General features: G+C 43.1%; 1 protein-coding gene and 1 pseudogene across 4 annotated transcripts; one reads left to right on the top strand and one right to left on the bottom strand.

Moving 5' to 3' along the window:
- Positions 1-29,446: 29,446 nt before the first annotated feature.
- Positions 29,447-138,967, bottom strand: Tlk2 (tousled like kinase 2). 4 transcript variants are annotated; one of them, XM_036195988.1, is made up of 22 exons: positions 138,412-138,967; positions 136,473-136,555; positions 113,570-113,641; positions 112,547-112,616; positions 111,622-111,665; positions 110,808-110,903; positions 98,512-98,679; positions 75,792-75,887; positions 74,410-74,502; positions 68,180-68,290; positions 67,629-67,765; positions 61,799-61,951; positions 58,971-59,037; positions 57,348-57,445; positions 55,294-55,375; positions 53,166-53,257; positions 46,066-46,155; positions 42,831-43,000; positions 41,535-41,673; positions 35,970-36,081; positions 32,792-32,899; positions 29,447-30,863 (listed from the first exon to the last, which is right to left on the bottom strand). In XM_036195988.1, the coding sequence occupies exons 2-22, from the start codon at positions 136,551-136,553 to the stop codon at positions 30,690-30,692; spliced, it is 2,253 nt and encodes a 750-aa protein (XP_036051881.1). In that variant the 5' UTR covers positions 136,554-136,555; positions 138,412-138,967; the 3' UTR covers positions 29,447-30,689. The 4 variants fall into 4 exon arrangements, with proteins under 4 accessions (XP_036051881.1, XP_036051879.1, XP_036051880.1 ...); XM_036195986.1 differs by lacking the exon at positions 138,412-138,967 and adding an exon at positions 138,119-138,360; XM_036195987.1 differs by lacking the exons at positions 110,808-110,903; positions 138,412-138,967 and adding an exon at positions 138,119-138,360.
- Positions 54,279-54,352, top strand: LOC118590546 (annotated as a pseudogene).
- Positions 138,968-144,179: the final 5,212 nt, after the last annotated feature.

The raw sequence follows: 144,179 nt of genomic DNA, 5'->3' as shown, positions 1-144,179 counted from the left end.
ACTCACGCCTTTAATCCCAGAAAGTGAGCCTTTAATCCCAGGGAGTAATGGTATAAAGCAGAAAAGTATGTAAGGCGTGAAGACCAGGAACTAGAAGCATTTGGCTGGTTAAGCTTTTAGGCTTTGGGCAGCACAGTTCAGCTGAGATTCATTTGGATGATGACACAGAGGCTTCCAGTTTTAGGAAACAGGATCAGCTGAGGAACTGGCGAGGTGAGGTAGCTGTGGCTTGTTCTGCTTCTCTGATCTTCCAGCATTCACCCCAATAACTGGCCTCAGGTTTGATTTTATTAATAAGACTCTTTAAGATTCCTGCTACATCTGGCGCCCAACGTTCGTGGTACGAATTCAAGAAAAAGCCTCTTGCCTGTGGCCTTGCAGGCCCCAACTCAGACCCAAGCTACACTCAGCCAGTTGTGGTGGCACACTGGTTGGATTTACTGAAGGAGGCAGAGGCAGGAGGATCCCGAGTTTGAGGCCAGCCTAGAAGGCTTGCTAAGGAGAAGCTACAAACAGTGACAGCGGGACCATGGAGGCAGCGGCTGCTGCTCCGAGTTGCCGGCTCCTTCTCATCGTGTTGGTGACTGCGGTGATGCTGCTACCTGGGACAAAAAGGGTTTACTGCTGCTTGTTCAGAGAAGAATTGCCAGGACCATCGTGTTACAAGAAAGCATCAACAAAGGTCAGTTTGGAAAAGTTTGGCAAGACAAATGGGGAGAAATTGCTGTGAAGATTTTCTCTTCCAGGGAAGAACGTTCATGGTTCCAAGAGACAGACATTTATCAGACTGTGTTTGCTCCAAACCACAAAGGAGGAAATCTTCAAAAAGATGACAGGATCCCCCAAGATGATTCCACATGGACTATGGTAACGCCATTAAGCTGATTAACACCACCAAAAGATTGACTTTGGACTACAAACTGCTTAGGACAATTTTGAGATGGCTAGCTGAGATGATCCAGCCTGACAAACTACTCGAACAAGGATTTGAAACAAGCCCTGCACTTTCTCATTATGTAGCGGCTGGACAAATGATAAAGGACTTGACAATTAACCCAAAAGTGTTCTTTTCAGGATCCCCTAAAGATGTCTTCACCCCCAGAAAGCAGGAAGTAATTTTAAGAAAATGATGCCCACATTCCCAAGAGGTGGGGTGGGTGTGTTTTGTTTGTTCAATGGCTTATGGATAATTGTTATTATTTCATGATGCTTGGTTTACAAGTTGTTAATTGTTAGTGGTCAGGAAAAAAGCTGAACAAGGAGATTAGATTCAGAGTTTTTGCTAAAAAAAAATGAGAAAATAGATATGAGGTAGATATGAATCTACTCTGAGAAAAAAGATAAATAATGAATAAATGGGTAGATCACTGAATCTACTGTAAAAAGAAAAAGGGGAAGATATAAAAATGACAAAAGGTAGACTACTAAATCTATTATGAAAAGAAAAAAGATAGAATATGGATATAAGACAAAAAGGTCAATTATTGAATCTACATTAAAAAGGAACTACTTGTTTTAAATAGGATAACTAATACAATTTTTTTCTTTGTCTGAGTTTATCAAATGTTACTGGACTGGACATTGTTATATACTAATGGAGTTTTTATCTGAATCTTTCAAATGTTAATGGACTAGACATCGTTAAAATAATTCTTTGGGGTTGGGGATTTAGCTCAGTGGTAGAGTGCTTGCCTAGCGAGTGCAAGGCCCTGGGTTCGATCTTCAGCTCCACAAAAAAAATTCTTGACTGTATATGTTGTATATACTTATTGGATAGTTTTTCTTGTATTAGTTATAAGCTTTTTTAAATTTTAGACAAAAAAGGGGAAATGTGGTGGTATTGTGTTCCTCGAAATATTGTGCACCCTAATAAACTTATCTGGGGTCAGAGACAAAACAGCCACAATATTAAACATAGAGGATAGGCAGTGGTAGCACACGCCTTTAATCCTAGCATTCCAGAGGCAGAAATCCATCTGTTCAAGGATACAGCCAAGCATGGTGACTCATGCTTTTAATCCCAGAGAGTGATGGTATAAAGCAGAAAAGTATATAAGGTGTGAAGACCAGGAACTAGAAGCATTTGGCTGGTTAAGCTTTTAGGCTGTGAGCAGCACAGTTTAGCTGAGATTCATTTGGATGATGACACAGAGGCTTCCAGTTTTAGGAAACAGGATCAGCTGAGGAACTGGCGAGGTGAGGTAGCTGTGGCTTGTTCTGCTTCTCTGATCTTCCAGCATTCACCCCAGTAACTGGCCTCAGGTTTGATTTTATTAATAAGACCATTTAAGATTCACGCTACACTGTCCTCTGATCTCTATGTGCCCACTGTGCTGTAAGCACCACCTCCATTAATAATAAAGAAGTCATTTATAAGTATTTTTAATCTACGTGGTGTGCATGTGTGTATAAGTATTCATGTACATGTATGTATAGGTGTGCATGTACATAAACTCGAATGTGTAGACCAGAGTTGATGTCTTCCTGGATCATTCTCCACCTTCTGTGTGGAGGGAGGGTCTTTCTCTCGTGTGAACTTAGGGCTCACTGATTGAGCTAATCTAACTAGCCTGCTTGCTCTGGGGTCCAGATGTCTATGCCTTCCAAGGACTGGAATTACAGGTGGGCCACACCTGTCCAGCATTTACATGGGTGCTGAGGAGTCATATACCAGATCTCCTGCTTACTCAGCAAGCTCTTGACCTACTGGGCCGTGTTCTCAGTACTCCTGGAACAGAACATACATGATCTGTACACCTTTTTTTTTTTTTTTTTTTTTGGCATTTTGCAATTTTGTTTAAAGTTGGCTAACTGCAGCCCTACAGATGTTAAGCTATGCTGCTGAAGGCCTAGAATGGGAACCAAGTGTAAGGTCAAGGTGCCTTTTACTAACCGTCAATAAAGCCAAAGTGAGTGCGATGGATAGTCCTGTAATCCAAGCACTTAAAAGGTGGAGGCAGGAGGATTGTGAGTCTGGGGCCACCGTGAGCTATTTAGTCAGAACCTGGACCTAGAAGTGGGAGGTGGGCAGTGAATGGTACTGGGGAAAAGGTGGAGAAAATATGCTTCCCAGGTTAAAAAAAGAAATTAAGATGGATGTCTGTGAGTTCAAGGTCAGCCTGGTCTACATAAAGAGTTCTAGGCCAGCCAGGGCTACACAGTGAGACCTGTATCAAACAAAAAACAAACAAACCAAATAAAAATTTTAAATGGGGGCTAGAGAGATGGGTTAGCAGTTGGGAGCACTGGCTGCTCTTCCAGAGGACCCGGATTCAAGTCCCAGCATGAACATGGCAGTTCACACCTGTCTGTAATTCCAGTTCCAGGGGATCTGGCATGCATGCATGCAGACAGGGCATCAATGTACATAGAATAAAAGTGGATAAATTATTAAAATAAAATTAAATGGACCCCAAATGGGAAAAATACATCAGAAGCTCAAGTTAGCCACGGGAAGAATGCAGACATGAGAATCATATGGTGCTAAGGGCTAGACAGATACAATGATAGAGAAGATGGGCACCAGTTCACAAAGAATAAAGACACTAAGCCTGTGGAAAGGGCCTCTAAGGCCTGGAAATGCTGGGAATGTTATTTTCTGAACTCAAGGGTTGGTTATGTGAGTTGTACTTTGATTTTTTTTTTTTTTTTTTTTTTTTTTTTTTTACAATCAAGCTGAACACACTGTTCACATTTCTGTAGTTGTGCCATACTCCAAGAATTAAAAATGTGAAACCAAGCCAGGTGGTGGTGATGCACGCCTTTAATCCCAGCACTTGAGGGAGGAGGGGGAGCAGAGGCAGGTGGATCTCTGTGAGTTCGAGACCAGCCAGGTCTACAGAGTGAGTTCCAGGTTAGTCAGAACTACACAGAGAAATTCTGTCTCAAGCAGAAGAAAAAAACAAAAAACCAAATAAATACATTTTAAAATGTGAAACCAAGTCAAGAGAGACTGGGCAGGAGCGAATAAGGTGAGTGAGCTAACTAAGCAGTAAGAAAGATGCTCTACACCTTCAAGTAGGGACTGAGAGAACACAGACGTTAACTTCACTACCTGAACTAGTTATAATTACAGGTTGTTACAGAGGATGATGTGGGGACCACACACACCCACACTGTATTACCATAGCAATGACCTCTGTGACTGAGTCTCCTTATCTATGAGAAGTGGAATGTGAGGATTCAGTCCTTGGCAGAAGGAATCTCACAGCCAAGCTGACTTCCCGTGCTCAGTGAGAACTGGAGCGGTCTCTTTTAGACCACCGCACAATGTTCTATAGAAATGCTAAAGTCGGCTGGAGAGGTGGCTCAGAGGTTAAGAGCACTGGCTGTTCTTCCAGAGGTCCTGAGTTCAATTCCCAGCAACCACATGGTGGCTCACAACCATCTGTAATGAGATCTGGTGCCCTCTTCTAGTGTGCAGGCATACATGCAAGCAGGATTCTGTATACATAATAAATATTTTTTAAAAATGCTAAAGTCACCTGGTACTTGGGAGGCAGAGGCAGGCAGATCTCTGTGAGTTCGAGGCCAACCTGGTCTATACAGAGTGAGTTCCAGGACAGGCTCCAAAGCTACACAGAGAAACCCTGTCTCAAAAAAAAAAACCCAAAAATACTAAAGTCACTTCCCTCCCTACACTCCCCCCCCCCCGCCAGGAAGCCTTCCAAAAGCCCATCTCCCAACATAAAAGTGCCTTTCTGTTCCACCTTTCAGTCCTTTTGAGTTTATAACATTTTGTGACCTTCTATATGCCAACATCAAACGTATACTGCAGCTTTTAAGCATTCTATCCTTGCTCCGCCGTAATTTGGGGTGCTTATGGAGACAGCAGGGGAGTGGTCCCCTATTGTAACACAGCCACTTCTCCCAGGTGGGTACCCTCAGGGAAACCCCTCTGTGGCTAACCTGTGAGTGGAGGATGCCCGTGCCGCCACTTAAGCCTAAAAGGAGCATCTGTGAGCTAGAAAGATACTCCATAGTTAAGAGCACTGGCTGTCTCAGCACTCAGGAGGCAGAGGCAGGAGGATCTCTGTGAGTTCGAGGCCAGCCTGGTCTACAGAGTGAGTGCCAGGACAGCTGGGGATGTGTAGAGAGACCCTGTCTCAAACAAAATCTCAAAAACACAAAACACTGGCTGCTCTTCCAGAGAATCAAGGGTTTGATTCCCAGAGCCATGGTGGCTCATAAAACTGTCTTTAACTCCAGTTCCAGGAAATCCAGTGCTTTCTTCTGACCTCTGCAGACATCAAGCATGTACATGGTGCACCATATATATGTACATGTAGGCAAAATGCTCATACACATAAAATGATAAAATAAAATATGTCAAAGTGATGAGGGGCATAGCGCAGGAGCTGAAGTTCTGAGTGACACCATGGAGTCACACACTGCAGGTTTGGACCAGTTACGCAAAGGAACTGGGGGCAGAAAGGAAGGGTTGCTGTGACCATGTGACTGCACAGAATGTCAGCTGCCACCTGTTGACCTAAAATGTAGATGTGTTTAAGGAAAAGCCGTCCACAGTAATCATGTCTCCTAAATAACATATAATTCAGTTTAGCAGACAAGAAACTGTTGGATTCCGGTGGTATTTTTCTCTTCTCCACACACCCCAAATATGATTATACATACGTACAGATATAATATATGAGCATAAACAACACATTCTAGAATCTTGTTTCCATATTTAATTCTTCACTGAAAGTATTGTCTTTTAAAACATTTGGGGGAGAAAAAAGCCAAACCATTTTTATAGTTAAATTCAGGCTTGAAGGATGGTCCAGCAAGTAAAGGTAAGGCCAACGACCTGGGTTCAATCCTCAGAAACCACATGTCAGAAGGAGGGGAGGGACTCCCCAGCAAGCTGTCCCCTGATCCCCACATGCTTATGCGGCAGGGCTGTCAGTTGTGACTACATATACATTAAATACACATACATATATAAATATAATTTTAAATTAAGGCTAAAGACCTTGCTATATGACACATCACATCTCACTTATTCCTTATCTATTGCTTTAACTCATAAAATCTTTCTTTTTTTTTTAATCTTTATTTGTTTTAGATAGGGCCTCACTATGTAGCCCTGGCTGGACTGGAACTGACTATGTAGACCAGGCTGGCTTCAAACTCACATAGATTGGCCTGCCTCTGTGGCTGCCTTTCAAGTATTAGGATTAAAGGTATGTGCACCACACCTGACTTAATAAATATACTTTCTTAATCATAAATGCTATGTTGAGCTTACTTATGATCCCCAACTGAAGATTTTTCAACTTTATATGCAGTAAAAACCTTGCTTTGATTTTTGACTTTTCCTGTTTTCCTTGGTGGGCAGTATGTGATAGAGCTCTTGGTCCCGTGCTAGACAGCAACAGTGAACCACAGCTCTCCACGTCTGTCATGAGACAACCAGTGCTTTACAGGTGGTGTGGCTAAATGGTGACGTCAACAATAGTTAAGTGACATTTCAACTTAGATAGAGTTTATCAGGACACCCAAAGTTGATAAGGTTACTGAGTCGCTCTTTCTTGAAACCACCTTGAGACATACAGGTGGTATCTTGCTTGAGTTTTTTTGTTTTTGTGTTTGTTTTGAGACAGGGTCTCATGTACTCCAGACCAGCTCCAGACTCACAAGGCATCAAAGATGACAAGTACTGGGATTGCAGGAGTGCACCACCATGCCCAGTTTATGAGGTGCCAGGGACTAGGCACAGGTCTTTGTGCATGCTAGGCAGGGGCTCTACTGAGCTATTCTCAGCTTTTGCTTTTGTTTGTTTGGGTTTTTTTGTTGTTGTTTTTTTCAAGACAGGGTTTCTCTGTGTAGCAGCCATGTAACGCCAGCCTCCCCCCCCCCCAGCCTGTTATTTTGTTTTGTGATTGCTAATGTCTTTAACAATTCTCCATAGGCTTACCAGACATTCTGTGTGGGGTTTGTTGGTGGTGGTGGTGGTTGGTGTGTGTGTGTGTGTGAGAGTGTGAACTGTTTACATCTTCCACAGTCTTACCTGCTCAGACCACAGGAGCCTCGGCAGTACTAGAAACTGCCCATCGAAGTTACAAGCTGGTTGCCACATGTGTTAGAGAAACCTCTCATGCCTCACTCTTCTAAGTGTTACTGAAAGAGACCCTCTCTCTGGTTCTTTCCCCCACTCTTGTGCCTACAGACAGCAAAGATTAGTTCTGTGTCCTTCTCAGTGTTTGGTACAGGTGGGGTCCTGTGTATGCTTTAGCATCTGGGTCAGCACACTGGGGAGCTCTCCCACGCCGTTGTAGCAAGCTGTGGGTTGTTCATGCACTGGGGTGCACTCTAATACCTGACCATGTGAAGACAAGGCCACCCACTAAGGGTCGTTTGGGGAATTTCACTTGGGGCTAATATTTAGTTCAGACTATTTTGTTTGTCTTTGAGAAGGGGTTCCTCTATGTAGTCCTGGCTGTCCTAGAACTCACACTGTAGACCAGGCTGGCCTCCAACTCAGAGATCATCAGCTTGCCTCTGCCTCCTGAGAATTGGGATTAAAGGCATGTACTACCACTGCCCAGCTAGTTTGGGCTTTTATGAACAGTGCAGCTATAAGCATTTTGCTTTTTTTTTTTTTTTTAATGTCGTTTCAATTCCTTAGGTTATCTACAAAATACACAGAGGGAAAGGTACCTGGGTGGGTGGAGTGGTCTGAAAGATGCCAAAGGAGATTCTCTGCCACCATTCAGCATCACAAAAGAAGTGCGGGTGGGGTGGGTGGGGTGGGGGTGGGGGTGGGTGGTGGGGGCGTGGGATAGGGGATGGGGCATGACCCTGTATCAATGTGACACAGTGGGATGATGATACACATTCATGCAGCGTTCCACACAAAAATGTTTAAGACAAATCCAGGAATGGGTAAGTGATGTCGACCTCAGCATTTTACAGGACAGCTGACCTTGAACTCCAGGAGTACAACAAACACCATGGCAACCAGAACAGCCAAGCAACCATGCTGGAATGATGGAAAGTGAAGAAACATGACATCTAAATTTAAAACAGCCTTTTAAACCATTCATGAGGCCGGGACATGATCAGCTGGTACAGTGCCTGTCTAACATAGGGCCCTGAGATCATCCCCAGCACTGTATAAACTTGTGGTGTACGCCTGTGATCCAAGCACCCGGGAGGAAAAGGCAGGAGGATCAATTCCAGGTCATCTTCAACTACAGAGTTTGAGGCCATGGGCTATGTGGGAGCTATTCTCAAAAGAAAACAACACATTCCTGGGATGCAGAGGATTGCAATGAACTCAAGGCCACCTTAGACCGCATGGTGACTTCAAGACTAGCAAAGCTATGTGACAGACCCTGACTGGAGAGAAAGGGGGTGAGGGGAGTGCGGGGAGGCCACTACTGGGAGCTGGATGTGCTGACAAATGCCTGTAATCCGAACGCTCAGAAGGCAGAAGCAAGAGCATGGAGACTTTGAAGCCAGCCAGGCTATACAGGGAGATGGGAATCTCAAGACAAAGAAACAAATAGCAGTTGAGTATGGTGACATGCACCTTTAATCTCAGGAAGCATAGGCAGGCAGATCTCTATGAATTCCTGAGTTCCAGACCAGCCAAGGCAACTTAAGGAGACCCTGTCTCAAAAACCAAAACCAAACAAACAAAAAACAACACACATTCATTAATGGGACGACCGGAAATCCAAACATGAACTACATACTAGAAAGAACCCACCATATATCATATCTAGAAAGAAGCCCACTGTATATCATATTTTGTGATGATGTTATTATGGTTACATATGGAAATGTCTGTCCTGGATAGTTTTATGTCAATTTGATACAAGCTAAAGTCATCCGAGGGGAAAGCACCTCAACTGGGAAATGCCTCCCTAAGATCCTGCCGTAGGCAAGCCATTAGCCCCGCGATTCTCAACCTGTGGGTCTTGCATATCAGATATCCTGCATATCCGATATTTACATTACGATTCAAAATAGTAACAAAATTACAGCAATGAAGTAGCAACAAAATAATTTCATGGTTGGGGTTGTCTTAGGGTTTCCAGTGCTGTGAAGAGACACCCTGGCCACGGCAACTGTTATAAGGAAATTATTTAATTGAGATGGTGGCTTACAGTTTCAGAGATTTAGTCCATTGTCATCATGGTGGGACATGGTGGTGTGCAGGCAGACATGGTGCTGGAGAAGGAGCTGAGAGTTTTACACCTTGCAGGCAACAGGAAGTGGACTAAAACACTGGGTGTGGCTTGAGCATATATAAGACCTCAAAGCCCACCTCCACAGTGACACACTGCCTCCAACAAGACCATACCCACTCCAACAAAGCCACACCTCCATTTTTTTTTTTTTCAAACCACCACAGGGGTCAGCACAACATGAGGAACTGTATTAAGGGATCACAGCATTAGGAAGGTTGAGAATCACAGCGTTAGGGCATTTTCTTAATTAGTAATTGATGGTGGAAGGCCCAGTCCATTGTAGGTGATGCCATCCCTGGACTGGTGACCCTGGGTTCTATAGGATGGCAGGCTGGGCAAGCCATGAGGAGCACACCATTGTTCATCACAGCAATAGTCACCCTAAGACAATGTCTTTGTTTGGTTGACGAGTGGCTAGTATTTAGATGTGAAATGTTATATTTCCCATGACTTGAGAAAGAGCATGTTGTCATGGAACCCTCTGGGACCATTTTCCACACAACCTTATGCTCTTAGAGTCCTCCCACAAGCTGCTGCCTGAGACGGGGCCTCATTCATTTACAACGAGCCAACTGCTTTGAATGTTTACTCTCTATCCATTTAGTTGAATTTTTCTATGCACTTCAGAGGGGCCTCTTAGCTGTCAGGCAACTGTCCGCTCCTACTGGAGATCTCAGAGCAGCCTGGTTTTTTTCCTTTTAATGAAACACACTTTTTAAATGCCACATAAAATAAAATTGGTGAACATTTGACCCTTGTCTTGGGCGTGCGTATATTTGTGTTTACACACATGTGTGTACATGAACATGTTACATGTGCAGGCCAGAGATTCATATTATGTGTCTTGCTCAATAGCTCTCCTTCTGGGTCCTGTGCAAGAGCAGTTAGCACACGCTCTAAACCACTGTGCCATCTCTCCACCTCTGAAAGTGAATTTAATTTCTAGTCATCTTTGCACCTTCTACATGACAGTACATCATCTGAATTCCTTCAGGAGTAACAGCTGCAAACTGAAATTAAATCCCCCCCTTTTTTTGGTTGGAGGTGCAGAGCTGGGAGTTGAACCCACATCCTCTCACATGCTAACCATGTCCTCCACCACTGAATACCCGTCCCCACCATTTTCTAGTTGTAAAATCTGTATTTTCCCAACATTTAAAATAAAGATTTCATTTTAAATCAAAGTGCTGTTTCTGGTTTGTCTCACATTACATCTTTACAAACAGCTTAGAACTCTTGCTTCTGGAGACCATCCCCTCCACTGGATTGTCTTCCATTTCTGTTAACCCATGTTTTTCATGATCAGGACATCATCTAAAATATTTCTTATTGTCGTTGGGACACTTGTCTGCTTTAATTTTTTCCAACTCAAAAAATATCTACTACCGGCTCGAGAGATGGCTCAGAGGTTAAGAGCACTGGCTGCTCTTCCCAGAGGTCCTGAGTTCAATTCCTAGCAACCACATGGGCACCACGTGTGTGCCTGGTGCCCACGGAGGCCAGAAGAGGGCATTGGTTTCCCTGGAAACTGGAGTTACACATGGTAGTGAGCCTCCTGACATGGTGCTGGGAACCACACCTGGGTGTTGTGCTAGGGGAGTGTGCTCGCTTAACTGTGCTGGGCCCCCTATCTCTCCAGCCCAGGGCTGAGGGGGTTGAGGACTCTGTTTGGTCATATTTGGGCTTCCTTTCTCTCAGTCGTAAAACCTGCCACAGCTTGGTGCCTGGTAGCATACTGGACATGTATCTCAGACTCTATCATCTGACTTTTGTGTGGTGGGGTGTTACTGTTCTCACTTGACAAAAGACACCAGAGCCTGAGGCCACACAGTTGGTCAATTCATTCTGACCTCAAGGATTCTCCCCATTATTATATCCATAGGACTGAGAGGAAAAGGAAATAGGCTAGATCGCACCGACACCCCTGCCTCTGTCCGCAGGACAGTACCACACCAACTACCCTTCCAAACACCCTGTAGGTGTCAGAGCCCAGTTTAGAGTTTTCCCTGTAGAAACAGTGTGGCTTGAACCTGAAATGTCCCCAAAGGCTCATGTATTACTTAAAAGTCTTGTTTCCAAACTGATGGGCTCTGGGGAGTTTTTAGACTCTGAGGTTTCAAACCTAATCAAGGGATGGATCGTTGCTGAACCCACCATATTGATAACATGTTGGGAAGTGGGGTCTCACAGGAAGAAGTCTGGGGGGCGGGGTGTGGGCTGAGGTGTTGCACCGTGTCCCTGCCCTTTCCTCTTCCTGCTTTTCCAGCTGCCATAAGGTGAGCAGTTCTCCACCCACATCCTCCACCATGATCTCTGACCTTGTCTCAGGCTCAAAGCAACTAGACCAAGTGACCACAGACTGGTGCCCTGAAACGGTCGGCCAAAGCAATTTTCTTCTCCTCTTTAAGTGGTCTGTGTCCAGTATTCTACCACAGCAATGAAAACCTAACACAACTCTCAGCCCATCACGGATGCAACTCACTCCATTTCCTCGGGGTGCTTCCCGAAAAGGATGGGAGGCACTGTCCTTTCACCGTGGTGATGTCTGGTGCTGTCTTCCCTCCTAGGTATTCTCAAGATCCTCCAGTCTTGAAGGAAAACTCAGGGGAAGCCAGGAAGGCCACGGGAAGGAAGGACTTGCTTGTCACAAAATGCAGTGAGCAAAGACTTGGAGGTGAGAGGGACTTGGGGAGGGTGGAGCAGAGCATGCCGGGAAGGAGACAAGGAGGCTTGCGGGAGGGGGCTGAAAGGCAGCTGCAGTTTCACAGCTGTCTCCTGGAGGCTACTCAGCCAGAGGAGCTGAAGGGGGCAGAGGCCGTCAGGAAGCATGGGTCAAGCCAGTGGAGGATTTGTATTTTTATTTTTAAAATTATATTAAATTTTTGCGGGTGTGGGTGTTTTGTCTTGTGTGTATGTCTGTGCACCGTGTGTGTTCCCAGTGCCCTCAGAAGCCAGATGGTGTTAGATTCCCCTGGGACTGGACCTACAGACAGTTGTTAGTTGCCTCGTGGATGCTGGGAAGTCCGAGGATCTGTTCCTTGAAGATGCAAAGCCAAGGGCCCCAGGAGAGAGAGCAGAGTGGTCCTGAACACTCAGTGTAGAAAGACACCAGCCATGAGAGCTCCAGCTGGAGCCAGGGTGCGCTGCCTGGAGTCCAGTCTAGTTGCTAGGGCGTTGGAGCTGACTGTCCCCAGCATTGCCTGGGCCACAGCTGTCACCATGCAGCCCCGCTCCAGCCTACCGAGGAGTAACTAGAACCCCAGAACCTGCAGAGCTCAGGGTGAGGTCCAAGGATGGTCACCACTCCAGTGGCCCACTCCACCCAGATTTATAGGACTCAGTCCTGGGAAAGGGGGTCTCCTCATCTCATGAAGGGCTAAACAGGAAGACACATTTCCTGCCAGTGATACCCCGCCCCCCCCCAGTCCAGGGAGCCCCCAGGAGCCGTGCAGGACTGGGGGTTAGATCCAAAGGAAGAATAGGTCAATTCAATCTCATCACCATACAGACTCAGTAAACATGAATGAACAAGTGAATATGTGAAATCAAGCTGAGGTGCCTGGCTGGAGCACCTTTAGGCATTGGTACTAGTTTATCAATACCCCCTTGTAGGGGAACATCTCAGGAACCCCAAGGACAGGAAGAGGGAGCTTAGTTTCTGCTTCCTGGGCCCCTGGGGACGTGTGAGAACCAGCTGACAACAGGAGGCTCTCCAACCCACTCTTCTTCACTGTCCCTCTCAAGGGGACGCGTGGGTAGGTGTTGTGTTTGGGTATGTATGTTAGCTTGGTCTCCAGTGCCCAGTTCAGAGGGAGTCTTCTGATGACATCATATGGGCTTTAATGGATGACCACGCCAATGATGGGGTCGGAATCTAGTGGCCTTAGTGGGCAACTAGGAAGTAGAGCTGGGTTAAGGAAGTAGGACCCTGGGAACATGCCTTTGCAGGGGGACCTTGCTGGTCCTTGGTGCCTCCTCATCTTCGTGGCTGGCATGAGTCGTGCAGCCTTCCTCTGCTGCCATGACCCTTTGTTAGGCTTCTGCCTCACCATGGGCTTAGGGGCAATGGGACCAGCTGCCTTCGGGCTGATGTCTTTGCAGCTGAGAGCCAAAATAAACCTTTCTTCCCTAAGTTGTTTAGATGAAGCAATTGAGTCACAATGACAAGCTTGTTAGCACACAGGGTGTCCCAGGCTTGGAGCTCCAGGGCAGTTTTCCTGCCTTCTACAGTGCTTTTGTTTCGGCCTGGAACTGCTAGGTGTAGGCTGCCTGCGTTCAATTCTATTTACCACTGTCTAGTGGTGAGATCTTGACAAATCACCAAACAGCTCTAATAACGGACTCCCAGGGTCTGAGGTAAGGTCTTCCCAGGGTCAGGAGATGTGAGGAGCCACCACCACAGAACTGTTGTCACTTTGCCACAACCCCATGCTCAAACTAGTGATGAATTCAAGTGAAGACCCTGAGAAGTTCCTGGCTTTTCCATCCTGTCCCACAGTCACCAACTTGTGGGCATCAGATTTCTCCGGTATGAGTGAGCACACTGGGACCAAACCCAGGCTTCTTACTCTCCTGCATGCACCTTCACCTTGCCCAGGTGAACTCAGGATAGAACAGAAATCCAGCATGGAGCACAGTGGCCTTGGCAGCTTGCTAAGGCCAGGAAGGCAGAGTTTTATGGGGAAGGACAGGGCTCGGAACTTTGTTGGCTGGACACAAAGTGGTTTGTCTAGCGACTCTGGCGACAATGACAAGTACCCAATACCTCTCAGAGGGAATGTCAGCCACTTAGTCACCACAGGAGGACTTCCCAGGGTCTCCTGATGGCTCCACCTAGGCAGCAGATCCCCTCTTCCAGTCCAGACAGAGCTCATTTCCATACTAAGAAACAAACCTTCAGCATTTCAGAGCCCACACAGCAAGTGGGGTCTACATCCGAGCCTTCCAGGCACCTGGCCAGTTTCCTTTAACCTTCCTTCAGGAACCCAGGAAGCCTCTACATAATACTCAGCAGCGCCCGCCACCTTCCTGGCCTGCTCTCCGTTCTACCCTCCCTGCTCATTTCAGTCTTTCCTCCTTGGACCACACTGTCTCCTGTTTCTAGTCATCAAGCATCCCTGGCCCAGCCTTTCACTTACCAAATGTGCCCAAACTAAATCATCAGGCGGTGTGGCGGCACACGCCTTTAATCCCAGCACTCGGGAGGCAGAGGCAGGCGGATCTCTGTGAGTTCGAGGCCAGCCTGGGCTACGAGTGAGTTCCAGGAAAGGCACAAAGCTACACAGAGAAACCCTGTCTCAAAAAAAAAAAAAAACAAAAACAAAAACAAAAGATTCCATTTTGTACTCTGCAAAATGGGTCCAATGATCCCTACCTCTTTGGGTTGTCATCAGAATTAAATGAGAAATTGAATATGCAGCACTCAACAGGGCTTCCGGGCTGAAAGGGCACTCAGCAATGGAGCCTTCACCCCATACAATGGCTCAACCTGGGTCATTATCCTGAAAGATTTCATTTCCTCTAAGGATGCTCTTAACTCTTTGGAAGCACTTGGCTCAATGCTGTGTCCATGGAGAGTAGTAGACCAGCATTGCAGCAGTGGCATGCTTTATGGGATCCCTGAAGAAGTAAAGATGAATTCTACCATTCTATGTCAAGAATTCCTACAGCCCTGTCACCTCTGACCCCTAAGAAAGCTGCAGTATCTCATCCTGAACCCACCGGACTTCCTGCTGGTGATCAGGGAAATGCCAGCTGGCAGTCCCTCCCCACCAGGGGCGTTTCACCCCAGCAACAGCCTGTCAGGCAAATCCTACCTCCCACAAGCATTTTCCTGGGGCGACAGGCGGGTCCCCATGCTGGTGAGGTTTTCCCAGTGCCTGCCTCTTTCATCGGGCACACAGGGACAAGGGTCCACAGGCCCTGTACCCACAGGCCCTGTACCCACAGGCCCTGCCCCAGCCTCCCAGATGAAGGACGGAGGAAGTTCCCTGCTCCTGCTCCCTCCCTGCCAACTTCCAGGATTTGCCTGGAAGTGGTGTGCGTACTGACAAAGAAGTTGGGTGATGCCCCTCTCCTGTTCAGTTGCTTCAATGGAGGCTCCTCACCCCCAGCTACCTTAGCGCAGGCCTGGCTTCCTCAGAACTGGGGTGGGTAAATCCAACAACCCAGGCTATGGGTATTTGGTGTGTAGGGCAGCCTGAGAGAGCAGGAAGAGACAGAAGCAGAGACCAGGAGGCCCAGGGACCCTGTAGGCCTCCTTTCCTCCCTGACTGGGCCCCTCATCAGGCACCTCCACGCCCCTGTCAAAAGCTCCCTGGGGGAAAAGACCAAGTCAGCAGTCTGCTTCAGCTCTTTCCCAGGGCCTGGCTTTAAAACCCAGGGATGGCCAACCTTTCCCTCCTCGCTCACATCCCGCAGTTCCAGTGGAGAAGGCTCACAGGTAAGGGACAGGCTGTGTGCTCCATGCCTGCCTGTGCAGGCTTCAGGTCCAGGTGGGATGGCAGGCAGGAGTGTGTGTGACTGTGGTGTCACCTGATGTTCCTTTCGCCTTAGCAGATGCCCACAGCACCCCAGGCCACTTGTGAAGGCCCAGACTCTCCAGGGTCTCCCCTGGTCCTAGCACAAAGCTGCAACTGCTGTCCCATCCCTTGTCACTCAACTGAGCCCCCAGTTAAACATAAAAGGGGATGTGGAGGCAGCACCCACAGCACATTTTTTTTTTAAACTTCTGAAAATCCTCCTAGGGAGGAAGATCGACCCCATCAATGTTCAGCTTCTTGGTGAAGGACCTGTCTGACCTCACATTTCAGTCAGTTCTTGAAAAAAGAAAAGAAAAGAAACAGCAGAAAAAAAGAAGGGTATGGTCTGGGGGGCTTGTGTGATTGGTTTTCTGTGGGTTGTGGTTTTGCATCTTTAGAAACTTCTGCAGCTGGGCGGCAGTGGCGCACGTCTTTAATCCCAGCACTCGGGAGGCAGAGCCAGGCGGATCTCTGTGAGTTCGAGGCCAGCCTGGTCTACAGAGCGAGATCCAGGACAGGCATCAAAACTACACAGAGAAACCTTGTCTCGAGAAAAAGAAGAAAAAAGAAACTGTTTTGCAGTTTAAGATTGTCCACTCTGGAGAAATGCCAGTACGGCCAGAATTGCTCACACAAAGTGTGAACACACTCACAAATGCACATACACTGCGCCTTGCTGACACAAAACTGCCCCACAAGGTTCCACTCGAACGGTGCGCCACAAGCCGTCCTTGAAGGCCAAGAAAGAAAATAGAAAGACCCTGCCAGACGCTGCACAGGCGACTGACCCCTTCACGTATGTGTGTGAAACAATGTGCCTCTGGTTCTTTGGATGCATCCCACCGTACCCGGACCAGAGCGGGGTGGGCGCCTGGGGTCTGGGTGGCCCGGGACTCTAGTCGTCGCCAGCCCTCCATCTTCCTCCCCCTCCCTCCCAGGCCACAGTGCCCAGGATCCCCTCCCCCGCCGCCTGCCACATCTGGTTCCACTCAGGTCCTCCCCCACCTCTAGGCGCGCTCCTCCTCCTCCTCCCATCTCCTCCCTCGCTTCCAGAAAAGCGGAGACGATTTTTAAAAACCCAGTCTCACACACACACACACACACACACACACACACACACACACACACACACACACACGCTTCTCCAGAAAATAAGGCAGTCAGGAAAAAAAAAAAAAAAAAAAAAAAAAGAGGGAAAAGTCAAGAGGCCCCACTCCCCCTCGGGCCGGCCCCCAAAGTTGGCCAAGTTGGCAGCGCCTTACCCGGGAGGGCGGCGGCGGCGGCGGCGTCCCCCGGGTGGCCGAGATGCAGTCCCCCGAGAAGCAAGAAGCAGCGCAGCAGGTGACGAGGCCAGGGCGCGAGGGCAGGTCGGGTGGACCCCATCCCTGCGGCGCTCGGAGGACGCGAGGACCGAGGGCGCACGGCTGCGCTGCGCGCGGTGGCAGCCCTGATGCTGGGCTGGGATGACCGCCGGCGGCGAGGGGCTCGCGTCCTCCTCTGGGTCGGGACGATGTGATGCCTCCCGGAGAGGAGGAGGGAGGAGGCAGGCCCGGCGGAGGGAGGGCGGAGGGAGGAGCGCCGAACCCGGGAGGAGGGTTGGAGGGGCAGAGGGAAAGGGAAGCGGGCAGCGTGGGAGGGGAAGGAGGAGGTGCGGGGGCGCGGGGCTGGGGACCCGGCGGCAGGGAGCGCGCGTCGGGAGGGAGAGGAGGGGATGGCCCGAGAGGAGGATCGGCGCGGGCCAGAAGGACCGTCTCCAGCGTGCGCTCTTTTATCTTCCTCCACTCTGCTTCTTAAGTCCTTCCCGCCTGGTCTTCCCTCTCTTTTCAGCCCGGGCCCGGAGCCCCAGACGCTGCGTCACAGCTTCTCCTGCTGGCGCGGGCGGCGAAGCAACTGCAAAACTTTCCGCAGAACTTCACCGCGTGGCGAGACCTGGGCTGCTGCGAGGCCTGGCCAACCCAGGACGGGAGCGCGCCACTGGCTCAGGTGGCCAGACCTTGGCCGCCAGCACCCACTCCATCTTGCCTCCTCGGCCTGTTTTTAGCTGCTAAGCACCAGCGATTTTCTTTCCTAAGAGGACCCCCTCCCCTTTTCTGGTAGGGAAGAGGTGGAGCCCAGAACTCCGCCACCCGCGCAGAGATTGGGGGAGGGGAGGGCTCCTGTTGCTTGTGAGCAGCGCAAACAATTCTTGATCATTTTGTTTCAGCGTGTGTGTGACTCCTGTGTCAGTGTCCCTGGCACAAAATGTGTAACACTTGAGATAATTGGGGTCCCCGCATCCAGAGACCTGGGACAAAAACAGTCCACTGGATGTCCCAGAAGACCTACATCATTCCCACCAGCTGGTAGTAAAGAACAAAACGGAAATTTCATGAAGACAATCCAGTTCCTTAGTATTATGCAACAGGTCAGATGGCAGCGCAGAGCACTGGACTGAGAGTCTGGATTATGGAGAGCAGCCCACACCTACCCCTAATCTCCCAAACAGCTTTGGAAGAGTTGCTTGGGGCAGGGCTGAGACGGCACAAAGGAGACTCACCTCCCATCACAAGTGATCAAAACACTGTAAAACTGTAATATGTTTTATAGCGGAGCTTTTTTTGAAATAACAAATGTGACTTTGCATGGCTCCTGCTGTGGGTAATCCTTCCCTCTCTCTTCTCCCTGGCCCTTCCAAGTTCTGGCAGCTGAGATTCTGGGCTTACTATAAGTCCACTGATTGCAGGCCCCCAAAAGGAGCATCTGCAGGGCCCTGGAGAGGTTCCACTAGCCACACAACCCTTACAATCAGCCGAGTGAATAAAGCCCCTTGCTCAGAGCTGGCTTGAGCAGGTTAGAGATTGGCTCCTGGGAATTGCTCATGGCTTCACTGCCACTTGGGATCTACCTTCTTGGTTCATCATGTCTTGGGATCCTGTACCCACATGGCCATGCTGGGGCTGCCTTCTCTTCACAGCTCCCCTCCTTTTTTTTGTTTTTTTTTTTTTTTGTTTTTTGTTTTTCGAGACAGGGTTTCTCTGTGTAGCTTTGCGCCTTTCCTGGAACTTGCTTTGGAGACCAGGTTGGCCTCGAACTCACAGAGATCCGCCTGGCTCTGCCTCCCGAGTGCTGGGATTAAAGGCGTGCACCACCACCGCCCGGCCACAGCTCCCCTCCTTACAAGTCTTGTCATCTTTGAGGGATTTGAGAATCTGCCAGCTATGTCCAAGCTGCATCTCCCTAACTCAACAACCTAACACGGGATGCTTCTGGAATAGAATTGGGTCCCTCCTCCACCAGCCACAGGAAGTTTTGGTACTGCCCAGCTGGCAGAGCCCAAGCCAACATCTTGTAACAGACCAGGGCCCCAGATCTTAGCACACCTGACTCCATGATGGAATGGCATTCAGGCTGGAAACTCAGCATGTATACAGCAGCACCTGCCAACATGAAAACAAAAACCGAATCCATCGAAGTCACAGTTGTGGGAAATGCATTAACCTTGCTTTTTGGCTTCTGCAGTTCTGCCTTTGGCTAACAGTTCTTGTTAACTGAAGAATGTCAACCCAGAACATGGTTTTTGTGCTTAAAAGCTCACCCAGAGAAAGACTCAGAGCTATAACAGGATCCCAAACACCCAGTGTAGTCACTGGCTGGCTAACAAAGACTTTCTGTTGGCTTAAACCCATGTCCGAGCAGTCTTCTCTGGCAAACACCCCACAACACCCTGACATCATAAGAGTGTGACATGGCTCTATCAAGTTGCCGGCACAGGACCTACTGTGTGCACACATGGGAGGCACCATTAGCATCACCCTGTGCTGACTGCTGGGAAAACAAACACATGCTCACAAAGTTGCAGCCTTGTGAGTTTCATTTGATGGAAAAAAAGAAATTTTTTTGCCATATTCCAGGCTGAGAAGAGTGCTCAGGGGATCAAGAAGCCAGAAAGTGCCACCTGCCAACAGAGTCTTGTTCAAGCTGCTCGGGCCTGTTCTAGTCACGTCTGTTGACTATATATGCTGCTAACTGGCCACATCTGCCATGTCTGTAACTAATCTGGCTTAGATTCTGGGCAGAGAACACGGTCAAAACTGGACAACTGTCCTACAGTGACTTCTGGCCCAGTCCTTCACGGCTTAAAGACCCCGTGAAGCCAAATGTGGTGGTACATAGCTATAATTCCAAGACCTGGGAAGCTGAGGCAGGAGAATTACCTAGAGTTCAAGACCATCCTGGACTACATAGTTTCAAGCCACTTGGGCTATAGTGTGAAACCTTGTCTCAAAAACACCAACCCAGGGTCTAGAACTCATCCTAGGCTGAGAGGTTGTCTCACACATCTGTAATCCTCATGCCTCTATAGCAAGATAGGCAGTAGAGACGACTGAATGTAGAAGCTTGAAGGCTACCCAGCCTGGCACACACAACAGCAAACAATGTAACAAAGATCTCTTAGATGTGTGGAAGGTGACTGTCCTCTAACCTCCACATGCTACAGTATAGCATGCGTTAGCAGTTAGTTACACACACACACACACATACACACACACACACACACACACACACACACAAAGGATCCTATGGCTCTATGGTCACAGGATGTCAGGAGTGCCAGGTGTCATGAAGGCTGAGATTTGAGGCCTGTGGCTTACTCACCACATAGTGGTAGAACAACAGTTGCTTTTTTTTTTTTTTTTTTTTTTCTTTTTGAAACAAGGTTTCTTTGTAGCCCAGGCTGGCTCTGACTCACAGAGATCCACCTGCCTCTGCCTCCAGAGTGCTGGGATTAAAGGTATTCGCCACCACCACAGCCCAGCTCAGGTGGTACAGTTCCTGACAGCCTGTTACTTGCCAGGTAGGTACCTGTCTAGATGCTTAACACTTAGTGGGTCTCCTTATGGGTCTGGGGACTTGATGCTAAGGGGTACTTGCTATAGTGAAATGGGAACTGAGAATCGACTCTTCAGACTCTGACAATGCCCTTCAAATGTTGACAAATTCAGTCACAATGGGCATGGTGGGGATGGTTTCATTAGAGAAGTCTGGTGGAAGGAGCCCAAACTCTGGAGTTAAGGACAGGAATAAGAGCCCAGGTTCCTCCATTCACCAGCTTTCGGACGTTAGCAGTTCTGCTCTCTCTGAGCTCACAGTGACTGGTAAGAGGGGCCATGATTCCTACCAGAATTAAGACTCCAAACATTGACATTTCAGGGATGGCACAGTCCTGACTCTACAGAGCCGCTCAGGAAACAGAATCCTCTCCTCTCCTGTTGGTCTTTGCTGTTTGGACACCGGGCTCTCCCTTACTCAGGACCCTTCACTTTGCCTGCCTTGCTCCCTCTCAGTACCCGTGAGGTGTGTCCAGGCCAGATTAATCATGACTGAGACACTGGATGCCACAAGAGGAAAATAGAACCTTCCCTAGTCGTTTGGACCTTTCCAGGTTTAACTGTGTACAAAAAAAGGCAGCCCAAAGTCTAAACAAGTCCCAAACAGAAGTGTCTCGATGCCTGGTGTTGCTGGCTAATAAAGACACGTCTGTAGGGGTTGGGGATTTAGCTCAGTGGTAGAGCGCTTGCCTAGCAAGCGCAACGCCCTGGGTTCAGTCCTCAGATCTGGCAAGAAAAAAAGAAAAGAAAAGAAAAGAAAAAGTACTTTTAGGGCTGGAGAGATGGCTCAGTGGTTAAGAGCACCAACTGCTCTTCCAGAGGTCCTGAGTTCAATTCCCAGCAACCACATGGTGGCTCACAACCATCTGTAATGAGATCTGGTGCCCTCTTCTGGCCTGTATGCATACATGCAGACAGAACACTGTATGTATAATAAATAAATAAATCTTAAAAAAAAAAAAAAAAAGACACATCTGTAAACAGACCCCACAGGACAATGCAGAAGCCCAGGCTCAGCTGTCAAAGGTGAGTGGGGCTTTGCTCCCACCCCTCACTTCACCACACTGCCCCTCTCTGAGTCTCAGGACTTGGAGAAAAAATGGATTGGTGTCTTAACTCACCGTACTTAGGGTTGTCTGCATTATCGTTCAGCAACCTCTACATCAGTGATCCCCAGGGAAGCAAGACTGCCTCCAGGCCAGACCCACAGCAAAGCTTAGGAGAAGAGGACAAGAGGCAGTGAGGATGTAACTGGATGCTTGGGAGAAGGCTTGGAAGACCCGGGCGGCTCTTGCTCCAAACCTCTAGAAAGGAAGTGTGAGCCCAAAGAGGCACACAGGACTGTCCCACTCCACACCTTCTCCAAGCTAGAGTCTTGTCCAGCTCAGACTGACCTGGGTGGATCCACCCTTTCTATCTCCTCCTGACTCCCAAAGGCTACTCAGGCAGACCTCTTCGACAGCCCAGAGGAGAGGGCCCCAGAGGGAGTGGGCTAAAGAGAAAAAGGAAATAAACTACGCTGAAAAGACAGCTTTGAAATGTCCAAGTTTGGCTCCAGGATATGCAGTTTTAAGGAATTTATCGTTGAACCGAAAGAAACCATCCCTCCCCTGTCCCATTACTGGGGAACCCTGTGGCATTTGTCATCTGGTGGCTAACCTATCCCATCATGGCCACCTGAGAATTCTGTCCATTGTCCCTAGGTCTTTCCCCTCTCTCTGGAAGGACTCCCTCCCTGTATGTCTTCCTGGGGTTCAGCCTGAATTCTGTTAGAGCAAACTGCTCCTTTTGACTCCCAACCTGCCTTTTAGCTCCTGGACACTAAGAGATGATTGCAGTCCCTTCCAGGATGCATGAGGTCCAGACTTCCTCCCCAAGGCCAGAGTCCAGACTTTGACTCCCTGGAGTTTGGGACACAAACGCCTACTTAGAGAAGCCACAGGAATGTTGCCAGCTGTCAGCAGGGCCCTGGAGTAAGTTCAGAGCAGACAGACTCAGGACTAGGAGCCCAGGCTGCCACAGGATCTACCTCTCCTCTGTTCACTGCCCTTAGCTCTGCTTGGGATTCTTTGGGATTCAGACACAAGCTGCTATGGAGCTCGGGGATGGGTGGAGGTTCTCCTGAGGCACCACAGCAAAGTACAGGAGGAGACCAAGGAATGAGAAGAATCAGCTGCAGCTGGGTGGGACAGAGTCTCCAGAACTGTCACCCAGCTGGTGTGTGGGTGTCATTCTAGGTGCTTTCCAAGCTCCCCCCCCCCAACCCTGAGTGCAGCACCATTGCACTGAGGACAGCCTGAAAAAGGTGTCCATGGCACCTCTGGAACTTCTGCTCTCCTTCCCTCTGGTTCATGCTTGTAAACTTGGAAGACTGAGACAAGGATCCACTGTGACCTTGAGGCTAGCCAGGTCTACACAATGACTTCCAAGTCAACTTGGGTTAGAATGAGATCCTGTTTCAAGCAAGACTGGGTTCAGTCCCTTCAACAGTGGCCCAGAAATAAAAGGAAAGTTCAAAATACTGAACTGGCCCAGTCTACCCCTGGCCTTTGGTGGAGTAGAGCCCTAGACCAAGAGCAGCCAAGTGGCTGCGTCCTGTTGGCCCACAGTCTCGACTCTAGGACGAATAGGTTGGCCAGCCCTTCCCCAGCCTCCCTATAGACTGGGTACCTGGGGAGTTCTGTTATGTTTCCCAGGTGTTTACTGAGTGCAGTGCATACGAGTTTAGTACTCTTCTGTGAAATGTGGACTGGGCTGAAATGACAGTTATATCAAGATGTGGGTTGCCATCCATGAATCTTTTTTTTTTTTTTCTTCCTGTTTTTAAGATTTTTATTTTTGGCCAGGTGTGGTGGCACACACCTTTAATCCCAGCACTCGGGAGGCAGAGCCAGGTGGATCTCTGTGAGTTCGAGGCCAGCCTGGTCTACAGAGTGAGATCCAGGAAAGGTGCCAAAGCCACACAGGGAAAGCCTGTCTCAAAAAACCAAACCAAACAAAAACAAAAAACAAAAACAAATAAATGAATGAATGAATAAATAATAAAAAAATCCCAAACCAAAACAAGAGTGTTGACACAAAGAGCCATGGCTTCTGGAGTTAATTTGGAAGGACACATCTTTCCTGTCTTACCCTAGGCTCAGTCAGTGACTAGCCAAACCTGTTGTTCACAACCCCACCCCCACCCCCATGCCACCTTCAGGTTTACAGTAACCTCAAATAAGTCAAGGCAGAGAGAATTGTTCCCACTTATCCATTTAAGACAGTTTCTAGAAGTGGGACAGGAAGAATTATGTCTTCTAAATCTGTGTGTATGTGTTCATGTGTGAGGGTGAACATGCATGCATGTATGCAGCCGTGTGTGTGTGTGTGTGTGTGTGTGTGTGTGTGTGTGTGTGTGTGTGTGTGTGTGTGTCTGTCTGTGTGTGTGTGTGTGTGTGTGTAAGCCAGGTCAACATCCAGTGTCTTCTTCAGTTGCTCTTGACCCGGAACTCCTTATAGACCAGGTTGGCCTCGAACTCAGGTGTCTATCTCTGCCTTCCAAGTGCTGGGATTACAGGTGTGCACTACTTCGAGGATCTAAACTCAGGTCCTTATGCTTGCCTCCCAAGCACTTCACCAATAAAGGCATCTCCCTTGGTCCTATGGCTTCCTGATTTATAAGCAAGATAATAAGACCAAACTAGGGGTAGTGAAGCATGCTAGTAATCCTAGTACTTTGGAGGCTGAAGGAGGACTGTGAGCTCCAGGCCAACCTAGGCTACACAATGAGTTTCAGGATAGCCTGGACTATATCATAAGAACCCATCTTAAAAAATAAAAATAGAAAATAATATATTATTATTACTATTTATTTATTTATTGAGCTGAGGACTGAACCCAGGGCCTTGCCCTTGCCAGGCAAGCGCTCTACCACTGAGCTAAATCCCCAACTCTATTAATATATATTTATATATATTCTGAAGAACACATATAAATCAAGGATGATAGGCCTAGATACAAGGGAACTCTGATGATGTTCTGTGAAGCCACATCTCCACTCTCTTCCTGTCAGTCCTCTCCAGCCCAGGACTGCAGAAGCAGACTGCTGCCCAGGTCAGCTGTACTTGCATGTAGATTCCTGAGGACTACTAGTCAGAAGGGGCAGGATTTGAGCACAAGCCAGGTTTAGGACTGGTCTAGAGCCAGGCAGCAGTGGTGCACACCTTTGATCCTAGCACTCAGGAGGCAGAGCCAGGTGGTTCTTTGTGAGTTCAAGGCCAGTCTGGTCTACAGAGCAAGGACAGGCACCAAAACTACACGGAGAAACCCTGTCTCGAAAAACCAAAAAAAAAAAAAAAAAAAAACTGGCCACTGGCCTAGATTAGGACAAACATATGTCTCTGTTTGGAGGCCCAAGTGCCAACTTTGCCCACAGCCACCTCTGCACAAACATGGCACTCAGTGAACCCAGCTCACAAAAGTTCAACTGCAGCTCCTTCCCAGCTACTACAGCCCCATGTCACCAAATGGCTCTGGGCTTCAGTTTCTTAGTCTGTAACAGCTAAGGCCCCTTCCCTTCTATACCCTCCTCCTCCTCCCCCAAGCAGTCTCCAGGGGAAGAAAGCTTGAGGCTAGCAGACCTGAGGTTAACAGTCTTCTAACTGGACACTTAACAACCACACCCAGGGCCTGACCCAGGGCCAGATGGGTGGGGCTGAGTTACCAGCCAGCCAGCACACTGCTCTCTGAGCCCTCTCTCCATGGGGTCTCCTGCCTAGAGCCTTACACAGACACACATCCCTGGCAGACTCCTTCTGTCAAAGGCCCCTGCTGGGCTCTGCCTGCACAAAAGCACTCTTGTGTTCCCTGCCCCCAGAATTGCCTGTTTTTTTCAGCCTCTGGAAGGTTCCCTCAATCCTCAGGACTCTTCCCCATTAATGCTCTTCACCCCTCTGAAGTATGGCAGCTCATTTGTGCTCACCCCAATCTAGACCGCCTGTTAAAGCCATCTCTCTTCCTATAGCCCTGGACCCCTCATGTATGGGGAAACCCCAATGAATTAATGCATAAGATACCCTATGGCTTCAGAGTTTGGAGGTTCCAAGGTAAGCAGCTTTGCCCAAGAGTACTGTTAGGTCTCCTCCGGGGGCTGGAGGGGGGGTCAGAGGGGTATGTCTAGGGCCTTCTTGCTGATCCCCGTAATGACAGTGTCTTACAACAGTCCAGAGGTCCTGAACTTAAGCTGAAGATAATAAAACAGGACAAAACTCTCTTGCAGTTGGGGGAGTTGAGAAGAAGTCAGAAACCTACTGTGTGCAAGGCCTTGGGTTCTTCCACCTGGCTGTTCCAATAAGCCAGATTCTGCCACCCATCTTCAATAAGCCAATTAAAAGAGCTGAAAATAGTGTAAAGCAGAAAAAGGAGATTTATTCGATGTAACCCCATTGTGAGGAAGGACAAAGGGCCCCAGGGACCATCCAAGTCCATCTTCAGAGTCCCCACGTGAGGTTTAAGCTTAAATAGAAAGCAAGAGCTAAGCACAACTCAACAGTCCTGATCCAGGGGTGGTCCTGCTGTCAATGACCCACCACTGTCTCCTCTAAGCGGTATGGCAAGTTGCAAATCTTTTTTCAGGTTCTGGCCGGCCCAGGCTTTAGGTGACTTTTCTTTCCTAGTATAAGCTTCCTTGAAAGTTCTGATTTTTTGGGGGGCAGGGAGTGGGGCGGTCTGTTGCTAAATAGTCCCATAATCAAATGGAGGGACTGGTGTCTTTTTCTTACATCCTCACACTTGCCAGGCAGGCTGCAAAGGGGTCTCACAGCTACCCTCTTCAACGACCCTGCCATAGTCACACAGGGCAGGGCAGGCAGATGGGTGGAAACGGCGTCCTTTCCAGGCTCATCCTGCCCTGGGCATCTAACTGTGCATAGTTATGTTCTGAAGTACGCACCTGGATCAGTACCACCTAGAAGTACCACAGGAATTTAAACCTCTAGCTCCAGTTTTTGACAGTAGGTGGGATGGGAGCGCGAAACTGGACACAGCAAACAAGCTCCCAGCGTTGCTGATGTTCACAGACTCAGCCAGAGCCGTGTTCCAGGCGGGATGAGACCCACTGACACCGAATGGCTAAATGATCCCCTGAACTTGAAACCAGTGAACTCGGGGGTTCCAAATTCAGCTCCTCTTATAAGGTCTTGTCATCTTTCTTAACTATTTCTTATAGCACTCCTGTGTGTCAGGCCCATTACCTACCTTCTCTCTAACTTATTTCCACAGTGCAAGATGTCTCTGAAGCTTGCAAAGATGGGATTTGAACTCAGGCCTAACTTTAAAGCCTGAGTGATTCTGCCTGAAGAATTGAAAGAGGAGAAAGAGGAAAAAGAGGAAGAGAAGGAAGAGGAGAAAGAGAAGGAGAACGAGGAGGAAGGGGGAAGAGGAGGTACTTGGGCTATCAGAATGACTTGGTAAGGGAGGGAAGAAAGGAGACTCAGAAAGAAAATCATTGAAGAGTGGCCAAATTACACATATCTTCTTAGAAGGATGCCCCAGTGCTCAGAAGCTCTAGGACCCTAGATAACTGTCTAGGGAGAGCTATTTTCTAAACTCAGAAACAATGCTCTCTCTAACTGCTAATCTTGGCTAGAAGAAAACCTGCCTCTCCCAGACTATAGCAAAGGAAACAGGTCTCTGAAAGCTATCCAGTGTGGCAGGTCAGCCACAGCATGGGAGTTCCTACATCTTAGGAGCCCAACTCCTTCCCCTTTGGCCTCAAATTCTGTCCTTAGGCCCGGGCTTTCATGGGACTGTGAGCCCACAAGGGCTTCATCCAATATGCTATTCACTGCCATATCTCTACCACCACATCTAGCTCTCGGCATCCCAGAGGCACAGAGAGTCCTGATTGGGTCAACATATTTCTGTTACACCTGTAGGACTCGTGCGGACCCTACCAGCTACCAAGATTCCCATGGCTATTCCCCAGGACAAGAGAGGGTCCTGTATGAGGCCGAAGAACCTGAACGACAAACCAAGAGGCTGGGAATTAATTTTTTTTTTTAAATTACACTTATTTATCTGTGTGTGGGTAATAGTAGTACCAAGGCAGGTATGGAGAAGCCAGTTTTCTGGGGTCTCAGGGATTAAACTTAGGTCATCACCCTAAAATTCTTTATATTTTATTATTTTTTGGTTTTTCAAGACAAGGTTTCTCTGTGTAGCTTTGTGCCTTTCCTGGAACTCACTCTGTAGCCCAGGCTGGCCTTGAACTCACAGAGATCCACCTGGCTCTGCCTCCCGAGTGCTGGGAATAAAGGCGTGCACCACCACCGCCTGGCTTTATTTTTTATTTTTAATACATACTCTGCCATACACCCACTGCTAGGAAAGGTCAAAATAGTCTGGATAAATTTAATTATAAACTAGTACTTTTTCTTTTTGGGTTTTTCAAGATAGCGTTTCTCTGTGTAGTCCTGGCTGTCCTGGAACTGGCTCTTTACATCAGGCTGGCTTACACAAAGATCAGCCTGCCTCTGCCTCCTGAGTGCTGGGATTAAAGATGTGCGCCACCACCGCTCTGCCATAAATTAGTACCTTTTTTGGTCATTGTATGAAGGACAGTCCAACTATGGGCCACATGTGTCCTGGGACATCATGAATGCAGCCCAGCGTATTTGCAGGTGACAGTCACACCTCAATATCAGAAGGATGATACACTGGATGGAGGAAATCAACTTTGTGGCAGTAAAGGGCTAAACCTTGGACAAAGTGAAAGCCGTGTTACTTCAGAGAACTCCACTTTTCTGGCTCCTCAAAGAGAAGAGGTCAATGTGTGTCCTCTGGGGCTTCTCCAGACAGTGGAAAGATGCAGTGTGTGCTCAGATTCAAGCCGGGCCAGCCAGGACCCAGACTGGAATGACAGCAACCAGGGAAGGGTGCCCTTCTCAGGATAGGGGAGAAAAGGCAGACCATAAAGCAGCCCTGCCACACACTGCTAGGAACCGAGGGAATGGGGCAGGAAGTGAGGGAAGGTCTAAAGACACAGCATCTTTGCCCAAATGAGTCAAAACTTAGAAAGTGCAGGATCATTAGGATGAAGGATCAAAGGGACAAATTCTGGTTTAATATGGCTGCTGCTTCACCCGCTCTTCAGGCATCTGGACACCATCCTGTCATTGCTGAGCTTGACCTGCACTCAGCTTAGCTACTTGAAGCAGTCACTGGGGGTGGAGGCGGAGGCTAGGAGCTTAGCTGTCGAGTGCTTGCCTGGTGGTATGTAAGGTCTTGGGCTCCAGCCCTAGAGTTTGGGCCAGGGGAGGGGTACATTCCAAGAAAAAATAGCTCTTTTAAAAGTTGGGGACACCAAAGCCTCAGGAGCTAACTTTTTCTTCAGAACGCCATGTGTTAAGATCTCCCGACAAACTTCCTTTGGTCTGGAATGTTCTGCCTTCCTTTAAGATCACTTGATACAGAGGGGAGTGGGGTAGGACTACAGAATTCACAAGGGTCTTAGAAATGTCTTCTCTGTGGCGGCACTTTGTACATGTACAGAGAGAGCATCAGAGTCATGAATTGTTAAGAGCTCTCTGCCCTTCCTGAATCCCCCGCCCCCGCTCTCAACTCTCCATCTTTAAGTATTTCTGGCTGGCCCTCTTGCCACATGTCAGTAACATTCCAAGCTGGCTACCACATGTGCGGGCCCTGGCCTCCAACCCTCTCCTGCAGAGTGCTCTGCTGTTCCAAGGGCACAGTGGGGCCAGGCGGCTCCCATTTCAGCACCATCTTTAGTTGCTCACACATCTCAGAAATAAGACAAATTGAAAAAAAAAACCAAAAAAACCAAACAAACAAACAACCCTCCAGAATAAAGTTCATACCTGAAATACCTATATTCGTTGAGATTTTTTTTTTTTAATTCCCACTAGATGAATCCACTGAAGTGAGTTAGAAGTGTGTACACACTCACAGACACACACACCAGCGCACACGCATTGAATTCAGACACCTGGGAGAGGTTGTTTTCTCCCCAAAGATCTTAGAGAGAGGGAAGCTCATGGGCTGACCGAGTTAATAGCATGGTTAACAAGAAATGTAGAGCATCCTGTGAGCAGACTATAGGGAGGAGCTGCCCAGCCCCGAGCCTTCTGTCTACCTCTAGAAGCCGTTTCGACAGTTACTATATTCAGAGAAGCCAGGAGGACTGCATGGACAGATGAACCTTTATTTAAAAAAATAGCACTTCAAATAAATTAAAAGGGACAACCGTCAAGTGTTCAAATTGTGAAGAAATATCTGAAAACCTAGAGAGCTTCCAGCTGCAGCCTTCTAACCCCATTCTTTGTCCGATGGCGAAGCCCACACGTCTCAGAACTCCCACGCCATTTCTCCCTGAGGTGAGGGAGGCAATTGCCAGCGGGAGAGCAGACGGAGGCAGCCGCATCTGACTGGAATGAACATTGCCGCCAAGTACTCGCTAATACGGGTTTCACTTTATGACCAAATGTAATCTTTCAAAAATAAAAAAGGGGCGAGGGAAGCTGCATGTTTTTTTTTTAAAAATTGAAATTATTTAGGGATAGAACACTAACTCTAGTGCCTTTAATGGGCAATAGCAACTTTTTCCTCCGAAGTCAAACACCATCCCCAGCTGAGCCTTTGTGCTACAAGCTTTTCAGGAGATGTTACCTAAACTTTATTAAAAGAAAAGAGCAAGTTTAAATATAGACACTGGACTAGCCCAGTCTGTATTTTCAAGTCCACATTCTTCATCTGAAGCATTGCATCAGGGAACCCCCTGAGTCTGCATGTTTTCAAGTTCACAGTACATGGAACCAGTTTTTTCTTTTTAATTTTTCCTCACTCAGAGCAGTCACACACAGTGACCGTTGACGCCGGAACCTCGGGCGGGGCCTTCTCCTATGAGGCCTGGCCAGAGCTGCCCAAGGCTTCTCCTCAATGAGAATCGATGCTGTCATGCTCTATGGATGGGAAAAAAGCAAGAAAATAAAAGCACCTGGTACAGGTTTCATGAAATCCATTCGGATTCACTATGTTCCAAACCCACTGCTGATGCCATGTGTCCACTTTGTGCTGAACAGTTTGTGGCCTTGGAGTTGGTCTCAATTCGAAGAACTGTTATTGGATGCCCCAGAGGTTGATGCAATAGCCGCTCCGGCAGGGCTACTTGTAGAGACTGACTTTCGGATGTGAGGCAACAAGTAGGGATCACAGGCCAGCTGCTGGACATCGATACGGTCCTCCTTTCGATAGGCCAAGCATCGCCGGATAAATGCCTGGAAAAGGAAGTTTCATACAAAAGACTGAAGGAGATAATCCAGATACCCCAGTGTGCTGGGGTTAAAGGTGTGTGCCACCATTGCTCAGCTAGGCAACTCTGATCAGAGAATCCAATTTATTCAAATTTTATAATGCAATTTATTTAAATGAGTCAAGTTGTTTGTTTTTCTTGTATCCCATGCTGGTCTCAAATTCAGTGTGTAGCCAAGGATGACCCTGAATTTCTGATTGCCCTGCCTTCACATCTAGAGTGTTGGGATTACACATGTGCACCCAACCACATTTGCTTTATACAGTGCTAGAGATGGAACCCAGGGCTTTGTGTGTTCCACACAAGCACTCTATCAACTTAGTTATATCCTCAGCCACAATGAATCAGTTTTGTTTTTTTTTTAGCTGAGGATCGAACCCAGGGCCTTGCACTTGCTAGGCAAGCGCTCTACCACTGAGCTAAATCCCCAACCCCATGAATCAGTTTTAAAGTCTAAAATATCATATTTATCAAAAGTCTGCATTTCACAGTAAGACAACACACACCCCAGCCTGATGATGGGATGTTTACAGGGCAGGCTGTGGAGCAAGGAGACCATGTATGGGAACTGTGTTCTTCATGCTCTATTATGTTATGAATCTGAACCTAAAACCACTTAAAAAAGTGAAATCTGGCTGAGGATGGAACTTAGAAGTAGAGTGCTTACCTATCAAGCAAATGGTCTGGCATTCAAACTTCAGCATAGATAAATAAAAGAGGCTTATTTACACAAAAATCTAAAACATGAAACAAGTGATTTTCTTTTTCTGTGTTTAATTAACAAAATATAAAGGTAGAAGGGCAATTCTGGCTTTTCAAAACTGAAGACACAGATATCTGCTTAATTAAAGTATTTGGAAGCTAAGAGACATGCAGAGAAATGAACATGGAACTCCTGGCTTTGAAAATGAGCCTTTTCTGGTGAAATACACAAAACTAGAGTTTTAATAGGTTCTCATAGGTTGCAACACGATCAAATAAACGTGTTGTAACATCTCTACATAGCAGCCAGAGTCGGCTCTTAAACTGGACCCCACAGTTTGCCTGCTTCTCACCCATTTCACACTGACTCTGCACTTTTGCAGTTCTCCTTCCTTCTCTACCGAACACACTTCCTCAAACGCACCCACGCCTCCGACTCACACATCATTCAAGACAGTATTTCATCACGGAGACCTACCGCAACCATGCCAATCACAAATGGAGAGGGGGCTCTCACCTTTCCACCTTACTACTTCTACATCATTTCTCCTGGGTAGGCCTTAGCTCCCCCAGACAGACCACCCTTCCTGGGAGCAGTAACTCACATAAATCTAAAAAAATGTTAAAGAAAATTTTTTTTCTCACACCAAATATGAGGGATGAGAGCGGTGACCCACACCTGTAATCTCATCACTTAGGAAGCTGATACAGGAGAATCACTGTGATTTCAAAGCCTGCAAAGGCTACACAGTGAGCTCCAGGCCAGTCTGGACTACATAACAAGATCCTAACAAACAAACCAAAGTGCTGGGATCAGCTGGGGTTTTAACTGTGCTTTCAAGTTGCAATTTCCTAGTCAACTTTGAGAACAGGCTCAAGCTTATTGCAATGCCCACACTACTCCACTACTGCATACTACCAGGTCTAACCCTAGGAGCCTGCCTGTCCTGTGCCACACAGCCATTGTCAAGTACTATCTGCCTATGAACATTCCTCTTACTGAACTTGGGGGTGAGGTGGGCAGACTATAAGCGATACTCTCTACCCACTGTTCTTAAAAATAGAATAGCAATTTGTCCCCATCCTGCTGCTTACTAATGAATGAGTTTCATATTAACAATTCAGTTCCTATCACCCAAAGAAATGACAGAGGAAGCCAACTGCTTCTGCTGGCCACCAAGTCAGACTTACCTTTGCTTCAGGTGTGACTACTGGCTTTGGCGGGAACTGCACTTCAGTAGCTTTAAGAATAGTATTCTCTTGTAAAATATCCTGCTGGGACTGGTTATGGCCAAAAGGCTGTCATATGAAAACAAAATAAACAAAGGTTGGCCTCTGGTTACACACTTCAGTACCACAGAAGTCTCCAAACTGGGGATGTCCTTCTTTAATCCTCACTTTTGACCTTAATGGGGAGGGTTCAAAGCTTAAGGACCAGGTCAAGGCAGAACACACACCCAGAAGCAGTTTCTCCTATCTCTAGCTTTGCTCACAGCAAAGAAAGATTCAGAACAGAAATCAGCAGCCTCTTGAGCTCTGAATCACAGATCTATGTGCTGTTAGCCAACCCAAGATGTCCACAAAAAAAAAAAAAAAAAAAAAAAAAGGCAGATGGAAAAACAAACCAAGGGAGGCTGGAGATGCTCAGCAACTGAGAGCACTGGCTATTCATTCTTGCAGAGGCCTGGGGTCTGGTTCCCAGCACCACCTGTAACTCCAGCCTCGGGTATCCAATGCCCTCTTCTGAACTCAGAATGTGCACGTATTTGCATGCAGGAAAACCTCTCATACACATAAGATAAATAAATCTAAAAAAAAATGTTAAAGAAAAAACATTTTTCTCATACCAAGTATGAGGGATGGGATCACACCTGTAATCTCATCACTTAGGAAGCTGACACAGGAGAATCACTGTGATTTCAAAGCCTGCAAAGGCTACACAGTGAGCTCCAGGCCAGTCTGGACTACATAACAAGATCCTACCTCAAGAAACAAAACCTAACAAACAAACAAAAAAAGTGCTGGGATCAGCTGGGGTTTTAACTGTGCTTCAAGTTGCAATTTCCTAGTCAACTTTGAGAACAGGCTCAAGCTTATTGCAATGCCCACACTATTAATAACAACTCAACATTATTAGACAGTACACAAAATGATTAAGCTCCACTAGTTCTGCATAGCTCTGTCTTGGGAGAGGCTGGATAAAGAAGACCAGGAGGTTAAAGAGGAAGGCGTTGTCTGTGTTAAGAGCTTGGTCTGGGAATCGAATCAAAATATTAAGAGTTCACAGGAGCTGCCAAACTCCCATCTGCTTTATGCCTGTTCAGCCTAACTAAATACCAAACATACTGACGGCAGCAGGAGGAATGTGACTATACAACTGGATCCCAATATGTGTGTGTACACACACACACACACACACACACACACACACACACACACACACACACACGGGTATAGAACAGATATGCTCACGAGGAAAAACAGATATTGTTCGTTCTAAGGATATAACACCTCTCTCAGAAACAACAGACAAGAAATACTGTTGGGGGTGTGGCAATGAACACAGGGCTTTGTACATGTGAGCTAAGTGAGCTAAGTACTGTGCCTTTGAACTACATCCTTGGTTTTCTTGATGGGTTTTTACTATATAGTTCAGGTTTCCCACGAACTCCTTGGATCTTCCTGCCTCAGACTCCTAAATACTGGAATGAACTACCACACTTGGCCAAGGGATGCTTACTGACATCACCTTCTCAGCACACAGACATACACACAAAAGGGGGGGTGGGTGGTGGTGGTGGCTCAGCAGCTAAGAGCACTTGCTACTCTTTTTTTTGTTTTTGTTTTTTTGAGACAGAGTTTCTCTGTCCTGGACTCGCTTTGTAGACCAGGCTGGCCTTGAACTCACAGAGTTCCACCTGCCTCTGTCTCTGCCTCCTGAGTACTGGGATTACAGGCGTGCACCACCACTGTCCGGTGCACTTGCCACTCTTATAGAGAACCCCAGTTTGGTTCCCAATGGTCAGTCAACTCACAACTTCACAACTTGTAAATCTAGCACCAGGGTTTCTGTGCTGGTGAGGTCTGTGTCAACTTACACAAGCTGGAATTATCCGGGAACCTTAATGAAAGAATTGCCTCCATCAGACTGCCTGTAGACAAGTCAGCGGGGCATCTTCCTGACTCGAGATTTATGAGGAAGGGCCCAGCCCACTGTGGGCAGTGTTACCCTGGGCAGGCGGTCCTGGCTGATATAAGCAAACAGGCTGAGCAAGTCCTGAGGAGCGAACCAGTAAGCAGCACCCCTCCACAGCTCCTGCCCTGACTTCTCTCAATGGTAGACTGTGACACCAGATACATAAACCAGATAACACCCTAGCTGTTGTTTTGTGGTGTGTGGGTGGTTGTCATGGTCTTTATCACAGTAACAGAAAGCAAACAAGACACTAGCGGACACCCTCTTCCAGTCTCCATGAGCAAACACACTCATGTCCTCAGACACACAAACATAAGGAATAAAACACATCTTTGTCAGGTCTGGTGACTCACTCCTTTAATCTCAGTGCTCATTCAGGAAGCAGAGCTAGGACAATCTCTGTGAATTTGAGGCCAGCTCAATCTAAACATAGCTCCAAATCAGCCAGGGCTAGAGTGAGACTCAGTCTCAACAAAACAAAACAAACTAACAAGTCAGATGTAGCAGCTTGCACCTGTAATCCCAGCACAGGGAAGACTGAGACAACAGAATGTAGGGACCTGCTGGCCAGCTAGTCTAGCTGAGTCAGGTTCAGCGACAAGACCTTGTCTCAACAAATAAGATGGAGGATAACTAAGGACTAACCTGAGGCAAATATTTTTATTAACAACAGCTTTATCTAATGAGATAGTTAAAAATAAAATCTAGATCTTATTAGAATCTTGAGAATGGTTCTTGGGCAGGTTGTTTATGTTACTAAATGATTTCAAGACAAATGTTGATATAATCTCAGTATTCAAGGAGCTGGGGCAGGGGGACTGCCTTGAGTCTAAGGTCAGTCTGGACTATATAGTAACAGGCCAACCACAGCTACAAAGCAAGACCTTTAAAACAAACAAACAAACAAACAAACAAACAAACAAACCACACTGTTTCACACTGAGTTCACATCTTATATCTGAGAGTAAAACATGCATGTCTCTGATTCCTTAGGAGAACTCACTAGGTGCCCTCCTGCCTGAAATTTGTAGCTATCCACAAAGCATTTACGGAGAAGCCTTTACTTTCTTTAAACCAGTACTTTCAGGATCCCAATGATTAACTGCAAAGCAGAATCCACACTGAGGCAGTGGATGTGGCCCCAGGCTGTTGCACGCATCCCTTCCTCCTCACCTTCCTCCCATAAAGACACTGGTAGAAGATCACACCCACTGACCAGACGTCAACTTTATTTGAGATCTTTGGTGGCTCTTTCCCAACCACAAAACACTCTGGTGGCAAATACCTAGGAGAAAACAGAAATAAAAACACTCAGAAAAATGAATATATAACTCTAAGTCATATACAAAATGGCAAAATAAAGGACCTTGTTAAAAATACAACTCAGCAGGGCATGGCAGCGCACACCTTTAATTAAGGCATAGGCAGAGAGAGGCACAGATGGATCTCTCCAAGTAGTGACTACTAGAACAGTCGGAGCTAAGGAAAGAGACCCAGTCTCTCAAACAAACATGTGTGTTTATAAAATGTACATATATATGTGCGTACACACCACGTATACCAAACACTCAGTTTCAACCATCAGCTTAGAAATATATACAAGTAAACAAAAGGACACTTGAACTTATAGAGGTGATAATACCTTCATGTGGCATTAAAGTGTTTTATTTCTCAATTTATGGAGATGTCAATATTCTCTCTAGTTTCACTAGGCTCACCCCCCCCCCCCCCCAAGCCTCCTTTCTCAGGCTTGTGCTAACTCTCAGTGTCATTCACGATTTTGCTGTAGTATTTTGTAGTGATGGTGATAACTGGGGATCAGACCAGTGGTCTCATGCATGGAATTAAATGTTCTACCATGGAGCTATCCACCCAGCTTACAATACTCAGACTTAACTAAAATCCATTTTTTTGGGGGGAGGGGTGCTGAAGACTGAATCAGAGCTTTTAATTAGCTGCATTTCCAGCCCCTAAAATTAATAAATGTTTTAAAGTCCAAGTGAATTCAGGATTTAGAGGCCTCTGAGGGCAGATTCTTTCGGAAACCTCTACCAGAAATAATTCCAATATAAAATCCGGAGAGACATTAAAATCCAAGTTAACAGAAAAGGTTTTATTTTTCTACATTTGGGTGAGATAGCTTGCTGAAAGGCTAACAATTAGTATAGCAACAGCCACACAAAGACTTTCGGCTGAATTCCTTCTCCCCCCATCACTGGTCTCTGAATAATCTAGGGGACAGTGGACTACAAAAAATTACATGCCGTGGAAGGTTAAGAATCTCTAAGCATTTAGGAAACCAAATAAGTATTACCAAGAATCGTAGCCACAGCTCAGCTGGAAGGCAGAATTCTGAAGACACTAGAGCAGTGGTTCTCAACCTTCCCTTTAGTACAGTCCTTCATGTTGTGGTGACCCCCAACTGTAAAATTACTTTCGTTGCTACTTCATAGCTGTAATTTTGCTGCAGTTATAAACTGTAATGTAAACATCTGTGTTTTCCAATGGTCTTGACCCCTGTGAAAGGGTCGTTTGACTCCCAAAGGGGGCACGACCTACAGGTTGAGAACCTCTGCAGACTCAGGCCAGCAAAGTCCAACCTATGGAAAATCTTATTTGGGCCCCTGCTGTGTTCCTGGTATAAAAATCTAAACTTAGGGTTGGGGATTTAGCTCAGTGGTAGAGTGCTTACCTAACAAGCACAAGGTCCTGGGTTCGATCCTCAGCTCAAAAAAAAAAAAAGAAAAAAAAAGAAAAAAGAAAAAAGAAAAAAATCTAAACTTGAACCCTTCTTTGCTCATCTACCATCTCTTATCAAGCTTGTTTACTTCCGTATTTCCTCATCTTTTTCACAGCAGGCATCTGCTGATTATGACAACCTAGAACCAGATTGTATTATGATGAATACTTATGGGAGACACATACTGAAGGTGTAGATGGGTGGCAGTAGGTTTGTGGGTCGGATTTCCAAAGCAAAACACAAAACAAAACAAGCTAGCCTAAAAACTGGAATACACTAAATTAACTACGAAGGAAAGTGGGGGCGGGGAGGGGAGAGGAAATAAAAATGTAAGCAGAAGAATAAAATTTTAAGAACAGCTCTTCCAAGCAGCGCTCGCTGGAGCCCTGATTTCACAGCTGCTGGTTCTTTAATACACATCAACTTAAATATGGCTTTGCATAAATAACAAATGTAACTTTGATTCCAAAAATGACCACTGAAATGTATTAATAATTTTCATCTGAAGAGGTGGCAGGGAAGAACAGGGGTGGTAAACTCATCTAAAAGGCAGATTGGTAAATTTGTTAAGATTTTAAGAATGTAAGTGGTGGTGCACACCTTTAATCCCAGCAGAGGCAGGCAGATCTCTCTAGAGTTTGAAGCCAGCCTGTCTACAAGACAGCCAGAGCCACAGAGAAAACCTGTCTTGAGAAACCAAAAATGAAATAAAATAAAATAAAAATAAATAAATAAATAAAATAAATGTAATGTACAAGGTACGTTTGGTAAATCAACTTGTAAAGTTCAGTTTCTTGAGCGATCAATGAAGAAATAAACTGGTTTTCCCACACAAACAGTGCTGAAAATAGCAAATATTCTTATTTCCTAAGAAGAGCTTTGGGAGGGATTGTAGAAGCCAGGTCTATGATAATAAACTATGCTAAAAACACAGCTGCATTTTTATCACAATTCAAGTCCTCATATAGAAGAAATGAAGCTCAGGAACAATGTTCAAAGCATAATCTGAGCTCACTTACCTCTTGTCTGCTTTTGGTTTTGTTTGTTTGGAGACAGAGTCTCACTTTATAGCACAGGCTGCCCTTGGACTCATTATGTAACACTTGCTTCAATTCTCCTGCCTCAGCCTTCTGAGGGTTGCAATTAAAGGACTGTACCACATGCCCTCCTCATTTACCTTACATATGTTCAGGAGTTTGTGTATGGTGTAGGCACAAGCCTATATAGGTATACATACCTGTGCACATGAGGAGACTATCAGGTAGTCTGCTCTATCACTTACTCTTCCTACCCGCCCCCCACTTCGTTACTGAGACATGGTTTCATTGTGTAGCCTTACCTCACCTGGAACTGGCTATGTATACCAGGCTGGCATCAAACTCGCTGGTTCTGCCTTAAGGGCTGGGATTAAAGGCATGTGCCAGCATGCCTGGCTATCACATATTCCTCTGAGACAGGATCTCTCACTGAACCTAGGTGCCAGTAATTCCCATCTCTGCCCCCCACAGTGCTGAGGATTGCAGACACGTGTGAGCATGCTTTGCTTTCTTTTTTGTGGGTACCGAAATCCTAACTCAGGTCTTCATGCTTCCACTGAAAGCAGCCTGCACCACTAAGCCATCTCTCAAGCCCCCAGCTCATTTATCTTAATCAATGTACAATTCTTAAGCTTTTATTATTTTTTGGTGTTTTTTGTTTTGTTTTGAGATAGGGTCTTTCTACATAGCCCTGGCTGTCCTGAAACTCATTATGTAGACCAGGCTGGCCTCAAACTCTTAGAGGTCCATCTACCTCTGCCTCCTGAGTGCTGGGATTAAAGGTGTGTGCTACCACGGCCAGCTCATATTTTCATTATGGAAAATACTCAACTATAATTAAAGTAAAACGAACACTCAAACAACCAAGTAACCACACTTACAATGGCAATCACATGGCTAATCTTTGGTCATACACATAGCTTTCTACATCATCTAATAAGCTAATTTGGGGCAAAGCATTATGTGATTTTTAATTGCTGATTGGCAAAAACAGTACTAGGTAGCAATGAAATAATGATAGCATCATCATCATTGTTTTGTTGATTTTTGAGACAGAGTCTCAGGGTCTCTCTATTAGCCTGGATAACCTAGAACTTGTTATGTAAAACAGTCTGACATTATATTCATGGAGATCTACCTGCTTCTGCCTCCCAGTGCTGGGACTAAAGTGTGCACTACTACACCTGGCATTTTATTATTTTTTAATAGCTATTTTAAATGTGAGGAAGAGAGAGTGAGTGTAGGACACAGACTGACTACACTTTTAAAAAAGAACTAATAAGCACAAAACTCAAGCGCAAGTGCCAATGCACTCTGCTGTGGCATAATCCTTCTGTACATTGTGAAAATTATGCTGTGATTGGTTTAATAAAGAAGCTGACTGGCCAACAGCTGGGCAGGGGAACCAGACTAGAATTCTGGGAAGGAGAAGGGCAGAGTCTGGAGTTGCCAGCCAGACGCAGAGAAAGCAGGAGATGAACGTGCTATGCTAATAAAGGTACTGCAATGTGACCAAGTATAAATAAGGAATATGGAAGAACTTAAAATGTGACAGCTAGTTAGTAATAAGCCTGAGCTATTGGCCGAGCAATTATAATTAATATTAAGATTCTGAATGATCCAAAAGCGGCTGTCAGCAGAACTTCTGCCAACAGACCTCTTCCCCAAAACCACCAACTGTATGCATTTTTTGTGCCACTTAGCGACAGGGAGACTAACCACAGTAACCATCATAGTGAGGAAACACTATAAATGTAACTTCTATTTTAAACCTAGAATTTCAAAGTTTTAATTTAGGGCCCGACTCTTGACTATAGGTACCATTTCCACAAGCACAAAGAATAACAGAAAGCAGCCCACTGCCCACCTAACAATCAGCAGGCTCAGCTAAGGAGTACAGGGTTCACTCTACATGTTCTAAATGGCATGCCTCTTTCATCTGCTTCCTCATAGGGCCCCTCATTCCTAGACAGAATTCCAAACCAGGGACTTCTGAGGCTGGGGTATATCGGCATGTTACCTACCTCTCCTATAGCACTATGGAGGCTTCTTTAGGATTACCACTTAAAGCAGAATGTGGCTTTATGTGACCACCTCAGAAGGGGATAAAACTATAAAATTATAATTATAAAGTTACATGCCCCAGGCACAGGTATGCTTTATGCTTCTCACTGTAAAAGTAATAATACTGAAAAGCCAATAGTAGGCGGGAACGCTCACAGAGTTGTGAGGCAGAGCTAGCTGGAGTAAGCTGAAGAAGGGTGATAGTGCTCAGTAGGAAGAAGTAGCCTCAACATCTTTAGGAGATGGCTAACAGACATGCATACAATTCTGCTAAAGTGTGCTCAATTTTTCTTTTTTCTTTGATTTTATTTTCGAGACAGCTTTTTCTATGTAACAGCCTGACTGTCCTGGAACTCACTCTGTAGACCAGGCTGGCCTCAAACTCACAGAGATCCACTTGCCTCTGCCTCCTGAGTGCTGGGATTAAAAGCATGTGCCACCACCGCCTGGCCTTTTTTTTTTTTTTTGGTTCTGTGCTCATTTTATGGGATGCTGTGAATTCTTTTTTTTTTTTTTTTTTTTTAATTTTTGTTCCCATCCTGATTTTTACAACTCCTTAATTCTTGACTTGACAGTTCATCATCCTAGAAACAAATCCCTTATCCCATTAACACAAGCAGAGGCTCTACTTGAACTGTAAAGAATCCAGGACCATTCTTTTAGACACATAAACAAGCTTGTTCTCTACTGGCTTGTACAGCCAGCACTGTGTAAGTCATATACATCTCCAAGGACCAGATTACACAAGTGTTCTCTCAAGGGTTTTCAGGAACAGAAAGAAAAGACAGGGTATTTCTACTTTAGCAACTACAAAGGATTAATTATTAATCACCAAGGATTTAATACAACAGAACCATATACCCAGCAGCCAACTTGGCAGACCTTCTGAATACCTACCAATAAGTACCAGCACCTTGTGACGTTAGCTCCATGCCATCCACTGAATTGTAGCTATCATCATCCATGATCTTGGAAAGACCAAAATCTGTAATTTTTATCTCTCCACATGCTGTACCATTTACTAAAAGGATATTACCTAAAAAGATAAAAACCTTCATAAATAAACAGACTTCTTTATTGAGAAAAAACACACAAGAAGGAACAAGTGAACTCTAGGTCTTTGGAATAAAGTAATCTAACTCTGGACACAGGGAGAAGCCACAGTGTCTGCAGACAACTTTTATTTTCTAAGAACTACCTGTTTAATGTGCCAAAACCCACTCTGGGCACTGGAAATATAATGACTTGTTAAAGTAAAATATCATTTATACAGTTGGGTTAAAAAAAAAAAAAAGAAAAGAAAAAGGTGGGAAAATGTCACAAGACCTTTCCATGTGCTCTCTGTGCTAGCAGGCTTAGAGCAGCAATGTCAGGGAGGTGGGGGTGGAGGAGATACAAAGAAAACATGCTTGGGAACCAAACATGGTGCCAGAGCGCCACCTAGAGCTCCTGCAGCAGGAAAATGTGGTGACTTCAGTGATAGAAAATGGTCACACAGCAGCCATCTTTTACACAAAATCATTTGGTTAGAAATGATTTTTCAGTCATGTCAACTGTATCAGAACAGTGAGTGGTAAGCTTTTATATACAACACCAAAAGAACAAGGTAGTCAACAACCCTGCCTAAAGGAGATAATGAGAACTAGGTTCTTAATACCCACATTCTGCTTTAGAGTCATCTACATGAGGCATGCACACACCAAAACCACCACCACCATCACCACTACCACCACCACCACCACCACCACCAAACCCACCAGCTGAAAACAGCAAAAAAATAAGGGATTAAAAGGCTCCTTGCTTTTTCCTGATGAATACCAAATTAAACGATAGTTCAAAAAGATGAAAACCTGCTGGGACTTAAGGAAATGAGGCACACATGTACATATCAGGGAGACCTGAGACAAAGGAACTGCTTCATAGTGTGAGCAATGGGAAAACAAAATGGAACTTGCCAAAACAGTTGTTTCTAAATGACATCATGAATTTTCCTGGTTCAGCACACAAAGGCATTGTTTCTCCAGAGAATTTAATCCAACCCACCCACCCAGCACTGGGTAGCCAGGACTCCTTTCTTCCCACACCCACCCAGACATCCTTCTTGGCTCCTGTTAAATCCTTTGACTCAATAAACTTACATGTCACTTAAAGACTGAAATTCCATTAATAATGTCTCCTAAAACTTAGTCATACCTGGTTTGAGGTCATAGTGTATGATGGGAGGTTTTATTTCATTTAAGTACTTTAAAGCGTTCACAATCTGCATAATAATGGATCGGGCCTCTTTCTCCGACATTAATTTGTGCTGTTTCAGGTAGAAGTCCAGATCATTTCCTTCACAGTATTCTAATACTGTACAAAACCTGAAGACACATAAACCAGCATTTAACAGTGGAATAAGGAGCAGATTAAAACTGTCTAAAAGACTCGGGTATTACACGTCTCACTCCTAAACACTCCTCTCTCTATTCAGCATTAGCTGCCAGACGGCTCATAGGAAGAGAAGCGCTTGCTCTCTTGGACATGGCCTCTCTCATCTCCACACTGGCACCAACTGTGCCAGAGTTCACTGTAGCACATCTCTTCTAAGAACACTGACAAGAATTAGGTTTGAGCTAGCCATCCCCTTGTAATAGCAGGGTCTCCTCTGCACACTCACCATATACTCATTTTGTACTGTGGCCAATCATACAATTGTCCTTATACATGTTTTATATAACCCTGAGTGCCCAGGTCTCAAGAACTGGATGTATACTATATCTGGCACAAGACTACACAAATGTGTTGTTATATGGTACAGGTTCTTTTACTTTCATTTATGCCAATATATCACACATACCTCCACTTAAAATTATATACCACTGTTGGCACTACAGGCAATGAATCTTATCTTCCAAAGTGTTCCAATTGATGTGTTATTTAAATATGCCAGAGATGAATCCTTTTCAAATCATTCCAGGTTAGGTTTATTAGTCAGGACTTAACCAGGAAAACCACTTGAATACTGAAGCCAAAGGACTTTAATTCACAGATTGAAGATTTAAGACAAATTGTCCAGTAAGGGACCCTTGTGACCAGTTATGGCAGAAAGCTGTTGGCACCCTAAAGCCACAGGATCATAGGAAAATGCTGCCATGAGTACACAGGTCACAAGAGAAACTAGAACTGCGTGCTTACCCATTGGTTGAACCCAGCTGAGCCCCCACTAGCACAGCTTACCAGAGCTGACCTGCCAGTGCAGCGAATGAAGGGAGCCAGCGAACAGCTCTAGGCTGAACTTCCAGCAGGACTGCACCTGACTACAGACACACACTTGAGACTCTCAGGACTGAACAGTAATCCATGCTTGCTTTCTATGAGACCTGTAGGGCACGGTATCTGATGCCTCAGGGCTCTGGGCGTGTATCTGAGCTATTCCTTCTCTGATCTGAGATGCTGAGATCTGAGTCAGACTCTTACTGTATTCAATGGATTCTTTGGCCCACAAGCAAGCTAGAAATAAAATAAACCTTTATATATCCAAATGACTCCCAAAAGATGTTCTAAACAACAATCTGACTTGTTTGTGCTAAAAAGAACAATAGGACAAACAAGAGTAGTATGAAAATACCATCATGTTGGAATGTGTATACAATTTAAACCAAGAGAATTCAAGTCATTCTATTTATTTTCAAAGTAGTTTTAGTACTTATATTTTAGAGGAGAGTCTATCTAGTATTCAAGGGATCATTGAAAGCAAATAATAACCGCAGCCTGTGGAGACTTGACCAGGGCTCTCACCCTTGGTATCTAAGAACACTACTTTTTTTGAGCCCTACTCATGACACACACAGGGGTATACTTGATCCAAAGGCTCCCTAATAAAAAGGGGAAAGTAGGGGCTGGAGAGATGGCTCAGAGGTTAAGATCACTGACTGCTCTTCCAGAGGTCCTGAGTTCAATTCCCAGCAACCACATGGTGGCTCACAGCCATCTGTAATGAGATCTGGTGCTCCCTTCTGGCCTACAGTCATACATGCTGTATACATAATAAATAAATAAATCTTTAAAAAAAAAAAAAAAAAAAAAAAGAAAGAAAAGGGGAAAGTTTGAGCATACAGGAAAAGGGACAAGTTGTGTTTCCATAAAGAACATGGAATTCTTAGATGTATCTACACACGGGCTAGTTGTCTGAGAGAGCTGCTGGGTGAACAGACCAAACTCCTGAACACTGCCTTGGGAGACTGAGGGAATACCTGAAGGCCAGACCTAAGGCTTCTTACGTTCTTCTGGCTCAGGCCTGACTGCAAAAAAGCAAGTGTCTAGATGCTAAAATATACGTCAACCCTGAATAAACCCAAAGGCTCTGCAGCTCACTGACCTGTATATTGTTACATACAGGATTAGCAAGAGCACACTCTCACAAGTCATTTCATTTTTCTGACATTAAAAAATCAGTCTACACATCAAGAAAGCTGACCCCTAAGACTCCTCCCAATTCTAAAATCTAAATCCCAATTCTAAAATGCCCATGAACCTGCATTCCAACCTACAGCCCTGGGCTAGTTTGCCATGTATAATATCTTTACATGTATGACGTCAACCCTCCTGTTGTAGGGTAACAAGACACACTGCTGCTCTTGAGGTTCATCAGTCTCTACAGTGGGCCAGAGCTCTCTTCAACAGCTGACACTTGCTCACTTGCTAGTGGCATGTCAGTACCAACCAGAACCAATTCCTAAGGACTGACTGATACACTTTCTGGAGTTCTGTGAGGTGGTTAGCTAACTATTTGTAAGACTAAGCAAAGTGTGATAAATCCACACAGCAGAATGTAATCTGGCTATAAGAAGTGATGAACTATTGACACACAAATACAATAAGCCAGTCACAAAGACTCCATAATTCCACTATTAAAACTGTCTAGGACATCTAAAGGTGACAGCAAGCAGTATCTGTTTAAACAGAGGAAATATAAAATGGAGAAGTGACAGGAAAAAGGGTTAACTTCCTTCTGAGAATGAAAATGTCTTAAAATAATCTTGGATAGTGGCTCTGTGTATCTACAACACACATGAAAACCCACTCAATTATGGACTTTACATGGGTGAATCACATGGTATATAAATTGGAATAAAGTTGTCTATTTTTTTAAGCTGATACCTTAAAATTGGATATAATAGAAGTATTTATGCCACAGATATTGGCCATCAACCTTCTCTCTCTCCATCAAGCTAGTTGTAAAATCTTTAGTAGCATACAATGGCCCTTGTCCTTTAGCCAAAAGATGTCTGGCTGACCCAAATCTGAATTATGTGTGATTATTTGCTTGTAAATTAATAAACTTAGTTCACTTAAAGAGCATTTCACAGGCCCAGATTTAAGCTCTATTTCATGAGTATTCAATAAATCAAGAAAATAAGGTAAGGAAAAATGGCGTAGGACTTACGAGTCAGTGTCCAGTGAAAAGTAATCATATAGCTTCACTATTCTGGGATGATCCAGTTCTTTGTGAATCCGGTATTCCCTACACGCATGCCTGTAAACAGAATGGAAATGTAAAAAGAAAGCACTTGGCTTGCTTTTTAGAACTCACCCTAATTTCTCTACAATTTCCCATTTCCACATGTTCATTTATTTGTTCCATTTAGATCCATCTGGTCATTTCATCTAATTACTCTTTCTGCATTCTATTTTCTCTAATGTTTTCCAGCCAGCCACTGAGAAAACAGCAGGTGCTCAAATATTTCTTAAATGAATGGATGCCAATCTTTTTCAAGACCCTTCTGTGCCAACCACACCTCTTTTATGTTAATCCCCAAATATTAAACATTACAGTCTTTTCCTCTCTTCTAAAATGATGCTTCCAGGGGCTAGGGAGATTGCTTACTGGCTAAGTGCTTGCCTGATGCACAAGCATGAGGATCAGAGTGTGGGTTCCAGCACCACACAAATGCTGCGGGCATGGCAATCCATCTGCATACCAGCCTCAGAAGACAAATACACAAAATGTCTAGAGCAAGCTGGCAAGAACACCAGCAGATCACAAGTTTTGGGTTTGACTGAAACCCTATCTCATAAAATAAGGTAGAAGATTGATGATGGAGGATGATTACTGATATCAACTTTGGGCTTCCGAATGTACACACAGTTGTATGCACACCAACATGTGCACAGGCATGCGCATGCATGTACACACGCACGCATGCAGAGAAAAACAAAACAAGGTACTTCCTACCTGCATGTTGATAACCTGGGGGTCAAAGTAAGTTTGTAAACTACTTGAATTAATGAGTTAAATGATAAATCAACTCTCAGTTATTTTATTTTTGTTTTTAAATTTCACTACTTAAAAATGCACTTGTATTGGATACGTACAGACTTTTCAATATTTATGTTTAAATGTAGTATATCATTTTATATATGTTATTTGAAGACTCTGCTATCTGTGGAGGTCCTAGAACATACCTCTGCACATACTCATCGATTTCCATACTAGTATTTTGATATTTGGTTTTCTGAGACAAGGTTTCATTATGTAGCCCTTGCTGGCCTCAAATTCAGTATATAAGCCAAACTGGCCTCAACTTGTTGCAATCCTCCTGCCTCTGTCTCTTAAGTGCTGCAATTATAAGCACATACCACCACAAATGGCTTCACTTAAAACAACAAAAACTTTTTAGGCAACTACATGCTCTGTAGGTAAAGGCTATTCCCACCAAATCTGCCAATCTGAGTTATTCCCTGAGACCCACACAGTAGAAGGAGATGTTCTTTGACCTCAGAGTGCTGTGGCCCACCCCGTCCAAAATAAATAAATAAATAAATAAATGTAATTAAAGAAGTTTTTAAAAGTACCTTTCTAGTTTAAAATAAAACTATGAACAAACTATAGTATATATAATATGTGAGGTATATATACCAGCCACATAATGCATTTTGAAAGAACAGAGGCCAGGGGAGATGGCTTAGTCAACAAACTATTTGCCTCACAAGTAACAAGGACCCAAGCTCAAAAAAGGTGGGTATGGTGGCACCTGGCTGTGACCCCAGTGCTGGGGAAGCAGAGGCAGGTGGGTCCCTGGAGCTCTCTGGCCAAGCAGCCTAGTCTACTTGTGAGTTCGAGGTCAAATAGAGACCCTGTCTCAAAAACTACGGCGACAGCCAGCTCCTGGAGAACAGAGGCTGTCCTCCAGTCTTCACACACATGCACATCCAATGATACACACAAGAGCACCTGCACACAAAGAGGCCTGTATGCATGCACAGACAAAGAGACCACAGAAAGAGTACCTGTGCATATGCTCACACTCACACACACAAGAGTATGGTTATAGCATATATTTACCAAAAGGTTTTAAAAGTGGTTCCAGACAGTAACTACAAACTAAGTAATTCTGTACCATTTGAGATGTTTTGTTTAAGGTGGAGTCAGAAAAGAGAAATTTTCTATAGAATAAATGAAAAAAAAACCACAAACAAAAACAAAATAGTGATGGTTTCTGAAGCTGGTATTGTCCAATATCAAAACGTACACATTAAACACTTAAAAAAATTAAATTAAAATTTAAAAACTGGGGAAATGAGGGAGAGAACAGAAGCCTCCAAGTAACTATAAAAGCTGTTCCCTAATGGACACTTGGGCTTAATTTCAAGATGCTCCTTTTGGCTCTACTGCAGCTTCTAAGGATTCATTTCTTCATTACGTCTTCCCATATAAAGGTGACAGGCACACACCAAGGCAAAGGAGTAGCACTATGTGAGGAACTGAGGACCTTGCTCCCTGAACTCTGGCTTCCTAGACATGAGTGGTTAGTATAGAGATGTATTCCTGTGGGCACTGAGCACACACAGCCTTGGCTCAAACCCCCATTTCACCAAAAGAGCTCCACTTAGGATTCAATGCAATATTATCATTGGTAAAATAAAATATTTAAAAAAAACCAAAAAACAAGCTGGGTGGTGGTGGCACACGCCTTTAATCCCAGCACTCCAGAGGCAGAGGCAGGCGGAACTCTGTGAGTTCAAGGCCAGCCTGGGCTACAGAACGAGACCCAGGACAGGCACTGAAACTACATGGAGAAACCCTGTCTCAAAAACCAAAAAACAACCCACCTCTGTTCAAATCATTTCTGGTTGAGCATACTTTTACATGATAATTACGTGCCCCTTTGAGTGCCTCTCCCACGTAGCACTTTTCAAAGTATAACCCAGTTTCTTCATAAACGTACAGGGAACAAAGGCAATGAGTGGCAGAGGGAGTTAAGAATGAAGGAAAGGTGCCAAAGCGTCCCTCATCTAAGCCGAGTGTGGTAATGAAGCACGTGACAGCAGTGCACAGGAGGCGGAGGCAGGGTGCCATGAGTTCAAGGTCACCTGTGTCCAACAAATAACCCCTGAGTCCTCACCAACTACAGCAGCACCTAAAACAGCAACCCTAACACAGAGCCTGCCAAGCTCACAGGCTATTGCTTATCCTTCAGCACTGTGTCCTTCACACTCAATATTCCATTTCGTATCCAATAGATTAAAGGACTACAAATAAGAAATCAGGAAAATTTATACACTAAAGTGTATCTTTTGTCATTTTTTAGAAGTTTTATTATGTATACAGTGTCCTGCCTGCATGTATGCCTGCAGGCCAGAAGAGGTGGTGAGCCACCATGTGGTTGCTGGGAACTGAACTCAGGACCTCTGGAAGAGCAGCCAGTGCTTTTAACCTCTGAGCCTTCTCTCCAGCCCCCTTGTATTCTTACAAAATGATGTAAACTTAGATTTCTGGAATGCTTGCTTTTATATTACAAAGTTTGAAGAGTATTATATATATAAGAGCATTTGAATTCAGGTATAAATTAGTTTTACAGATTAATATGTAATTTTTCCTATTGTAGAATTTTTATTATATGTTGGCGAATTAAAGAAAACTAGCAGGGAAGAAGAAGAAGAAATGATTCAGTGGGTAAAGTGTTTGCTGTGCAGACTCAAGGGCCCAGGTTGGAATCCCTAGTACCCACGTAACAACGTCTGACACAGTGTTGCTGGAGCCTCAGTGCTAGGGAAGAGAGACAAGCAGACCCTGGGGGCCTGCTGGCAAACTCAATACAGTGAGATACTCTGTCTCAAAAACTACAAGGTTGGAAGTGGTGAAAGCTCAACAGTAAAAGCACTTGCTACTTAGTAATCTTAATTCTTGTCTGGAGCCTCCATGGTTGGGGAGAAATGGCCTGTTTTCTAACCTTTCACACATGTCATGTTAATGTATGCACGTAAACCCACACAATCATAATTTTAAAAAATTTCTGGATTAAAAAAGACCCTAAGGTGGACAGTGACTGAGAAGGCATTCACTTGATGTCAACTACTAGCTTCCACATGAATGTTCATTGAACCTGTACGTACACGTACACACACACACACACACACGCACACACATACATACATCCACCACCACCACCACCACCACCACCACCACCACCACCACCACCACCACCCCAGCTCCACCTCATCCACTCCTTACACAAACTAAAGAAATCTAGTAATCTGTCATGTTCATACGCAAGGGTAATAGAACAAGTCTACATTTTATTTATAGAAGAAGGAAAAGAATTGGGTGTGACAGTGTAGACTTATAATCTACCTGGGAGATGGATGCAGGAAGCTGTAGGTCATCCTCCTCAGCTATGTATCTAGTAAAAGGTCAGCCTGGGCTATATAAGACCCTGACTCAATCACCCTCCCCCAACTCGAAAAAGGAAGACAGGATATATCTCAAAATTCAACAAAATAAGGTTTTATTTTCTTCGAGGTTCTTCTGAGCCAAATAAATGATCTTACTCCAAACAAAAGTGGGAAATAGCTCCCCAATGGAAAAACAATTTTAAAAGACCTTACATAGCAAGTCAATGTTACCAACACTGTAGTGTATTTCCTCTTCAATGTTAACCTAATGCTAAATTATCAAAGCATTCTTCAAAATCTATTATGTACTTGATCTATGTCAAGTTCAGAGATGTTAATGACACTTAATTCACTATTTTTTAAAAAATTAGACTTACTTATTGAACTGGAGTTACAGATGACTGTGAGCCACCGTGTGGGTGCTGGGACTGAACCCGGGTCCTCTGCAAGAACAAATGCTCTGAACTGATGAGCTGTCCCTCTGGCCCCAGCTCACCATTACTTATAGCATAAAGTTCAAAGCAGGATTTCCCATCACTTAGTAAAATCAAAAGTGGAAGCGTTGAAGAGTTCTCCAAGCAACCGGAGGTCATAAGAACACCCCTTCCTCAGGACATCAACTGAGAAATGGCCCCTGACAGAGGGCTCCACAGACACTCTCTGGTGCCATTATTGCCCGAGGAGGAAACAGTGAGAAAGGACCACACACAGCGCGCATGTGCATGTTAGAGGCCAGAACAAAGTATTAGATGCCCTGGAAATGGAGTTATAGTTGGTTGTAAGCCACCCAATGTGGTGCAGGGTACTGAACTCAGGATCTCTGCGAGAGCAAGAGTTCTTAACCAGAGCCATCTCTCCAGCCTCTCACTTGTTCTAATTCCAGTAAAGAGATGAGAGAAAGACAATCAATTGGCTGGGCATGGTAGCACATATCTATAATCCTATCTCTTAGAGGCACAGAGGCAGGAGAATTACTTTAAGTTTGAGGCCAGCTTAGTCTATCTCATGAGACCCTATCTCAAAGAAATAAAACTAAAACAGAACACCTCAATGTATGACCATCAGGGCTCAAACTGCTTGCCAAGTGTGTCAAGGAGGGACCAGGACCTAGCTTTAATCCATTTCAAAAGGCCAGATGAGCATGATGACCTTCCAAAGTCACCCTGGTATCCAATATCACAGTTCTCTTAAGGTCAGTCTAAAAGTTAAATCTGGAGACTTGGCAAAATACATACAATTCCCAGCACAGAAATTATGTTCTCAAGGTTGACCACACTTGGTCCCTAGAACCAACTATTTTACAAGTGGCCAATATATGGGTAAGCTACAGAACAGGCTCCAAGGATATATCTATAGGGTACCTACAGAGGTACATGTCCTGATTCAACACCCTTGATCATCCCCACAAGTCTCAATATAACAAGGACAATTTTCACTAATAACTGGTCAGAACACGTGATTCCCTTCTCTGAAGGGTTCCTGGCATTCACTACTGCATGCCATTCATCCCCGATGGCAAGTGACTGGAATGCACTTTCTTTTTTTTAAAGTGGAATGCACTTTTAATAATGTATCTGGCTCCTCAGAAACATCTGGCCTGCAGCTGCTTATCACATGAGCTGTGCACATAGGGAGTTGTGCACAAGGCATATATCATCCCTTGTCCTACCTCTGCTCAAAGCCTGCTTTTCTCATACAGTGCTGAGTTCTGCTACCAATCAGTGTGGAATAGAAAGACTTTGAGGTTCCCGGTGTACAACAGGTCTAAGGCAATATTTGTCCCAGTGCAGGCATGAAGAACTGTTTGTTGAGGAAATACTTGACTTTTCTTTTAAGACTTAGAAGTTAACTAAAAGGCTTCTTCAATCCCTATTTTTTTTTTTCCTCCTCCAAAGTCTTATGAGGAAAAAACAGCAAAACCCCAAGGCTGTCTCCGGAACAGGAAGCATTTGTTACTGTCAAAGGGGCTTGTCTCCTCCTTTCAGGGACAGAACCTGTCTCATTCAATACTTGTATCTGCCTCAAGGAGACAAAACTGCTCAGAGGGAAACCTAATAGCAAATTAAGTCTGGAGCTTCCAATGCAAATGAGCCATGAACTCCAGTGTTTGGAAGCTCAGGAGGGAATATGGTAAAACCTGACATTAGGGTTGGGGATTTAGCTCAGTGGTAGAGCGCTCGCCTAGTAAGCGCAAGGCCCTGGGTTCGATCCTCAGCTCAAAAACAAAACAAAACAAAATAAAAACAAAAACAAAAACAACCAAACCTGACATTAGTGGAACAAAGAAATCCACAGCTGCATATGTAGTAACTATTTAATCTGAGGAAACCACCCCCTTAACCCCTCAGTCCCAAGGACAAAGGAGGACAACCACTTCACAGGCATTCTTGAGAGGCAGCCACAGAAAATAGAGCACTAAAACCACAGAATTTTGAGGTGGGCAAACAGACAGGTGAGGAAAAAGAGAACAAAGTACTGAGAGGCTGAAGTCAAGCATGCGCCACTGAGGCACACCAGGACTCCATCCTTTTAGCCTCATGGTCTCCGGTCTCCTTCTAGACCACCAGGCATTCTCACGAGTTTCTACAAACAAACAATGGTTTCTGGTCCTTCCTTGTTTACTGTAGCTGTGTTTAGAGACAACAGAAGGGGGATTAGAAGTATGGGCTTCAGATTGAGGGATGGCTGCATTTAAATTTAGAATTAATCTAATTGGTAAGACGTGGAGTGTATTTCCCTTGCTGGAATAGTTAGGAAGATGAAAGAAAAGCAACAAGAATTCATCCAAAGCTCTTTCTCGATGCACGAACCATAGCTACCATCAATGAGTGTGAAAAAAAAAAAAATCAAGCACTTTTCGGTATCACTTACTTGTGGTAATTCTCCTTTTTCTCATCTCTCCAGTTTTTATTTAACTGGTGAATTTTCACAGCTACATATCTTTGCTCTGTTAGATCAAATGCCTATTAAAAAAAAGGAATAAATTATATTTTACATAAATACCAACAAGAATTACAGGGCATTTACTTGCAGCTTTAACAGATCAACACAAAACACACTATTAAATGAAGACAGCAGCGAACGACAAGTCCTGTTTGCTTCAGCGCTGCGACCATCTTCTTAAACTTGGGATTAGATCCTCCAGAAGTCTCCAGACACACTGGCACCAAGGGGTTTACAAGACTAGCTCAAGCAAACACCATAAGCAGAAAGCCAACCCATGCCCTCATGCTTCCAACAATGCTCGCTCTGGATGTCATCCCTCCTCATCTAGGACCTTTCACCCAAGACTGTCTCTCACCCTCAGCCTGAGGAGCTCACATGTGTCAACACTGTCTCTCTACTTTTGAAATCCTGGGACACACACTGACTGCTTCCTATAGAAAACAACATAGCTGGATATGATCATTAGTATGACCATTCACAAAGCATCCCATAACTCAGTATGTTGTGTTTACTAAAATAGAAACAGAAACAAAACAAAACAAAAACAAAACTCTCAACCTTATATTTGGTGACACATCTATGTACTGAGTAAAAGCAAAGTCTCAATCCCACAGTGGCATACAGGGACAGGCTTTCCTGAAGAGCAACAGTGCTGGCAGGCTCAGCATTGGTCAAACAATGCTTCTCTACCAGTTCCCACAAATGCACACACAGGCACGGATGCACGGCATGCCCACAGGAACAGAGGTGATCACTGTTCCACTGTCTCCCCACTGCCTCGCTAGGAAAGCAATGTCCAAACCAGGGGGCTATTTATGAAACAAGGGACTTGTCACCCGGGCTAAAGAGAAACAAGTATATAGTGGAAAAACCTGCCTCACAGAAATGAAACAAATACACCTTTCTCATGCTCTAAAGAATATATACTCTAAAAACCATTTCAAGGTGTGAAAAACTAGGTTATATTGCACCTAGTCTGTGAGAGCACTAACACTTATCAAAGCCAACGAAGAGGGCAGAACTCATCTGTGGGAGGAAGTGTTTATGAAAGGAGAGGTTAGCACGGCCCCTTGACAAGGACTGAAAAGCCTCAGGCCGGCGAAAATCTTTTTAGATTATGGATTAACCTATAGAAAAATGTCTGCCATAAATCAAACAGTGAAGGGGAAGATGAATAGGAATCTCACTTACACAGCTTAAGTAAAACATTGCTCTCTGAATAGATAAAAAGAAAATAATTGTTTTGCCTGCATGTAAATAATAATAATAATGATAATGATGATAATAATGGTCTTATTATGTAAAAGTAAATAAATAAATAAATTTTTAAAAAAAGAAAAGAAAGAAAAGCCTCAGGCCTAGTAACAGGCAGTGGTCAAGGCACTTTGTCGTAGCTAACTATTGTTTTTAAATGTTTGATTAAAAGAGAAAGAGAAAAACAAACAAAGGTTTTCCTACAAAATGGTTACTACACAGGTGATCTTAGTAAGTCGGTACATAAACCTTCAATAAGCTAACAAAACACTCTCTGCTCACAACTCTTTCTAAAGAGCTAGGATAACTATGTCATCAAAGCTCAACTCTGTTATTTGCAAACAAAAGGTAAGCATAAGCCTGCCGGTCAGATTTACCAGCACAGACTTTAAGAGCAGGACAAAGTGTGAATAACCTACTGAAATCAGCTCAGCACTGCCCTGAAGGAACAGCCATGGTACACAGGGCTAACAGGCACACAACATTTGTGAATGAACTTAATGCCACTGGTGTAGACACTTACAAATGATTAAAGCAACCACATGTGGTACTATACTTGGAAGGTTAAGGCAGGAGAACTGCCAATCACCCTGAATTCCACAGTGATTTTAGAGCCAGTCTGGGCTAAAGTGTGAAAATGTCTTAAAAACAAGATAAGAAATATATTGGAAGCAATTTTCCAAAAGATCTTAGTCCATAAAGCTTTGAATTTAAACTTACAGATACAAATGCACAGTTCTTAATATTGAAAATTTCTACGGATCGGTATTACCCTTTGTACTCAGTTGTTTCTACTCACCTTGTAAACTTCACTGAAACCTCCTCTACCCAAAAGATGTAATAACAAGTATCTGTCATTTAGCGTTGGATGATCCTTAAATCTGTGGAAATGGAACATGTAACATCCTGAGGTCAAAGACTATAGTCTTCCATACATATTCCAACATTCCTATAATATCTCTAACAATAAATGATTTGTTATAAAGCCACTGCTCAGCATTTGACAACTGATACTAATATTATGAACTATGAGCACAAAGTTACACAGCTCAAAGAAACAGTGCAATTATATTAAACAGTAACAGCTATTAAAGCCTGATACAGGTTCTAGTTTCAGTAGCCACATCTAAACTTGGGGCCATTTTTGATCTCCTTCCTTTTTCTCAGCATTTTAAAACTGCATAAAGTTCCAAAGTATTTTTTTTTAATTAATTTTTTTTTTCTGGAGCTGAGGACCGAACCCAGGGCCTTGCACTTGCCAGGCAAGCGCTCTACCACTGAGCTAAATCCCCAACCCCCCAAAGTATTTTTATATTGCCTTAAAAATAAAGTATTTCATGTGTTTTATGTGAATTTACTACCCCACCCCACCCCCATTTTGAGACAGGGTCTTACTATGTAGCCCTGGTTGGCCTGGAACTCACTATGTAGACCAAGCCGACACTGAACTCACAGAGATCCACTTGCCTCTAGCTCCCAAATGCTGGGATTAAAGTTATGTACCACCATACCCAGCTAATTGAGTTTTGGGGGACAGGGCATACTCTGGCCTAGAACTCCCAATCCTCCTGCCTCAGCCTGCTGAGCACTGGGGTAATAGGTATGCACCATCACGGCCCGCCTTTATTGGTTTCGAGACAGGGTTTCATTATATTCCAGCTTTAGCTTCCCAAGTGCTTGGAATACATATAGATGTGTTCCAAGTAACCCAACTCATTTTTCCCTCTTTAGATAAGTCTATGGTAAATCTAAGTCTAGGACACAGTGTACTCCCAAAAGAGACTCTTCCAGTAGTGCATGCACTATGATCCCAGCGCTCTGGAGGCAGAGGGAAAATGAAAGAAAGCTCAAGGCCAGCGAGGGCTATATAGTGAGATCCTATCTCAAAACCAGAAGTAGAAAGACAACTAGGGAGATCGCTTGGCAGTAGACTGCAGGCCTAGTTTGTATGAGTCCTTACACTTCAACCCCAGTACTTCAAAAAAAAGAATATCTTAAAACAGTCTCCCCATTAATCCTGAAATTCCTTTATTTTGAATTTAAGAAAGCAGTGTGCCTATGGGGGAGAGATAATAGTATTACATGGAAGTTTAAATTAACTAGATCTAAATTTGACTCTCCATTTGGGCATCTGGTCAAATTAACTTCATTTCTCTAACTTGTTTCCTGATTGATGTATGCAAGATTATGGGGCTGTCATGAGGACTAACTGTGAGATTAAAGGGCACTTAGACTCCTTCCTGATTCATAAAGGTCACAGGAAATGCTAAGTGCTGGTACATCCCACTTGACAGAATAATGGTTATGGTTTACATGGCCAAACAAAATCTTCAAGCTATTGCTACATGAAAAAGATGTTACAGCCTCCAAAACACACAAGGAAAGAACTAATCAGTGACAAAGCCATTTCCCACATGTAAGCTACTTTCCCTGACTTTAGTCATATAAACAAAAGTGAGTGTGACTACAATTAATGTGGTAAATAGAAGAGTCTGACTAGTTTTACTTACTCAGAAAATGGACGTGATCTCACCTTTCTACAGCACCATTGTGGCCAATGCTTCCATGTCTCAAGGCTCCATCGCTAAGTCTATATGCCATACCCCATCCACCCTTACAGCTGCCACGCTGTACTGTGTAAACTCTACTCATGTAAAAGGCTGTACAGATACATATATAAACTTACTTTTTAATACAAAGATTATAATTTTGTTCATAAAATTATATCCTAAAAGGAACTAAATATACTTTAGATTCATTTGGCAAATTTTAAGTAAGTGAAAAACGTTGTTCTAGACCATATGTCATAAAATATTCAGCAACCTCCAGCCCATTATACCCCAAGTTGCTTACTGTGAATTATCTTCATTATGTATCCTTTTTAATTCCCTGATATGTAGATTTCTAACCCTTTCTAGCCTTTCCAGCTCTGCCTGGATTTCTGCTTCTTCCTGAAAAGGGGGGGAAAAAAAGCTCAGAATCCAGCGAACTTTATCTTTTCATTTAAAAATAATGACATCTATTTGACTTGTAAAAACAAACAGAAGACACTCTGCTCTGGAAAGGTCAGTCAATCTGCTGCTCCATCACCCACTTCTCGGATGTGACCTCTGGTAACTCTCCAGGAATGCTTTATGCATGTACATACATACAGGCTTTGCAAAAACCTCTCAAGAGTCTGGTTTGTCGTTGGATTCTCTACTTTTGGTAAAGATTATACTTGATACCTTAAATACCACTAATTTAAATTTAACATCTAAGAACTGTGTGTATGAGTGATATACAAAAACTAATGCCAACACCAGTAACAATTTATTAGATGTTTATTGACCGCCAGCATCATAAATAGCATCCACAATTATGTATGGGCTGCTGAAATTTTCAAGTTTTTGTTTTTTATTTATGTGTATATATTTCTCTCTATGTGTATGCCATGAGTGTAGGTGATAGCAGGGGACAGAAGAGGACATCAGATCTTTGGAACTGAAGTTACAGGCAGTTTTAAGCAGCCAGACATGCTGGGAACCAAACTCAGGTCCTCTAAAAGAGCAGTAAGCTCTCTTAAACTCTCTCAACAGCTAAGCCATTTCTCCAGCATCTGAGCGGTTCAACATAAGAGCTTAAAAAACATTTACACTCTACAATTATGATATTTTTAGGCTAGGGATGTTGAGTCTAGGGTAAAGCACTTGTCTAGCATCCTTAAAACCTTGGGTTCATATTCTCTCTCTCACTCACACTCTCTCTCTCTCTCTCTCTCTCTCTCTCTCTCTCTCTCTCTCTCTCTCTCACACACACACACACACACACACACACACACACACACGCACACACACGCACCCCAACCAAACAACAAAAAAAATCACCTCATATCTCACACACACATGAAAATGATAAGCAAAGTACACTGCCACATTCCTGTAATCCTAGTATTTAGGAAGCTGAGACAGGAGGATCCTGAGTTCAAGGCCAGCCTGGGCTATGTAACAAGACTGTCTCAAAAAAAGCAAAAAGGGACACCATGTCTCTGACCCTCAATAAAAGATCTCAGTGAATATTACCAACAAATTCTTTTAGGTGTTAGAATATGGATGGTACAATATATTCTCTTTAGTTATTTTAGGCAAGAAATAAGAGCTACTAATGTTATTCAAACTAACACAGGAATCCTACCATCAATCTCAGACATATTAATCCTGGGTATTTAATTTCTGCTTTTAGGAAAATCACTTGGGTAGCTCTATGAATTGACATATTTTCTACAGATAGATCATTGGGGTAAAACATACTCTCACTTAGTGGCTTGCATTGATTTGAAAATAAAAATACTACAAGGTACAAAAGTGAGAACAGCAATGCAGAATTCCTATAGCATACAAAGCTATGATTGTATTTGTCCAAAGGTCCAAATCATTTCTGTATCCTACATCAAGTGGAAATTATATCCCTTGAAAAACATTTTCCCATTATACTTACTTTCTTAAGATGACCTAATCTGAGTTTGAAGATTTCCTCTTGTTCATGGTATTCTGCTAAGGTTAACCTGAAAAACAATGATAGCCATGTCAGTAAATTATATGAGGTAATAAGATGCTTATTTGAACAGAAATACTCATAGTATGCTACTAGGTGGTTTGCATGTTTAATACGATTAAAAGTCAGTTATTTGGAAGTCCTTAGATGAAAAGGAAATTAGTAATTTCATATGAGATATGAAGAAGACTCAAAACCCCTAAGTTTAATTTGAGGAAAGAAAAAAGAAACATGTGAGCCATATTTTCACATTATTTATGAACTATTTAGTAACATGTTACATAGATCATAAAACCAAAATGTTTTAACTATTGAATGAGAATGTAAAAAGAACAAAGAAGGGTTGACTGGATGGACAAGGACTGAACTCATTCTTAGTAACACCTAACTCCAAACATACATGCTGTATCCTAAGAATAAAAAAAAAAAGTGTTTTCTCCATTTCTACCTCCCTCACATTCATCTACTTCAAAGGTTCAAGTTGCATTATTTACATGCATACTAAATTACCAGGACAAAGAGGACACAGCTATTATTCCAGCAAAGATCCACAGAACAGAGCCTCAAGATTCAACTACAAGAAAATACAAGAGTAAAAAAGTAACAACACACTTCCTAGGGCTGCTGCAATTTAGTCCACAGCTGCAGAAATACCTGTATCTAGTACGCCATTTCACTCCAGTGAAAAAGTAGGAAATGAAAGAACAGAGGGAGGGGAGGAGGGAGGGAGAGAAGGAAGGAAGGAAGGAAGGAAGGAAGGAAGGAAGGAAGGAAGGAAGGAGAAGGAGAGAGAGAGAGAGAGAGAGAGAGAGAGAGAGAGAGAGAGAGAGAGAGAGAGGAATGACAGCTAAGAATTCTTCCATGCCTTTAACATGTTCCATACCAGGAAGGGATAATGTGACTCACTTAGATATCTGCTTTTGGCTTCTAGTCAGAGGAAAGAGCCAAGTCACAGACACTAATTACAAAGTGGACTGAAAGCCTTCTAGCTTGGATTTTACACAAGACTCCAGATGGTAACCACTCATGAACACACTACTGGCCTAGATTAAATTCTAATTATTGTTTGGTGGTGTGTATTCGTGGCGTGCATGCACACACACTCCACACCTTTTCTTGTTCGCAACAGCATTGAGTAATTTTTAAGTAATCCTGGAGGGTAGACCCCACTACAAGTAACCACAGGACTCCTGAAAGAAAACAATGACTTGGGTTGTCTAGAGAATCTTTAAATCTAATACATGGGCTTTTTGATAGAAAATATTCTAGTTTTAAAAATACTCTGTTATATGAACAAAAGTGTTTCACAAACACAGTTAACTGTGGATACTTTTATTACTATACTTAAGGTGAATTTTAGGTTATTCAGATGCTCATCTCTCCTATATAAACACATAAAACTGGAGTTGTTTCCTTTTAAGCTCTGCACCATGCACATGTCAAAGGTAAGACTTCCTAATATGGGGTGAGGACTGGTTAAGCATCTTTCTCACGGAAACAAAATTAGATACATTTCTTGAACTTTAACCCAGCTATAATGTAAGTAGCATACTTGGCATAGATTATAGGATAGATAATGTGTTTCTGTGTCCTGACATACAAACATTAAAAAGATAAGACACTAGTAAGTTATTAAGTGTCTGTGTCTGTCTGTACTAATTTTGGATAAGAAATTTACTTCCAATTAAAGACAAAGGAAGAAAAGAATGGAGAGGAAAGGCATTAAGCCCAGGATTTTCTACACTCCTGTACAGGATGACTACGTAATAACTGTTGACTGACAGAAAAAAAGAGAACTATACTTCAGACAGTAGAGCAGTAGTTCTCAACCTTCCTAATTCTGTGATCCTTTAATACAGTTCATGTTGTGGTGATCCTTAACCATAAAGTTATTTTTGCCGCTGCTTCATAACTGTAATTTTGCTAGTGATATGAATCGTAATGTAAATATCTGTGTTTTCTTAGGTGACCCACGTGAAAGGGTCGATTGACCCCCAAAGGGGTTGAGACCTACAGGTTGAGAACTGCTGTACCTGTGGTTTCCTTACGTTTCTAAAATGGGGTATGGGGGCATGGGGGTAAGAGGGTAAGGAAATGGTTATAAGGTCAAGAATTGTCTTATCATGAAATATTCTTTTCTTAAAATAACAGCTACTTTTTCTTGGCTTACTTTTTTAAAATTTACATGTATGGGTGTTTTAATTATATGTATTACCTAGTACCATGTACATGCCTAGTGCCCTTGGAAGTAAGAAGAGGGCATCAGATCTCCTAGAACTGGAATTACAGACAGTTGTGAGCTGCCATGTGGGAGATGGGAATCTAACCCTAGTCCTTTGCAAGAGCAGCCAGTGCTCTTAAGCACGGAGTCATTTCTAGTACCTCCTGACTTACTCCAAAGCTTGTATTTACTAATTTCTCTTTTAACCAGTAAAGGGCATTCTACAATATTAGCCAGATAATCTCTGTAAGGTAATCCCAACTCCCATAAAATGATAGCAATTTATCCTAACCTAGAGCTGTCCATAAGTAACAGTACTTTTCTCTCTCATTTCACACTTTCTGAATAAAGAGCATAGCCCCCAAAAAATCAGCTAATACATCTTATATAGTTTTTAATATGAGTTGAACAAATCCATTAACATGTCTGGAAAAATAAATCTTCATATTCTAGGGACCTCTTTAGTTTATAGGTGTTTCCAGGGGTATTTAATAAGACATCTGTATTTGGGAGGTAAGGAGCATTGCATTTTACATCATCGAGAACATACGTTTCATTTTCAGCTCCATTGGTCTTGCTTTTCCGTTGTTTCTGTTCATTGGTTGCTGGAGGGGCCTGGCCCATGGCAGGGGGTTTCCGTTTTGCTAACATTTTCCGTTGTCTTTCTATCTCTTCTCTCTGTGAATTTATTCTTTCCTGTTGCCTAGAAATAGAAAAGATATGACACAGAAAAAGGTAAATATTCAGCTGTCACTGCTGTGGAACGAACGTAAAGCACACGCGGTCTGACAACCTGACTGTCAGAAGTCTGCAGTTAGCCATCAGGAGGGAAGAGCCAAAGAATCAGAGAGAGTGTTTTTGCAATGAGCCTGTACTTTAAGGCACTGGGTTAGGACTTAAAGGTAAGAGAAAGTGGGTAATTATGTTAGGACCTTACAGACTTAAAATACGCCTTTAAAGAATACAGTATTATGAAGGCATACATTTAATCTCTTCAGATTCAACAAAAACAGAGGCTTATGACCATCATATTCATCTGACTATCCATCCATATAGACATATACCATAAACACAGGGTACATAGATTCCAAAATATATTTGGAGAAATAGTAGGCTACATATTCTGAGACCTCTTGCCTAGACATGAAAGTAAATACAGCAACAATCAAGTGTCATAAAGATTCTCCTATCAACCCTTGGGTGTTCTTCAAACTGTTTAGTTGTGTATATGAACAATAAGGTCATTTAGATTTACTTTGGGAGTATAAATCTCAATAAATTGTAATATGCCTTATAATAGGAAATGTACGTTACTATCTCTTTTAATATATTTGACTTTATTTTATGTGCATTGGTGTGAGGGTGTTAGATCCCCTGGAAATGGAGTTACAGACAATTGTGAGCTGCCATGTGGGTACTGGGAATTGAACCCAGGTCCTTTGGAAGAATAGCCAGTGCTCTTAACCACTGAGCCATCTCTCCAGCCCCATACCAACTACTTTTTTTTTTTTTTTTGGAGCTGAGGATCGAACCCAGGGCTCTATCACTGAGCTAAATCCCCAACCCCAACTACTTTTAATGTATTCATCACCCCACCTAATGTGTGTGTGTGTGTGTGTGTGTGTGTGTGTGTGTGTGTATGTGTGAACTGCTTCCCCACTAACATGAACAACATACCCACTCAACAGGGAACTAAAAATAAATCTGTCCTTCTTCAAGTTGCTACTTGTTAGGTATTTGATCACAGGAATGAAGGAAAGTAATAAATATGCCCTACTACCAGAATAATACTTTATCTGGCAACAGGGTCACTAAATTAGTTAAGAAGTCATACTGGCATAGTGAGCCTTAAATCCAACGACTGATGCCCTTACAGGAGGAAAGCAAACAGAGCAACATCATAAGCATCCCATGTGAAGACAGAGGTAGAACCTAAAGCTATAAGCCACAAACCACAGCCCTGGGACACCAAGACCTGGGAGAGGCCAAGGATGACTGAGTTTTGGAGCTTAGTCCTGCTACACCTTGTTTTCAGACTTTCTTGATCCTGAACTATGAAAAAACAAAATTCTCTTTTATTTTAAACCATAAAGCTTGATATTTTTGAATATTAGCACCTTTAACAGCAAAGTGCATTCCGTACCCAACCAGACTATAAATACGTAGTAGGCAGCCGGGCAGTGGTAGTGCACGCCTTTAATCCCAGCACTCGGGAGGCAGAGGCAGGCGGATCTCTGTGAGTTCGAGGTCAGCCTGGTATACCAAGCAAGTTCTAGGAAAGGCACAAAGCTACACAGGGAAACCATGTCTCAAAAAACAAAAAAAAAATTTTAAAAATTAAAAAAATAAAAAAACTAGTAGGCAATACAGTTGAAAAAACAAATTTTCACATTTTAACTTCTCCCATTAAAAAGAAAAGAATTATCTACAAAATAGCACATTAACATCTCAGAAAATGATTCTTAAACACACTCAGGATTCCATATATTCTGCATAGACAACTATGGAATGGTCTGGACTACCTAAGCAGCATCTGAATTGTTGCCGGGTGGTGGTGGCACATGTCTGTAATCCCAGCACTCGGGAGGCAGAGGCAGGTGGATCTCTGTGAGTTTGAGGCCAGCCTGGTCTACAGAGCTAGTCCAGGACAGGCTCCAAAAGCTACAGAGGAAACCCTGTCTCAAAAAAACCCAAAACAAACAAACAAACAAACAAATTGTCTTAACATAAATCTGCCTGAGAATTAGATGATCCCCTAGAAAATGCTTTAAAACAGGTAGCCTCCTTACACATTCGAGTAAAGACCTAGGCAAGCATAACAATACTGTAACTTTGTTTACCCTCACTGGTATTCCACATCTTACATGACCACAATTTTGCATTCATGTCAAATTATACTTATGTAATGTTATTTCAATACAAACAAAGAATTTTACTGCCTCACTACTGACTGAAGCTTAAATAAAACAGTTCTATGAATAATACTATTTGACATCAATTTCTCAGAACTATAAACTGTGCTTTCAAAAAGTAGAAACACTTTAAAAAGCAAAAAATTATTACTCTAGCCAAAAAATATTATGAGACTGACACAAGTTTCTAGTTAGAAGGTAAAGCTTTCTTTTAGAGAAATAAAGACGTCTCAATATGTGACAAGGCAAAAAACAAGACAACACTATGTTGAAGTTCCTGAGAGGCTGTTTGTCTGCCTCAGGGTTAAGAGCAAATGATCTTGGAACTTGGATCTTCCCATAAAACGTAGGAATGGTGCCTGCCTGGTGTTCAGCTTCCTCATCTACAAACTACTTTATATGTCACAGCTTAATTTTTTTTTTTTGGACAATTGTATTGCCATAGAGCCAGGCTGGTCTAAACTAACTCTTCCCTCACAGCCTCCAAGTACTTTGATTAAAGTACATATTTCTTTTTTTTTTTCTCTCTCTCTCTTTTCTTTTCCTTTCTCTCTTCCTTTTTTAATTAAAAAGAAAGGTTTTTTTTCTTTCTTTCTTTAAAGACTGGCCTCTAATTTTGTAACCCATGATGACCCAGAACTCTTGGCAATCCTGTTTCAGACTTCTGCCTGCTGGAACTCCTTGTATGAATTATCCTATCTGGTGAGTCATGGGGTTGCTCATGTATGGGAACACCATGTGTAGAGTAATCACGCACATTCCTTCACAACTGAAGCATTTGAAAATCTGTCCTGAAACTAAGAATGGTGTGGTAGCATGTGGCTGTAGCTACAGTACTCCAGAGGTTGAAGTGGGAGGATCCTGAGTTCTAGGCCAACCAAAGATACATGGAAAGAAAAAAATGATCGAAGTACCTACTGAAGCAGAATATTAGGAAACAAAATACCTACAGCTGCTGGGCATCACCAGAAGCGACTTCTCAAGAGATGGGAGGAACAGACCACCATTCATGCGACTTACATCCATGAAAAGAAAAAAGTGCTACCCAGCCAGGGGGAACAATATAAGTCTGTAATCTTTACTGTAAGTCTCATTTTGCTCTAATAGCAAAATCATTTTGCTTTTGCTTTTGTTTTTCAAGATAAGGTTTCTCCATGTGGCCATGACTGTCCTGGAACTTGCTCTGTAGACCTTAAACTCACTGAGATCCACGTGCCTCTGCCTCCAGAGTGCTGGGATTAACTACTTGGAGCAAAATCATTCTTATACTCTGGTACAATATAAAATTTTCAGAGCCTTCTAGGTATTAGGTTGCTTACTCAATAAAATGCTGCTATCATTAAAAACTGTATTTCTTTTGTAATTTTTCTTTATTTTATTCCCTTATACATGTCCACCAATATTTTGAGTCCAAGCGAAAATGAAGTAGCAATTGTCATCTAAGAAGTAGCCATTGTCAAAAGCCAGAAGGAGCATAGTTGCTCCCACCTGAGATTAAGTCTGAGGACATCAGGCTCAGCACAAAGGCACAACTTAGGCTACTCAAGGAGATTTGAGTAGCACTATCATCTGACCTCCTACTCATGAATGTTGAGTGGGCAATTTGCTCTTCTAGGTCCAGGTGCTATGGGACGGCATGCTTTGGTGGAACTGCTTTAGTGCACTTGAGCTACACAGGTATGCCTAGCTCCATAGAGAGCTCCATACTGAGCCTCTGGTACTTGCTATGATGCATAAGTCTGCTTTACTCTCAGGATATTCTCTGATTTGACAGCCACTTATTAAAACAACAACCACCACACACATTCAGTACATTTGCAAAGTAAAAACACACTTGAACAAAGTTTGAGGTTGATGTTTCATACACCAAACAATGACTACTAATGTATAATTCAGGCTAGTTATAATGAAGTATTTATTATACATTGCATCAATAGTTGTAGGTTTCTTTCACTTCATCATTGCTCAAAAGTAATAACATGCTCTCCAATTCACATTAAACAATCTATTTCAACAAAGAAAATGGAAAAGACAATCTAAGTCCCAACTGTGATCTGGAGATCAAAAGTTAGTGTCTTGATCAAAAATAGTTATTTAGCTCAATGGAAGAGTGCTTGTCTAGCCCTAGTTTCAATCCTAAGTACAGAAAATAAGTAAATTACTAATAAAAATGCAGTGTCTCCAACCATCCAGTCTTAGATGAAACTTATTTAACAAATCAAAATAAATAAAGTTAAGGTGACATTATAGATATACAACCAAACACATACACACTCACTCATTCTGTGTGTGTGTGTCTGTCTGTCTGTCTGTCTTGTTTTTTGAGACAGGGTTTTCGTCATGTAGTTTAGGCTGGCCTGAATTTGCTTTGTAGTCTATACTGGCTTTGAACAGATAGCAATTCTTCTGCCTCCATTTCCCAAATGCTGAAATTATAGGTATACATCACCACTTCAGGAATAAAGACACACAGAGGGAGTACGCATGCACGTGTTCATACATATTCATACATACACACACACATACATTTTTTTTCCCCAAATTTTGAGCTAAAAAGTTACTCACAATTCAAATGTGGGGGTTTTAAATATTAAGTCCCAATTTGGAATAAATGCTTGTGTGTTTCAAACCATAAGTTCTGAGATAGAGGAGTGTTCAGGATTCCAAGGTGCAAACAGGTGGACAGTGGAGCTGGTCACTAGCCTAACTACTGGTGGAGTCCTGGCCCTAAGGAAGTCATTATTGCTGATGATTAGCCACCATCTTTGTAAAGAGCTCCATGGACATGTCTCACAAAGTTCCTTACAGTTTGTCTGATGTTCAATCCCAGAGTTTCTATCCTAGGTCCTTGCCAGACTGCTTTTTGCCCAGCTGGCTCCTTATAAAAGTGCACCACTCAGAGGTTGAGGGTGTAACAGAGCACTGGCCTACAATGTGAGGGCCCACATGAGATGCTGGGTTTGAGTCCAACACTTAAAAAAAAATCATTATTAATTAAAAAGAATCAAGTAAAACTCTGATTCTGTCTTCCTTACTTCAGTAATTTTGAATCTTTTAGGCTCAGTGCAGAACTCACTTAGAACTCAAGTTTTTATCCTTCTGATTTTCTATGTTGGTTTTTTAGAACGTTACAGAAGCATGAGTCTGCCTCTGCTGCTTGAATATGAGATTACAAGTATGTCGCACCATACTGATCCTACATTCCCTTTTCTTTATTTATATTTATGTATGAGTGCTCTGTATGTATACCTGCATGCCAGAAAAGGGCACCAGCTCCTATAATAGATGGTTGTGAGCCATCATGTGGGGTGCTGGGAACTGAATACAGGACCTCTGGAAGAACTCTTAACCTCTGAGCCATCTCTCTAGCCCCAATCCCACATTTCTTTACTGATTGTAAGTAGAGAAAACTTAGAAAAATCCAAATACATTTAACAATTCCCCATTCAACCCTGACAGTGGACTTACTTGATGAGGTTTTGGAAAGCATAGCCATCTGTCCACTGCTCAGTAAAAGAGGCTCCGTGGCGGACAGTAGTAAAGTGGCCCAATCGCAAGCGGTCCTGCATGCTCTTATCTCTGCACGCCATCTTCTCTTGTTTGGACTGAGGGGAAAAGGACCAAAACAAATAACATTTTAATTAGCAATTATTACAAACTGAAAATTATAGGATTATCAAGGAAAATACTGTTGATAAATCATATATTAATTCAGAAAGGGAAAGAAGGGAAGTGGGGGGGAGGAGAGGAGACATCCAACACCTGAAATAAATTCAACAGAGACAATCTGTCAACCTCACATACAAAGCAATGAGTAGCCAGAAAGCATGTCCATATTATTACCTAGGAAGTTGTGGTCTGGTGTACATGCAAGGGAAAGCCTCTGGCTGTCAAGTTATAAGAACCTGATTCCTAAGAAATTCTACATTGCAGTATTTTCATCTCAGTTAAGAAGGTGTTACACAATGACACACATTAAATACCTTAAGATTCAGACTTTGGGCTACGTAATCACTAACCTTTTCTATAAGAAGCTTCTTGCTCATGGTGACACATCTGTTTAATCGTTCCTTGTATTTCTCCAGCATTTTTTGCTGTTCATCTATCTGCCGCCTCAAATCACAGTTGGCCTTCAGTGGGAAAATATTTTTTAATTAGTTTTAAGGAAGATAGATTAGTAGAAAGTACCTCCTAGGAAAAGAGAAAAATCTATGTGCAGTAAGCATGCCTCTATAAAGGAACTATTTCACCCCTTTAATCATTCTTTATGTTACCATGTGAGTATTGTTTATGTTAAAGTTACTGTTTTTTTGGTAGTGCTATGGAACCAATCCAAGCCCTTAAGCAAGTATGTTAAACATGAGCTTACCAAGGAGTTATATAGCCTCAGCTTATGTCTAAAGAAAAAAGGAACATGAGTTCTCACAAACAACTCTCATCCATGCCCACACTAGACAGAAATAAGATCCTGCTTCAAGAATGTGAGGATGTAAGTACACAGTTAATTTAGCTGTGGTCAGAAGCCTACAGGACGGGTTAGATGCTTTGAAAAAAGCAAGGTTCCTAAAATAACAGAGAAAGGAAGAACCACTAACCCAAGGTCAAATCTGGCTTTGTAATTCCTGAATTTATCCCTTGGTTGTTTAAAAAAGAACAAAAGAACAAAACTCTACTCTTGCCAAATAACGACGCTTTTTTGAATGATAGGGGAATCTATTTTTTAATAACTAAATGACATAAGCCTTTTTATAACAACAAAATTTGCTGAGACTTTTCAGCTTAAAAAAAAAATGTATGGGTGTTTTGCCTGCATGTACATCTGTGCATCATGTGCACAGGAGAGGGCATTGGATTCCCTGGAGGTACAGATGCTTGTCAGCCATGATATAGATGCTAGGAAGCAAACCTGTGTCCCCTGAAAGAATAGCAATTGTCTTTAATCACTGAGCCATCTCTCCATTGTCTTTTTTTTTTTTTTTTGGTGGAGCTGAGGATTGAACCCAGGGCCTTATGCTTGCTAGGCAAACACTCTACCACTGCGCTAAATCCCCAACCACAAAATCAGACAAAAAGAAAAAAAAAATTTTTTTTTTCGAGACAGGGTTTCTCTGTGTAGCTTTGCGCCTTTCCTAGAACTCGCTTTGGAGACCAGGCTGGCCTCGAACTCACAGAGATCCGCCTGCCTCTGCCTCCTGAGTGCTGGGATTAAAGGCGTGTGCCACCACCACCCTGCTCTCCATTGTCTTTTATTGCTTTTGTTTTTTAAGAGAGGAGCTCACCATGTAGGATGTACTGGAACTATTCTAGGCCAGGATGGCCTTGAACTCACAGAACTCTCCCTGTCTCTGCCTCTCGATCATAGATCTTGAAGGTATGTACCTACTAGGGGGCAGCTTCATTTTTTAAAGGAGTCTGTATGAACCAGCTTCCCTTTCCAAATGGATCTACTCTCCACACAGGCGTAATCATTCCTATTAGCTGTCATTACAAGATCCTACAGACCGTGTTGTCAAAGGAAAAGTCTTACTGCACTTGGTGTGGCTATCTAACTCATACTGAAGAACTATAAGCAAATGAGCAAGGAGTGTATCTATAAAATCTAACATACTTCCAGAGAAGGTGGGCCTTCTCCAAGTCTCTGCAGAGATAAAGAGAACCAGCCTCTGGCATTTGAAGTGTAGTTTTTTTTGGGGGGGGTTTTGTTGTTGTTGTTTTGTTTTGTTTTTTCCCCCCCGAGACAGGGTTTCTCTGTGTAGCTTTGCGCCTTTCCTGGATCTCACTCTGTAGACCAGGCTGGCCTCGAACTCACAAAGATCCGCCTGCCTCTGCCTCCCAAGTATTGGGATTAAAGGCATGAGCCACCACCACCTGGCTTGAAGTGTAGTTTTTAACATTTATCATTTCTAGGAGTCCATGCTATTGTAGGAACTGGCTGACAGTACCCAACATCTCACTAAAATGGGAAAACTCAATGATGAGCTTACACCTGCCTGAAAGGAAATTATTTAAAAAAAAAAAAAAAAAGAAATCTGTGACTTCATCCTACAACATTCTCTAGCACAGAAACATAAATTCTGTAACCTCAGCAATGTGGCAGAACTTAGGAGGGTGAGTTAGAGGCTAGCTTGAGCTTCTAAAGCAAAAAATGTCTGAAGAAAGGAAAGGTGTGTGTGTGTGTGTGTGTGTGTGTGTGTTTGTGTGTGTGTGTGGGGGGGGGACTTTCAACCAAATCCACAAATTCTAGTCTATTTGGGGGAAAAAAATGGCAGCTGCCCTTCTGGGTTTTCTTTGTTGATGGATCCATTCCTTTGGCATTGCTTGATATTCAAACAAAGAAAGAAACAGAGTGTGTGTTTAAGGGGAGGAGGTGAGCTTAGGGATGCAGATCAGTGGTACACCACATGTGCTTAGCATGCACGAGGCCTGGTTCTGGCTCATCATAATTGTCAACTTGACACAGCCTAAAATAACCTGAAAGACAGCGAGCAACTGACTGGATCAGATTGACCTATAGGCATGCATATGGGTGATTGATGGTCTTGATGTAGAAGACACAGCCTACTGGGGGCCCCAGCATCCCTATGCAGATGGCCCTGAGCTGTGTAAGAAGGATAACTAAGCATGTGCATTGAGCCATCAGCAAGCAGCATTTCTTTATGATTTTGCTTTAAGGTTCTGTCCTGACTCCACCAACGCTGGACTGACCTGGGGGTACAAGGACAATGATTTTTTCCTCCTTTAAGCTCTTTTTGGCCAAACTGTTTTCGAACAATATAAAGGGAACTAGAAGAGGCTGTGAGTTCAACCCACAGAAGACAACAGGCGAGGAATCCAGTAGAAGAAAAGCAGGAGGAAGATGGTGAGGCACCCAAGAAGTGGAGCCAAGTTAGGACTTCAGATTTTCCTGTATTCCACCATCTCAGTCTGGGTCTGCCTCCAACACTGTCTCCCATCCCAATGGTGGCAATCGTGTAGACAAGGGCTCTACTCGCTGAGCTACATGCACCTTAAAACCATCATCTTGACAAACAGGCTATGAAGAAAGGAAGTAAAACCATAATCCTTGTTGAGTCCAATAAAGCTACTCTGGACAAAACCCTAATATATTCTGGAGTTTGACTAAAGATTTTTAAAATTTTTTTGGGGGGAGGGGCTTTTGAGACAGGGTTTCTCTGTATAGTTTTGGTGCCTGTCCTGGATCTTGCTCTGTAGATCAGGCTGGCCTGGAACTCACAGAGATCCTCCTCGTTCTGCCTCCCTAGTACTGGGATTAAAGGCGGGTGCCACTACCACCTGGCTTAAGGATTTTTTTATACAGACAATGTCACTAGAAATATTAGTTGGCAATTCAACTAGCCCCCACGTGGACAAAAACAAAACCAGTTTCAGGGAGATGGGAAGATGTTTCAGTGAATATGAGTGCTTGTTGTGTAAAGTATGAAGACCTCAGTTCAAATCCTACCAACCATATAAAAACTAGATACAGCTGTGCACACCAGCACTGTGAAGGGCAGAGGAAGATCACGGGGTTTATGACCACCAGTCTAGCTCAAGTGGGAGGGAATGCTGTCTCATACAACAAGCACACATGGGCCTGCCTCCAGCTCACATGTGCATACAACACACACACACACACACACACACACACACACACACACACACACAAAATACTTCAAGCAAACAATAAAAATCTAAGTAAGATTGTTGTTAAAAATAAAGGCCTAAGGAATGTTAACTCTCAATGAGGAATGTTAACATCAGTTTGAAAATGTAGAAAATGTTGGGAATGGTGACACACCTTTTATCCTAGGCACTAGGAGGACCCAATCATTCAATTTAAAAAAACGTGGATCAGTGATGACAAATTACATATTCAAAGTACATTCTGGGCTTCATCAAGATGAAGCTGGGTGTCTCCTTCCTAGCATGGCTGAAGTAAATGGACAAACATACTGTTTGTCCTGTAAGCAGCTCTGGAGGAAGAATGAAAGCATTACCTAGTTCAAATTCACACTAGGAACAAGAGCACAGATGTTCCTACAGAGCAGGGCATCCTGACCCATGGTCAAGTGTGCCTTCTGGTAAATAAGGGACATTCCTGTTATAGAGAATGGAGACCGAAGAGAGAAGGTTGCATTGTACTGTGGATGCCAATCTGAATGCTCTCAGCTTGGTTATTATTATTATTTTATAAAAAGAACAGAAATATATTCTGGGACTGACAGATACTGTTATGTCTCATTCACTGTAGAGCCCAAATGATCTAGCAAAGTCTACAAATAGTCTGTATCTCTAAAGAAGATGATGTCTGCTAATAAGCTGTTTCAAAGTCTTTGAACAGAGAAAGTAGGAAGCCCAGGACCAAAGCACCCAAGATTCAGTAGGGCACCCAATGTATCCTGCAACATACATACCAGCACATTGCTCTGAAGAAACAATGCACTAGGAAAAATAAGAGGATGCAGGATAAACTAAACTTTTGGCCTAGAGAATGAAGGAAGCCAAAGAACAATTCCAGGCACACAGTGTCAAGAGATGCCAGCTTTCCTTACTTCTATTTCTGAGTCCTGTCAAAAATACAATTTTTTGCCAGGTTGTGGTGCACACCTTTAATCCCAGCACTGGACGGGCAGAGGCAAGTAGATCTCTGTGAGTTCAAGGTCATCCTGGTCTACACAGTGAGTTTCAGGACAGCCAGGGATACACAGAGAAACCCTGTCTTGAGCACTCTCCAAAACAAACAAACCCCAAATACCAAATTTTTAAGAGTAACAAATACTTGCAGGAAGGAAGGTTCAGTGGGTTAAGGCTCCTGATGGCAAGCCTTCAGACCTGAGTTCATTCAATCCCTGAGACTCACACAGAGGGGAAGAATATCAGGTTGTGCTCTGCCCTCTATACACAGACCAAGCCTCAAAAGTATACATACACACAAAATAAATACCTTCTTTTAAAGTAACAAATGGCCACCTGGATACATGAGACTCTGTCTTAAAAAAAGGATAAAACTACGGGCTAAAAGGATGGCTCAGAAGTTAAGAGCTCTTGTTCTTGATCCAGGTTCAATTCCCAGCAACCACATGGCAGTTAACAATCATCTATAACTCTAGTTTCAGGGGATCTAATGATCTCTTCTGACCTCCATGGGCACCAACCACATAAGTGGTGCTAATACATATATATAGGCAAAACATCCACACATAAAGTTGAAAAAAATTAAAAACAAGTAAAAATGATGATCAGATCCTGAATCAAGGAAAAGTGGAGAGAAGCGGAGGAAGAAGAGAAAAAAGGATATATATATATATATCTATCTCCTAGGGTGTTAGGCTTGATGACACTGGCTTATTATGCCAGCAATTGGGAAGCTGTGGCAGGAGGATTATAAAGTGAAAGCCAGTTTAGGCTACACAGTAAGATTCAGTCATGTACATGCATGCTGCGCACACATGTGTACACATACAGTGCAGGAAGTCAAAGATACAAAAGGAGCTGGATGGTCCATGTAAAAGTGGGTTTTTTAAATGAAAGAAATAGGACTGCAGAGTCGTCTCTGCAGTTAAAAGTACTTACTGCTCTTATAGAAGGCCCAGATTCATTTCCCAGCACCCACATGGTGGTTCACTAACTGCCTCTGGTTCTTAGGTACCCAATAGCCCCTCCTGACCTCCATGGTTTCCTGTGCATATGTGGTACACATATACTCACACAAGTTCACACACATACATATATAAACAGCCAATACATCATTTAACAATTAACAACAAAAGCTACTAGGTGTGGTGTTGCATATTTTAAATCCAACACTCAGAGGGGGCAGAAGCAGAGGCAGGCAGATCACTGAGAGCTCAAGGTCAGCTTAATCTAGATACTGAGTTCTAGGCCAGCCAAGCTACAGAGAAAGACCATGTCTCAAAATAAAAGGAAATAAAAGGGGGAAAAAAAACACCCAAGAATATAAACATTAATATTTTCAAATGGTAAAAATGTGAAACTTAATCCAATAATTCTACATGAACTACAATTCCACAGACCTGCTTCCCTAACATAAATTCAAGTATCAAAATACTACATCATAAATTCTCCAACTTGAAGAAGGTATTCAGACTAGAGGATATGATTCTAGTTCCTTCTCAGGTCCTCTTGTTTACTATGTTATCTGGCTATAGTAATTATCCACAATATGCACATGATCCAGATATGCAGCAGTGGTGCTTGTTATAGAGTCTCTTAATACTCTCATACTTACTCTTAACAAATCATCTATTCTTCCTTCCTTCTTCTCTAAGTCAGAGTTCTTACTGTTTTCTAGTGCAGATATTTTTTCTATTGTGAGGTCAGACTACAAAGACAAAAGCAAACAAATTTAGAATTAGTCACAAAACATTACATGCCATCACATTTTTCTTGCTCTTTTTTTTTTTGAAGAAGCAATTGCTAACATGAACAGTTGGTAGGTAACTCAGGAAATTAAATCTGCTTTACTCATCCCATCCTTTAAACACCTACGGCAAAAACATTAGTTCTGGAATTAACTATACAAATCCTCACAATACTGTACATTGAATAATAAAAAAAAAAAAGAACACTTTGGAATTGAAACTGGCTTAAACTAGAAAGGGACTTCAGGAGACAGGACACAAGTCTCTAGGAACAAGTGTGCCCTCTAGTGGAAACAGACAAAAAGCAGAAAGGCAGAAAGTTCTGAGCACTAAACCATCTAGTCTCTTCAGCATCCAAACACTGGTGGTTCCAATAAAAATTAGATCTGTTATAGAGTTCTTGATTGACAAGCATCCTGTGTTGAGGGGAACACAGACAAGAACACCCCAATAAACTAACTTATCATAACAGTTGGGGCAAAGATCTACTATCCTTTTCAAAAATAACTTCCCTTTTTCTTTTTCTTTGGACAGTCTGAGCTGGCCTTGAAACAAGCTCCTCCTGCCTTAGTCTTCCCATTGCTGGGATTTACAGCCATATGAAAAGCTCTCAGATATATTCTGTTAATGTTTATAACAGTCTCTAAACTAGAAAATTTCTGAAGACTATTTAAGGAAGGAAATTTTATTGGTATAACACATTTTGAAATGTAATTAGGTCTTGCCGAGTAAGTAAACAAGTTCAAGAAATAAACCACTCCACTTTTTTTTTTTTTCTTTTCTGGAGCTGAGGATTGAACCCAGCGCCTTGCGCTTGCTAGGCAAGCGCTCTACCAACTGAGCTAAATCCCCAATCCAGTAAACCACTTTCTTAAAGGAGGAAATTAACATTTATTGAAAGCCCACTGTCACCACTGCCTGAGGCAATTAGAATCAGCCTGATTCTATTAGATGTGGACAGTAGAGCCAGAATTTGACCCTAGGCCCAGAAGCCTTCAAATTGTGTGCTCTTGTCTCCTTTCCCTGCTGTAGTAAAGCATGCCTGCTCCAAAAGACAAGAGAAGTGAAGAAAGGTCTGTTAAAACACCGTCCAAAGAACATCAACTACTCATAATACAAATTCTGAAGAGACTACACAATGGGGAACAGTCAAAGGTAAAGGGGAGGACAGACAGAAGAGTTACAGACTTCCTATGTGGTTAGGCCTAGTCCTGAGTATAGCTCTGCAGCATACTGGTCCCCAACCTACCTGGGTCTGTCTGTGCTGGATGGAGATCTGTTTTTGGGAGCTGCAAGAATGTTCTGTATTGGCAGAACCCGTAGAAGAAGGACTGTTTTGCTGAGCCTATAATAAAAGTACATCACCAATCACAGGAAGGTTCTGCATCTTTCTCCATAAACGTGTATGAATAGAAACAATTACCTCTTTATAAAACAAACCTTTCTAATTCAAGTCAAAAGTCATGACCAAGAGGAAAATAAAACAAGTTAAATATGAGAAGCAAAAGCTGGATGTGGTACCTTCATGTTTTTGAAGGTAGGCTTTAAATAGTCAAATGCTTACAAATTATGTTGTATGTAAATTGGTTAGTCATTCCTCTAACTTCCTTTTGTCACTATGCTTCAGTGTGCCTTTATCAGAAGCGCTGAGTGACGTCGACGATGCGGGGACAACAGTCCAAGAGGAAAGGCCTGAAGCGGCTAGGAATGGCTCTGCTCTAGGAGCACTGGCCGCTCTTTCTTACCCGGGACTGTGACTTCATTCCCAGCAGCACACCAAGTGCCTCATAGCCAGCTCCAACTGCAGTCCCAGGGGACCTGACAGCCTCCTCTCCTCGGGTACCGGCATGCACAGGGTGCACATAAACTCACACAGGTGTGCAGTGTATACCCACATACAAAGACAGAGAATGTCCAGGACAGCCAGAGCTGTTAAGAGAAAGCCTGTCTCAAAAAACAAAACAAACAAAACAAAAAACAAAAAAAGGACTGCAAAGTATTCACAAAAGTCTCCATGGGGAGGGGCTAGGCTCTCCTTCAACTTGGTAGGCCAGACTTTGTTGACTACCATGGAGGCCTTACCCACTCTGAGGAGTGGATGGGGGTAGAGTGGGAGGGAGGTGAGGAGGCGGGAGAAGGGGAGGGAGGGGGAGCTGGGGTTGGTATGTAAGATGGAAACATTTTTAATAAATAAAAAAATAAGCTGGTTGTGATGGCGCATGCCGGTAAGGATTTGCTGAAGGAGGCGGAGGCAGGAGGATCACGAGTTCTAGGCCAGCCTGGGCTTAAAAAAAATTTAAAAACAAAACAAAAAAACAAAAAACAAAACAAAACAAAAAGTCTCCTAAATTCACAAATATTAGCACAGAAGTATATATAACTTTGGGTTGCTCTGTGATATTTCTACTTGCTGACTTGACATATAAGAACATTTTGATTTGTGTGTGGTATATATGTATATAACATATTCCTATGTGTACGTGTGTGTGTCTGTGTGTGGGTGTGTCTGTGTGTGTGCCAGAGGTCAGTATTGAATGTGTTCCTCTGTCACTAACTGATTTTTTTGAGACAGGGTCTCTGTACCTGAAGTTCATTGATTTGGTAAGAATGCCTGTCCTGCATGCTTCAAGGGATCCTCTTGTCTTTGCCTCCCCAGTTCTGTGACTATAGGTGTACCATACCTAGCTTTTTAAATGGATACTGAGGATCTATACTTAGGTCCTCATGCTTGAACATGGTTTACTAACTGAGTCATCTCCCCAGATGGGGTCTTTTGTTATTGTTCTGGTGGTAGTTAAGTATTTTATCACTGACTCACAATTCTAGCCCTAGGTAAATTTTAAATTTTATATAAACTAGGTATAATATAATTCAACAATTGAGGACACCTAAAACATAACTCATCACAGATACAACCTGGAAATATCAAATATTCTTAGAATTATGAGCTAACGAAAACACAGTTCTACAAGCTCAGAGAATGCAGTATTCCCAAACATGTGAACGTGAGAGTCCTGGAGTTTCACTTAGTGGTAGAATAGGGTTAATAACCAGGAGGCCTTGGGTTCAATGTCAAGCATCACAGAACAAGGAAAAAAGGAGGAGGAGGAGGAGGAGGAGGAGGAGGAGGAGGAGGAGGAGGAGGAAGAAGAAGGAGAAGGACCAATTTCTTCTCGTCATTCCTATATGTCCTCTTATTACTGCGCTACCAGTATGTTAGCTATACCACAACTACCATCTACTGAACAATCACTTTAAGCTTAATGCTTCAATGCCAATTTAACATGTAATCCTTATATTTAAAAAAGGCTGGGGTCCAGTGTGGTGACGCACACCTTTAGTACCAGCACTGGGGAGGCAGAGGCAGGCAGATCCCTGAGTTCAAGGCCAGCCTGGTCTACAGAGCAAGTTCCAGGTTGGCCAGAGCTACATAATAAGTCTCAAAAATGTAAAACAACAGGCTCGGGAGATGACTCAGTTGGTGAAGTACCTGCCATGCAAGCATATAAGGACTAAAGTTCAGATCCCACCTCCCTATTCAAAAGCTGAGTGAGCACAGTAGTATGTGGTCCCAGCACTAAGATGCAGGAAAAGAGACATCAGTCTAGCCAACTGGTGAGCTCCAGGTTCAATAAATCATTTAGCTTAAAGTGACTGCTCAGTAGATAATAGTTATATCTAACACATTAGTAGGAACAGTAATAAAAGAATATATAGAAATTATGGGAAGAGCTGAGCAGTGGTAGTGTACACCTTTAATCCCAGCAACTAGAAGGCAGAGGCAGGAGGATTTCCGGGTTTGAGGCTAGTCTCGTTTACAAAGTGAGTTCCAGGACAGCCAGGGCTACACAGAGAAACCCTGTCTTGAAACAAACAATAACAACAAAAAAACCCCAAAAACAAAAAGGAAAAAAATAACAAAACAAGAAATTATGGAAAGAAATTGACATTTTCTTCCTCCTCTCCCAACCTCCTACTTTTTCTAGTTTAAATAAATAAATAGACAAATAAATAAATAAGGTGGAGAAGTAGTTGAGGAACAGCATCCAATGTCAAATCTCTGGCCTCCATAAGTCCTGCATACGTACACACAAAATTCCTATAAATTGGTGATTATTATTTTTATTTTACAGACAAAGAAAGTATAAGTCAAACCTAGGTTATCAAGCTAGTTAAATGAAGCCATTAGAACTGGGTACATCCATCCTAATTGTCTCAATGACAAGAGTAGGCAGTGGTGCACGCCTTTAATCCCAGTACTCAGGAGGCAGAGGCAAGGGACCTTTGTGAGTTCAAAGCCAGCCTGGTCTACAAAGTGGGTTCCAGGACAGCCAGGACTACACAGAGAAACCCTGTCTTGAAAACCAACCAACCAAACAAACAAACAAAAAGCACAAGAATGAATACCCATTAATTTCATTTAACAACTGCTATAACATTGTAAGGTGGGCAATATAATTATGCTCCATTTTTTATGATGATGATGATGATGTATCTGTATCACATGTGCCCACAGGGGCCAGAATAAGGTATCAGATCCCAGAGACCTGGAGTTACGAGTGTTTGTGAGTTGCCCAATGTGGCCATCTGAAACTAAACTTTGGTTCTCTGCACAGACAAAAGTGCTCTTAACCACTGAGTCATCTCTCTAACACACATTGGCTTTTTGTTGTTGTTTGGTTGGTTGGTTTTGGTTTTTTGAAGCAGGGTTTCTCTGTGTAGCTCTGGCTATCCTGGAACTAACTCACTATGTAGACTAGGCTGACCTCAAACTGAGAGAAATCCTGTCTCTGCCTCCCAAGTACTAGGAGTAAAGGCGTGTGCCACCATCATCTGGTAATTGTTTTTTGTTTTTGTTTTTGTTTGTTTATTATTTATTTATTTATTTATTTATTTATTTAGGAGCTGAGGATCGAACCCAGGGCCTTGTGCTTACTAGGCAAGCACTCTACCACTGAGCTAAATGCCCAACCCTTGTTTTTTTTGTTTTTTTTTTCTTTTTTTTTCTTTTCTTTTAAAGACAGGGTTTCTCTATATATCCCTGGATGGATTCAAACTCCAACCTTCTAAATGCTTAGATTACAGTTGTATACCACTATACCCAGTCTACAAACACTCCCTTTTATGTATTCATGCCACAATTATTGAATACTTGTAATGTATGGTCAAGGGAAATAAGCACAATCCACACCTGATTCTGCCTAAAGGGAGTTTATAATTCAAAGAAAAAATTATCTGGAGGGCCGGCCTATAATCCTAGCTACCTGAGAGGCTGAGGCAGGAGAATCCTAAGTTCAAGGCCAATTTGGGCAACTCACTATGACCCTATCTCAGAAAAAGGAGGGTGAGAGGAAGAGATGGGAATATGCTCAATTGTTGAGCACTCACCTAAAAAGTACAAGGCTCACTATCCAATACCGAAAGAAAAAGTAAAACACTCAATAAATATTTGTTGACTGGGTATTGGTGACTCATGCCTCCCGTTTATGAGAGGTGGGAATTCACAAGTTCAAGGTCATTTTCAATGTAATAAGGCCAGAACAGACTACATGAGACCATCTGCTGAGCATGGTGGCGCACACCTTTAATTCCAGCACTCAGGAAACAGAGGCAGGAAAATCTCTGTGAGTTCAAAGTCAGCCTGGTTTATAGAGTGAGTTCCAGGATAGCCAGGACTGTACAGAGAAACCTTGTCTAGAAAACCTAACAACAAACCAAGCCTAACTCCAAGCCTTCAGATGTGAGTATATAACATGGGGTAACTGCAGAAACCAGGAAAGCAAAAGGAGACCTTGGGGGTCAGGGCAAGAGGGGAGAATGACAGGGTATAAGAGATTTGAAGTGGGGAATGAGAAAAACGTTGGAGCCACTTCTAATTAGAGAAGAGAAAGGGAGATACACACAGGAGAAGGAGAGGGCAAAAAGACACTAAGAATGGCTGGAAAGCCAGAAGGCATCACATTACCTAAATGTCTAAAATTTCATATAATACATATAAGTTTATATTAAAATTATATTAAAATGTGGAGCCAGGAATGGTGGCATACACTTTTAATCCTAGCACTTGGGAGGCAGGTGGATCTCTGTAAATTCAAGACCAGGCTGGTCTACAAAGCAAGTTCCAGGACAGCCAAGGCTGTCCTGAAAAACAACAACAAAAATAAATAAGCTTTCCCATCTGTGCTGACAATGTTCCCTGTAAGAGTTATAGACTATCCAACAAAACCCTGCCACTAGACCCTTTTGAGTTGATGGTGAGGACTGTCCAAGAGACTCCCCCAAAAGCTACTGCTGCTGCCCTTGGTTGCTGAGGGAGAAGTTAAGTCTGACACAGGGCCTGGAGAATGAGCTGGACATGACCTGAAAGTGCCCCCACTAAGTGGAGAGTGAGCAACGGTCCCACCCAACTCTGATGCCTGCGAACCACAAAGGCCAAGGGTGCGATAGTGACATGCAGGCCTGACAATAAGCACAGCTCTAACTGGACCTAAGACCAGCAGCTCAGCAAGAGGAGAGCTGGACAGCTACCTAGGGCCAGGGAACTCAGGGCTCTCGGATGGAGAGTCATGGATCTATAACCATCATTTTACTAAGCCAGCACAATGCCTAACTCTGTGTGTGTGTGTGTGTGTGTGTGTGTGTGTAAGAATTTGAGAGAAAGCAATAAGTGTATGACAAGAATTGGAGGAAGGAGAAAGGAAAGGCAGAAAATGACAGAACTGTATTATAATTTCAACAGATAAAAAATTATAAAACAAAACAAAGAACAAGAAATAACTGCTGAATGGACTATCATTATAATAAATACAAGCCTAGGAGAGGTTCTCTAAGAAGGTAAAAGGATACATAATCTAGAAGTGGGGTAAATCTTGAAAAAAAACTTCAGATTTGAAGGCAATACAAGACGTGATCATGAGGTCACGTTAGGTGAAGAATGCATGAAAAGACACTGATGTGTGGTCAGTAACAAGTAGTACAACTGTCAGTCCAGTCACATCTACGTGATTACAAATAACTGCAATTTTCTGTGCTCATCTTTTCAAATATTTAACTTATATATCTTTAATTTCTGTGAATGAGTGAGTGTGTGCACAGATGGATGGAGGCGCCTGCCACATGGCGTGCAGATATCCATAGAGGCAGAAAGGAAGTACTGGACCCCCCAAAGCAGAAGTTTCAGGTAATCATGAGCAGTCTAATGTGGGTGCTGCTAACTGAACTTAGGTCTTCCAGTGTTACAGTGTACCATGATACAAGCATTGTCTCCTTCCGTCATCATTAGAGGCTCTTCTCAAGCTTCTTATTTTCATATTCATTTCTGAGCAAATATGATTATCCTGCATAGTAAGAGCCAAAAAGCAGCAAATGGCCAACTAAAAAGCGCTCTGAAAAACTGCTACATTTTGGTGGGCGGGCTTTAGAAAAGTGGGATTTGCATGTGCGCCACTCTCTAACAAGCCAGTGGTTGCAGAAGGCCCCAGGGCAATGAGCACACAACCCATCTAGATAAGGCTAACCAACCCTATCATATTACAGTTTCTTTAGCTATCTACAATCTTTGCTCCTATTAGAACAGTTTGACTGGGGGTGGCAGTGCACACCTTTAATACCAGCACTCAAGAGGCACAGGCAGGGGGATCTCTGAATTCGAGGCCAGCCTGACCTACAAAGTAAGTTCCAGGACATCCAGAGCCACACATAGAAACTCTGTCTTAAAAAAACCAAAATAATAAAATAAATTTGATTAGTTTTAATCACAACAACACACTGAATATACCAAAATTTTAAACAGTTTTTAAAACTTTTGTGTGTATACTGACAATTCAACCAAGGACCTCATTCATACTTGTTAAGTACAAATTCTACCTAGGAACAAGAGAAAGTCAAGGATCATAATTGTTTAGCTGTTTTGTTTTTGAGACAAGGTCTCACTATATAAATCAAGCTAACGTAGAATTCACAATTCTTCTGCCTTTGCTTACAATGGTTGCAGAATGCCCAAGGGCAATGAAAACACAATCCACCTAGGTGACTCCAACCAACCCTACCATATTTTCTTTCTTATACTATACTATATTTTCTTTCCTACACACACACACACACACACACACACACACACACACACACACACACCCCTATAATTAAGAAAAGCAAAACTTTAAATTCTAAGAAATAACTGAAAGGAGTTAAGATTAGAGTTATAGAGGGAAAGAAATTTAGAGTTCACCACATCAGTAGTCAAAAACAATTTAGATCTTTTCAAGGGAACTCTTCCTATAAAGCCTGAGTGACCCATGGGGTGATGATGAGTAGGAATCTACACAAGCAAAGAACCTCTTTTGGTCCCTGCTTGCATACTGAGAGGCCTTTACTTCTGACCCCTTTACAGAGCAGTAAAAGAGTTAAGTTAATGAATAGCATTTGGCATGGTGGCAGGCTGGGTAACTCCAGGCCACATAGTAAGTTTGAGGCCAACCTGAATTATATAGTGAAAATACAACAACAACAACAACAAGATTATAAGCAAACATTTAAATACTAAGAATGAAAGATGAGTGAATCTAGAGGACTCCTGACATAAAAACCAGAGATGAGGGGCTGGGGATTTAGCTTAGAGGCAGAGCACTTGCTTAGCAAGCACAGGCCTTGGGTTCGATCCTCAGCTAAAAAAAACAAAAAACAAACAAACAAACAAACAACAACAACAACAAAAACAACAACAAAAAAAAAAAAAACAGAGGTGAGCTCTTCCCTAGCATACACAAGGGCCAAGGTTGTATTCCTGGCACTTTAGAAAATAAAAGAGAGCCGGGCGTTGGTGGCCCACACTTGGGAAGGCAGAGCCAGGAGGATCTCTGTGAATTTGAGGCCAGCATGGGCTACAGAGTGAGTTCCAGGAAAGACGCAAAGCTACACAGAGAAACCCTGTCTCAAAAAAAGGAAAAAAAAAAAAAAAAAAACAAGAAAAAATAAAATGTTTAGGTCAAAATCTATAAAAAAACAACAACAATAAACTTGGGAAAGACGTTAAATAACCACAAATGAGCCAAGCACAGTGGTACATGCCTGCAATCCAGGACTTGGTGAGAAAAGGAGAACCAAGAAGTTCAAGTTCATTCTTAGCTACATAGACAGCCCACACCTATCTGAGATACATGAGGCCCTATTTCAGGGAAAGGGGGAGGGGGAAGAGATTATAATTAGAATGCCATCAACTCCAGAGGTGGAAACAGGAGGATACGGAGTTCAAGACTTGTCTGGACTTGTCTTGGGGGTGGCGGCGGCTGCTAGAGTAAGAGGCAGGTAGATCAGTGAAGTAGAATTAGAGTCCAGAGGTAAACTCTTGACGTTTACAGTCAACTAACTTTTGACATGGTGCCAAGATAATTCAGTGGAGAAACAGTCTTTGCAACTAATGTGCCGGGGCAATTAGATACCTACCCACAAAAGAATAAAGGTAGGCTCTTTTCCTTCAGTCACCCAAAATTTAAAACAAAATTCATGGCAGACTTGAATGCAACAGCAAAAAAACATAACACACTTAGAAGAAATTATAGAACTAAAATTTCATGACCTTGGATTAAGCAAAGCCTTCTTAGGTATAACCTGCGGAATATTCCTTTACACGGTAAATATGTCACTGTGACTGGTTTAAAGAAGCTGACTGGCAGCTAGGCAGGATAAGGTTAGGCGGGTGAACCAGACTAAGAATGCTGGGAAGAAAAGCAGAGTCTGAGGAGTTGTAAGAGAGATGCAGATGAAGCAAGAGATGAACATACTGTGCTGAAAGCAGATGTGGCAGAGGGTAGATAAGAAATATGGGCTCATTTAAGTTGTAAGAGCTAGTTAGTAACAAGAATAAACTATTGGCCAAGCTTTTATAATTAGTAAGTCTCTGTGTGATTATTTGGAGAGCGGCTGGTGGGACAGAAAAGTCTGCCTACATATGGCACCCAATGTGGGAAATTTCATGGAATAATCTTTTTGTACACTGTGAAGATGTGTCTTTGTCTAGGCACCTTTTGATTGCTTTAATGAAAGAGCTAACTGGCCAGTAGCTGGGCAGGTGGTATAGGCGAGACACCAAGGTTTAGAGGACACCAGGAAGAAGGGTGGAGTCTCCAGCAGAGGCAGAGAGAAGCCTATAATCCCAGCACTTGGGAGGCAGAGGCAGGTGGATCTCTGTGAGTTCGAGGCCAGCCTGGTCTACAGAGCGAGATCCAGGACAGGCTCCAAAGCTACAGAGAAATCTTGTCTCCAAAACCCAAAAGGAAGGTAGATAAGAAATATGGATTAATTTAAGAGTTAGCTAGTAGCAAGCCTCAGCTATCGACTGAGTATTTATAATTAATAATAAGTCCCTGAGTGGCTATTTGCAAGCAGCTGCCAGGACAAAGAGAAACTCTGCCTACATATGGTGCCCAAATATCAGGCACCTATCTCCACATAAAACATGAAAAAGCTTTTTTTTGTTGTTGTTTGTTTGTTTGTTTTTCGAGACAGGGTTTCCCTGTAGCTTTGGCACCTGTCCTGGAACTCACTCTGTAGCCCAGTCTGGCCTCGAACTCACAGAGATCCTCCTGGCTCTGCCTCCCCAGTGCTGGGATTAAAGGTGTGCACCACCACTGCACAGCTGAAAAAAGTTTTTAAAGGGTTCTAAACACACAAAAATGGAGCCAAACGTGGCTTCCAAGTCTCGTGTCTCTCATGCTGGCCTCAGTACCAAGACCTATCTGCCAGCAGCTGCCTGTGGGAGGAACCAGCCACCAGCCACCACATGCTAAGCTAAGCTGCACCAGAAGCAGTTGACATAGTAGTTTAACATTTGTCTCGGGCTGGAGAGATGGCTCAGCAGTTAAGAGCACTGGCTGCTCTTCCAGAGGTCCTGAGTTCAATTCCCAGCAACCACATGGTGGCTTGCAACCATCCGTAATGAGATCTGGCTCCCTCTTCTGGCCTGCAAGTATACATGCAGGCAGAACACCGTATACATAGGAAACAAATAAATTAAAAAAAAAATTCTCATGCAATGAAAAACAATACAGATGGCCAGTGAAGACAGATCCAGATGAAAAAAAAAAGCCTCTAAGTGAGTTACAGTGAGGTTAAAAATATACATAAACTTAGGAGAGGAAAGAAGAAAGGTATATACAGTCATAGATTTTACGTTTAAAATTAATAAAATCCTTAAAGAAAGATTAAAGTAAAATAACTCTGTGTGTGTGTGTGTGTGTGTGTGTGTGTGTGTGTGTGTGTGTGTGTCTGTCTGTCTGTCTGCCTGCCTGCCTGTCTGTGTATGCCACATAGAGATAGAAATACAGAGTCTGGATCCTGTATGTTATTATGTTGTCTTTAAATTTTTTGACTGCTAATGAGTGAGTGATAACTGCTGAGATATTTGGCTATGAAAGCTGCTGGATTGATCCAATCTATATATTTTAAAATACCTTAACTTCAAAATGGAAGTCAAAAGATGTGCTACTTTGCAAGAGAGGTTATGCTTTTATTTCCACAGGGAGGAAGAGGCTGTGGATTCATTTCAGGTTGATATGGATCAGGTTTGATCGGGGAAGAACCCCGCCCCACAACAAACCCTGATAATAGACATAAAGTAATAAACTTAAAAAAACTACAAAACAGGGGTTGGGGATTTAGCTCAACATTAGAGCTCTTGCCTAGCAAGCACAAGGCCCTGGGTTCGATCCTCAGCTCAAAAAACAAAACAAAACAAAACTACAAAACACAAAATACATATTTTACCTGCTCAAACATAAAACAAAAATAACCACCTTTGGCTAACTTGCGTACAACACATAGTCTATACTTGTATTAATATAGATATGTAAGTTACCTTTAAAAGTTTATGTATTTTCAGAGGAAGGGGACCAAATACAAATAAAAAAAGAGATGGCCCAGATGATCCAACATCTCAGAACACCTCTGCTACAGTTTCCTCAGAGTTTTGCATCTAGAACAGCTTCAAGGATGCTGGCTGAGATGGTCCCACCTCAGAAATTACTCCAGCCAGGTTTAACCATTATCCTAAATTTTCTCAGGGTCCCCCAAAGATGCCACCACCCATTGAGAATAACAGGAAGCATTCTAGAATAAACAATGCCCACATTCCCAGAAGATGGGTTATGAATGTTTATTATCATTAAAGGGGGGGTGGTGGTTACAAGTTGTTATTGGTCATAGAAAAAAAAAAGCTAGACAAACGAATTAAACTCAAAGATCTCTTTCTAAAGGAGAAAAGGGGGATATGATATAGAAATGATGAGATAAAAGGGTAGATTATTGAATCTACCTTAATAAAAAAAAAAAAACTATTGAACTAAAAATATTTTACATTGGTAAGGATTTGGTCTACTGATACAAATTTAAAGTTATTTTTGCTGTGCTACATACTATATGTTTCTATTCTTGTTTGGGGTATTGTGCTTATGCAACTCCTTTAAAAATGTAATGTATAATTAAAAAACACAGGTTAATAGTCATTTATGATAATCAAACTTGTAGCCATATTAAGTATGTTTTCAAGATTAAACAGATATATTTAGATAGATAGATAGATAGATAGATAGACAGACAGACAGACAGACAGATGGTCTTCAAACACTTCAAGACATACAGAATATGGCATTTAATATGTTTAAGGCTTTTCATAACTGTGAGATACCTCTGCTCCTGACTGCACCAATTTCAAGGATGATAGGCACTGATGAAACCCCATATGGAGTTTATTTTCTTTATGGCAAAAGCTAGCCATTTAGGCAAAATCGGCTCTTGCTTCAATAGTATACTGTGTAGTTGGACCAGCAGGATGCAAAAGAAAGGAACTGTCAAACTTTGCCAGTTCTTCAAAATTTCCTGCTTCTCAGAAAAGTCTGTCAGATACTAGGCCTGCAGGACAAAGATGGATGCCTCAATGTTACAGAGGAACTTTGGGTGACTGTCCAGTAGGCCAGATAGATGTCCCTGTCATTAGGTAACATTTCACTCTTCTGGGGTTTTTGATGGAGTTAAAGACTAAATAATTAGACTTAAAAGTTTTCCTTAGTTATGATAAAAGGTAAGTTAGGTATAAAACCTTAGACTCACAAAGATAAATAATAAATATTTTTTCTAAATTTGCCAAATACAAGTGGGATGGATATTGAAACAGAAATTCTTTTTTTTTTAAATGTTTTAAGATTTATTTATTTATTATGTATACAGAAGAGGGCGCCAGATCTCATTACAGATGGTTGTGAGCCACCATGCGGTTACTGGGAATTGAACTCAGAACCTCTGGAAGAGCAGTCAATGCATTTAACCTCTGAGCCATCTCTCCAGCCCCAAAACTGAAATTCTTGATAACTGTTTTTTGTTGTATATAATTTTACTATGTTAAAGTTAGACCTTCCCTTTTAATTAGACAAAGGGGGGGGGGGATACTGTGAAACAATCTTTTTGTACAATACGAATATGCATTACTCTCATTGGTTAATAAAAAGTAGACCTGCTGATAGCTAGGCAGGATTTTTGGGACAGCAGAATGCTGGGAAGAAGCAGGCAGAGTCAGATGAGACACCATGAAGCGAGCAGGATGGGAAGTACATACATGAGGAAAACAAGCCTTGGGGAAGCACATAGATGAATAGAAATGGGTTAATTTAAGTTGCAAGAGCTGGCTAGAAACAAGCTTAAACTATCAGCTGAACAATTATACTTAAAAATATTAAGTCTCTGTGTGGTTATTTGGGGAGCAGCTGCCAGGACGTATAAAAACTCCGCCTACAATAACCAAAAGTGTAAGTAACAGAAGGGAAAAATGGGTATTTTGGGCTTTTTTCTAAATTAAGAATGTCTGTACTTCTTAATTAGATGGGCTAGATATATAGCTGAGGGGCATACTTGGCATGCAGGAAGCCTTGGGTTCAATTATGAGAAGCATCCAAAACAGAAAGAAGGTACCACTGAGAAGGCAGAACAACAGCCCAAAGAAAAGAAGAAAGCTATCTGAAGGGATATCTGAGAAGAGTCTTCAAGCAGACTACGTCCAAAACACTTACATTTCAACAATAAAGATAACCTAATTTTAAAGGGGAAGGAGTAATGGAGGTAAGGAGGTAGCTGAGGGTTATACCCAGTAAACATCAGAGTCCAAGCTGCATGGTCAGTCACAGACTTCACATCCATCTCAAGCTCCTGTACATTCACATACTTGTAGCTGCCACTGCACTGCTATGAAGGCTTTGGCCATTGAGATGTCCTGTGCCCATGACAGCATGGGCGAGGTCAAGATGGTAGATCTTGAGGCGTGGCAGCTCCTTCTGTGGCCCAGGCGCCCACATTAATTTCTCTTAAAGACTGAAAAGCAATATTTTGATGGTACTGGCTAATTCTCAGTTATGGCATATGGTTATCTTGTCTTATCGTTTTGTACTTTTTGCTATTTTTACAATTTCTCAGATTGATTTCCCAGAAATAGTGGTAAAGATGGGAATTTCGCATGTACAGAAATGTTACAGTAGTTTGATGTTAATTTTTATAGGAGTATTTCTAAAAAAAAAATTATTGAGTGGATAGATTTGGTACTCTATTTAATTTGAAATTATCTATTTTATTAAAATTAAAAATTTTGAAATTTGCCAGGTGGTGGTGGCGCATGCCTGTAATCCCAGCACTTGGGAGGCAGAGGTAGGTGGATCTGTGAGTTCGATCGAGGCCAGCCTACAGGACTACAGAGCTAGTCCAGGACAGACTCCAAAGCTACAGAGAAACCCTGTCTCGAAAAACAAAAAAACAAACAAAATATTGAAATTTATTTATATTTTATGTATGAATATTCTGTATGTATACCTGCATGGAAGAAGAGGGATCAGATCCTACAGATGGCTGTGAGCCACTATGTGGGTGCTGGGAACTGAACTCAGGACATCTGGAAGAGCAGCCAGTGCCCTTAACCTCAGTCATCTCCCCAGGCCCTTATTTTAATAAATTAAAATGATACCAGGTGGCGGCGGCACACATCTTTAGTCCCAGCACTGGAGATGGAGGCAGGTGGCTCTCTGAGGCCAGCCTGGTCTACAGAGTGAGTTCCAGGAAAGTCTGGTCTGTTATGCAGAGAAACCCTGTCTAAAATAAAATGACAAATGAAAACAACAGAGAAGGGGAGTGTGGGATTGGATTCTTCAGTGAAGTGCCTGGCATACAGGAATGAGAACTAAATTCATGCCCCAAATATCCACATAAAAAACTGAGTGCAGCCTTTAATCCCAGCACTTGGGAGGCAGAGCCAGGTGGATTTCTGTGAGCTTGAGGCCAAAATGACTTACAGAGTGAGTTCCAGGATAACCAGGGCTATGGGGGGGGGGGGGGCACGTGGGGACGATACAACCTGGTGCAGCAGGTGCATCCATGCATGAACTTTGAAAGGATGGAAGGCAGTGGGTAGAGTGCTTACATAGTAAGCATGAAGATGAAGCTAAGTGGAACATGTCTGTAACCCCATGGATTGGGGAAGAAACAGGTGGATACTTGGAGGCTCACTAGCCAGTCAGTCTTGTGAGAGACCCTGTCTCAATCAATCAATCAATCAATCAATAAGTAAATAAATAAGTAATAGAAAGGCAAAATAGTCAAGGCAGACTTCCCCACATCAACCCACTCCTTTCACATACTCATATAGACATGCATACCCATACAGACAAAGAATAAAGAAGAAGGGAGCTGGAGAGATTGCTCAGCAGTTAAGAGCACTGGCTATTCTTCCAGAGGTCCTGAGTTCAATTCCCACAACCACGTGGTGGCTCACAACCATCTATAATGAGATCTGGTGCCTTTCTGGCCTGCAGGGAAACATGCAGGCAGAACACCGCATACATAATAAATAAATAAATCATTTGGGGAGGGGTTTGAGACAGGGTTTCTCTGTGTAGCTTTGAGCCTTTCCTGGATCTTGCTCTGTAGACCAGGCTGGCCTCGAACTCAGAGATCCACCTGGCTCTGCCTCCCGAGTGCTGGGATTAAAGGCATGTGTCACCATCACCCAGCAATCAATCTTTTATAAATTAAAAATAAATAAAGAAGAAACTTTCTCTTAGGAATTCAATAAAAGCAATTGACTTTTGCAATGCCCAACAATGAAACAATCACAATATTGCATATTCCTTAGTTGCTTTCAAGTCTTAAAACAATTTATGCAACAGAAAAGTCTCAGTTACAGCTAAAATGACAAATTTATACAAATAATATGAGCATCTGAAAAGGCTGGGTAAATGACATGAATATGTTAAATGTATCCTTCATAACAGGGCAAATGGACCTTTTTAAAGACTATAGTGCTGGAGAGATGGCTCGGTGGTTAGAGGACCTGGGTTCAATTCCTAGCACCCACATGGCAGCTAACAACACCTTTAACTCCATCCAGTTCCAGGGGAACCAATGCCCTCTTCTGTCTGCTGCAGGCTTTGCGTGTATGTGGTGGATAGCTATACATGCAGACATACATGAAATATAAGTATCAGTTTACTAGTGATAGTGACACACGCTTTTAATCTCAGCACTTGGGAGGCAGAGGCAGCCAGATCTCTGAGTTCGAGGCCAGCCTGGCAGAGTGAACTGCAGGATAGCCAGGACTACAGAGAAACCTGTCCCAAAAAATAAAAAGATAGAGAGAGAGAGAGACAGACAGACAGACAGATGAATATTAGTTACATTAGAGACATTATTTGAAGCAGATGTGAAAATCTAAGCACAATTCAGAAAATCTACAATCAATCTGTTAGTGCTGGCTACCTCCTCAGGGAGGTTAAGAGGAAGACTTGAGTTTTCCCACTGGTGTAAGGTCTTGTGAACTGCGCAAATGTAGTATATTCACAATTTAGAAGATTATCTACTTGTAACTTAACATTTTCTATTTTAAATGTAAGATTACATATAATTTTAAAGAACCCTCTTTGGGTTTGTATAGATCAGTGAAAGAGTGCTTGCCTAACAAGATGAGGCATAGCCAGGTGTGGTAGCACACACCTTAAGTCCCAGGAGTCAGAAACAAGTGGCTCTCTTTGAAAGACCAGATTAATCCATATAGTGAGTTCTAGGACAGCCAGTATTATGATAAACCCTGTGCCAACATCCCTTCCCCCGCCAAATGTCCCTAAAAAAGATGAGGCATGATTAATTCCAAACAAAACAAAAGATGAACTCTTAATTTTCTGTCATCTGTTATTTTTATGAACATAGTTTTCACTGTTAGCATAAATATAAATGTCCCTAAAAGAGATGAGGCATGATTAATTCCAAACACAAAAAACAACAGATAAACTCTTAATTTTCTGTTATCTGTTATTTTATGAACATAGTTTTCACTGTTAATAGTTGTATAGCATTCTAGTATATAAATGTGTTATAATTCATTAAACCAACCCTTTATGAATTGACAGTTCTGACCTGACAGCTTACATTCAAGGGAGGAAGGAGTCAGGCATAGTACTTTATATTGCAGCTAAGCTAGTGATATGACTAAGGAGTAAACCAAAGTAGGGCCTAAGAGTTAGTTAGGGGAGAGGCAGGCAGGGAGAAATTCTTTTATAATGCAGTCAGGCTGGGCCTCTCATGGAGTTCAACAGAGAACAGAGAACAGAGGGAATAGGAGGCATACTGACGTCTTAGGGGAGAATGCTAAGGAAAGAGGAAGTATAAGCCAGGTGGTGCAGACCTGTAATTCTACCACTCCAGAGGTGGAGACAGGAGGATCAGGAACTCAAGGCTAGCCTTGGCTACACAGTAAGTTTAAAGCTAACCTGGAATACCCAAGACTGTTTCGCAACCACACCACACCCCCAAAGTACAAAGGCTCTGAAGAAAAAAACTTGTAAGACTAGAAAAATAAAGTAATAAATATAGAAAATAAAGTAAATAAAGTATTAATCAAGTATTATAAAAAAAATAAAATAAACATGTGACCTGGTTAGAAAAGCAGAGAGCAGCAAGAGATGAAAGAGGGAACAAGTCTCTAGTCCATTTTTAGGACTTCAGGGCTGGAGAGATGGCTCAGAGGTTAAGAGCATCTGTTCTTCCAGAGGTCCTGAGTTCAATTCCTAGCAACCGCATGATGGCTCACAGCCATCTATGATGAGATCTGGTGCCCTCTTCTGGCCATGCAGACACAGCACTGTATACATAACAAACAAACCTTGAGAGAGAGAGAGAGAGAAAGAGAGAGAGAGAGAGAGAGACAGAGAGAGAGAGACAGAGAGAGAGAGACAGAGACAGAGACAGAGAAAAGTCACAAATGGACTTCGGTTTCAAACTACCAGTGGGTATTACTGAGAAAAAAGAAAAGGAACAAATACAGAAGCAGGGAGTCAGATCAAAATCTCCAAGGGAGATACAAACTTCAGCTACAGTGGCAGCATGCACAGAATTAAGAAGTAGAGGGATTCGGAGCATATTCTGAAGGTGAAATCAGTAAGATTTAGTACTCCAGATGTGGGATAAAATATAAAGAGATGAGAATGAACATTTTTATCCAGTAACAAGAAAGAGCAGGCAACAGTGAGATGTGTAAAACTGTAGAAGTGAGTACTGAGTGGAGAGTCAGAATGATGAGTTTAGCTGTGGACACTGAAATCGAATACTTTTGTTAGACAGAAAAAGAAGACAGGAGGCAACTGACCAGATAGGTCTGGAATTCAGGGCAGAGATCTGACTACAGCCAGAACCTTCAAAGTCTTCGGTAGACAGGTGACAAACTAGATGAGATTAAGTAGAAAGAAAGGTAGAGAAAAGAAGAAAAAAGAAAAGAGAAAGAAAGCCTGAGCCTGAGCTCTCCAACTACTACTACATTCCAGTGTGTAGAAACAGAAGTGGGGAACCCAGGAATGAAAGCTGAGCTAAGTGTGTGTGGGCTAACAGAATGTGCTGGATGAGCTCTGACCACACTGATCACTAGACTTAGCAACGTGGAAATCATAAACTTAGGACCACTGGTGAAGGAGAATTGTTACCAGATTTTTGTAATTACAAATAGAATTAGGGGGCTGGGGATTTAGCTCAGTGGTAGAATGCTTGCCTAGCAAGCACAAGGCCCTGGGTTCAGTCCTCAGCTCCGACCCCCCAAAAAAAACAAAAAAACAAAAAGAGTTAGCTCAGCAGTTAAGAGCACTTGGTACTTTTTTTTTTTTTTTTTTTTTTTTTTTTTTGCGAAGGACCTAGGTTTAGTTCCCAGTGCCCCTAACTGGAGTTACTCCAGTTCCAGGACCTCCAAGGGCACCAGGGACACATGTGGTCCACATACATGCACATAGGCACAACACTCATGCACATAAACTAAATAAATCTAAAAAAAAAATTCCCAATATATATCTTTGTAGTCTTGTGGGAATGGAACTTCTGAAACCAAAGATATGCAAAACTTAACACAGATATACTACCGATTTCTCTAAATAATTGCACCAATTAATTTCTAGTTAGTACAAAGCAATGGATGCCTTTAAACTAAAACCTACACAATATCAATTTTCTATTTTTTAAAGATTTGTTATTTTTATTGTATGTATATGAGTTTATTGTGTGCATATATATCTGTGCACCATATATGTGCCTGGTGTCCTCTGAGGCCAGAAGAGGGCACTGGATCCCTTGGAACTGGAGTTACAGATGGCTATAAGCTGCCATGTGGGTGCTGAGATCAAACCCAGGTTTTCTAAAGAATATCAAATACTCTTAACCTAACTCAGCTAGCTCTCTAGCCCCAAATCTAAAATTTCTTAATCCTTGTTAATTAGATAGGTCTTAAAAGTTATCCTCTTAGCCAGGAATGGTGGTGCATGCCTTTAATCCCAGCACTTGGGAGACAGAGGCAGGTGAATCTCTGTAAGTTTGAGAACAGCTTGGTCTACAGAGTGAGTTCTAGGACAGCCAGGGCTACACAGAGAGAGACCCTGTCTCAAAAGACAAAACCAAAAACAAACAACAACAACAAAGTTATCTTTTAATTCTATAGTTCTTTATGGCCTAAATTGATAGTTTAGGCATTTGCCTTTTTCATTCCCATAAAGCTACCTCTACCCCTCTCTTCCTGCCTATCTTTACTGATTTACTTGCTGTATATTAAAGTTAACTCTTTAAACTTTTCTTTATATAACTAAGAAGCAAAGACAAAGAAAACTATATCAAAGCACCAGGCTTTTGGGTTTTATATGTTTTATACATTTCTTCTTCTTACACAATTTCTTGGTTACTCTCTGCAGCATGAGAATAATCTAGTTAGAGTATCTGCAGGGCCTGACAGCATAAAAGTACTAATGATAGGACCAAGTAGGTAGCCATTCTAATGTACCCGCCCCACACCCATGGAACCATATCCTTTAGTTTACATTAGGGAACAGCAGGAATGTTGATCAAAATTCTGTGTATTTAACTATGTGCCCATCACACAGAGGACACAGTAAATATGTATAGAATAAACAAAGCATCCCTCTGAAAGGGAGGCAACTCTTATGGCAATCAAAGAACAGAAGCAGGCTGGAGAGATGGATTAACGAGAAAAATGCCTGCCACAGAACCACAAGAACTTGAGTTCCAAGTTCAGAACCCTAGCACTCATGTAAAAAGCTGGGTATGACAGCACATATTAGCATTTATAATCCAAGCAGTGAGGAATGGATGGAGACAGGCAGCTCACTGGCCAACAAGTCTACCCAATTGATAAATTCGGTGAAAGTCCTTGTCTTCAAAAGTGTGGAGATACTTTAATGTTGACCTCTGGCCTCCATACATGCATCCATAAATGAACTCATGGCCCACACATACAAAAGAAAAACAGGACAAATGGTTTTGCTCAGGAAAGTCAGATCTAATAAAGATCTATGAATGATAAATAGACAATGGAATTAAAAAAAAAATACCACAGAGTGACTGTATTCTCACAGCAAGGATTTTATGTTACCCTCAAGTCCTCTACAATAACTTATTAGTCAATACTCCATTCTTTAGGTCACATGTATGATGATTAAACAACTCTGAAAAACATTTTTTTTTAATATTTTTCTAGGGACTGGAGAGATGGTTAAGAGCTCTGACTGCTCTTCCAGAGGACCCGGCACCCACATGGCAGCTCACAACTGTCTATGACTCCAGTTCCAGGGAACCTGACAGCCTCACACAGATATACATGCAGACAAAACACTGACACACATAAAATAAAATTATATAAAAAAAGAACCTGTTTTAAAAAAAAGAAATATTTTTCTATTCTTGAGACAAAGCTACAGTAATAGTACTATAGTACTAAAAAAGGATTTCATAACACCAGGGCAATTTGATTGCGATACCTGTCACTCAGCTGATGGCTAGGGTCGATGTGACTGCTCTGGCCAGCTAGGTTAGTGTCCCTTTCTTCCATGCCTACACCATATACATTACTCCCAAAGCAACAGTTAGTTGAAGAGGACAACTTTCCTCAATCTGGGAGGATCATTAAGTATGGCTGCTCCCAGAACTCCCAACAAGCTTTCAAGAAACATTTCAAATAATTCATGATCCTCTGACCTAGCTAATTTTTTTTTATTATTTTTATTTCCTTTCCTTAAGACACCCAACATAGGACTGCGGAGATGGCTTAATGGCTAAGAGCACTCAATGGATGTTCTTACAGGACAAAGGTTGGCCTCAGCACCCACATCAAGTAACTCACAACTATCTATAACACTTACTTCTGGCCCCATGAGCACCAGGCATGTACATGGTGCACACACATAACATGCAGGCAAAACTACTCATATACATAAAACTTAAAACAAAACAAAAGATACCCAACACTCCCACTACCTTTCCAAATAGAGCTGAATGTGGGTTAAAAACTCATATATACTCCACAAAATAGAGAACCAGAGATTTTAACTACAGAAAACGAACAAGAGGCAAAAATGGGATTAGTGGTGACTTCCTTTGAGAGACAGGGTGGTCTTGCTGGACACTCCACAGGTGACACATGCCTGTAACTCCAGCGCTCAAAAGGCTAAAGCAGGATTCCCTCAAGTTTGAGGCCAGCCAGGGCTGTACAGTGAGTTCCAGACCAGCCTCGGCTACTATGTGGAGAGCCTGTCTCCAAAAAAGAGAAAGTGAAAGAGGGAGGGAGAGAGAGAAAAAAAGAGAATGAAAGGTAAACAAACAAACAAAAACCTTAAAAGAGGAACAACAGGGCCATCTTATACATTTACACCTCCCTTGACAAAAATAGGCAGTTGACAAGACACAGAAACTAAGAAAAAAGCAAAATTTTGCTGGGCAGTGGTGGCACACGCCTTTAATCCCAGCACTCGGGAGGCAGAGCCAGGTGGATTTCTGTGAATTTGAGGCCAGCCTGGTGTACAGAGTGAGATCCTGGACAGGCTCCAAAACTACACACAGAAACCCTGTCTCAAAAATCCAAAAAAGAAAAAAGCAAATTTTGATTCAAATTACTTATGATAAATTATATGAAGTCAAGATTATATACCATTTTAGTTCCTCTTTTTTCTTTCTCTCTTCTAGAGACAGAGTTCTCATGTAGCCCAGGCTGGCTTCAAACTTATTATACAGTCAAAGATAACTTTCAATTTCTGTTTCTTTTGCTTCTACCTTTCCGGCACTGTGACTGCAAGCATGTACCATTATGCCCAGTTTTGGGTGGTACATTGAACCTGGGCATCATGGATGATAGGCAAGCACTCTACCAACTAAGCTGCATCCTCAGTTTAAATAGTCTTTAGAAAGAGAGAAAGAGGGGCTGGCTAAATGATCAAGCAGTTAAGAGCACTTGATGCTCTTTAGAAGACCTGAGTTCAATTCCCAGCACACACATCAGGGAAGCTCACAATTACCTGTAACTCCAGCTCCAAGAGATTTGACGCACATCCCCCCCATTGGGCTGTGGGCACCAGCACACTAGTACACACACATAGGCAAACACACACACTTACTCATAATAAAAACAAATCCTTAATTTAAAAAAAAAAAGAAGGTGCAGTTGAAATAAACAAATTCCTTTTAAAAAGTGAGAAGGCAAGCAAGTAGATAGCTCACATACAGGGGCATGCCTCTGCAGAATGCCTGGCTACAGAATCAATTACACTGCTCAAATACTAGTATGAAAAAGTGTTGGATGGAGTTTGGTGCCTTTTTTTTTTTTTTTTCTTCTGGAGCTGAGGACCGAACCCAGAGCCTTGCACTTGCTAGGCAAACGCTCTACCACTGACCTAAATCCCCATGCCCTAGTGCTTTTTAATTAGATGAAATTTTGTCTAAAATGGAATCTGTACTCTTTTTTGTCAACCTAAGATCCTTCCCACTGTCCATTCAAGACTTTGACAGAGCAGCCTCTCCTGAGAGTTCAAGACAGGAACTAAGTGGAGGACCACGCCTTTAAGGACCAATGAAAAGGAGCTGGAAAGATGGCTCAGCAGCTGCTGAAAAGTTGCACTGCTCTTACAGAGGACTCGAGTTTAGTACTTAGTACCCATGATAGATGGCTCACAACCACCTAGAACTCAAGCTCCAGGAGATCTGACACCCTCTGGACTCTGTGGGTACTCACTCACACATGTACGCATACCCATACATAGGCACACACATATACACATAATTTAAAAAGCAAATCTACAAAATGTTAAATTGAAAGTATTTCAAAGGAATACCAGGCAGTGGTGCACTCCTTTAATCCCAGCACTCGGGAGGCAGAGCCAGGTGGATCTCTGTGAGTTCGAGGCCAGCCTGGTCTACAAAGCAAGTTCCAGGAAAGGCACAAAGCTACAGAGAAACCCTGTCTCGAAAAACCAAAAACAAACAAACAAACAAACAACAACAAAACAAAAACAAAAAAAAGGAAAGTATTTTAAACAATAAAAGAATAGAAAACATCATCCTCTCTACTAAAATAATCCAATTTCATCAAGAAACTCAAGAGTAAACATGTTTAAAGCATGCAGCCTTCTACTCACAGAGACAAAGGTGAAGCAGAGGCCCGCTCCCCGTGGTGCTAACTGCTCTGTATCAAGGCGAGGTTTGGCGAGCATCACTGACATGAGGGTGGGCAGAGCAGGCTGCTCTTCCGAGGCCTCCTTTGCAGCACTGCCATCTAAACCATACACGGGCTGTTCTACTCGACGCTGGAAAACATTAAAGAAAGCACACAAATGATGTGAGAAAGATAGCCAGAATACTGACTAAACATGCACCAGGTTAGACTGGGTATCATAAGATGCATGATTTAAAAAACACAAAACATCTCTGAAAACATAGACTATTACATCATGGTCACTGAATTGTTACCTATTTTCAAACCTGAGTAAACACCTACTCAGATCATGTAAAAGGTATTCCAGTGACTCTAATTTTATATAACTCTGAATGTGCAAATTACTCTGTATTGTTCAGTAAATCACCTTCATAATACTCTCAAACTTACACAGAAAATACTGTTTCCATCCTATAAGTAAACAAAGAATGAACGTATCTGCTGCCTGGCTTTATACACAAGAGTTTATTATACTCTGAATTCTATTCTCAGTATACCTTACATGCAAAAAAATCTAAACCAAATGCAAGCAGAGCAAGCATAAGACAGAATAGAAGAGACATGCCTCAAGTATGTGTGGTTTTATTCCAGAAACCCATGGTTAAACATTAGCAAATCTGCGGCGCGTGTGTGTGTGTGTGTGTGTGTGTGTGTGTGTGTGTGTGTGTGTGTAGTGATGGTGCTTGGTCCCAGCACTGAGGCAGAGGCAGCTTTATGAGTCTGAGGCCAGCCTGTTCTACAGTGAGTTCCAGGACAGCCAGGGCTACACAGAGAAACCCTGTCTTGAGGGGGAAAAAAAAAATTAGCAAACCTGAAATAATTAATTACAATTTAATGGTGGGAAAAAAATTATGATTCTTCTTTTTGGATCTTAAAATAATTGTCAGGCAATGTTTTTTTTAAAAAAAAAGCTAGAAGTAGCCGGCTGTGGTAGCACCCATCTTTAATCCCAATACTAAGCACTAAACTCGAGTTCTCTGTAAGAGCAGTGCAACTTTCAGCAGCTGCTGAGGCAGAGGCAGGAGAATTTCTGTGAGTTCAAGGCCAGTCTAGTCTACAGAACGAGTTCCAGGACAGGCTCCAAAGCCACAGAGAAAAACCCTGTCTAGAAAAACCAAAAAATAAAAAATAAAAAATGAATAAAAAAATTAAATAAAATAAAAACAAAACAAAACTAGAAGTATCCCACTTTAATACCTAAATGAATATTTTCTCAAAAATCACTAAAAATATTACTGAAAGTACTATAGTAGAGACCCCTCATTAAAGGTGGGAACAAGTTGGGCGGTGGTGGCAGAGCCAGGCGGATCTCTGTGAGTTCAAGGCCAGCCTGGTCTACAGAGAGAGCACCAAAACTACACAGAGAAACCCTGTCTTGAAAAACCAAAAAACAAAACAACAACAACAACAACAAAAGATTTTAAAGGTGAGAACAGGCAGGGGTAATACTTGTAATACAGAAAATTCAGTCAATGTGATATAAACTGGAAGATATTTTAAAGTGTCATTTTGGGTGACATAAATATTCACAAAGGAAACCAAACAAATTAGTCAAAAAACTTCAGTAAGAGAGACAAATACAAGATAGGTTAAAACAAGAAAAAAGTCAACAGCATCGCTACCATAATTACCATCAGCAAGTAAGAGAAGAAAACCACATTCAAAATAATAAAACAACATAAAAAAACAAAGAATACTATGAAACAACTAAACAGCTAAACTGGGCTGGTGGCCCTTGTGGCCCGTGCCTTTAATCTCAGCACTGGGAGGCAGAGGCAGGCAGATCTCTGTGAGTTCAAGGTCAGCCTGGTCTACATAGTAAGTTCCTGGTTAGCCAAGGTATATGGATCCTGTCTCAAAAAACAAACCAAAGACAATCTAAATGGTGATATCCTGGTTCCTGAATTCAAAATATATCAATTCCAAATTTCTTTAAAACCAGCAGAGTTTTTATTTATTTTGCTCTAGGCCTTGGATAAGACCGAAACATTCTCATTGGCTTTTAGCAGGTTATATTAAGGGCTTATATGAAAAACAATCATGTAATTTTTAATAAGGAGTATTAGGGAAACCTCACTCAATATCAAAATACACTACAAAACCACTTTCCTAATGACATTCCTGTAATCCCAACAACACTTGCAAGGGTGTAGCAGCATGAGAATCACTGAATTCAGTTAGCTTGAGTTACTTGGGTGATGACTTGTCTCAACATATTTATTTATTTACTCATCTATGTATTTTTAAAAATTCTAGCTGCAAAAAAATAATAATACAGAAACAAATCCACATGATAAGGATACATAATTTGTGATTAAAGCATATTTCACAGTAAAGGGAATGCATTTAAGACTGGCATACTATTTCTGAAGCTATCTGGAAAAAAGAGACACTTAATATCTTCCTATCTTCTATCACACATAAAACTTAAAAATAAAATAAGCAAATGATGCTGTAACTTAGTAGTGAAAAAAACTTACACTTGAGGATGCAGCATGCACGTTGTTTTTGAATCATAAGAATATCACTGAATAATTTAAAAATGCATAAAATAAGACACATCAAGTTGAATGAAAAAAGTCAACATCAACTTACATTACAAATTTGTAAACATTTACAGTATACATGACACTGAGTTAGGAATCTTTTTTTTTTTTTTTTTTTGGTTTTTAGTGACAGGATTTCTCTGTAGCTTTGGAGGCTGTCCTGGAACTCACTTTGTAGGCCAGGCTGGCCTCAAACTCACAAAGATCCACCTGCTTCTGCCTCCTGAGTGCTGGGATTAAAGGTGTGCGCCACCATCGCCCGGCTGAGTTAGGAATCTTAAAATGTCCTCCTACCTAAGAGCAAGAAAAAGCAAGTATTCCAACAGAAACAACTCATTATGAGAAAAAACTGAAAAGGCCATTCAATATATGAAAAGATATTTAATATCCCTCCCTAGTGAAGAAATCAGACAAATCAAGTTGTTTTTTTTGTTGTTTTTTTTTTTCTTACTGGAAAGATTGCAATGACAAAATCCAAATCCAATATTAGTTGGATATGTCAAAATTAAGAACTTCAAACTGCTAATAATCTCCTAGAACTTTACATATATATACAGGCAGGTGTCTTTATGCAGCCCTGGCTGTCCTGGGACTTGCTATTAAGACCAAGGTGGCCTCAAACTCTGAGATCTACCTACATCTCTGCCTCCCAAGTGCTAGGATTACAACAGCAGTGTACCACCAACACCTCATCTTTTTAAATATACTCTGACTTAAAAATTACACAGAAGGATATACAAAGAAGTTAATTGCCAGGCTTGGTGGCACATGTCTTTTTTTTTTTTTTTTTTTTTTTTTTTGTTTTTCGAGACAGGGTTTCTCTGTGTAGCTTTGCGCCTTTCCTGGAATTCGCTTTGGAGACCAGGCTAGCCTCAAACTCACAGAATGCTGGGATTACAGGCATGCGCCACCACCGCCCAGCCAGCACATGTCTTTAATCCCAACCCTTGGAAAGCAGAGGCAGGTGGATGGATCTCTGTGAGTTCAAGGCCAGTCTGATCTATAGAGCAAGTTCCAGGATAGCCAGGGTTGTTACACAGAGAAACCTGGCTTGAAACCCACCCCACAAAAGAGAAATTAATTACAAAACCACTTATAAAATACAAATATAGGGTTGGGGATTTAGCTCAGTGGTAGAGCGCTTGCCTGGCAAGCACAAGGCCCTGGGTTCGATCCTCAGCTCAAAAAAATAAAAATAAAATACAAATATGTATAGGACATTGAATAAATACTATTGAAATAAGGAAAACTAGTATATAAACATTATATGTATATATCCTAGAGAGGCTAGAAACACTTGCCAACTGCCTTAGTGGGTAGGGTGCAGGGATTGCCCTGTGAATGCTTAAGTGTATCTCCAGTCCTTTTTGGGGGGAAGTGGGTCTGAGACAAGGTCTCATTATGTAGCCTTGGCTGTCCTTGAATTTACTATGTAGCCCAGGCTGGCCTCAACTCAGAGATCTACTGCCTCTGTCTCCCAAGTGCTGGGATTAAAGGCGTGCCCACTCTACCCAGCTTTCCCCACATCTTTTTAGTTTTTTTCAAGACAGGGTTTTTCTGTGTAGCCCTTGCTATCCTGGAGCTCGCCTGTAAGCCAGGCTGTCCTTGAACACACAGAGATTTGCCTGCCTCTGCCTCCCGTGTGCTGGGATTAAAGGCGTGCACCACCACCACCCAGCACCACAGATCATTTTTATGTTTTCTCTGAGCACAGTCTCACTAAATGGTGTACGCTCGTCATCAACTTGCTCTGTAGCCAAGGTGGGCCTTGAACTTACAATCTTCTTTTCTCAGCTCCCAGAGAAGATGAATACAAGGCCCCAGTTCTAGAAAGGGCTGTTTTGTTAAGGGACTTTACAATCAATCTGTACATATGCTTTATCAGGAACAACTTCTAAGTTATAATAGTATATATTTTAATCCATATCTAATTTTATCTTACTTTGGCTTTAAATTTTTTTTTCAGATTTATATTATGTGTATGAACGTTGTCTGCACGCATATACGTGCAGTATATTGGATCCCCTGGAGTTACAGGGCTGCAGATGGATGTGAGCCACTGTGTGGGTGCTGGAAATCAAACCTGGGTTCTCTGCAAGAGCAACTAGTGCTCTTAGCTACTGTGCCATCTCTCCAGCCCTTTAATTTTCAGGACAGGGTCTGGCTGTTTAGCCCAGGCTATCCCCAAACACTGACCTTTTTGCTTCCACTTCACGAGGACTGGGATTACAGCTTGCACCACAAAGCCTGGCCACTTAACTATTAAGTAAACATTTATCAAATGCTAACAGCAAATGAATTTCGTCTTCCAATCTGTAAGTAACTAGTCCTCCTTAAGATCAACCACACTGCTACCCTACCAAATATAAAAGTAACTAGTCCTCCTTAAGATCAACCACACTGCTATGCTACCAAATATAACAGCTTGAGTTTATGCTCTCTAATACCGTGATACCATTCACTACAACATACTTACTATGTCAACCACTGCACCCTATATTCAATAAACATCTACTATGGTCAAAAGCTTTAAAGCTTTTCTGCACATAGGCGGGTTAGGAGGCTTGAGTAAACCTTCCCTTAGATAGCAAATTTAAAGATATGCCACAGGCCAGGGATACAGCTAAGTACTTCAACTCAACCCCTGGTGCTACAGAAAAGCACACATGTAAGGCTGGGTGTGTGTCTTTATCTATACCAAGTTCCAGGCCAGTCAGGGTTGCATAGTGACACCTTGTATCAAAATAGCATTTCTTTTTTTCCAGAGCTGAGGACCGAACCCAGGGCCGTGTACTTGCTAAGCAAGCGCTCTATCACTGAGCTAAATCCCCAAACCCCAACACAGCAATTTTTAAAAAGGGATCTGCTGGGGTTGGGGATTTAGCTCGGTGGTAGAGTGCTTGCCTAGCAAGCGCAAGGCCCTGGGTTCGATCCTCAGCTCCACATAAAAAAAAATAAAAATAAAAATAAAAATAAAAAAATAAAAAGGGATCTGCTAAGACAAAATCTAAGAGCAAATGACAAGTAAAAGAAACATCCGGGCTGGAGAGATGGCTCAGAGGTTAAGAGTACTGACTGCTCTTCCAAAGGTCCTGAGTTCAATTCCCAGCAACCACATGGTGGCTCACAACCATCTGTAATGAGATCTGGTGCCTTCTTCTGGTCATACATGCTGTATACATAATAAAGTAAATAAATCTTAAAAAAAAAAAAAAAAAAGAAAAAAAGAAAGAAAGAAAGAAACATCCCAGTTATATATAGCCACAGGGGTACTTGCAGACACTTAGTACCCATTTCCAGGGGACCACGATGTCAAGAAGTCACTGAAGCAAAGTCCACCCAAGCAAAAAACTCAACAGGAAGCACACTCTCCATTTACATACCACAGTGGCCTTCAATGCACTCAACTACACTCTTAGGGAAAGGGTGAACCAAGAGAAAACTTTTTTCTAGCCTCAAGTGGCTGCAAGAAAGCTGTCTCAGTAATATAGGGGATCAAGGTTTAGGAAATGTTAGGACAATCCAAATCAACTTTTAGACAGCTTAAACAACCAACCAAACAAATATAGGCATTAAATTTGATAAAGTTGCAGCTGGGTGTGGTGGCGCATGCCTTTAATGCCAGCACTCGGGAGACAGAGGCAGGTGGATCTCTGTGAGTTCAAGGCCAGCCTGGGCTACAGAGTGAGTTCCAGGAAAGGCGCAAAGTTACACAGAGAAACCCTGTCTTGAAAAAAAACCAAAAACCAAAACCAAAACAAAACAAAACCCTCAAATGCCAGTATTAGTAGCTAGAGACTATAATCATGTGTACAAGGTTTAGAGAAAATACAAGCACAGTGGTAAAATACTTGCTGAGTAAGACCGATGGTTGAATCCCCAGGATTACAATAAAGATTTTCAAAAATAAAGGGGCTACAGAGATGACTCAACAGTTAAGTGCTGTGGGATGGTCTTTCTATACACTGTGAATATGTGTTGCCACCATTGATTAATAAAGAAGATGCCTTGGCCTATGGCAAGACAGATTATAGCAAAGCAGGAAATCCAAGCAAGATACAGGGAGGGATAAGAAAGGCGGAGTCAGGGGGAGACACGGTGAGCTCCCAGGGGAGCAAGAGGTAACAGAACACAGGTAAAGTCACGAGACATATGGAGATATATAGATTAATAGAAATGGGTTAATTTAAGATGTAATAGCTAGCTAGCAATAAGCCTGAGCCATAGACCAAACAGTTTGTAATTAATATTAAGCCTCTGAGTGATTATTTTATAAAAACAGCAGCAGCTGTTTTTTTAAGAAAAGGACTGAGAAACTTCAGTCTACAGTTAAGAGCATTTGTTGCTCTTGCAGAGTACCCGGATTCAGTTCCCAGCACCTACATTATGGCTCACCACCATCCATAACCCTAGTACCAAGGGGTTGGACATTCTCTTCTGACATGGGCACAGATATACACAGGGCTCACATACATATACTTGGGCAAAACAGTCATATACATAAAATAAAAAAATTTAAATCCCTAAAAACTAAAAATAAGAATGAATAAATAAAGCTTGAAAGAAATAAACAGCAGAGAGTTTGTTTTGTTTTGTTTTTAAGCAGTAGTAGGACTCAAGATAGAAATAATTCACAGTAGAGTTTAGCCTGGAGATTGAGCCCAAGCCCTCAAAACAAAGAGACCAACAGAAGCAATAACAAAAATTAAGAATTCAATGCAGCTAATAGCAAATGAGAGATAATAAAACATAACCTGGAACTGAGGGGCAAAACAAAAAGCATACACAGACAAAAGAATATACAGAAACAAAGTCAAGAGGCAAGGGAAGATAATGCAGAGAAGGCACAGTACAGAGATGATATATGATATGATGATATATACTACTAATTATTCAGGACTGAAAAAGCATACCAATGCACAGATTCCAAAATCCCAGAGTTAAAACCAAGAAGAAAAGAATGTAAGAAGACACGTTGAAATTTTCGAATACTGTAAGAGCAGCCGCAGAGGGCTGGGGATATAGCTGGATGGTAGAGCACATGCCCAGAATGCATTAGACCTGGGTTCAATCCCTAGAACAACAAAAAGTAAAAAACGAGTAAAAAGCAAGCATGGAGCCAAGCATGGTGGCAAACAGCTGTAACCCTAGAAGTTGGGAGGTGAAGGCAGGAGGATCAGAAATTTAAGTTAATCCTAAGACTACATTAGGATATAGGTGTTGCAGCAATATGTAGTTGTGCTCCTTGGTTAATGGTAGTGCCCAGGCGGTCTTTGTTCATGAGTGTCTTTATTATTATCAAGCTCACGAGGAAACTAAGTGATTAAGAGGATGAGAATTTATAGAAGTGATTAGGAAAGATAGGAAGTATAGTTTGAGGGCTGAGGATTTAGCTCAGTGGTAGAGCGCTTGCCTAGCAAGCACAAGGCCCTGGGTTTGGTCCTCAGCTCCAGGGGGGAAAAGCAAGTATAATTTGATAAGGCCCTTTTGGTTGGTTAATGTTTTGGAGATAGAAGTATGGGTGGTTGATATGGTTTTAGGGATAGCTTTTTCAAGTCAAATTAGGTCTAAGAGGTCTAGAGTTGTGTTGAAGTTTATTGTTAATGTTTTGATAGGTAAGACTCAGTGCACAGTTAGCGGGGAGTAGCCTAGGGATGTTGAGAAAAGTGATGGTGAGGTTGATTTATTTGAGGTGATGTGGGAAGTCAGGTTATTGATGGCAAAACCTATAATGGTAATGAGGAGAGCTGTATTTTTAGGTGCCAGGATGTTGTTATAATTTGAATATTGGTTGGGAGGGATGTTGTAAGAAATGAAAAATCCTGCAAAAATACTTCTGATTGCTGGATGTTCAATAGGATTTATGAGCTTAGGGCCATTTTCATTAATAATGGTAAGAGGAGAAAATCATGGCTTAGTTATAATAGCCAAAGAGATAATTTGTATGTACTGGGACTAAAGGCGTGGGCCACCACCTGGTTCCTCCCATCACCCTGTGACAGGGTTTCTCTGTTTAACAGACCTGGCTGTTCTGGAACTCACTTTGTAGACCAGGCTGGCCTTGAACTCACAGATCTGCCTGCCTCTGTCTGTGGAGTGGCGTGCACCACCATACCTGGCACTATACCAGGCAATAGTCTAAACAGAGTTATACCCCCCCACTCTAAAAACAGTTAACAAAGTTAACTTAATGGCACAACTAAGCTGCATTAGATGTGAATGACTGAATTAACAGTTAAACCGTTAGGAAAAGCAAACAGCTACCACAGAAAAAAAGATTTCCTCTGGGATAGAAGTACACTCACTACATTCAGGGACTTAAGGATGGACAATTAGGTTTACAGGGTCCTGAAAACAGTTTACTGCTTGTATGTGATGGTTATAGTTACCTTTATAATAATTTTCTACAAGCTTTTTACTGAAGAGCCAAAGAGAAATATAGGGCAGCATTGCTTTCTATCATATAGTCTTTGTTGTTAAAAAAATTTCTTAAACATTGCTTGCTTGCCAGGTGTCATGACTTTTACCAACTTCTTCAGGAAAAGGTTCATGTTTTATGTATGTTTTTGGATTTAACATAAATATTCAACAAAAGTACAAAAAAAAATCATTAATGGAGCTTGGGGAGTAGCTCAGTAGTAGAACATTTGCTAAGCAAGTGCAAGGCCCCAAGTTCAGTCCTTAGTACAACAAAAACCGAAATAGTCATTTACGGAAAAAGGAAGGGACACGAAGTGACACTTTATCCATCAATCCTTCCCTCCCCGCAGTTCTGAGAAGCCACTGGGTCCCAAGTCTCCGTAGGGGAGAGACTGAAAACTGAAGCAACTACCTCTTGCATGTCAAGTGAAGGAAACAGTTCAGAGTAATTTGACTTTTATATAACAGAACAGTAACACATGGAAATAGCAATGAAGAAGAAATGCAGCAAGTTACCTGCTGTCACTTAGCAGGAGGTGGGTTATGAGTTAATGGTTAAAAATTAAAACACCCAGCCTGGTCTACAAAGCAAGTTCCAGGACAGCCAGGACTGTTACACAGAGAAACTATCTAAAACAACAAAACAAAACAAAAATATAGAACACAGAAATTATTAAATATATACTAATATTAACGTGATGAGCTGCAAATATGAAGACCTGAGTTGGATCTCCAGATTCCACTTCAAACACAGCCAGGCATGGTGGCCCTCAAGACAAGAGCATGTGTGAGACTAGCCTGATCTATATAGTAAGGCAGCCTTACCAGCTCCCTAAAGAAAAAGAAACAAAAACCAAAAGACAAAACTCAAGGGGCAGGGAGAGCCAGGCCTGGGAGACTTGAAGCCAAGTCTCATGACCAGAGAATGATCTTTTGAACTCCTATGGTTCAGAGAGAACCAACTCCCACAAGTTGTCCTCCAACTTCTAAATACATCCTGTGATGCGCGTGCATGCATGCTTGAGTGTGTGAGTGTGTGTGTGAGTGTGTGTGTGTGTGTGTGTGTGTGTGTGTGTGTGTGTGTAAATGGCATGGTTCCAAAACTGGAGAGATGGGAACAGAGAGATGATTACCAGCCAGCCATGACTCAAAACAAAAGATGAATGGTACATGAGGAAGATATCCACCCAAGGTTGTCTTCTGGCCTTCACACGTATGCACACACACACATGGAAATGCAGGTGTACCCTCCTACACAGAGAGAAAGTATAATACAACTGTACTATGTGTGTAGTCCTACTACTAAATGACCTACAAGCCAGACAATATGGATCAATTTCACAAAGTTGATGCTAGACAAAAGTAGTCAAGTACGACATTTCCTGTTTCGTCACTACTCTACGGAAGCGGCTGTGCCTGGTGGCAGGGAAAGAGCTAAAGTGGCAAGGACACAGTGGTGACATTGTCACAGAGCTGGCAATGTTTGGTTTCTCAGGCTGGTACACTTTGTGAAAGCTATGGACTACTGCATGTGTATTCGTCAAAACTAGAAATTGATTCACAAACTAAGGCTATAACAAACTGTGGAGGGAGGGAGGGAGGGAGGGAGGGAAAGAGAGACAGGAACAGAGACAGTCCCAAACAGACTTACAACATCATCAGGGTGGAGATGGCTACATGAGCAGAAGAAGCACTTGCCATGCAAGCATGAGGACCTGGATCCAAATCCCAGTACCCACAAAAACGCTGTCCAGGGAAGGTGCTTCTGTCACCCCGGTACTCCCCTAGAGATGAAAAGCAGGGACAGAGCACCCAGAAGCTTCAGGCCAGATGACCTGGTCCATGCAATGCTGGTGAGATCCGATCTCACACAAGGTAGAAGACAAGAACAGACACCCCAGGTTGCAGTCTATGGCAAGTGCATGCCTACATTTATGAGCACATGCATGTGTACACATATGTGTGCATGTGAGCACACATACATACATTAAAGCAAGACTGGAGATGAATGACTAGGTGTGAGGAAATGCTGTTTTAGAGGAGCTGGGCAGGGGAGGCTACTCTGTTAAGGTCATTTTTGAGCAACATCCTGTTGAAGAGGTTGCTGGTATCTGTCAAAGAATAGTTCTGGGAAAGAGAATAGCAATACAAAGGAAGGCCCTGAGCAGAAGAATGCTTCAGTGCTCAAGAGAGCCTGCGTGACCATTGCTGTACGGGAGACAGGTAGGCAGGAATAAAGAGCAGGCAGAAGCCATCAGGCCATGTAAGGACTTTATTACAGAAAGCCATTCAGTTTTTCAGAGGACTGGTACAATGAGCCTTTACTGCTTACATCGCTTGAACTACAAAACCACATGAAACAAGGGTAAAGCCACACGTAGACTGAGCCCAGAGGACTCCAAATTCGAGGTAAGCTACTCTACTATTAAGCTGCATCCCAACCTCTTCTTTTAAAACTTAACGTTTACTTTTATCCCAACTCCCAATATCCCACATAAAAACAGACTGGTCACATTATGGACAAGTGTCAACAAATTATCTAAAGGTGCTAGAACAAATTAACACAATACCCTTGTTAGCTAGTTCAGGAAGTACCAACATCAACACTACTTACTGACTTTTAGATGACATAATCCTTTGCCTCACCAGCTAGGCTCACCTAACTTTATAGGAAGGGTTACAGCACCCGTAGCCTCTGTCCTGCTATGCTTCCCATGCCCATGTGGTGACAACCAAAATGATTTCAGATACTGACAAATGTCCCCTGAGGGTTATAACTGCCCCTGGCTGAAAACTGATCAATGTATAATGTTTTTAAAACATTACAATCTCACTTAAAGGATGAAAACAAACCAATCTCACATACATCGTAGTATCAGGTTTTCTACCACATGAGTAAGCCTAGAAGATCTGAATATCAGAAGCTGATAAACTTTTTAAAGGAAGAAAAGAAATTCAAATTTAGCAAAGGTTTAGAACCCAATGTTTGGCTTCGAATGACTGCCTTAACAGACTGAACTGACAGGCTTAAAGGCAATTTAAGAGTCAAAGAATGATTAACTCTTCTTATACAGAGTTGACTTTACTAATAAAAGATGTGACTCTACTAAGTGCTTTACAGGCAACAGTATGAAGTTTACTCCCTCGTGCCTCATTCCCCATGGGTAACTAATGAAAGAGAGCTGGCTTCAGTGTTCCTGGGCTGCTGGTCTCCAATGGATCAGGTGTCCAATTTCTCCAGGTGAATGCTTACCGGTAAGGGATTGGATAAGGAATGTTGCGGTGAGGATCGTGCAACTGGTGGAACACTTCTGCCAGGGCTGGTTCCTGGCCCGCTTCCCCCAGCAAACTGGCCAACAGGGAAAAATGGATATGAATAATTCAAAACAGTACCATGCTTCAGAGAAGGAGAGTCAAAGATTAATATACAAACAGGTCTTAATTATACATGGCCCCTTCAATACATCTCATTCTAGAGAGAAAATGCCATGTAAGCCAAATCTATCTTTTCAATGAGATTTTTGAGAAAGAGCTCCCAAAGAAATGTAACAAGATATACAGAAAACATGGGCAGAAAGCTGAAAGTAAGCATGGTTTTGGACAGACATGAGAGAAGAATGCCTTTTTTTTTCTTGGTCTCAAAATACATGAAGCAGAAATAGAGTAGTGCAGAGGGTGTTAGTCATCTTTAGTAACCACTTAACAATGAGGCGCTGAGCTCATGACATAGTCCACTAGGCTAAGAGAAAGGACCAAAGTAGAATCAAGCCATTATACCTTAGTCTCTGAGACACAAAACCTAGTCTGGCCAAAAGAAAGTGCACTCATACGTGAACTCTCCTATCACACAGACAAGACACAGGATACAAAATTTACACCTAGCAAATCAGCAGCAGTTCCTTCAGAGTACGAGATGGGCAGCATTAGTTTGATGAAGATGGAAAGACAGGGCAAGACCACAGTAAAGGCAAATATTGCTCTCTAGTGCCTTAAATGAACAAGAGGGTGGGTTATTAGGGTGTTTAAAGTCACTGGAGGTTGTTCATTTACCCCCAAATTTAACTTACCTCAAAGTAATCACTAATTTTATGTCCCCTAGGAGTGCCTTTCCCTGAAAATGAAACCAAAGTAAGTACAGTTTTTCCAGTGTACACGTAAGCCATCATCACTGCAATGCATTAAGTACTAACGCTCAGTAACTCATCACAACACTGTCAACAAGTGCCAGCTTTATTTTAACAAACCATACGAAACCTGTACACTAAGGTTACTCTACCTCCTTCTCCATATACCAAGTGGCTGAATGAGCACTGATGGGAAGAACTGTTCAGCTTGTTTTATACAGGCAATAATCTTTCTTTTATACATATTTATACATAACAATCATAGCAAAATTCATCTATAATCCACATCCCAATTTAAAAGAACAAGATTCAAAACAAATGCATTAGAACTAAAGAGTTGATCCCATTTCACATAATTTTGTCACTTTGGGGAGACTTCCCTTATATAAGGCAGGATGACTTCCCTATACATTTTTAAAAGGGAAGAAAAGAGACTGGGAATCCCAGTTCTTAGACAGGACAGGTAAAAGCTAAGTCATTCCTTGATTCTATACTTGGCGGTAGAACTATCACCATTAGAGATTTCATTCCAGTGGACTCCAATGGAAGAGCAAATGGTACTGGAAATGAAACCATTTCTGGCTACCGCTACTAACAAACCCCTGTTGAACCCCAATGCACCCTCTTTCTCATATAATTCCTATTTGGCCTGAAGAAAAACCTGTGTTGAGAAAACCATTCAAGTACAAGGGGAAAAAAGTCCTGACAGTTTTGTCAGGTGTGTATCAAATGGCAAGTCTATACTAGGCCAATACTCCCAAAGATATGCAAATCTCTGCTGTTGGGGATCCCTGCATGCACACTAATTACTTGCTGGGAGTTAGACAATTCCACAAGAAGCCTGTGTTGGGTGTGCAATGATCACTACCTTGGCTAGTTTCATATGGTTCAGCTTTTCTTTTCCGATTTCGCTGGTCATTCTGCTTCTTCTCCGGAGTCTGTTAAATATCATACGGATCACAGTTAGAATGCTGGTCAGTTTTCATGTTAGGATAACAGAGTACATACAAAACAGCAAAGATGCAAAACAGATATGAGCAGCACAGACAAGTCTTGAAGTGGAGTACTACTCTTGAACGGAGAAACAGGTAAAGTATGGGGCCTTTAGTTAAACCTAGACAACTTTTGGAAAATTATTAAAAATATCAGCCCTTTGATGTACTCATTAGTAATTTAGAATTGCCACAAAATTTAAATAAGATATCTTGGCAGTACAGTAGCCCATGCCTGTGATCCCACAAGCAGGAAACAGTGGCAATTCAAATGCAAGGTCTGTGTGAATACACAAAAGACCTGTCTCAAATGAACAACAAAAAGGGATTTTTGAAGGAAACATGTCAATTCATACAGCAGGCTCTCAAACAACTTCAAAGGTACATAAACTTAATCCTTTAAAGGGAAAGGCCTGAAGGATTGTTCAACTGACTAATTTATAGAAAGCATCTCAGTGCAAAGCAGGCCTTAAGACTTGTGCCTATATCCTTGTGGGTAAGTTATCTACCTAATACTATCTTCCAGCTAAGCATGAAAAATGGAAACCAAATGGCAGTCTTTCAAATACCACTGCTAAATCCACTCAGTGATCTACTCTGTGGAATACTGAAAAGTATTAAAGTTCAAGAGTAACTAAGCTAATTTTGCTACAACTACGAATCTCTCACTTTTATTGAAAAACTAAGCCCTTCTAAACACCCCTGCAAAACCAGATGTGAAAGGGAGAAAGACAGGCCCTATGTATGATTATAATAAACCATGGCAGGGCCACATCAAAGCTGCACCAAGACAAGAATACACAGCTCCACTAACATGCCTTGGAATTACATGGTGCTACCCTTGAGCCCAGACTAAAGGTCTAACCTGGGAACAGTGTTGTTTAGGAGTGGCTTCTTACCTCTACTTCTTTATCACTCAAGGACCCCACGCTGCACAAACTCTGGTTGGAAGACTCACTGTTGAGTGGCCCCTGCAAGGGAAATGTTTTTTAGATAGTCAGAAGTTTTCATTTAAGATGACAGCAAAAGTACACGAGAGGCTGTTATTCTCATGTCTAAATCAGATTAGGAGTCAATCGGCAGCTGCTACAACCCTCCAAAGCAAGCTGAAAGGGACTCAGCTACAGCCCAGCTTGCTCCATGTTCGAAATCTCTAGCTATTGATATCCTCATGTGCTTTACACATGCTCAGGTCTTCCCTCTAGAGTATGCTCACATTTCTAAAGCCATTCTTTAAGAACAATAAGCAAATACTGGGTGGTGGTGTGCGCCTTTAATCCCAGCACTTGGGAGGCAGAGGCAGGCAGATCTCTGTGAGTTCCAGGCCAGTGTGGTCTACAGAGGGAATTCTAGGATAGCCAGGGCTGTTACACAGACAAATGCCGTCTCAAAACGCCCCCCACAAAAGGAAACAATTACATACACGTAAGCATTAAAACAAATAGTTATGGATACATTTTATAAAGGAAACATAAACCCTACACTCTGGAGACCACAAACAAGTATTCAAAGAAATTTAAAATATAAATAAGTGCTGGGTGTGGTAGTGCACACTGTTAATCTTAGCACTTGAGAGGCAGAGGCAGGCAGTCCTGTCTATGTAGAGAGTTCCAGGCCAGTCAGGCTAGAGGAAAGTGAGACTGTCTCAAAACAAATAAACAGATGGGTGATGGTGGTGCAGGCTTTTAATCCTAGCAACCGGAGGCAGAGGCAGGTGATCTCTGTGAGTTCAAGGCCAGCCTGGTCTACAAAGCAAATTCCATGATAGCCAGGACTTTTACATAGAGAAACCTTGTTTTGAAAAACCAAAACTAAGCAAACAAACAAACTACACACTTTCCTCTCCTCCCATCATGATTGTGAGTCAGACGATTTAATTAATATTGCTATGATGGCAACATCCATCTTTAACTGATTCACCAATTCTGTGACCCTCTCCCTAATGTTCTACAGACTTCCTTATATTAACAATCTGGGGACAGCAAGATGGCAAAGTGAGTAAGTCCTTGAGGCACAAGCCTGACAACCTAAATTCAATCCCTAGAACCCACAACAGAATGAAAATTACTCCTAAAGGCTGTTCTCAGATTTACTTTTACACACACACACACACACACACACACACACACACAATCGAACTCATTCATGTTTTCACACACACAAATAATTAAACTGATTCTAAAATGTATATGGAGGGGTTAGGAGTGTTGCTAATGCTTTGCAGTAGTAAAGGGTAAAACCACAAGTTCAATTTCCAGAACTCGATGTAAATAAAATACACACATCTCACATGAGACTGTGAGAACCAGATTAGATAAAACAATCAGTGAAAGAACAAAGTAAGAAGGATCACATTCCCTGACACCAAGACTTGCTACAAAGCAACAGTAGCAACATGGTAGTACTAGTGTTAGCACTAATGTTAGCACTAATGTTGGCAGATTGGGGGTAGAACTGCTGACTCCAGTGAAACATCTGAACTATGACCAACTGACTCTTGAGAAAGGTGCTAGAAAGCTGGGCGGTGGTGGTGCACGCCTTTAATCCCAGCACTCAGGAGGCAGAGCCAGGCGGATCTCTGTGAGTTCGAGGCCAGCCTGGGCTACCAAGTGAGTTCCAGGAAAGGCGCAAAGCTACACAGAGAAACGCTGTCTCGAAAAACCAAAAAGAAAGGTGCTAGAACCAACTCAAGGAAGAAAACTGTTTCTAGCAAACAGTGCCAGGAAGCTGGCTAGGCAAGGGCAAAGCAGGTGAACTGGGCCCTTTATATCACACTTTGTAAAAGCTCGAACATTAGGCAAGTGCTTTAAAACTGAACCACACTCCTAGCATAATTTACCTTTAATATAACTATTGCAAAATCAATTTCCCCCAGGACTGCAATAAAACTATATCTACTTTATCACCAAATATTCCTCATTTTCTAAAGGAAATGGTAAAGCCAGGTGCAGTGACACTCCTGTAATCTCAACCTCAAGAAGCAGCAACAGAAGGCTATGAGTGTGAGATGATCTTGGATTACACAGTGACTTATAACTAACTTTGGCTACACAGCAAGACCTTGTAGGTAGGTAGGAGAGATAGGTGCAGAAAGGACAGAAGGGAAGGAAGAAATTGCGGTTTGAACTAAGAACCAAGCTACAGGATCTCCATGACCCAGAGCAACAACAGGATATCTGAGGAGTCATGGGAAGGATCCAATACTGATAGTGTTGCAGAAGCCAGAGGCCTGGAACCAGCGTGATGATGACTCATTACAACACACACTCAAAAAGTAAAGATATATGGACTAAAGGGTATACTGTGTGACTCACTGTGTCACAGTACAGCTTCCACTGTGAGATTTTTGTTTTGTTTTAGGGAGGTCTCAAGGGCAGAGGGCAGATATGGAGGGATTGGGGAGATGAGTGGGGTTGGGGTGCAGGATGTGAAAATTCACAAAAGCAATAAAAAGTTTAAAAAAAAAATGGCCCCTTAGGGCCATTTGAAGGCTTAGTCACCAGGGAGTGGCACAATTTGAAGGATTAGGAGATGTGGTCTGGTTGAAGGAAGTGTGTCACTGGGGGTGGGCTTTCAAATGCTCACGCCAAGCCCAGTGCCTCACTCTGCTTTGCTGATCAACATGCAGTGCTCAGCCACTGCTCCAGCAGCACGCTCGCTGGCCACCATTCTCCCTGCCATGACAACTAGGACCTCTGACACTGTAAGCCAGCCCCCAGTGAAATGCTTCCTTGTAGAGCTGCCGTGGTCATGGTGTCTCTTCCCAGCAACAGAACACTGACTACGATGACAGCAAGAGTGGTGAATGCAGACGAGAGGACTCAACATTTTCCAGCAATTACAATGAAAATAACTAGACAGACACTGTTTGAAACAGCGCCGCTGAAGAGGGACAAGAAGACTTAATGTCCCTCAGGCATGTGTACATAACCAAAAGTAAAAAAGATTAAGAATTAATTAATCCTTTTCTCATCCTCTTCTCAAGTACAGCATCTCATATTACAAAGTCACCGGATTAGATCTAATTAACAAGGATCACTGAGATATACTTCCTGTTCTAAAGCAGCTTACTGTCTAGTAAAAACTAACCAAAGGCTTGCAGGCAAAACATACATGCTGAGTTTTAAAACTGTCACTGTTACTAAACCAACAACAGTAATAAAAACGAAAACTGAACTAGATTACAGGAGTCTAAAGGTACGCTAAGTATCAATGCATGGACTCTGTCTTGACCTTGGTACAACATTTGCTTAGGCTACACAGAGCCCGGGGTTTAGTCCCTGTACCATCTCACCTCCACAAAAGCACATTTAAACCGTTCTAAGGACATTATTAGGGCTGGAGATGGCTCCGCAGTTCCAAGTCCTTGCTGCTCCATTCCCAGCACCCACACACACTAGGTGGCTCACTCACATCCACCTGTAACTTCAGTTGCAGAGAACCTGACACCCTCTTCTAGCCTCTGCAGACACTGCACAGAGCGCACAGACATACATGCAGGCAAAACACTCATGTGCATAGAATAAAACCTGAAGGAAAGCCAAACATTATTACGGACCAGTGAAATAGTTTGATGGGCTAAGGCACTTGTTGTGCAAGCCTGGTAATCTAACTTGGATCCCTCAAACCCAGAGTTGTCCACTGACCTACACACACACACACACACACACTATGGAGGCAAAAACAAACTGCATATGAATTGTATACAAAGAGATTGCCAGTAAACTTTGCAATGAAAAGGAGACAGAAAATAAGCATGAATGTTTAATGTTACCCGAAGGTGAATAGTTGGGAAGCTACCATCCTGGAATATTACTTAGGTAAATATACCCTTCTATTAAAAGTATATTCCTGCCAATGAGGAGATGGTTTCATGGTTAAGAACACTTGCTATGGGCCTGGTGGTGGTGGTGCACGTCTTTAATCCCAGCACTCAGGAGGCAGATCAAAACTCACATTCGAGGCCAGCCTGATCTACAGAGCAAGATCCAGGACAGGCACCAAAACTACATAGAGAAACCCTGTCTCAAAAAAACAAAACAAAAAAAGAATGCTTGTTATTCTTGCAGAAGACCCAACTTTGATTCCTAGCACCCACTTATCTATAAACCCAATCTGGGGAATCCAATAGACACATATGTGGTACACATACATGCATGTAAGGCAAAAACACTCAAACACATAAAGTAAAATAAATCTCTCAAAAACAAAAATAAAGAGAAAATTCTATTCCTTCCTGTTCAGTGTAAGAATTGAGCTAAAAATTCGGAATGGTGTAGTAACTATATAACCCTAGTGTTATGGATGCTTCAAGACTGCACTGTCCTGTCAGGCTTGGTGGCACTGGCCTTTAATCCCAGCACCAAGTAAGAGGAGGCAAGCAGATCTCTGTGAACTTGAAACCAGCCTGATCTACATAGCAAGCCCCCAGCCTGCAAAGGTCACATAGTGAGACTCAAAAGACAAGACAAACAAAAAGACTGCACCACCTCTTAGAAGTGGGGCTAATACCTGGTGGACATCAATCAACTTTTACTATTCTTTGTATATTTTAACTGAAAAACTTACTCTGTTATCCACACTTAAGAATGCTTTCAAAAAGGAAAAGGGGAGGGTGGAAGAACATTTGTTTTTTCTTTGGAAAGACACTGTCTCGTGCAGGCCAAGCTGGTTTAGAGCTCTCTATGCAGGTAAGGATGACTGAGAATTTCTGATCCACCTCTCAGGTACTGACACCGAACCCAGGACAGTATACATGCTAGCCAAGCATTCTACCAACTGAGCTACAATCCCAGCCCTTAAGTCTACAAAAGAAAAAACAAAAGGGGGGAGGGGGGCGCCTGGAGAGATGTCTCGGCTGCTCTTCCAGAGATCCTGAATTCAAATCCCAGCAACAACATAGTGGCCCACAACTATATATAATGGGATCTGATGCCTTCTTCTGGTGTGCAGGCATACATGCAGAGAGCACTCACACATAAAATACATAAATAAATATATAAATTAAAAATAGGTGTGTGTGTGTGTGTGTGTGTGTGTGTGTGTGTGAGTGTGAGAGAGAGAGAGAGAGAGAGAGAGAGAGAGAGAGAGCGCTTGAGTACACCAGGTCTAGTGGTATATGTCTTTAATGCCAGCACTTAGAAGGCAGAAACAGGTAGATCTCTGTGAGTTTGAGACCAGCACAGTCTACACAGTGAGACCCTGTCTCAAAAACAAACAACAATGTTAATGTACTTACTACTACTGATATACGCTGGATGGGGTGATGAATACTTCAAACTTCAGCACTTAGGTGGCTGAGGCTTTGGGATTGCCATGCATTCAAGGCTAAAGTGGCCTGTTTGAGTTTCTGACCAGACAGCACTAAATAGCAAGACCCTACTTCAAAGAACCAATCAATCAATAAATGAATCAATGAATAAATGAATGGATAAAGAAATAAAACCGAAACACAGACCTGTATACTATGTGTGTCTTACTACAGTGTTTTTAGAATTGAGCAGCCAGGCAGTGAGACTGCTCAGCGAGTAAAGGCAGCTGCAGTGCAGTCTGCTGAGGGAGGTGATCCAGGGTAAAGGAAGGAGACCCAATCCCAGCACTGTCCTCTGACCTCCACATACGGGCTCTGGCACACACAGCCACACGTACTAACTGGTATACACACATATTTTTAAACTTTTACTTAAAAATTAAAGTATAGCCAGGCAGTGGTGGAGTACGCCTTTAATCCCAGTACTTGGGAGGCAGAGGCAGGCGGATCTCTGAGTTTGAGGACAGCCTGGTCTACACAGCAAGTTCCAGGACAGTCAGGACTACACAGAGAAACTGTGTCTCGAAACACACACCCCTTAAAAAAAAAGAATAGGGGCTGGAGTGCACTTCCTGCTCTTCCAGAGGACCTGAGTTCAGTTCCCAGCACCCGTGTCAGACAGCTTACCTGTGACTCCAGCTCCAGGGGATTTAAAGCCCTCTTCTGGCCTCTACAGGCATCCACAAACTTGTGTCATACATTCACATGGACACACATACACACAAAAATAAAAGCTTAGCCAGGCGATGGTGGCACACGCCTTTAATCCCAGCACTCAGGAGGCAGAGCCAGGCGGATCTCTGTGAGTTCGAGGCCAGCCTGGTCTACAGAGTGAGTTCCAGGAAAAGGCGCAAAGCTACACAGAGAAACCTTGTCTCGAAAAACAAACAAACAAACAAACAAACAAATAAATAAAAGCTTAACAAATGATGAAGTTATTGGATAGGGCAATGATAGAGTGCCTGCCTAGAATATATGAGGCCCTGAGTTTGATTCTTAGCATAGCAAAAAGCCATCACTCATTTACTGTCGTGACGCAGCACTTGCACAGACACGACATTCCACTTACAGCTCTTCATTTAATTTGAACAGTTGATAAAAACGAACCCATATAAAGATGCCCATTTGATTTCTGACAAAGGTGCAAAAGCAATTCAACAGACTTGAACAATTATAGAAATTGAAAATAAAAATCTTCCAGTAAACGGCCCTGAAATACTTAAGATATCCACAAGCAAGAGTTCGCCTCAATTTAAACCCCACATGAGATTTTGAACATTAACTGCAAAGCTATCAATGAAGAGAGCAAACAGCTGAGTGGGTCAGGGCTCTGCTCTGAAGGAGGCTCGGGTATGACTACAAAGAGGTGGCAGGAAGCAACTGTGGTGACCACAGTGCTGCATTGATTTGCATGCTCACAAAAGCCACCAAAGCAAAGTAACTGTTTAGAAGCATGCCAACATGCCTTTGTAAGCACATGTGTGTGTGCACAAATGATGCCTGAATAATCTCTACGCTGAGGAAATCTGCTGACCGGGCTGGAGGTATAGTTCAGCAGCAGGAGAATGCTAAGTGTTCATGAGGCCCTAAGTTTGAACCTCAACATCACAAAGAGAAAAAAATGAATGTGTGTGCATTAATTCAACTTCCTGGTTCTCATATTATATTCAAATTTCATAATTTTAATGGGGTAGGGGAAGATACATGGATGAAAGCTCCCTATGTATATATTTATTTATTTTGTGTGTATGGATGTTTTGTCTGCTTGTTTCTTTGTGCACCATGTGCATGCATTGCTTGTAAAGGCCAGGAGAAAACATCAGATCCCCTAGACAGACAGCTAGACAGATCATGTGAGTGCTGGGAATTGAACCTGAGGCACTCTACAAGAGCAGTGTTCTTAACTGCTGAGCCATCTCTCCAGTCCCTTCTTCTATAAATTTTTTACAACTTCCTCTGAATACATAATTATTTTGAAATGAAGTTTATAGTTTTGAGGGTTTATTTATGTATTGAACCCCTAACAAATCCCCAGCATTCTGAATATACTTAGCCACAGGAAGGTTAAAGAGTAATTAAATTGAACCGCTTTTAAATTATAATTATTATTAGTGTGTGTGTGTGTGTGTGTGTGTGTGAGAGAGAGAGAGAGAGAGAGAGAGAGAGCGTTAGCAAGCGCCAGCCCACTGCACATGTGAAGCTCGATGACAAGGGAGGAGAGTTGTTTCTCTCCTACCATGTGGGTCCCAGGGATAAAACTCAGGGCATCGGGCTTGGTAGCAAGTGCCGATCCTCACTGAGCCATCTAAATTATATTTGATTTACACTGAAATGGAGTTATTCAAACTGACCTAATCCAACAGACTAGAGTCTTTATAAGAGGCTATCTGGACAGTGTGATTGAAGAGAGGGAAGAGAGAGGTAGAAAGGAGGTACACACAGAGACCATGTGAGGGAACAGCGAGAAGGCAGCCAGCCTCCTGAACCCAAGGACAGACACCAGAAGCAATCAAATCTCCTAGTGCCTTGCTCTTGACTTGAAGCTTCCAGAGTTTTAAGAAAGTAAGTTTCTATTATTCAACCCACAGTCTGTATTGTTATGATAGCCCTACAAAGCTAATATATAACCTTGTGAAGTAGCGATTATTCTTACTTACAGATGAAGGAAATGAAGGGATTATCAGTTATTAACCCACTTCAAATCACACAGCTTTTCCGAAGGTCTGGATAAGGAGACTGGGATCAAAATGCAGATTCCTGTCAGGTAGTGGCGGCAAATGTCTTTAATCTCAGCACTCGGGAAGCAGAGGCTTGGTCTACAGAGCGAGTCCCAGGACAGTTAAGGCTACACAGAGAAGCCCTGTCTTGGAAAATCAAACCAAAACAAAGAAACAAAAAAACCAAACACATATTCCTAACCATTCAGCTATACTGACTTAATCCATATAATAGAACAGCTAAGACTAGAGAATGCAGTCAATCTCCTGCGGGTCGGCCTCTGCTTCCTCCACAGAGCCCTGGGGGTGGGGTAAAGCTCTATCATCAAAGACCAGAAGAGGAACTGTGCTGACTAGTTAATGTCAACTGGACACAAGCCAGAGTCATTTGTGAAGAGAGAACTTGAGCTGAGAAAATGTCCCTACCATATGTCTTTATGCATACCTTTAGTCCGTTCTTTTGAGTCAGTGGTTCTCAGCCTTCCTAATGCTGCACCCCTTTAATACAGTTCCTCATGGTGTGATGACCCCAACCATAAAATCATTTTTGTTCCTGCTTCATAACTGTAATCTTGTTGTTACAAATTGTGATGTAAATATATGTGTTTTCCAACAGTCTTAGGTGATCCCCTGTGAAAGGGTCACCCAATACCCAAAGAGGTCGTGACTTGTAAATTGAGAACCTATCTTGCTGCTGCTGCTTCTTTTTTTTTTTTTTTTAAGATTTATTGTGTATGCAGGGCACCAGGTCTCATTACAGATGGTTGTGAGCCACCATGTGGTTGCTGGGAATTGAACTTAGGACCTCCAGAAGAGCAGTTGGTACTTTTAACCTCTGAGCCCTCTCTCCAGCCTGTTCTGCTTCTTATCTGACGTGGGAGGGCCAAGCTCACTGTGGGCAGTATCACTCCTGGGCTGGTGGTCCTGGTGCTTGAGAAAGCAGGCTGAACCAGCCAGTAAGCGTGTTCCTCTATGGCTTCTGCATCAGTGCCTGTGGACTTTCCTGGATGATGGGCTACAAGCTGTAAAATGAAAGAAACCCTTTCCTCCAAGTTGTTTTTCTTTTCAAGATTTATTTATTATGTATATAGCACTCTGTCTGCATGTGTCCCTGCAGGCCAGAAGAGGGCACCAGATCTCATTACAGATGGTTGTGAGGAACTGAACCTGGGTCCTCCGGAAGAGCAGCCACTGATTTTAGACCTTTCTTTTGAAGCTGTGAAATTCCCTCTATAGCACAGTGAGCCACAGCCCACAAATCCTGATATAGTATCGTTTTGTTTTCATTCAGTTCTATTCCCTTTGACCCAACAGTTATTTACAATATGTCATTTAACTTCCAAATCTGAAGAGATTCTTTTAAATATCGATTTAATTCTCTTGCTCTTCTAAGAGTAGTTGCTACATTAAGCACTGCTTGCTGTATTTTCTGGTTAAATAAACTGGTCCTTTTTTTTCTTCTAGGCAGGGTCTCATTCTGTAGCTCAGGTTGATTTGGAATCCACAGCAATTCTCCTGCCTCAGATGCTAAGTGTTGGAATTACAGGCATGAGCCACCATATCCAGCTAATGATCCTTCTTTCAGAATAAAATTCATTTTACTGCCTTAATAACATTTTCTGTGTTCTGGAGTCTTCTTTTGCTAATACAAATATAGCCACCTGAGCATTTACAGAGTATTTTTGTATAACAGCTTTTTCCATCCATCTAAATTAACACTGAAATTTAAAGTTGGGGATAGTGGCACATGCTTTGGAAAGCTAAGGTGGAAAAATTTTAAGTTTGAGGTCAGCCTGAGCTACACAGAAAAACCCTGTCTCAAAAACAACATAAAACAAATTTATATCTAAATCTATGTATATTTCTAAAAATACTGGTTAAAACAGAGTGGGTTTCCTTTAAGCAACCTGCAGTTGGAGCTGTTTGATCTAGTCTGACAATGTTTGTTTGTTTAAAAGCAGGGTTCTGCCAGGCAGTGGTGACACACACCTTTAATCTCAGCACTTGGGAGACAGAGGCAGGTGAATCTCTGTGAGTTCAAGACCAGAGAGTTCCAGGATAGGCTCCAAAGCTACACAGAGAAACCCTGGGGGGGGGGGGGGGGGTTGTTCTTATTATGTAGCCTAGGCTGGCCTTAAAACTCACAATCGTCCTATCTCAGCCTCCCAAGTGCTAGAAATATGGGGGAGTTCCACCACTAACTCCTGGTACTTTCTTCTTGAGGCGGGGTCTCAGTTAGCCCAGGCTGGTCTTGAACTCCCTACACAGCCTTCTGAGTCACCTGCCGCCATGCTCAGTCTTTGTGGTCCTGGGAATCAAACTCAGGTACTTCCGTGCATTTTAGGTAGTAGGTACTCTACCACATGAACCAGTCCCCCTAACACTGTCTTTTCATCATAACATTTACATTTTTATTTAGTGTATATGAGTGTTGTGGGTGCATGGATGTCCATATTCACATGCATATATGGTGCCCAAGGAGGCCAGAAGAGAGAGCTGGATGCCCTGGAACTGGAGTTACAGACTGTTAGGTGTTGGAATGAAACCGAAGCCCTCTGCAGGAACAGTAAGTGCTCTTAACCACTGAGCCATCTCTCCAGCTCCCTGGCACTGTCTCATCAGACATATAGTATAACTATTCCTCGAGGCTTGCTACCACAAAACAAAGTAGACGTGCTAATACTTGCATCTTAACAGGAACCTGACAGAATCAGAGGAGTCAGGATGTCAATCCTATGAACTGTCATCTTTCTTAACATGGCATGAGGTGACTTGGTTTACCATGAGTATAAGCATGTCCTGGAAATGGCCTGAGGACTAGAGAAAATATTACAACCTCTCAAGCTGTAAGAAAGCTGTGGCAGCAGTTGTGTGGCCCGTACTATTAGTGGTCAGACACACAACCAAGGCTGAGCTGTCTGCCCAGAGCGGCCATTCTCAGCCAGCGGCAAACCTCTACCTCCAAAAATAGTTACATTATTATTCATAACAGTAGTTATGAATAACAATGAAAAAGTAGTTATGAAGTAACAATGAAAATAATTTTAGGGTTGGAGGAGTCACCCCAACATGAAGAACTTTAATAAAGCATTGCAGCATTAGAAGCTTGAGAGGCACTGGGCAAGGCCAGACATAGTGACACACACCTTTAATCCATTACTCAGGAGGCAGAGGCAGGCAGATCTCTGTGAGTTCGAGACCAGCCTGGTCTACAGAGGAAGTTCCAGGACAGCCAGGGCTGAGAAACCCTGTCTTGAAAAAGTAGGAAAAAGGAAAAAAAAAAAAAAGACCCACTGGGCTGGTTACCATGAGGAACAGACACGTGGCAGGCTTCTCTAACCTAGCCTGTAATTTGGAAGGAAAAGTGACCAACGGGAAGGAGGAAACGGAGGTGCTGGCTTGCCATTTCTTTCTTTCTAGATTTTTAACAAGTCCTATGTGTGTGAGTCTGCATGAAGACAGTGCACCATGCACAGGAGCTATCTGAGACTAGAGGGGTAGTGCACCCTCTGGCCCTGGAGTTAGTTCCCGCAGATGTAAGCTGCCGTGTGGGCTCGGGCTCCTCTCTAAGAACAGTAAGCACTTTTAACCACACTGAGCCATCTCTCTCGCCCCTGGCTTGCCTTTTTTTTTTTTTTTTTTTTTTTTTTTTTAATGAAAGCACAGGGGAAATCAGACAAGGAGCCTGTCCGGGTCATTCAATAGCAAAAGAGTCAAAATTTGTGTCAAAAGTAGAAAAAAAAAAAAGATTTGTGTACAGCCAGAGTTCTGTACAGGGCAAGTCAGATTCTATGCTTCTGAACTTCTAGAAAGTTATGAAAAACTGAACAGTTCATGGAAGATGTGAATGACAACAAAATGCAGGTCATCTCTATTACAAATCTCCACCACCCCTGCTGTGGGAGGAGCTTAACTGGGGGGTGGAACCATCCTAGCTGCTCCCCTAACAGGGTGGCCACGGCCAAGTCTGACTATTTCACATGGTACATAGGAGACCCTATGTTACAATGTAGATTTGGGTATGGTGGCACATGCCTTTAATCCAGCACTTGGAAAGCAGAGGCAGGAGTGTACCTGTGTTAGAGGCCAGCCTGCTCTATGTAGCAAGTTCTAGGCCGGCTGAGGCTATACGGTGAGACCCATCTGAAAAGAAGGAAGCAGCTCTGCTGGTTCCATACTCGGTGTGAACACTTGGCCTTAGTGGATAGCACACACTTAGCTCCAAGACAGCCTACACAGAAAGACCCTGTCTCAAACCACCGAAGCCAACACTACAACAAGCCAGCAAGCGTACTAGGTATGGCCGGTCTGCCGGACACTCCTTCACCGGAGGCTACAGACTCTAAGGGGACCCTACAGGGGCAGAGCCTCTTCACCAGCCAAGTGTACAGTAATGCCTTACACTGCTCTTCTGACAGAACTGACACAAGCCATGGGGTCCTCCTGGGACACACTTCTTGCAGTTCATAGCAGGCACAGAATCTAGGAGTCAGTGAAAGGCTTTTTTCTCAGTTTGGTGTATTAAATTTGCCTGTTGCCAAGGTTCTCATTGCTAAGTAGCTCTGCTTTCTTCCTACACAGGCACCTTCTCTTAGCTATGAGTTTGCTTTCCACAGATGTAGTTACTTTGGTTCAACGACAGTCTGAAAATTATTCAGTAGCAAAGTCCAGAAAGAAGCAATTCTTAAAGTTTTAAACTCCATGTTGTTCTGAGCAAGCTGATGAAACCTGGTCCCATAGGGGTCTGTCCTTCCTTCCATGTGAACAGCCCTGTGTCCTGCCTCCCACTGACACCTGTTACTTAGCAGTGCACTGGGGAGCAGGCTGACTGTCGCTGGGACTGCAGCGCCATGTTCTTGTCACTCAAACCCAGGAGTGATGCTGGCAACTGGGCTACGAAGACAAGCTGGAAAGGGTCTCCTCCAAGTGAAAAGGTGATGTTCTTAAGTTAATACAGAAGGGGGGGGGGGTTGGTATGCTGCATTTTCTAAGATTTGTATGCTGGGGTTGCCAAGGTGGGTCTTCTATGAAGCTATGAAAAAGAAAAAGAAGAAAAAAAGAGGTACTGGTTTTGCTCTCATACCTGAACTACAAGCACTGGTAGCACAGTGCTTGGTAAGCTAGCAAGGGCATGTGTGCACACATAAACCAGGTTTATCACTGTCTGTGGTTTCAGGTGTCCACTGGGGCATCTGTCCCTCGTGCATTAAGGTGGGACTGCTGTAGGCTAAGTTTCTAGGATGTCATCTTTCCTGTTTAACAACGGATCAAATAGGTCAGGTAGACAGTTCACTGTTGGGTATGAAGTGTGAGTTCTGTTATTCCTGCTATGGAAATCTCAAAAGGTAAGAAGGACCTTCAATCCCAACACTTGGGTGGATCTTTGTTAGTCTGAAACCAAAGTTTGGTTTCATTGAGAGCCAGCCTAGGATACACAGCAAGAAAAGAATGAATTTTGTTGTCTATAAAATTTTAGACAGCTACAATTACTAAGGCCTCTCCAGAGGCCTGAAGAACACTAAAGACCCCTATCCTGCTAGCCCTCATATCCTGTTTTAAATCTTTTATTTTAGGAATCTTTTAGGGTTAGGGATGTAACTCAATGGTTTTTGTCCCCAGCAATGCAAAAACAAGACAGCCTAGAGCAGTGGTTCTCAACCTGAGCTTCAGAATCCCTTTAGGACTTGAACAACCCTTTCATAGAATAGATATTTACAATATAATTCACTATAGTTGCAAAATTACAACTATATAAATTATGTTATGAAGTAGCAACATAATGATTTTTTTAAGATTCATTTATTATAGATAATATTCTATCTGCAGGCATGTCTGCACACCAGAAGAGGGCACCAGATCTCATTACAGATGGGTGTGAGCCACCATGTGGTGGCTGGGAATTGAACTCAGGACCTCTGGAAGAGCAGCCAGTGATCTTAATCACTAAGCCATCTCTCCAGTCCCGCGCAGCAAAATGATTTTATGGTCAAGGAGTCACCATAACATGAGGAACTGCAGTAAAGGTTGAGAACCACTGGACAAGAGAGATGCCTCACAAGTTAAAAGCACTTAAGTGTATGAATCAGAGTCGAGATCCCCAGCCCACATAAATACAAGTGGACATGGCAATCTTGAACTCAATTATCCTCCTGTCTCTCAGATACTGGGCTATAAAAATGCTTTGAAGCTAGAGAAACAGCTTAAAGGTTAAGAGAATGTACTACTCTTGCAGGGGACCCAAGTTCAGTTCCCAATACTCATGTCAGGCAAGCCCCCATAACAAACAGCTGCTGTGGGATGTCTTTCTGCATGCTGTGAATAAGTGTTGCTCTGACTGGTTGATAAATAAAGCCATTTGGCCTATGGCAAGGCAAATTAGAGGCAGGCGGGAAATCCAGGCAGATATACAGGGAGAGGAAAGGAGAGGAGAGAGTCGCCAGCCTGCCGCCAGAAGCAAGATATAAAAGTGCCAGTAAGCCACAGCTTCTTGGCAACTTATAGATTAATAGAAATGGGTCAAGTTATAAGAGCTAGCTAGCAAGAAGCCAGCCATAGGCCATGCAATTGCTAATTAATATTAAGCCTCCAAATGATTATTTTATAAGAGGCTGAGGGACCACAGGGCCAGACACGACCAAAGAAACATACGTAGGCTGTGGGGCTGAGCCGGACCTGAGAAACCCTCCTGGTACCTGCTTGTCTTTGATAAAGACGCATATTACAATTTCTGTAAGAATCAGCAATAGGGGCTGGAGAGATGGCTCAGTGGTTAAGAGCACTGGCTGCTCTTCCAGAGGACCTGGGTTTAATTCCCAGCACCCACATGGCAGCTCACAACTGTCTGTAACTTCTGTTCCAGGGAATCTGACATCCTCACACAGACATACATGTGGGCAAAACACCAATGTACACAAAATACAAGTAAATAAATTAAAAAAAAAAAAAAAGAATCAGCAATTAAGAGCAGAGAGGTACAAAAAGAGCACCTCCAAAGTAGAGGGGCAATGGGAACCCCTCATGCAAGAATACTGTAATACCTGAACTTTCATAATGTCTACACTTTGCTCTTTAACTAGGGCTGTGTGTGGTCCTTTCTCACTGTTTCCTCCTCGGGCAATAATGGCACCAGAGAGTGTCTGTGGAGCCCTCTGTCAGGGGCCATTTCTCAGTTGATGCCCTGAGGAAGGGGTGTTCTTATGACCTCCAGTTGCTTGGGAAAACTCAACGCTTCCACTTTTGATTTTACTAAGTGATGGGAAATCCTGCTTTGAACTTTATGCTATAAGTAATGGTGAGCTGGGGCCAGAGGGACAGCTCATCAGTTCAGAGCACTTGTTCTTGCAGAGGACCCGGGTTCAGTCCCAGCACCCACACGGTGGCTCGCAGTCGTCTGTAACTCCAGATATAGGGCACCTGATGCCTTCTTCTAATCTCAGGGCATCAGGCATGCACACCGTTCACAGACATATATGCAGGCAAATACTAAAGCACATTAAACAAAATAAATCTGTTTTTAAATCTTATAAAAGGTAGCAAAAGGAAAAAAGTCCAGTAATACTGAGAATTTATTACAGTTTGGATCAAAAAGATTTCCCAAACCATGTGTTGACAGTTTGGTACCCATTTCAGCCATGTTCAGAGGTGGGGCTAAAGAGCTCTGACCTCATCAACAGATGAAGGGTGGTTTTGGCTTTGTTTTGTTTTCACGACAGGGTTTGTCGCCGCCATGGTGGCACACGCCTTTAATCCCAGCACTCAAGAGGCAGAGTCAGGTGGATCTTTGTGAGTTCGAGGCCAGCCTGGTCTACAGAGTTGAGTTCCAGGACAGCCAGGACTGTTTCACAGAGAAACCCTGTCTCGAAAAAAACAAACAAAAAGACAGGGCTTGTTTGTATAGCACTGGCTATCCTGGAACTTCCTATATAGAGCAGGCTGACCTAAAACTCAGAGAACCACCTGCTTCTGCCTCCCGAGTGCTGGGATTAAAGGATGCGCCACCACTGCTTGGCTGGGTTTTTTTGTTTGTTTTAATGTATTACATTTATTTACCTATTTCTGTATATTTGCACACACGCGTGCATGTGTGTGGAAGTACACAGGTGCTATGGTGGGCAGGTGGAGTGAGAGAAGAACTTATGGGAACTGGTTCACTCTTTCTACCATCTAAATCTCCAGGAACCTTTACCCACTGGGTCATCTTGGATGGGTTTTTAATCAATCACTGGTGGTTTCTTGACAGGCTCTTGGAAGGTGATGAGAACGTAGGTGAAGGAGTGGGTTCATAGGGTCATGTTTCTTGGTAACTACATCTTGTCCCTGAACCCTTTCTTGCTCTGCTTCCTGCCATCATGAGGTGAGCAGCTGTATCCCAAGCCCTCTCCACAAGGATGTTCTGTCTCACTATATAGGCCAAGAAATCACAGACTGAAACAGTGAACGGAAATAAATGTTTCTTCTCTAAGTCAGTTTTTCACAGGTAATTGTTACAACAATGTTAACATAATTAAACCCAGGGCTTAGGCACAGGATAGATAAGTATTCTATCACTGAGCTACATTCTCAGCCTTAAATATACATTCTTTCTTTGAGACAAGGCCCAGGCTGGCTCTGAACTTACTATGTAGCCAAAGATGACTAACTTTCTGATCCTCCTGCCTCCACCTCTGGAGTGCTAGGATTACAGGCCTGTGTCAGCATGTCTGTTTTATGGGGGTGCTGGAGGTTGAACCTAGGGCCTCATGAATGGTAGGCAAGCACTCTGCCAATTCAGCTTCATTTTAAGCTCCTTAAATGTACATTCTTTTGTCATTTTTTTGAGATAAGCCTTTTGAGTTATAAATACATCGAGTGTAATCTTACAAAACCACACCTATATCTGGAATTTCCAGTTCTGATTCCTTTAAAAGGGAAAGGGAAAGCCAGGTGATGGTGGCACATGCCTTTAATCCCAGCACTCAGGAGGCAGAGGCAGGCAGATCTCTGTGAGTTCAAGGCCAGCCTAGTCTACCAAGTGAGTTCCAGGAAAGGCGCAAAGCTACACAGAGAAACCCTATCTCAAAAAACCAGAAAAAAAAAAAAAAAAAAAAAAAAAAAAGTAAAGGGAAAACATAAAAGATAATTGCCAAAGACCTAATGAAGAATCTCCCATATTAAAAAAAAAAAAAAAAAAAAAAAAAAACTGTAGTAGGCTGGGGGTGAGGGTAACACACACCTTTAATCCCAGCACTGGGAGGCAGAGGCAGGTGGATCTCTGTGAGTTGAGGCCAGCCTGGTCTACATAGGAAGTTCCAGGACAGTCAGAGCTACAAAGAACCATGTCTGGAAAAACCAAAAAGCTGCAGTTGGGGAGGAAGCCGACTACAAAGTATAATGGTATACATATATGAAAATGCTATAATGAAACCCATCACTCTGTAAGCCAACTAGGATGTCTGCATGTACATTTGTATTTACAGATGTGTATATACCTCCTTATCAATAAATACCTTAATTTAGTATTTCTAGGGAAGTTAACCTAGTTTGCAAAGAAATAAAAAAAAAAACTTTCATTTTGCAATCATATTTCATTGTTTATACAATCGATATTAGACAATTACAAAGCACACTGTAATAAAGCGATCCTTAGCAAGTCTATAACTCAACTGATGGGCACAATGCTATGTTCGACAATACAGCTTGTCAAGAGAATGGAGAGTGCCTGTTAAGTCACTAAGTACAGATTTGTTAAACAGCGTCACTGTTATAAAGATAGTCACTCTGTTATACCTGGAATCAATCTAGCTAGCTATATCTGTATCTATATAAACTAGGGGGCCAGGGAGACAGCTCAGCAGGTAAAGGTACTACCCCCAGTTCAGTTCTGGAATGCACATGGTAAGAAGAAAGAACCAATTCCCACAAGTTGTCCTCCGATCTCCACATATGGGAAATGGCACATGCATCAACTCCGAACATCAAAGTAAATAAAATATAATAAGCAAACACTCTAAGTAAGTCCCACTAGGTACAAGCAATATCGCAAGCAAGGCTGGAATCCACCTCCCTTCTGGCTCCGGAGACAGCACACATTTAAATTGCTCACCAGGAGCAGAGTAAGAAATACAAACTGTGACAGGTCCTGATTGAAAACAAGTTACAGTCGGTTTTACATGATGAAAAGTGAATTATCTAGTGCTTAAAGAAAGAGATCTTGAACTAGGCATATGCGCCTTTAATCCCAACACTTGGGAGGCAGAGGCAGGCAGGTCTCTGAATTTTAGGCCAGCCTGGTCTATAAAGCGAGTTTCAGGACAGCCAGGACTATTACACAGAAAAACCCTGTCTCAAAAACCAAAATAAAATAAAATAAAAAAGCTTAAATATTAGGTCACTAAGAAAGTAAGTTCACAGTCCAATTTACCCCTATCACCTCTAAACTGCTAAATGGACTGGTTCCAGGTTTGTGTAGAAAGTGGCAGCTAAAGTGCACACCTTTAATCCCAGCACTTGGGAGGCAGAGGCAGGTGGGTCTGTGAGTTTGAGGCCAGCCTGGGCTACACAGAGAAAGCGGCAGCTACATGGAAAGAATGTGCTCTCTAGGCTTCTTGGGGTGTATAACACGTCTTTTCCCTATTACCAACTGACAGAAAACAGCAATCTCTCCAACCAAAACTGCATAATGCATCCCAAACCCGAAATAAAGTAATTCTGGCTTAATAACTATTATTAAATAAAACCTAATAATATTGACAAAATTAAAGTATTAGTGTGCTGTGCAAGAACCCCCCCCCCAAAATTGCAAAATTAAAAACCAAAATGCAAACCATAAGTGCTGGGCTGTAAGTAATAAATACGGTAGGCAGTTTGAGCATTTTTTAGGCACAGTTTTATGGGTCACTGACTGGAGGTGAAAGCAGTGAAAGCAGTGTGACAGAAGAGCCCAGCCCCAGAGTGCACAGACTGCGACCACTTGCAGCACTCTTGTCCATCTGGAACCAGTCCACCATGGCCCGACTGCCTTCCTGCTATGGGCAGCAGCAAGTACTGAAAAGTGTCCTGAGCACCTAGGAGAAACTCCAGAGACTGCACAGATCCCACTAGATGGCACCATCCCAGGCAATCACTCTGCTCTCTCAGAAGCAAGGGCGGAAACCTTTCTTGATCTTGACAAACTGAAAGCTCTGAACAGTGACATCCTCACTGGGAAAGCAGGACCCATAACAAGTTGTGTAAAAGCAGGAAAGGCGTCTCACCTAGAGCATCCTTTTTACCCAATACCACTGGCATCACTTCAACAAGGACCTGAGAGATACAGCACCTGGCCTAACCCGGAGAGGAAGAGAAGCAGTAACAGAAAGTGGTATCTTCGCTAGATGTGAGGACTCCTGTTGGAACCCCAGCACTTGTAGGCAGCAAAGGAAAGAGGATCAGGAGTTCAATGTCATCCTCAACTACAGAGTGAGTTTGAGGCCATCCTCAACTACATGAGATTCTCTCAAAAAAAATTCTATTAAAAAGAAAAAATCTTTTTCCTCGTCCTGTCTCTGCAAACAATGCAGTAACTTACTTTTCTTTCAAGTCTCTTTGCTACAGAAATCAATTATTTTTTTCCACTGATCACCAAATAAAGTATTTTCTGAAATAAATATACTTACCATGACAGACACGTCAAAATATACAATTAATGGCATAAAAGCAACTAAGCACTGATGCACTTCCTATAAACAGACAACAACATTACATTCAAGTTTTCTAGGTTTTGGGTTTTGTTGGTTTTCTGAGACAGGGTCTTACCATGTAGTCCGGGCTGGTCTCAAACTTGTTACCGCACTACCTCGGCTCCCCAAGAGTACATTAAAGTCCCAACTACTTGTTCACATCATTTTGAGTCTGGGCAGTAAAAATAAGATGTCATTCACTCCCATGACTAGAACCTGTATCACCAAAGGTACACTTTGATAGTGCCGTTATGTAGCCACATGCAGGAGGAAAGAAGCCATCCCAACCAAGGTTAGTAAAAATCAACTACACACAGTTGGAATACAAACTTTCTTAATAGGAAACCATGTGACTATAGTAAATTATGAGCCTTAGCTAGACACACCTATAATCCCAAGAGACAAGAGTACCATGAGTTTGAGACTGCAGAACTGAGTTCCAGGCCAGTCTAAGTTGTATAGTAAGACCCTGCCTCCAAAAAATAAAAATAGTAAATAGATAAGGAAATAAATGACGTGAGTTTTATGCATGGTTGCCAAGTTGAAAGACATAACAGTGAGGGGCTTGAGATGGCTCAGTGGTTAAGAGCACTGACTGCTTTTCCAAAGGACCCAGGTTCAATTCCCAGCAACCACATGGCAACTTACAACTGTCTGTAATTCCAGTTCCAGGGGATCCCACACCCTAACCCAGACATACATGTAGGTAAGACACCAGTGTAGATTAAATAAATAAATAAATAAAGCACAGCAGTGTAATTCCAGACACTCAAGAAGCTATGACAGGAAGATCACTGGTTCAAGCCTGAGCTATAGAGCAAGTTCTCAACCAGCTGGCTGGGTGTAGTGACACATGACTTTAATCCCAACACCTGAAAAGCAGGGCTACAAAATGAGACCATCTCAACAACAACAACCCCAAAGGACTAGAGATACAATTCAGTGTGTAAGGTGCTTGTCTAGCATATATACAAGGCCCTGGGTTTGATCCTTTATACAACAATCAATTAGTGATTATAAACAAGACCTAGTATGGGCACTCAGGCCTATAGTCCCAGCACCTAGAAAATTGAGAAAGCAAGATCACACAAGAGTTCTAGGCCAGACAAAATAGATGTGTCATCCTTGGCCCAGATATCTACTTAATATTCAAATAACACTGTGTACTTCTTTCTGAGGCTACTTCCCTTTGACCAAATAATTTATGTCTGCATGTTTATCTTCAGTACGTAACGATCAGGGGTTTAGCCACTCCAAAGTGCCACCAAAAGTCAGTTACCAGAATTAGTTGAAGACATAAGGCATTCATGCACATAATTACAGGCAGGTATGGTGATGCATGCCTGTATTTCTAGTACTTACCAGCCTGGGGCAAGAGGACCACAAATCACAGGCCAACCTAGGCTACCTATCTCAAAAATAAAACAAAAATCAAAAGAACTACTGAAGCTGGAAGTGGTGGCTTACCCCTATACTCCCAGTACTTGGGAGATGGAAGCAAGAAGATCAAGGAGTTCAAGGCTAGCCTGGGCTATATAATCAAGGTCCAGGCCTGGCTAGGATACATGAGACCTTACCTCAAAAAACAAGAACTAAGCTGGGCATGGTGGCACACGCCTTTGATCCCAGCACTCAGAAGGCAGGGGCAGGCAGATCTCTGTGAGTTTGAGGACAGCCTGGTCTACAGTGTGAGTTCTAGGACAGCCAAAGATACCAAAGACAGAGAAACCCTGTCTCGAAAGACAAACAAACAAACAAAAACCAAGAAACAAGTAGGCAATAAATGCCGTGTTTCCTTGTCAGAGCTCTAATATAGTTCTTGTTGCAGTATTTCTTGTTTCTCTTTCTTTCTCTGCAGGTTTAAAGGCACTAGACTGAGTTATCATCCCCACTTACACAATGCCCAGTATACTGTAGGTACTACGTATTTTTCCAATAAATAAAAATTACCAAGCTATCCCAGCTCACTAAAATTGTGTGATCCATCAAAGCTAGGTTTCCCAAGTATAAACCTAACATACGACTTCTTGTTGAAGAAACAACTGTCCAGAGCATGAAATTAACACCAAGTTACTGTATGATATAGCGTTTCTTTAAAAAGTCAGAAATCTATTAAATACATCATAGATTAAAATGCACATATCATTTATCTCAAGTTCAAGCAATCTGACAACCTTGGATCGGGCCAAGCTTTTAAATGAAACATTATAAACAGACATATATAATGCACCAAAACCATCCTGTGAGATCAGAGGGGTAAATAAGCAGGTACATCAAGACCTACAGAAAGCCAGAATAGTGTGAGCGACATGCCACCTGCCCAATGCTGGGGACTTGACCGCAGTTTACACTTCCACAAAAATGAAAACAGGAAGGAACAGTACAGCAGGCAAGAGCATTGTGTTCTTCCAGAGGACCAGGTTCAGGTTCCAGGACCTGCATGGCAGTTCACACCCATCTAAACCCAATTTCAGCACATGTGATGCCCTCTTCTGGCATCTGTAAGCACCAAACACACACATAGGGTACATACTTGCATGCAGGCGAACACTCATGTACATAAAACAAAAACTAAAATAAAAGGGTGAAAACATTTTACTAGTAGAAATGAAGAAGAGGGAACAAACAGTCTAAGGAAACAACCGGGGGGGGGGGGGGGGGGGGACCTGCAGATCTGGAGAACTGACGGACTTCACCAGCTCTAACAATCTCCATCATGTAACTACCCCAGTTATGAAAGAGCCAGTGTATGAAAGCTTTACAATGCCTCTCTCGCTTCCTGAGGGGCTGAGAAGTTTTAACAAATACAAACTAGAATCTAGATCCACACCCTACCAGTATCCTCACAAGCCCCTCAGAAAACCTCCGCTCCATTCAAAGGGGAAAGAAACATCCTCTCCAAAATTAACGCTTAACCACCGTACTTCAGGAGTGACTGGCAGATTTCAAAGTTCACTGGTCCACGAGACAAATCTCCCCTGTAACCTATCGACATGTCCTACCACCCAAACCCTTCTATTCAATTCCTAAATGTGTTTAAGTTATACTTGGAAATGTCCATGTTCGCCAAGTTACTCACCTTACTAACACCAACTCCAGTGAACCTGGCCTCCAGTAATTCCTGCCTTCGTGGGTCCAGACTATGCAATTCTTCCATCATTTCTACAGGAAGAAAGAGGGCCAAGAAGTCATGAAAAACTAAATAGAAGAAAGAACTTTTATGTGTAAGAAAACGCATAGGAATTTTGTAAACCTCAAAGAAATATACATTTGAGTGTTATAATCTACTCATCAGTTATTTGATGTTATCGATAGGTTTTTTTTAGATTACACAGCAGCTTGAGCTCTCTTCTACGAGGGTCTTTTCTTTTTCCTGAATTCTAATTTGATCTTTACTGGGAGAGAGACAGGAATGGAAACCCATCCTTGTCATCCCAACATGAAGGAAGTATAAGCAACAGATAGCCATAAATTTGAGGGCAGCCTGGTCTATAAAATGAAACCCTGTCTCATAAATAAAAACTAAGTAAATAAGAAGAAATAGCAAACGCTTCATATTATCTCTGTGAAAGGTAAGCAGAAGGAAAAACAAGGGTAAACTTGCAAACAGAAAACTCCGGTGAACCTTTCCATCTGAGCACTTTCAGATATTTCTTTCCCAAACACTAAGAACTAGTTCTTAAGCTAAAAATATAATTCATTAATAACTTCAAATGAATATAGAATGAATCAGAAGCTGCAAATAACTTCAAGTAACCCTACAGTATAGCTCCTTTCCTGAACAACTCACAGTAGCTAATGAAAACTGGAATTCTTTCATGCTAAATTTAATGAAGAACCCAAGATAAACCGTCAACCTACATTCACTCAGGAAATACAAGGCTGCAACAATTCCTTCCCAACATCTTTTTCTGACCACTCCTGGAAGCAGTAGTGGATATCTGCTTTTAGCACTCCTCCCAGGCAGGGAGGAGCAGGAGGACACCATTTTTAAACCTTCCCCGACCAATTAATGCAGACACTATGAGCAAGCATGTCCAACCTTTGCACCATGCGTTGAAAAGCTCTTCAAAGTGGGAAAGGAGCATACATCATTCCATAGAAACCCTTCCGACATACTACTGAATAGTTAGTGGAGCGATTGGCACAATTTTTAAAGTTCACTGAAAACATGAATCAAAGCTGCTTCTCTGCAATCTAACAACTCCACAATTTCCAGTAACATCCCCTACACGAGTCCTTAACTTTCATTTCCCTTCCTGGATTGAGAGCCTGGGGCAAAGGGTGACAAATTAAAGTTTCACTCACACATACAAGTACAGGTTAGAGAAGGAATCAGGAAATTCTTAGAAGGGCAGAAAGGCATCTTTAAACTAAAAAAGACTGAAAAGAAAACTGAGTTGTCCCTAAGTAGGTAAGTGGCCTTGCTCGCCACTCGCCCTGCCCTAACCGAGGTCGGAATGGCAGAGGTTGCAGTCTCTCCCCAATCCCAAGGTCTCTGGAAACATTTCCCAAACCTCCATCCCGAGGCCTGGTCCGGAAAAGGAGGCCCCGGCAGTTACCCCATTTACTGTCAACTCACGTTAAGAAAATATCCACCCCATCGCTTTCCCCGAGCCTTTGGACCGGGATCCTCCCAGCAGCCCCTAACCGGGAAGCAGGAAAGATGGGGCCTGGTCCCGGCGCCCCTCGCCGGCTCCAAACTTTCCCCAACTCTAGGCCCACCTGTCACGGAGGGAGCGGGGGACAGCGCCCGGGCGGCTGCTAAGGCCTCCAGCTCCCCGGAGCCCCCTCTCTGAGCAGGCCGACCGCCCCATTCCCGGGCCTGGGCCTGGCCCATCCTCGGCCCGGCCCCTCAGCGACCCGCAGCCCTCAGGGAGAGCACCTCCCGCCTCAGTGCCAAGGAGCTGCGGCCCGACGCCGGCCCGAGTCGCAGCCTCCTCAGGCCGAGGGGGGTCCCCGGGACGGTTAATATCCCAGGCCCGGCGCCCTCCCCCGGCCCGGGCTCCGCTTCTCACCTGCCGCCGCCGCCGCTCCACGCTCCTCTCGGGAGGGGCCCCGACCCGACCCGGCTGCGGACCGCTCCGCTCTCCCCCTGGGCAGGCCCGGGGCGGAGCCGGGGCCTCTCCTGAGCGCCGCAACCCCCCGCCCGGGCAGCCGCCGCCGGCGCCGGGCTCCACGAGAGGGCGGGCGGGGGAGGGGGGCCGCGGAGGCCGCAGATCCCCGAGCTCGCGTACAGAGCCAGGCGCCTGACGCGGGCCCGGGCCCGGGCGGCCGCGGGGGGCGCGGGACCGGCCTCCTGGCGCCGGACAAAGGCCAAGGGAGGCGCAGAAGGGCCTGGGTCGGGCCGGGAAGTGGGGGCCCGATCGGCTGGGGGCCACTCGGGTGCGGCGCGGAGGGCGGGGGTGGGGGGGTCGGAACCGCTGGTGCCCAGGACCCGCCTCCGGCCCCTTAATCCGGATCGGTTCGGTCCGGATTAGTAGTGATCGGTGTAAACACACTAGTGAAACCGCGTGTTTCCTCGCGAGATTTGCACGGCTGGGAGGCAAGAGGGGGGGTTCCAGGGGGGGGGGAGTACCGACCGTGGGGGAGGGGACGCGAAAGGTGTTGTGGGGGGGGGGTCCCCGCCGCCCCGGCGCTCCGCCTCCTCCAATCAGCGGCCGGGCTGGCGGGCGGCAGGGGTTAACCAGGGGACCCCGCGCCGGCTGAGCAGGCCGCGCCTGCCGGGGCTGCGGAGGGCGGGCGGAGGGCGGGCGGCTGCGGCTCGACCGCGACGTGAGGGGCGGGCGGGCGGTCGGCCTGGGGGCGCCGGGCGAGCGGCCGGGCCCGAGCCTCGGGAGCCGCCTTTGTGTCAGCGGCGCCGTCCCGCCGCGCCTGCCGTGCGCCCGGGCTGCACACATCGGGTGAGGAGGGAGGTTGCTCTGCCCGGGGGAAGGGTCGCCGGGGCGGCCGGCCGGGGTGCCACCGAGTCCGCCGTGCCCACCCGATGTCGCCTGGGATGGGAGCCGGGCTCGGCCCCGCCAGCATGGCCCTCGGCAGCGGAGGGCGCCACCCCCGGGGGACTCCGCTCCGACCGCTGGGGACCGAGCGGGAAACCGGCCCGCTCCTCCGTGGGCGCCGAGAGGGCGAAGGGGAAGGGCTGCCCCGCCGACCCCAGCGCCAAAGCCAAGGAAGATCGCTTTCTGCACCTACTCGCCCGAGCCCAGACACTGACTTCAGAGCGACCGCTCGGCCCCGGTGCCTCCCGGACCAGCCCCGGGGAGGTGACTGGAGGACCGGAGCGCTTCCCGACGGGAAGGGCCGCCTTTGAACAGCCGCTTGAACTTTTCCAGGGGCCGGCGAAGCACCCCGAAGCGGAGTTCTTAATTTCTCCACGTACCGACTGGACAAAGACCTGCCAAACGGGCAAAGGATGGCAGATTCCTTTCTGTGTGAATTCTCCATCCTTCAGAATTCCAGCACTGTCGGAAGACTCAAATTGGAAGTCCTCGCCCAGATCCCACACCGCTTGGAAAGATAGCTCTGCGAAGGGGAGAGGGAGGGAAAGGAGGCGAGGTGGCGCGTCCCCAGAGTGCGTCCTCGAGCCTGAACAAGATGGCTAGTGCACTGGTCCCTCCCGAGTGGCGGGACAGGGAAAACAACTGGGCAGGTCTTTCCTTACAGGAGGCTCAAGAAAGTAGCAACTCGACAGTTGGTTGGAGTGGTGCATGCTTTTAATCCAAGCACGGGGTGGGGGGGGGTGGGGGGGCTTTCCCGGACAGCCTGATCTACATGCTGAGACCCTGTTTCGGGGGTGGGGAGTATGGGGTAGAAAGAAAATATCTCACATGGCTGAGATAAGACAGGATTGCCAGCCCTGGCTACATACTCACACCCTATCTGAAAACCCAAAGAAGGAAGGGGCTGGAGAGATGGCTCAGTGGTTACGAATCGGCACTGCTGGCCGGGCGTGGTGGCGCATGCCTTTAAATATCCCAGCACTCGAGAGGCAGAGCCAGGCGGACCTCTGTGAGTTCGAGGCCAGCCTGGGCTACAGAGTGAGTTCCAGGACAGGCACCAAAGCCCAAAGCTACACAGAGAAACCCTGTCTCAAAAAACCAAAAAAAAAAAAAAGAATTGGCTGCTATTACAGAGAACCTTACTTTGAGTCCCAGCATCCATGTGAGGCAGGTCACAACCGCCTGTAACTCCTGTAACATGTAACTTACATGTGCACACACAGACACATAATTAAAAATAAATCTGAAAAGAATATGACCTGCAATTTACTATGCAACATGGGCTGGCCTGCAGAGTTCTGGGATTACAGGCATGCAGCCACCATGCACAGCCTAAAAATAACTCCTTAAAACGACCCTGGAATGTCATAAATTAGGAGAGAAGAACATAAGAGAAAGGAATGGACAGCGTAGAGGCTGAGTTCTAGTCCAGCTGGTCCACAAACAAGTTGCCTGGGCCAAATAATCATTTCAAGTTTCATCAACCACATATACTGAAGCTAGAGGATTCCCAATGCCCTTTCTAGATGGAAAGGTCCCTTTTTGGCTGTTTGTTTTGATAGCAGGTCTAATATACCTATATCTCATAGTGTAGCTGAGGATGACCTTAAACTTCTGATCCTGCCTCTATCTCCCTAGAGCTAGGATTAATTACAAGCTACAAGCTATGCTAGCAGCCTAGCAACTGAGCTACAGTCCCAGCACTCAGACACACTCTTAGTAGTTTTTTTGTTTTTTGTTTGTTTGTTTTTTAGAATCTCACTATGTAGCCAAGACTGGCCTAAATCCCCAATCCTCCTGCCTCAACCCTCTAGGAGCTGGGAGTGAAAGGCATTTGCCCTAACACCTGAATACATTTTTTTTAAGGAATCATTGAAACACAGAGATAAGATTTTTGGTTTCACTCTTCTTAGTTTAATTTTCCATACATGTCAAAGAACCTAGTAACATCCCAAGTCTACTCACTGTAGATTTAACAGCCATTCCAATAGGAACTGCTTATAGGAATCCAATGAGTTTGCTTAGAGCAATTGGATGCTTCCTTATAGTAAGCATCATGTAATTCAAACACGAATACTAGCCAGGCATGGTGGCAAACACCTCTGATCCCAACACTTGGGAGGCAGAGGCAGGAGGATCTCTGAGTTTGGGCCAGCCTGGGCTACAAAGAGATTTCAAGGACAGTCAGGGCTAAACAGGGAAACCCTGTCTCAAAAACCAACAACAACAACAAAAAACTCTAGTTCCCATCAGCTGTGGAAAATTTAACTGTGGATGGAACTGGGTGGTCATGAAGCTCATTAGTCTTTGGTTTAAGAACCTAAAATTTAGAAGAATGAAGGGAAAGTCTGCCAAATTCATCTTAGTCACAGAGAATAATCATACATACTTGAGGCTAGCTGTGGTTTTCTCCAAATTGCTGTACAGATTTCGGTGTAGGTTACTGATGACTCAAAGGGAGTAAAGGTTACTTTGGCCAAGAAACTGGGGAAATCTGGGTTAAACTTAAGCAGAATCCTTTATTGTACCACTTTATGGAGCCTGTAGTATGAATTCTGTATGTGACTGTCCCCGAGAATTTTTATTCACCTTGTGCTTTCGTAACATTTGCTTTTGGAACCACCGAAAGCAAATTGGTTGGTTGTTAAAGAATTAACTCGTTAAAAAAAAAAAAAAAAAAATCGGGCACTGTCCATTCCTTTCTCTTATGTTCTCCTCTCCTAATTTATGACATGACAAAAGAGATGGCTCAGCAGTTAAGAGCACTGTCTGCTCTTCCAGAGGTCCTGAGTTCAGTTCCCAGCAACCACACGGTGGCTCACAACCATCCATAATTCGATCCGGTGCCCTCTTCTGACCTATAAGCATACATGTAGACAGAATACTGTGTACATGAAAAAAAATATTTATTAAAAAAAAGAACTCGTAGGAAAATTAACTCATAGTATCTTGAGATAGACACCAGAGTAGTTTAATTCCCTTTTACTTTATGGCATGTCCTCTTATGCCTCAGACCCCTGGGCACTATACATTTTTCTGGCTTTTTCTTGTTTTGTTTTTGTTTTTTCTTTTTGAGACAGTCTCAATCCACCCTAGGCTGGCAAAAACTCGAAGCTAGCCTTCTTCCTCTGCCTACCATGTGCCGCACCCACCTCTGCCATAACGGTCCCCATCTTCATCAAAAAGATGGTAATGCCAGGCAGGGCTAGGGAGATGGCTCAGGCGTTAAAGGCTCACAACCAAAAGGGTAAGAGGTGTTTTATGGGTAAAGGCATTTCCCACCACCAACAATGACAACCTGAGTTTGATTCCTGAGACTCATGGTAGAGAGGGAGAACCAGCGGGTTGTCCTCTGCCCTCCCTCACATGCCGAGCCTCTCCAGCCTCTTATAGGGTGTGCAGCCTTAAGCTCCAAGCCTCAGCTTTCTTATCCATGAAATGGAGTTAAGTGAGATAGTTTATGTGCCCGACAGCAATCCCTGAAATAACGGTTCCCAACATAACTTCACACTTCTGCCAGAATCTATGTACTTGTCGATAGGTTGATTTGGAGAAACAGGCTGCCCATGGACTGAGCCATTTAGTGGTTGTATTTGCAGTAGAAAAGGGGTTGCGTGTTGTCATAAGCATTATACTTTGGGGCGTGGCTATTCAGACCTCCGGTCACTGTAACAAATGCCTGAGAAAGCCTAGACTAGCTTGGGTTTATATGGCCTCAGTTTCAGAGATTTCAGCAATGGTCCTAGGCACCACTGTTCCATGTCAGAAGGGCATGATAGAGCAGAAGTGTTCATCTTGTACAGGAACAAGGAGTGACAGGAAGTGGCCTAAGACAAGATCCAATTCAAAGGGCTGCCTTCAGTGACCTATTTTTTCCATCCAAGGCCCTAAGATCCCATTTGTTTATAAACTAAAACATGGACTCATTGTTGATGAAGTCAGTCACCCTCCCCATCCTGACAGTGCCACCAAAGTGGGACCAAGCCTTAAATACAGGAGCCCTTTTGAAGAACACTACATATCCAAACACTAAAAATAAAATCTCTTCGTTTATGTTCATCCCCTGCCCTGTGAAGTCGGGAGGCTCGGACTCTGTGTGGCTGGGTATTGAACCCAGGCTGGCACCTCCAGCCGAGGGTATAACAGTAAGACATGGACTGTTCTCAGGAGGCCAGTAGAGAAGGGGCAGTATGTGTGGTATGACAGAACATGTTCCAGTCTCATCTCAGTCTCCTCATCTGAAAACTCACCACGATTCCATGAGCAGTGTGAAAATTAACACACTATCAGGAATTATCAAGTAACTATGGGTCACAGAGTGGGTATGCTGTTGTTTTTTCTTTTTCTTTTTTTCGTTTTTCTTTTTCTTTCAGACAGGGTTTCTCTGTGTAACATCTCTGGCTGTCCTGGCACTCACTCTATAGCCCAGGCTGGCTTCGAACTCACAGAGATCCGCCTGCCTCTGCCCCCGGAGTGCTGGGATTACAGGCGTGTGCCACCGCCGCCGCCCAGCTACAGACGGCCCATCTTATTCCTCTCTTCCCATTTCTGACAAAATGGAGAACTGCTTGCAGGAAAGTACACTGCAGATTAAAACCCCAGATCTCAGCCTCCCTCAGGGTCACTGCCCGTCATCTCTGGTCTCTGGGTTTTTCCTATCTCTACTGCCTAGTGTGGTTTGGAAGCCTTGCCTAAGCAAATTGAACACGTACTTCCCACTCCCATGCTAGAAACCAAATGCAGGGACTTGCGTTTGCTTGGCAAGCATTCTGCCATTGAACTCAATC

This window comes from Onychomys torridus, chromosome 8 (assembly GCF_903995425.1).
Source record: "Onychomys torridus chromosome 8, mOncTor1.1, whole genome shotgun sequence".
NCBI lineage: Eukaryota > Metazoa > Chordata > Mammalia > Rodentia > Cricetidae > Onychomys > Onychomys torridus.
The sequence above is the reverse complement of the archived record's forward strand: the minus strand, read 5'-3'. Positions and strand labels throughout refer to the sequence as shown.

Coding starts and splice junctions, on each gene's coding strand:
- Tlk2 (XM_036195986.1), bottom strand. CDS start 138,233: ATGGGCCAGGCCCAGGCCCGGGAATGGGGCGGTCGGCCTGCTCAGAGA. Junction 57,446..58,970: donor GATTAGGTCATCTTAAGAAA/GTAAGTATAATG, acceptor CCCCCTTTTCAG/GAAGAAGCAGAAATCCAGGC. Junction 36,082..41,534: donor CAAGGTGCTGGTACTTATTG/GTAGGTATTCAG, acceptor GTTTTCTCCTAG/GTATTTGCCACCAGAGTGTT.